At 46.2% G+C, this 144179-nt stretch overlaps 1 protein-coding gene across 1 annotated transcript; it reads right to left on the reverse strand.

Moving 5' to 3' along the window:
- Positions 1-75690: 75690 nt before the first annotated feature.
- ARL6IP1 (ARL6 interacting reticulophagy regulator 1) lies at positions 75691-116837 on the reverse strand. Its single transcript, XM_085632097.1, has 6 exons — positions 116613-116837; positions 115678-115811; positions 98082-98201; positions 85807-85924; positions 80515-80599; positions 75691-76224 (listed from the first exon to the last, which is right to left on the reverse strand). The coding sequence occupies exons 1-6, from the start codon at positions 116646-116648 to the stop codon at positions 76106-76108; spliced, it is 612 nt and encodes a 203-aa protein (XP_085488223.1). The 5' UTR covers positions 116649-116837; the 3' UTR covers positions 75691-76105.
- Between the last annotated feature and the right edge of the window lie 27342 nt (positions 116838-144179).

A 144179-nucleotide genomic window follows, 5' to 3' on the forward strand; every position in this document is an offset into this window, starting at 1 on the left:
TCGCAAAAAACACGCCCCCCGATCCGAAAAGGACGGGGCCTGTTTGGAATGACTGACCTCTTCTCCAGTGGCTGGCCAGTATTTACGAGGCCAGCCAATGGAGAACAGGGGAGAAGAGGGGCGGGTTAAAGCCCCTCTTCTCCAAGTCATAAAATCTCCGACTTCCGGTTCTGCCTTTCGGCAGACCGGTAGTCCTCGACCTAATTTAGAAATCTATGTATGAGATAAGGAATTGATTTTTTGAAAACTCAGAGAACTTTTGATATGTAAAACAGTCCCTCATGCACTGCAAATGAAGCACTCTAAAGGAGGTGGACTGAGGGTTTAATCCATGCCAGACCTGTGTATTTCTCTTCACGTACAAGGAATGCCTTTGAAGAGGGTGGCTAGAGTCTTTACACACTGATCAGAGCGGGCGAAAGGCAGCGTCCTTTTCGGATTCGGGGGCGTGTTTTGCTGTTGTCTCCTCCTTGAGACTTCTCGCAAAAAACACGCCCCCCGATCCGAAAAGGACGGGGCCTGTTTGGAATGACTGACCTCTTCTCCAGTGGCTGGCCAGTATTTACGAGGCCAGCCAATGGAGAACAGGGGAGAAGAGGGGCGGGTTAAAGCCCCTCTTCTCCAAGTCATAAAATCTCCGACTTCCGGTTCTGCCTTTCGGCAGACCGGTAGTCCTCGACCTAAAAAGTAAAAGCAAACACTCATAGGGAATGCAAGATTAAGTAAAGCATGTCCATTTCTTATATCCTTAATAAACGTAAGCAGTATGGTTTAACCCCTTGAGTGGCCCGCCCTTTCCACGCCCTGTGCCGGGCGTTTCATTAGCGGGCGGGGCTCATGACGAGATAGTCTCGTCATGGGCACAGCGCAACCGCGGCCCATGACGAGACCATCTCGTCATGGGCACTCAAGGGGTTAAAAAGACCACATCCATAAACAGAGCCATGGTACACATTTTGTATTCCAATCCATCCATCAACCAGGTATTGCAGTACCTCCAGGAATGGTGCACTTCCCCACCTGGGGACAACAATGCTGTTCAAAGAAAGACTATAAAACAAAAGTAGCGCTTCCCTGGCAAACTCTGTAAAGTGAGGCTGATGTGTTTGGATGTGAATAAAACCAATCTGGCCACTTTGCAACCACTCTGTCTTGCTTTATTTAGTTATGTATTTATTTTTCATATTTAAAACCTTTTATTTCTCTCCATCCCGCTGCACTTTGGAATAGAAAATGTCAGAAAAAGGGCATTTCCCGCAAGAGTGTTTTTCTTTTTTCGATCCATTTCACAGGGAAGCAACTAAATGAAAGAAGGAAAGAGGTTGTGAACCGTTTCTTCAAGTTACGGTTTTCAGTAAGTGAGGAGCAGGACAGAAAGAGAGGGAATAATAGGAAGAGAGGGGGGGGGACAGCTGCCAGCACAAAAAAAAGAGGACATTGCCCGAGTCCTATTCCTTCTCTGCCCGTCCCGTACGTCCACGAAAGCAAGCCGAGCCTTATCTGAATGCCTTTGTCCGCCCCCAAAATAGTGCCGCCTGGGGCGGACCACCCCCACCGCCCTCCCCTAGCTACTCCACTGACTATGGATGACTCAAAGATTGAGAATGTCACAGATTTGCCTGTTGTAAGTACCCGTTGTAAGTATATTAACTTTAGACCAGTCACCATCATTCTTTATGTATAAGCAAGAAGAATTTGGTGAACAAAATGTCCTTTATCCTAATTTGGGGAGGACATAAGAGGGGCTCATGGTAGGTTTTCTGAAGTGAATGTGGTGGGGAAGATAGTGATGCAAGAGATTTGTAAAGAGGATTGTGGAGTGAGTACATCTCTGCACTGAGGAATTTATCCTGCACATGTGATTTCATGGGCTTTCTAATGAGAAGGAGGCTGTGAATGCAGTTTTAAATTGCCATTTCAACGTGGCAAAATAAACCTTTTGCCAGGACTAAACATTCCTTTTCAGGTCTTGGCTGTAGACAGCGCATGCGGTGTCTCGAAGAGACATGCTGTATCTACTTAGTGGGCTTCAGCCCGCCCATAGGCTTCCCATTTGCTGTCTCCTTTGTAGCTCTCCTATTCTTTCTCCCGATTTGTCCATGGCATGCATTTGTCATGCCTCTTCCTATGTTTTTTATCCCACCCCAAGAGCACAGACCAAGAGCTCTATCCCTCCGCTATTCCTCATTTCATTTCCATTTTAAGAACTTCTTTTTTCTTCTTTTATGAGCCCTCCTCAGGAGCGCTGGTGTTTTCATTCACTCAGAGCGCCGTTTATTTTCTTATCCCGTCCTGCTTTTCATTCTCTATGTAAATGTAGAAAGAGTAAGCAGAGTGAGTGAAACTCAAGTGTCTCTGTACCTTGCTCATCACCCGGTCGATGCTGTGCAGTTGCCACATGGCATTGATTGACTGTTGCAGGGCGTTGGCGCACAAATTTATGAGCCTGAGCATCAAGTCAGTACCCAAGACCTGCATGCCCACTGGCCAATGGAAAACCAAGACGCACAAGTTACTTACTTGTGTAACGCTATATCTGTAAGAGACATTAGTTAGTGATAGATTCCTTACCGTAGAATATCCCCAGGTGTCAGACTGGATCCGGAAAGTTTTTCGTCAGCAGTACCCCTGCGCATCGGTAGGCGTTGTCGTACGGCTCCACGTACGTCGCTGGCATCGTAGTCGCCGAGATGACGTCGCTGGAGCTACTTAGACGCGCACACGCGCGCTGACGTCAGTTCTGTACACGACTTTCCGCGCCAGGAACGCAGAGCCATGCAAGATACTGACCACTGGTGCATTGAAACTAGGGCCTTGAAAGGGATGACCTTAACCCTAGAAATCAGTTCGTAGAACGGGGAGGATGGGTGGGGCGGTAAGGAATCTATCACTAACTAATGTCTCTTACAGATATATTATTACACAAGTAAGTAACGTGTGCATCTGAAAGAGACACGTTAGTGATAGATTCCTTACCTTAGAATAGATACCCCAGCAATACCAACCCCGGTGGTGGGTTTGCGAACCAAGATCACACCAGAAAGTCACAAGGAACAGAACGGCCAAAGAAGCCGTCTCTCCGGACTTGACTGTCAACGCAATAATGCTTAGTAAAGGTGTGCAAAGAGTCCCATGTGGCTGCCTGACCGATGTCTTGTAGGGGGACACCAAGTCCCAATGCAGTAGTAGCTGCTGTCGCCCTGGTAGAATGGGCGGGCAACCCTACCGGAGGTTCCTTTTTAGCCAGAGAATAACAGGCTTTGATACACAAGACGACCCAGCGGGAGATGGTCCTCTTGTGTACAGCCCGGCCTTTCTTGGCGCCTACATCGCCAACAAAGAGCTGGTCATCCACCCGGAACTGTTGTGTGCGATTCAAATAAAATGAAAGCGCACGTTTTGGTTCCAGACGGCAGAGACTCTCTTCCTCTCTGGAAGGGTGCGGAGGCGGAAAGAAAGTGGGCAAGGTGATAGTTTGCCCAATGTGGAAGGCAGTGACAACCTTTGGCAAGAAGGAAGGACGAGTACGAAGCACAACCTTGTCCGGATGAACAGACAGAAAAGGAGGCTTACAGGAAAGAGCCTGGAGCTCACTCACGCGCCTAGCGGAGGTGATGGCAACCAGGAAAGCAGTCTTCAAAGTTAATAAACGAAGAGGACAGTTGTGAAGCGGCTCAAAAGGAGCGCACATCAAAAAGGTAAGTACCAGATTTAAGTCCCACTGCGGCATCACAAATGGAATAGAAGGGAAAAGGTGAGTAATGCCTTTGAGAAATCTATTAACAACAGGGGACTTGAAAAGAGAGGGCTGATCAGGAAGCCTGAGAAAGGCCGAGATTGCAGAACGGTAGCCCTTGATAGTGCCCAAAGCAGAGCCCTGCCGGACCAAAGAAAGAAGGAACAAAAGGACCTCTGAAAGAGGGATAGAAAAGGGGTCCACAGTCTTTGCTGTGTACCATGCCACAAATTTGATCCACCTGTAGGCGTATACCGAATTAGTGGAGGGACAACTGGCTGCCAGAATGACATCAACAACTTTAGGAGGTAAGTCAAACGGAATCAACTGTCGCCGCTCAGTCTCCACGCACGTAAGTGGAGGCTGGACAGGTTCGGGTAGAGGACCGTCTCCTGCTGCTGCGACAGAAGATCCTCCCGAAGAGGCAGTTGGATCGGGGGATCCATGCTCATACTGAGTAGCTCGGGATACCATACTCTTCGAACCCAGTCCGGGGCCACAAGAATGACTTGGGCCCAGTTGCGCCTGATCTTCTTCAGCACTCTGGGTAGAAGTGGTATAGGCGGAAAAGCGTACAACAGACCAAAACTCCACTCGCGACGAAAAGCATCACCGAGCGAGTGCCGCCTTGGAAATTCCAACGCGCAGAAGTGATGACATTGCGCGTTCTCTTCGGTGGTGAATAGATCTAACCAAGGCTCTCCCCACTGTTCAAAGAGACCTTGCGTCACTTCCGAGTGAAGATGCCATTCATGATCCATCATGCACCTGCGGCTGAGTTCGTCCGCCCTGGCGTTCAAAGAACCTGCCAGGGGTTGTACCGTCAAGGAAATGCCTTGACGTTCCAGCCATGTCACAGAACCTCTTGACACAGGGTCCACGACCCCACTCCGCCCTGTTTGTTGTCGCCGATGGACCCGTTTGTTGCAGTACCACATGGCGGTGGTGTTGTCTGTGAACACCTGCACCACCTTCCCCTTGACAGAGGGAAGGAATGCCTTCAGTGCAAGAAGGATCGCCCGAAGCTCCAGAAGGTCGATATGGAGCCGGGACTCCACCGGAGACCAGAGGCCTCTGATCTCCGCCTCTCCCATGTGGACCCCCCATACCAGGGGGGGCGCATCCATCACCACTGTGTGCTCCGGTTGGGGAAGGGAGAGGGATCTGCCGCTGACCCAATGCTGATTCGTGAGCCACCAGTGCCCTCCGAGATCTGGACATAGTCGGAAAGGTTCCCCTGATGCTGTGCCCACTGGAACTTCAGGTCCCACTGCAGAGCCCGCATATGCCATCTGGCATGGTTGGTGAGCAGAATGCAGGAGGCCATGAGGCCCAGCAGCCTCAAGGTCGTCCTGACCGAAACCCGGGACAAGGGCTGAAAGATCGGAATCATAGCCCGAATGACCCAGACTCATTGTTCGGGAGGATAGACCCGAAACTGCGCCGTGTACAGAACCGCTCTGATGAAGAGGAGCTTCTGAGAGGGAATCAGGTGCGACTTGGGCATGTTGATGGAGAACCCCAGTAAATGCAGGATGTCGGCCGTAGCCTGGAGGTGGCAGACGACTGTTTGGGGCGAGCCCGCCTTCAACAACCAGTCGTCGAGATAGGGGAAGACTGATACCCCTGAAATGCGCAGATGAGCTGCGACCATCGCCATCACTTTGGTGAACACCGGAGGGGCACTTGTAAGGCCAAAGGGGAGCACGGTAAACTGAAAATGCTCCTGCCCTACCATGAATCGCAGGTAACGCCGGTGGGCCGGCAGGAGCGGGATATGAAAATATGCGTCCTGCAGATCTAACGCTACCAACCAGTCTTGCGGGTCGGGGGCAGACAAGACCTGAGCAAGTGGGAGCATCTTGAACTTCTCCTTCCAGAGGAAGCGATTGACATTCCGAAGGTCCAAGATAGGACGCAGGCCTTTGTCCTTCTTTGGAACCAAGAAGTAGTGGAAGTAACAACCATAACCTACTTCTGGCATCGGAATGCGCTCTATGGCCCCCTTGGCCACGAGGGCCGTAACTTCCTGCTGGAGAAGTGCTAAGTGATCCCCCGACACGCGGTGGTACTGAGGCGGCATGGCTGGAGGGGTGGTCTTGAAGGGGAGGGAGTAGCCCCTTCGGACAAGCTGCAGAACCCACCTGTCCGATGTGATGGTGCGCCTATGGGGGAGGTGATGGCAAATCCTGCCACCCACTGGTGTCTGGTGGGCCTGAAACACCGGACTAAGAAGGTTTGGAGGCAGGGGCAGCAGGGGGGGTGGTGGACTGACCTGCACGCTGGCCCCGTGACCCGCCTCTACGGGTCCCACGTCCGCAGCTGCGCTGAGACTGTTGCTACGCAGGCCTGTGGCTTTGAAACGAACGTGCTTGGGTGCCCCTTCATTGGCCACGAAAGGAGCGAAAAGCAGAAGCAGTGCGTGTAACCAAAAGGCCTAAGGACTTGCCGTAGCCCGTGAGTCCTTAAAACGTTCCAACGCACAATCTGCTTTATCGCCGAACAGGCGAGTACCATCAAAGGGCATGTCCATCAAAGTTTTCTGGACATCCCCAGAAAAGCCAGTCGTCCTCAGCCAAGCGTGACGGCGTAGCGCCACTGTCGTTGAAATCGCCCCGCCAGCGAGTCAGCAGTGTCAAGACCACAACGGATAGTGAACTTGGCTGCGTCTCTCCCCTCAGCAATAGCTTGGGAGAGTATCATCCAAGCCTCCATTGGACACTGAGGCAGCACTTGCACAACCGTATCCCACACAGAATGGGAATAACGGCCCAAGAGACATGCAGTGTTCACAGACCGCAGGCCTGAACTGGTGTAAGAATTTTTTTTCTTCCCAAACATCTCCAGTTTCTTGGATTCTCTGTCCGGAGGTGCGGAAGGGAACACACTCGGGGATGCAGAGGCTTGGACAGTCAAGCTCTCGGGGGTGGGGTGTTGGGAGAGGGAGAGGAAAACGAGGTCACCCGGGACCGGGCGATGGCATCGGGCCACGTTCTTGTCCACAGGAGCCCCTGTGTTGGGCCTGGACCAGGTTCCCAAAAGAACGTCTGAGAGTGCATCATTAAAGGGCAGCAGTGACTCCGTAGAAGCAGAAGCTGGCCGAAGCACCTCTGTCTGACGGCCACAGTAGGGAGCTCGAGGTGGAGAGCCTCAGCTGCCCTACGCAACACCATAGAATATGAACCACCCTCCTCCGTAGCCACGGTAGAAGGAGACAGTACGCCAGGTTCCGGAGCATAATCCTGGTCACCTGCATCCCCCGAATCCTCATCCCAGTTCGGGTCTAACTCGCATTGAGATGCAAGAGGGTCCTCAGACCCCTCCCAGTCATCCCCGTCCTTCACAGCCTGCTGAACAGGTGGAACATATGGACATCGGTGGATATAGGGATAGATGTTCCGAAACGGCGTCGGGTAGGAAACCGGGGACCGCGTCAGCCAGGGCTGCGGCTGGCACCGGCGTTGTCGATGTCGATGCCGGTGGAGGTCGTACAGGGCCAACCCGCATGGACGGGGATCCAGGCCTGGATCCATGGGGGTCCCTTGATGTCGGGGCCGGCGACGACGAAGAACGAGGACCCCCAGCTGGGCCCGCCGGGCCAGAAGGTCCGAAGACACACGCCATGGCTGACAGGAACTCTTGCAGCTGGGCCGGAGTGGCCGATGGACCCGGAAAGGGCGGGTCGGCCATCGGCAACTGCGTAGAATCCGCTGGAGACGCAGGGGCAGCGCAACTTGCCCCCTTAGCCATGTTGCGTGACTGGCTAGGGGAAGGCGAAGAGCGACACCCCTTGTTCGCCTTCTTGTGCTTCGCCTTAGTTGACTCTGAGTGCGAAGACTTCGAATGATGGTGATGGCTCCGCGGCCAGTTCCCCGACCTCCTATGGGACCGGGACCTTGAACAGCCGATTCCCGGGCCTCCGGCCACTTTCAGGACCGCTCCCGCAAAGTTTTCGGAGCCATGGCCCGGCAGTGGGGGCATGGCCCGGAGTTGTGGTGGCGCCCCAGGCAGTAGAGACACTTATGGTGTGGGTCCGTCACCGACATGGTGCGGGGACAGACCGCGCAGGACTTAAAACCGGGCATCCCTATGCACCTGTAGAGTGATATATACTTGAAAACAGAGATAAATAGTCCCAAAAACTCAGTCGAAAAATGACTGGGGGTACCGCTCTCTCCGGATCAGCGCTTGCTGGCGTAGAAAATAAAAGAACTGACGTCAGCGCGCGTGGGCACGTCTAAATAGCTCCGGCGACATCATCTAGGCGACTACGATGCCAGCGACGTACGTGGAGCCATTCAACGACACCTGCCAACGCACAGAGGTACTGCTGACGAAAAACTTTATGGATCCAGTCTGACGCCTGGGGATATTCTAAGGTAAGGAATCTATCACTAACGTGTCTCTTTCAGAATAGCCCGTATAGAAATGTAGGAGCCCGAAGTGTGGTACACGTGAGCGATATACCTTGTATGCTAGACCATTTCAGCATCAATTACTCCCCTGCTTTGTTGCAAGTCAAACCCCTAAATGGATTTCTGCTTAACTGTGCCAGTGCCTCAGACTAATGATAGCCCTATTAATTGGACAGCAAAACATAGGAAGTGGCCCATTGTCACTCCAAGTATTGTTTGGGACTTGAAAAGAATAATTTGCATGTTTGTGTGATGAGTCTTGGTTTGTGGGATTTTGTAAATGTTTTTGATAGGAACTCAAACACCTGACCTTAAACTTACTAATTTGTCCAGCTCTGCATTCAATGGTACTGAGAAATTATGGCCGGCGTCTCTTAGCTCATTTGATACATTGTAGTATTCTGTCAGGCAACCTATCCTCATTCCAGTGGCAAGGAATGGTGAGGGTTGACACCCACAATACCAATACCATCGCAGTAGTTAACTAATCTGCAGAAGTACTTCACCTCTGCCACATGACATCAGCAGGAGTGTTCATGATGCAGTTAGCGTGAATGAGAAAAAGTTATCCTTGTAGGATCCGCATGCATCTTCACTGAAAACCAAGGGGCATATTATCAAGCACGGCGGTAAAATTATCGCCGCTTTAGCGGCAGAAAACTGCCGCTAAGGCGGCGATAATGGGCTTGATAATATGCCGCAGAGAATTCCCATAGAAGCCCATGTTGACACCCGAACATGGGCTTCTATGGGAATTCTCAAGGGCATATTATCAAGCCCATTAACGCCTCTTTAGCGGCTGTTTTCTGCCGCTAAAGCGGCGATAATTTTAACGCCGTTTCTTGATAATATGCCCCCAAGTTCTGTTCATATTTTTTTTATTATATTTACAAAATTGAACGTTAAGGGTGTGAAGATGCAAACAAAATCCATCCACTAAAAGATGAAGACTAAGCGGGTCATATATTGTTTGGCAGAGCAAATTGATCTATCATAAATTTGTGGAGCTCCCATTCCGGGAAATTGGCTATTCCCCTCTCCATTTAGGGCCTCATTTTCTATGCCTGGGTGTAGCACCTGGCAAATCCACATTTCAGAGTTACCAATATGAGGCTCGCTAGTAACTGTAGATGGAATAGTTAATGGGTACTAGAAGTTTGGCCCTAGTCTGTCAGCAGCCTATCATAGGTGGTAGTCTGTCCACCACAGAGTCCATGCCATAAATACGTCGGGAGACTGTTCCCTATTTTAAGTGGGTTTACTATTGCATGCCAGGCAGGGAAACTAATATTGGTTGCCGCTTACATGGAAAACACTCCTTTTGTGTGAGGGCCGCTGTTTTTTTGATTTTTAGAAACACCCCTGATTTGGGGGACTGTGTAGTGTTCTTACCTTTCAGACTGTTTATAAAAACAAAACAAAAAGAAGTGTATTAAGTGGGCTGTAACATGGCGGCCCACTCATCATTCAGTTTTGCCATAAGTGCATCGACTTCACCAGTGGATGCACTTTTGTCAAAGAGCTTCCAGTCGACACAACAAGTAACTCTAAATTGGGTGGGCTGTCGTCCACTTGGAGGGGAGTAAAGGCGCACACCCTATGTTGTGCACTAGGGACAGACCAGGCTACTAGACCAAGTGATGGTTACAGAATACCCTGGGCCTTGTTATATCACTTGCCTTCTTCTGCAACATATTTATCCATCACATTACAGGTATTGGCAAGATGCCGTTGTGCAAGCCACGTCAGCTTCCATGTTACTCAAGCGTTTAAACCCTGTAATTAGCCTTAGTAAACCTAGTCAAGGAACACGTTAACTTATTTGACTGATTGATTGGTTCAGCAGGACTTACACCGCACACTCACAAGCAAAGGTTTTATGGCTCTGTGACTTGATCTAAAGAAGAAACCAACCTCAGAGTATATCGAAACAGAAAATGTTTAAGAGTCCTCATGGTAGATGTTTATAAGGAAAGGGCTGAGCTAGTAGTGTGCACAGATGCCAATACAAGGGCATGTACAACTTGGGAATCATCTTTAGGACTGGCAACTTTGATCCCAGTTTACACTTGCGCAGATAGGGCTTCATTTATGGTACTGAACATAGTCCAGTGCAGTTGTACGTTCGATGTATAAGACAGAAGGCATTAAGCATAATGTGTCGTGGCAAGGGATGGCAGTGCAGCTTTTCTAAAACCTTCGGCCAAATCTGACTACATGATTTTGGATATATTGGAGCTTCTCCAGGCAGTATGCTGGGAGGCCCATGTAAAACGTATTGCTTTAATATTGTCATTAAAATATATATGCATTGAATAGCAATCAGGAAGATTTTCTTCAGGAGACACAACTGATGTGAAGCAGGAAGATACAACTTCATTGATCTGACTAGTCATTGAGAGATCTTTACCCAGACGAAAGCCTGGGTTCTCTAGTTTGTTGGCTTGGGTATGAGGAGGACTGAAAGACAATGTCAAAAATATGCAATGACTATCAAGCTTCTCACCGTGTAAAGAATTTTTATCAAGCTATATAATGAATTACACATCATTTGTAGAGCAAAACAGCTAAGCATCATTGGCAGCTGAACTTACATATTAAACAGTTTGGTGAACACTACAGAGCCTACAAAAGATGGGACAACATCAAGACTTAAAAATGGATGAGGGGATAACCCGTGACCAATGTCTCAGGATGTTAATCTACTTTTAAAATGGCCGTGGCTTACCGATTGTCACTAGATCTCAGTCAGAATGGTTTGGTTGAGCATGTCAAATGCAGCGGACAGGTGAAAAGGACCTGAACTGTCCATTACCAGAGTCTAGACTCAAGCACTTGGCACCCAGGGGAGCAGCCATCACCAACTTCAAACAATTAGCAGTCCTGACACTAGCCTAATCTGTTCACACAGCCAGTTGAATATTACTTTTTTAGCCAGTTTGGGACAGACATCGGCCTCAAGATAAAAGGGTCCCAGAGAAACAAATGGTGCTTTTTTTCAAACAAGTGATTATCTTGTAGAAGTGGACCTCAGCTAGGCCTACCAGTGCAAGGGGTTCGCCCTTCTCTGTACAGAGTCCTCAGACCAATAGGAAGAAGTTGGCACAGAAACTGGAATAGAAAATACAAAGTTTAATAAACCTCATGAGGTGGAACTACATTCACACAGCACCCTTCGGTATTGAATGAAGTAGAACACCAAACAGAAGGAGCATGGTCCTTTTATACCCACACAGGGGCTTGAAAGAGGGCGGTACAAGTACAGCAGAAGATTTTATGTACATATAAGGTCATATAGAAATGCACAGTCGACAAGTAGGAGGAGTTAACAGTTTGCCAATGCTAGTAAACACATCCTGACAGTTACATACTACTAACAGCTGCAAGGACAGTTGAAAACTCACTGGGCATGTGCAAAGGTGGAAGATGCTAAATATAGTTAGTTTCTAGGCAGATTACAAGACCAGTCAACACTGAGGGAAGACAAAGCACATGGTGAGCACATGGCAAACAAACTGGCTGTCAGAAATACAAAATGGATTCCGCAAAATTGACAAGATAGCCTCTAAATACAAGATGGATTCCGCTAATGCTAAGCCAATTGCTGCCAATTTACAACAGACGACCCTTTTAGCATTAGCTGAAGACATCTGTTCCTCTGGGGTAATCTAAATATGCATCCCGTACATCTATTAGCATTATTTCGGCCATCTCTTTATTCAACATTTGTTGGGCTTCTGTTTCTGCAACATTCCTTTTGGCAGGTATACAGGCAGAGATGCAAATGGCGCAAAGTATTGGACCACATTGGATACATACACAGCATGTAAAAAGTATCGTAATCATTACACACAGGATAGTCAGTAGCTTCCAGCCCCAAGCAGAAACAAGCGTCCAAAACCATCCAGCAAAAGTCCAAGTACCAGTCTCTGGATGAATTTCTGCAGCAATCTTATGCAGTTTTGATATTGCGTCGTATACTGAAGGTGAGTTATCCGGTATGAATACGCAACAGCTGCTACCGATGATGCGACATGCACCACCTCGATCAGCCAGAACCACATCTAGCACCATTCGGTTCTGGAGAGCTACAATCCTTGCAATTTGCAGCTCCTCCGTAATGTTCCCAAGTGCCATAGCTGTCTGATTGGTAACAGCTTCCACAACTCTAGTTAATCGTCTTACTTTCCTACTGTTTAATGCAGCACCCACAAAGAAGAACAAACCTAAATTAAAATCGACATATTGTTGCAGAGTGGTATCAGTTTGGTCTACTTCGTCAGTACTTATTGTCCTCTTGTATCTATTTCTAGAGATATCGTTAAATAATTTAAGGTCCCGGTGATATGATGCAGGTGCCAGAAACACAGGGGGCAATAGAAAGGACACATAGCACACACCTGACCACCCAGCAGGTAGTTGATAATATCCGTGGCTACCACAGACAAAATAGGTATTATGTGAGGCTATAAAACTGCTATTATTTATACCTTCAATAGTCAGAATTACAGTACATTCGCTTTTCCCCACTGGAATTCTCCCAATACTGCTTACACATAGATCTGCTTTAGCTCTAGTAACAGAAATCACAAATTGTTCATTACTGGTAAAAGTTCTCATATTTGTGAAGGCATATGGTGTTGAAATATTGTCCGGTTGATACTCTTCCCATTCCCATTTGGTCCCTTTGGCTTGAGGATAACCATCTTTATCTTGGTAGCATACTTTATTAAGGCGAAAAAGAAGCCCGCCTACTGTGCGTCTTCCAGATGCAAACAAAAGCGCATACCAAGCTTGACAAGAACCATTATGAGAAAAGGGAAGAGGAATAAAAGGTGTTCCTCCTTTCTTTTGATGTGCAGGTATCATCCCACACACCCAACAGTTGGTAATATTTGTGGCATTATGAGTATGATGCAACATCTGGATAAAGGTATTATTTAAATAAGATTGTCAATGCTTCTGCTCATGGTAGGGAAGCGTAAAGTAGTGGTGTTCAACTGATACTGGAGTAGTGCCGATCAAAAGCTCTCGAGCAGGAGCCACTTTCTCAACAAACCAGGTTATTACTGCTACAGCCACCATAGCAACAACAAACCCTATAGCACAAATGATCTTTCTCTTAGCAACAGTTGATTTCATTATGGACATGATCAGCTTGTCGTTGAAAACAATCGTTGGAGCTCTTATCCCTGGGCAGCCGTTGGTTTCTTCACCGAGGGTCAAGACGGGTGTTGCTACACTATACAAGACTGATCCTTCCCCCTTGCCACATCGGCATTCCGTTTCACTAACCCAGGGCGGTTGCTCAACCAGTTTATTTCGACGATGCGGGCTCTTTCCATTGTCTCAGTTGGTATCGGGATCCTCCAGGAATCCTGTGGTCCGGGAAGACTCCCTCAAGTTCGTCAGGTGATATGGCTTGGCCTTTCTCTGTATCCAGGATGTCCCGATGGTCGATTAAGGCAGCAGGATCCACCAAGGTAGACGGCACTCTCTTGCAATGGGTGGAGAGCACCCAGTTCCTCCTGTTCGTCACTCGGACCGCAGTTCTCGTTGAAAGGAGCACCTGCTCTGGGCCGCGCCACCTCGGTTCCAAGCTGCTCGACCTCTGGAATGATCGGATCATCACCTGGTCTCCAGGTCGAAGTCCATGGCCTTCACCTGCAGATCTATCAGGAAGAGCTTCTCGAACCTGTTGATGAATAGAAACCAAACTGTCAGTCAATTGTGATAGGTAGTCACTCATCAACACACATGGTACATCATGTATGGGGCGTGGTTTAGGAATTCCCCAAATGTTCATAGGCCTTCCAAACACCACCTCATATGGTGTAAGACCAGATCGCGAATGTGGCACTGATCTAATGGACAACAGTGCCAAAGGTAATGTGTCTGGCCAATTCAAGGATGTGGAAGCCAGTATTTTCGCCAGTTTCAATTTAAGTGTGGGGTTATACCTTTCCACTAGCCCTGCTGATTGTGGATGGAAAGCAGCGTGGAACTTGTGCTTAATTCCCAATCCCTTCAGGACATAGTCGACAACTTGGCCAACAAAATGGGGTCCGTTATCACTCCATAAAAGCTTACAGACACCAAATCTAGGGAAGAATTCCTTCAAAAGTACCTTTGATGTAGTGAGAGCTGTATTGTCCTTCGTAGGGTATGCCTCTATCCATTTAGTGAAGGCACATACCACTACCAAAACATACTTTAAGTTATTACAGTGCTCAAGCTGGATGTAATCCATTTGCAAAACTTCAAAAGGTGCGGTTGGCGTAGCAAACCCTCCTGTAGGAGTTTGTGTCCCTTTACCAGGATTATGCTGAAGACAAATCAGACAAGACTGCACCATCTTTTTAGCTGTGCCGGAAATTTCTGGATGCTCCTAAACTTGTGTGAGCAATTTTGTGATCGAGGAGGCTCTAACATGTGCCGGCCCATGTGCCATATGAATCATAGGTTGTAAATAGGCTGTAGGCAGTCTCCACTTGCTCTTCTCTTTATTCCTCCAACAGCCCTCATCGTCCAATGTTCCCTCCTTAGACCATTCCTCAATTTAATCTGCAGAAGCAGATCTCTGCATATCTAGCACTTCCTGTCTGGTATCATGCCAACGTTCAGCCTGTGACTTCACTACATACATAGACGTGGTGCTTCGCTGCATGGCAGTTTCACGGGCTGTTTGGTCTGCAAAAGCATTGCCTTGTCCTATCTTATCAATTATTTTCTTATGTGCGCTACATTTAACAATTGCTATTCTCTTCGGGTATGTTAAAGCAGTCAAGAGATTATGTACTAATTCTCCATGCATTATTTGCATCCCGTGGGATGTAAGAAAGCCCCTCTCCTTCCAGAGTAGCCCAAAATCATGAACCACTCCGAAAGCATAGCGGCTATCTGTATAAATGTTCACAGATAAGTCAGTACTAAGTTCACATGCTCGTGTTAAAGCTATTAGCTCAGCTGCCTGAGCTGACTTCTGTGGAATACGAGCTGTCTCAACTACCGTCTGAAGTGTTGTAATTGCATATGCAGCTGACGTTGTACCATCTGGTAACTTCAAACAGGACCCATCAACCCATAGTTCCCCATCAACACTTGAAAGGGGCGTGTCTTGCAAATCGACACGACCCTTTGTCTGTTCCTCAGTAAGGAATATACAATCATGAGACTCCTGTGACTGAGACTGAGTCACCGGGTATGGCAACAAAGTGGCTGGGTTTAGTATCGCACATCTCTTTAGTGTAATGTGAGGGGCCAACAATGTCAATTCGTATCCTGTCAGACGAGCACTAGTTAAATGCTGCGTCTTCGTCTGATTTAAAAGGGCATCAACCGCATGGGATACTGGCACCAACAGCTTATGTGACAAAACTATCCCTTCACTCTGACGTATTGACACAGCTGTTGCTGCAACTGAACGGAAGCATCCAGGTAACGCACGAGCAACAGGATCAAGTACCGCTGAAAAATATGCACAGGGACGCTGTTTGTCACCGTGTGTCTGCACTAAAACTGACAATGCGCATCCATCTTTCTCATGTACATAGAGTGTAAAAGGCTTTGTATAATCTGGAGTACCTAACACTGGTGCTGAACAAAGAGCTTGTCGTAACTGTCGGAAAGCAGTCTCACATTCATCTGTCCATGGGAGGGGGATTGGAGTATCTTTAGTCAAAAGTGCTAGCAAGGGTTTAACAATGTGTGAAAACCCTAATATCCATTGCCTACAAAAAGAAGTAAGACCAATGAATGCATGGACATCTTTCTGAGTAAGGGGCACTGGTGTGTCTAAAATAGCTTGAATGCGATCTGGTGTGAGTGCACGGCCCTCCTTAGACAGAAGGTGACCTAAGTAGGTTACCTTCGGTCTACAATATTGCAATTTCTTTTGTGACACTTTGTGATGATGGGAAGCAAGAAAAGATAGCAAGGACAAAGTACATTTTTCACACTGTTCAGGGGTATCGGCTGCCAACAAGATGTCATCGACATATTGTATGAGAGCCACACCTTCAGGCAAAACAAAAGAATCAAGTTGTCTTTTTAATGCTTGACTGTAAATACTAGGACTCTCAGTATAGCCTTGAGGAACTCTACAAAATCTATACGATCGATTATTCAAAGTGAAACCGAACAAAAATCGGCTATCAGGATGAATAGGGATCGAAAAGAAAGCATTCTTCAAGTCTATCACAGAGAATGTAGTTGCTGTCGGAGGAACCAAAGTAAGAAGTGTCGTTATGTCAGAAACCACGGGGTATTGTGGCACTACAATCTTGTTAACTTCTCGCAAATCAATAATGAATCGGTAAATCCTAGTGTCAGTATCCTTTTTCAGAATAGGAAGAATCGGACTGTTACAAACATTGTAAGGAACTACCTCAACAACCCCCACTTCAATGAGATCACCTTCCTGTGAAATTTTGTATTGAGGCAAACGTGGAAGCACAGCGCCCTCCTTGACACTAATATGTACTGGTGGAATAACCATTTGCCCTACATCAGTGTCTGAAGTAGCCCACAAATTACTAGGGAGTGAAACTAATGCAATATCCTCTTTAACAAGACAAGCTCTCTCCTTCACAGGATGGTTGTCATTCAAGATAACACGTACACCTTCTGGAGAACATCGTATCGTAGCCCTGAAATACTTGAGCATATCAAGACCCACAATATTGTCTGGTGTATTCGGGGAAAGCAAAAATGGACACGGAGCAGTACATTTATCTACATGGAATGCAAGTGGTTGTGACAATGGGCTATGGGAAGGGGTTCCATCGAAACCTATCGATGTAATGGTTAAGCCAGACAGGGGAGCCCTTGGAACCAATTGTTTAGACAAGGCGCTACGAGTAGCTCCTGTATCAACCAGAAACTGATCAGTGGAACCCAACACATTTGCTGTAACATAGGGACCCCTCTGATCTACTGGAACTTCAACTGATTCCTTACCCCATCCTAGGCAATCCTATGCATGAGCAGAATCTTGAGAATCAGACGGCACATAGTCGGACATTTGATATTGGTTCCTTCTATCAAAAGTGTTAAACCCATTCTGCCCAGGTATATTAGCATCAAACCTAGCACGATCACCTGTGCTTCCTCTAGGCCCTGAATATCCTGAACAATTTCTCATTTATCCCCGACCACGTGGACAATGCTGAGCACACAGTGCTGGACAATCGGAAGCCCAATGCCCAAATTACTTACAGTACGCGCACTGGTCAGCAGACATATTCAAACGAGTATAAGAAGGGAGAGACGAACCATAAGATCCACGTCCACCTCTATCACTACCTCTAAAAGGCGGACCATAAGCCTGAGCCAACATAACATTCGTTTTTAATTCTTTAGTCTTCTTATACTCATTACCCTTTGCTTCTAATTCCTGGTGTTCATAATACTGAAGCATAGTCAAGAGAGAAACCGGAGAAGAGGTAGTCCATGAACTCTCACTGGCTTTTAAGCGACTAGCTATTCCTGGCAACAGGTTTGCGACATATTTATCGACAAACAGATGTCTGCCCGTGTCATCTGTCAATGACTGGCCACTAAAATCGTGGAATGCTTCTTCAAAGCGTGTAAAGAAATCAGAGACCGATTCATCTGCCTTTTGCTTACAAGACGCTAAAACAGTCCAATTTATCTTTTTAGGGGGAATAATCGTTTTTAACTTAACTAATATAGCTGCGGGAAGATCTAAAATTAACTGAGATGGCTTCTGTGCGGGTTCCCTTTCTACATCCATTTGTTCTAACTCTTTCCATAACGCCCCAAAAGCTGCACGATCATCAATTTTACGAACAGTTCTCCACATATCAGGCGGTAATATCAATCCGAAAAATAAATCAACATCAGGCAAAGTCATAGTACAAGAGCTAATAGCACCCTCAACTTCTTCATAAAAAGCGGCTGGATTTTCCCGCGGATCAGGCAATGCAGTTTTAAGTGCCATGACATTTGTCCTATTCCAAGGAGTGTAAACCCAATTATAAATAAAATAACCCTTTGCATCGATAGAGGCCTTATCATCACTTGTACCCTGTCCTTTAGGAGGAACATACAAAGGCGCGGCCTCCCGCATAGGTTTCGCATGAACTATCATAGTCTTATCTGTTCCGGAGATAGAAGCTTGTGCCATGCCGGTCTGAGATGTCTGTGCAGCTACGTCTGCAGCCTTTTCCTCCTCTCGCAAACGGACTGCATCAACACGCAGTTTAACCAAACGCCTGATTGTATCATTCACCTGGGGGAAAACAAAAAGACCATCACGCATTTGCTTACAATTAACTGCTACATCGTCGGGCTCTAACTCCTCAGAATATTTCCTAAACAGCTCAAGGACCTCTGCGGCAAACACCTCAGTAAAATACAGCTGCTCCCTTTCCTGCCACCCTTTCATACTATCTAGAAGTTCAGAGGCGGGGGAAATGCTACAAACTGCTTTACGAGCAGCAGATCTAAGCTGGGTCGAACGCGCAGCGGTCAACATAGAACAAGTTTCTCGTGTCTTGTGTTCCTCCGAACTAGAGTCCTCATCTGACTCATGAGGGGCAGAAGGAACAGTATACGGAGGTGGAGGACGATCTAATAATAAGGAATCATCTTGTGGTTTATTAAGTATAGGATAAAGGGGCCGCCGAACAGCGTATTGGCCAGTTACCTGTAAATTGCGCTCCCTATCTTCCCTATCTTCTCTCTCTTTTAACTCTTTTTTTACTTTGTTCTTTAGCTCTAATGCTTTCACATAAATGTTCTTTCGCTGTTCTTTTTCAATCAAGGCTTGCTCACACTTCATTCGTTCACGCACTTCTTTCTCCCACATTCGTGCACAATCAAACATATCTTGCCTAGTCTTTCGCTTGCACAGACATTGTTCCACATACTCAATCTTTCGTAAATCAAATGACCCATGCATAGGCCAACGCAACTCAGGATCCTTACGAGTGTATTTATTCCATAATGTGCTGTACATTATAGAAGAAAGACCATGCTTAATATACATATCCCTATTAGGCGTCCCCTCGGGGGGGCCGGTTGTGCTTCATCGAGTCTCAAATTGGTACCACTACAAAAGCAACACATCCTACGAAGTGTGCTAAAAACAGGCATGCCAAAAATAGTGCAGAATATGCAGTATTATAATCAAAGTAGCACTTAAGGTACCTTTAGTACGATGTGCCGTTCAAATTAATTCAGATAGAGAAAATTCTCCTCATTACCTGCCTATATAAATTGCAATTTATATATGAATCACATAGAAATCTAAGTTGGCCAACACAAATTCCAAAATACAAAAGCCGCAGTAAGTGTTACTAAACTACCTTACCAATCCCAGGCATAAAAACCAACAGCAAGCGCCGCAGAATGACACTTACCAATCACTTGGTGTCCAGGTTCCAACTGCCAAGTTCTAAAATCGACCAAATGGTCACTGCACGGCGAATCAACAGAAGAGATCTCAGTCGAGGACCGGCACCACCTGGATGGTCAGATCAGAAAGAATGGAAAAATGCCGTGGTTGCCAAGACTCGGGTCTCATCGGGCAGCGATCGCGTCCAGAGCAAGATTCCAATCCTTCGTCGCGACCAATCCTTTGGGCATCCGAGTCGCCGATGAGCCCCACTGGTTGGGCGCCAATTTGTAGAAGTGAACCTCAGCTAGGCCTAACAGTGCAAGGGGTTCGCCCTTCTCTGCACAGAGTCCTCAGACCAATAGGAAGAAGTTGGCACAGAAACTGGAACGGAAAATACAAAGTTTAATAAACCTCATGAGGTGGAACTACATTCACACAGCACCCTTTGGTATTTAATGAAGTAGCACACCAAACAAAAGGAGCATGGTCCTTTTATACCCACACAGGGGCTTGAAAGAGGGCGGTACAAGTACAGCAGAAGATTTTATGTACATATAAGGTCCTATAGAAATGCACAGTCGACAAGTAGGAGGAGTTAACAGTTTGCCAATGCTAGTAAACACATCCTGACAGTTACATACTACTAACAGCTGCAAGGACAGTTGAAAACTCACTGGGCATGTGCAAAGGTGGAAGATGCTAAATATAGTTCGTTTCTAGGCAGATTACAAGAGCAGTCAACACTGAGGGAGTACAAAGCACATGGTGAGCACATGGCAATCAAAATGGCTGTCAAATACAAAATGGATTCCGCAAAATGGACAAGATAGCCTCTAAATACAAGATGGATTCCGCTAATGCTAAGCCAATTGCTGCCAATTTACAACAATCTGTTTCTGAAGATAAGAAAGGGTTCAGAGAATTCATAAAGATATGAAATCTAGAGGGAACATGCCTCAAAAACTGAAAAGGGCAGGGATTATATGTAGAACGGGTTTTCGAAAGAAAGCACACGAGCCACCTTTGAATTCGTGACGATGAGAAGTACTAATGGCATTTGGGAGCGCAACAGGTACGGAACTAAGAGCTGGCCCAGTTAAATAAACAAGAATCCTTTCATAGATTTACCTGTTGCAATTCGAGCAACGTTGTCAAGAAGCAATTGCAAATGCTTGATTTTTAAACTTTGGACTTTGCCCCGTTCCAATTTGTGCATGATTGAGAACAGCTCTCTTTTATATTTGAAAGGAGGCCTACCCTAGAGGCAGCTTTTTCCTGGGCTATGGTACTCACAAAGATGTAATTTGTAGGACTTCGTGCGATTTTTCCTTGTAGGAGACCCTTCACCATACTTCAAATTCAAAGGTAAGCAGATTTGATTTTCTGAACGAGCCAGGGAGAGAACCACTTGTTTTGTAAACCACTAGGTCACTGGAGTGGGCTGTCATGTCAAGTTGGGTTTTTATTTTTATTTTTTTAATTTTTTTTTTGAAAAACTTTATTGTGCAGAAAGCAACAGTACAAACGTGGGCCTACAACCACCAGGGCCGGCCGCTAGCACATACATGCTGATTACGTGACGTCACAAAGCAGCGACCGATCCCCAGAGGCGCAGCAGGATTACAAAGTTATGCTCGGCAACGCAGAAGTTAGGCAGAATACTGATATTTTAAATTTTGAAAAAAGGAAAACGAATAAAAAAGAAAAACAAAACTCAAGGCGAGAAACAGTCTAGACAGTGTCAAGTGCCGACGGGGGGACCCCACCCCACCAGGTAAAGAATCAGGAGGTCAATAAAGATGACCGGGGGGGGGGGAGGCAGCGGAGAGGCCAGAACAATCAGCGTAAAAAGTACAGTACTCAGGGAACCCCAGGATCAGGGGGACAGGGAAATATCTGAAGTATCTTCAAAAGGGGGCGTACAAATGTTACCTCGGTAGGCGTTCCACTGACCCCAAATTCTACCCCACGCCTGCCCCGCACCAGATATACCGTCTTCTCCCTGAACATACACCAGTCCATGTTCTCCTTCCACACTGACACGGTGGGAGGCCGTCGGGAACCCCAAAGCTGCGCGATATCCCTCTTTGCAATCATGTTCCCAAGTGCCGCCCACCGGGCCTGGGCAACGTTATAATCATTCGGCTCCCATACATTCAGCAAACATCGACGAGCCTCAGGCAACAGAGCAACCCCAGTGACACACTCCATTACTGCATGCACACGGCGCCAATAAGCCGCAACCTCGCGACACTCCCAAAGGATATGAAGGAAGGTGGCATTCATACCACAGCCGCGCTTACATAGCCCATCCGAAGAAAAACCCATCGCAACCAAACGAGGACCCGTCACATACACACGGTGAAGAATTTTAAGCTGGACAAGAGGGAGACGGGCAGGAATGGCGACCTCTTTCGGGGAAGACAATGCAGACTGCTAGTCCTCGTCGTCCAACTCCAACCCGTCTCCGGTCCAGGCCACCCGAAGATGTACAAGGAGGTCCGCCCGACTGTTGATTAACTTCTTATAAATCAAAGAAATCGTATTATCGGGCAGATGACCATCAAGCATACGGTCCTCGAGTGGTGAAGCTACGGGGATCGTGGTACCGGCCTTGAAAACCGACAGCAAAGCGTGGCGAACCTGTGCGTACCTGAAGAACTCCCTCTCACTCAGCTCATACTCACTCCGAAGCGCCGCAAAGGATTTGACAGACCCTTTCACCCAGAGATCACCCACTCTGCTAATGCCAATCATATCCCAGTTCTCAAAACCTTTCGTCGTCCAGAGGCATCCCAATCCGTCCGACGCAAACAGGGGGGTCGCTCGTGTCAGGCGATCATTCCCAAGTTGGGTTTTTAAACAATCTTTTATTGGAGACAATAAAAAGAGGGGATTGTATTACAAGTGCCATCGGCTATAATGTGTGTGTAATGAAGCAGATGGTACATTTGCCACCTTCATGATGGAGTATCATGTTCCCCATGCTTTAAATAAGGACCTAAATTAATTGATGATGGAAGTTGACACAATTATTTAAGATACTCTTTTGAAAGAGAGGAGTGCAACTTGATTGGCTACTTTGAGAGATTTGGTTCAGGCCAGGAGACCTGTACAACAAGATAAAAATAAGAGACAGGGAGTGAGAACAGCAATATATCTTGGCTCCAGCCAGTGATATCTCTGACACTAAATTTTCAGTGTTAAAATGTTTTGTCTGAGTCTGCCCACAACATCAGGGCCTTGCAGTCTCATACAATATCATCAGAGACTCGCCTAGCTTGGAGTGAGAGGCTGGCAGCTTGGCACTTATTGGTGCCCAGTTGCACTTGAGCACAAAAGTGGTACTGCTTTCCCTTTCAGGTCTTCTGATTTGCTTTGTAATTGTCTGGTGCACTGATGAAATTGAGCCAGTTGTCTAAACCCTGGCACAAAGTTAAAAACTTGATTCTATTACAGGACCGGAGGCTTCGTATTATGCTTCTCTTTCTATTTATTGCTACCCACAGCAGCCAATGAAAACTTTTGTTACATGAAAAAACAACACTTTTCTCATGATGCATATGTCACATCACTTCCTGCAGGGCCCCATAAGAGCCAGCCATACCGGAACTAGTCCTCTTTCTTTGCTGCTCACGCAGACAGTTAAGTGGAGAGCTACGATTTGAATTAATTTTAATGCTCATGTGTTTTTACTAGCGATGGCTATTGTAAGCTTATGCTGTGATAATGCTTATGTTCCGGCGCGCGCGCCCTGACTTGTGTGCAGCCTTTGGTTTGCTGGGGATTTGAATCGCGCTGTGGCGCCTTGTGAACACCGCGGTAGAGCGCGGTTCGATCGACGGCATATTTTGCCGATTAGCGGGCCGAGGCACGAAAAGCGCATGGTTTCAAATTTAGGCGATTTACACGCGACGCTCGGCCGCGCCGCATGCCCCGTTAGCGCGTTGCGCTTACCGTTCAGCACCTGGTACCGCCCCGCCTCCGGTGGGTTCAGCATTGATGTTTCATGGGCGCTGGGCTTCCCTTGTACGCCGCTGACGCCAGGAGCCGGTTAGTTTTAGTTTCGTTTGTGTTTCCACGTGCGTAGCCCAATCTAGTAGGATTTAGTAGGATTTGGGCTACGCACATCGAAACGACCCGATTAGTTTCGTTTTAAGCATTTGAGCTGTAGTTTTTACTGAAAGAGCACTGCTGACGCCTGGCTGGCTGTAAGAACGACCTGGGCCTGGAGGGAGCACACCTCCTTATATTTAATATTTGCTCTTGGCTCCACTACGCCCTGTGGGCTGAAATAATTATTCTACAGCTGTTGGCTGAGGAGCTAGGTACCGGTGCTGCTGTGCTGTGGGTTGGCTCCCCCCTTGGATTCCTCTTTGCTCTTGCCTTATGAGCAAGTACCGCTACAAGTGTGGTTCCACTATGGATACGTGGGTGCATTATGAGGAGGATGATACCTTGTACGAGGAGGAGGTAGGAGGACCTGCCATTGAGGACAATATTGTTGAGGCCCTGGATGCTTCTGTCCAGGAGTCGGTCAGCAAGGCCCTAGAAAAAGCAGTTCCTGGAACTGTACAGCAAGCTCTGGCGACGGCTTTAAAGCCCATCACTAAACAGCTGGAGAGGTTTGCTAAGAAGCATGGCTTCCCTAAACAAAAAGAGGGGACGTCAGGGGATTCCCGGGGTCAGCCTTGGCCACACTCACAGTCCTACGAGGCGCTGCCGCGCCCAACTCGAGAGCGTGAGAAGGTTCAAGACACTGATACAGAGTCTACGTCCACTTCCTCGGACACACCGGACGACTCCCCTCCTAAAAAGAAGTCCAGGAAGACCAAGCATGCGGAACCCCCAGAGGTTCCTACACCCTTTACTTTTAACCCCGCAGATATCGTGCACCCCCGATCATCGGACTGGTTACCGGCTCCGGAGGTGGCTGCGTACCTGCACGAGAATTTACGCAAGGGGTTTGACAAGGAGGTGCGCAGTAGGCTAAAGTCAGAATGCCCAAGACCGGACCTCTCGGACAAAGTGGCGGAGACGCCGGACATTGACCCCAGCATGCTAACGTTTCTAAAAAAGTTCGCCAAGGATCCCAAGAAAGGGATTGATCGCGCTTGGCGGGGTTGCCAAGACAAGCTCCTGGATGTGGTCGGGCCCCTGGCAAAAATTTTGGAAATGGCCCTGGAGGCGCAGGAATCAGGGAGTGCGATCGATCCACACGTGCTAGCAGGCTGGACCCAACGAGCTATCTGCTTGTTAGGGAATGCCAACTGCGCGATATCGACAGAACGCAGGAAATCGATATTAATGCGGATGGACGCCAACCTTACTGAGCTGGCCGCGTCGGAACCTGGGCCGTTGGCGGACGGGAACCTCTTTGGGGACCGGTTTGTTAAGGATGTTGCGAAGTATGTGGGCACGTTTACTACCCTGGACAAGGCTCAAGCAGGGATCAAGCGCGTGTTTCACGCCGGTGTTTTCAATAGGGCCGGACGAGGGCGGGGACGCTCGTTTGGCCGTCAGCACACTCAAGGTCCCCAGCGAGGAGATTTCGGACGCGGCAGGGGTGACTGGGACTCCACCCGTGGTGGTACCTTCTACCCCACCAGACAGCGCTTCAACAAACGGCGCTTTAACAAAGGCTCCTACCGTGGAGGATTCCAAGCCGCTGATTCCTCAGGTGAGCGCTTCAGATTTACTTCCTCTTCCCTTGGGGGGGCGTACTCGGTATTTCTTTCACAATTGGGCTCAGATATCACAAGACGCTTGGGTACTACAGACTGTTCAAGGGTTCCAACTAGAGTTTTTTCAGACGCCCCGTCAGGTACAGCGCCCCAGACAGCTTTCTTTTTCCCAACGCGAGTGCGATTTCATAGATTCAGAAATAGACGCATTGCTGCAGAAACGCGCGATAGCTCCTTGCAGAGAGGGCCCTCGCGGTTTCTGCAGCAATATTTTTCTGGTACAGAAGAAAGGAGGCGGTTACAGGTTAGTACTCAATTTGAAGGATTTCAACCACTTTCTTACCTACAAACACTTCAAGATGGAGGGCATCCATCTATTGGCGGATCTACTGAAACAAGGGGACTGGTTGGTCCGTCTGGACCTGAAGGACGCTTATCTGTCCGTTCCCATATATCGTCCCCACCGCAGATTTTTTCAGTTTCAATGGCGGAACCGGTGGTACGAGTATTTGGTCCTTCCTTTTGGACTTTCCTCAGCACCGTAGTGCTTCACCAAGGTGCTGAAGCCGGTCGTGGCCTACCTCAGAGAACAAGGGGTTCGCATGATTGTCTATTTGGACGACATGCTCATTATGGCGCAGTCTCCAGAGCTAGTGGCTCGGCACCTGCGCATGACCATTCATACTTTGCAGAACCTGGGGTTCGTGATCAACGAACCGAAGTCGGTCCTCTCTCCCACGCAGACGATAGACTTTCTGGGGTTCGTCATAAATTCTCAGACGGCCCAATTCTGTCTCCCGAGCTCCAAGCTACGGGACATCAAGAAGGAGCTACGCTCGTTTCTATCCAAGCAGATGGTCTCGCTCAGGGGGATTGCCCGCATAGTGGGCCTCCTTGCGTCATCCATTCAAGCGATATTCCCAGGCCCCCTGCCCTACAGGGCCCTTCAACGCCTAAAGATCCAGCACTTACAGAAGGGCCTTTCTTACACAGACGTAGTCCCCCTCACCCAGGAGGTGAGGGAGGAGATGCAGTGGTGGTTGGCCCACGTCGAGGCGTGGAACGGCAGAGCAATCTTCGGCTCGTTGCCAGAGGTGGTCATAGAGTCCGACGCCAGCCGTTGGGGTTGGGGAGCGCGCTGCGGAAATATGTCCACAGGGGGACGGTGGTCCCTGGAGGAGTTAAATCTTCACATAAATTGTCTGGAGCTCCTCGCGGGATCCTTTGCGATCCGGACGTTGGCCCCCCGGCAGATCTCATGCTGCATCCTTCTTCGGATGGACAACGTGTCGGCAGTCCGATACATCAACAAATTGGGGGGCACGAGGTCCTCGATGCTGGTGGAGGTAGCGAAGGCCTTTTGGCATTACTGCCTAAACAACCAGATATCGGTGGTAGCGGAGTACATTCCGGGTCAGTCCAACGTGGTGGCGGATTGGAACTCTCGCCACCTCAAGGACTACAGCGACTGGCAACTTTGCCCGCGGGTGGTTCACTGGTTACAGGAGATTTGGGGACGCTGCGAGATCGACCTATTTGCTTCCAGGCTGAACCGTCAAATGACGCAGTTTTTCAGCTGGAGGCCGGACCCTCTGGCGCTGGCGACAGATGCCTTGGCTCAGGAGTGGTCTCAACAGTTGAACTACGCGTTTCCACCGTTCTCCCTCATTCCCCGAGTGTTCACTCAAGTGATGCGTCAGAAAGCGGAGGTGATACTGGTGACTCCCCTGTGGAAGTAATAGAATTGAAAATTCTTGGCGCGAATGCTAGCTAATTTTTGATTCTGGCGGATGCCTTTTAGTTCGTCACTTTTCATCAGATCAAAGTCTTAGAACATGATTTTTTTTTTTTTTTGTAAAATTATTTTTATTGCAGGAATCAGTAAATCGTTACATAATCGGCCAACATTACATCTCAAGCCGGAGCATTGAAACACAGCCCTCCGTCCCCCTCCGGAAGTTGCTAACACAGCCATTCAGCCCACAACCCTGGGGTCGGGCGGCGAAATTCCTTGGGGGCTCAGGAGGATGTCGGGGTTGGCCCGGAGGATCCAGTGTCCTTCATCTGCTTTTCTAAACAAGCCTATAACTCCAAAAAGAACCCCCCACCCTCAAAACACCCCAATCCCAGAAAACCCCTCCCCCCCCCCCCGCCATCAGCGCGCGGCATCAACCGCAACCGGATCTTCTAGAGGACCCATGGGGAAAGCAATAAAGCTGAGAAGTGCAAAAAAGTCTTAGAACATGATGCCGTTCTTTTCAATGATTGGGTTGAAAATGCTTTGACTCTTGAAGCCTTCAGCTCCTTGGTTCTCCGATGCTCTCAAACTACATAAATCTAGTTGTAAGAAGCTAAAAAGGCGTTGGAGAACCAATTATGATGAGGATGCTAAAGAGAGTTATCAGTCTGCTCTCAAGAAAAGCCATGGATCAATTTGTATGGCTCGAAAAGCATTTATTACCCTGTCTTTTTCTGAGGCAAATAACTCTCCTAAAGCACTGTTTAAGGTGGTTAGTACTCTTCACTCCCTTTTTGCGACTAAAAATACTCTTACTCCCTCTATGAAGCTTTGTGAAGACCTTTCAGATTTTTTTCATAGATTCATGCTATTTGTGATCTTTTTCTTAAGCTTTCCTATATTTCTCTGAGTCTTCCTTCCCCTCCCTCATCTGTTCCCTGTTTTTCCAGTTTTGCTCCAATCTCCCTTGACGAATCGTCCAAGGACCTTGTCAAATGTAAGTCAGGATCTCCACTCAACCCCTGTCCCCCGACTATTCCCAAAATGGCAGTTTCAGTGGTTAATCCCATTGTGAGCGACCTACATAATGAGTCCCTTGCTCGGGAGGTGGTTCCTTCTGGGTGAATGTTCTGCCCCTACATAAGAAGCCCTCTGCTGATCCTAAGGTTTGAGTAATTTTGGCCCATCTCGCTTCTCCCTACTATGCCAAAGCTGGTGGAAAAAATGTTAATCGGCAGCTTACACTTTTTTTTCGAAGAAAACCCCCTACTCCATGACTCACAATAAGGTTTTCGTTATGGTTATAGCACTGAGACCACTCTTCACTGAAACTCACCGGTTATGGTAATGCTTTTTGAGCTTTCTGTGGCGTTTGATACGGTCTCTCATGTTAATTTGCTTGAGAGGCTGGAAAGGATGGGTATTACTGATCACGCCCCGTTATAATTCAAATCTATCATCAGTAACCATACTCAGGAAGTTTTTCTCCATCCTTTTACCTCCGAGGAGCTCTGCAATCCAAAGGTTTTGCTGCAGAGTTCGTCTCTTAGCCCTACCCTTTTTAATGTATATATGTCACCTCTGGCCAATATTGTTGAGTCTTTGGGAGTTAGAGTCGTTTCTTATGAAGATGAAACTCAACATCTCCTGGCTTTTCATGAAAATGTTCCCGCCTCATTGAGCTCTTTTAAGTCCTGTCTTAGATCTGTCATGGACTGGATGAATGCCAGTTTTTTAAAAGTTGAACTCGGACAAAACTGAGATTCTTTTTTTAGTACTAGATCGATCCATGATCCTAACCTCTTGTGGCCATTAGATATGGGAACTTTCCCCTGCCCTTTCCCGGTGGTAAGGAACTTTGTAGTCAAATTTGATTCTGAGCACACTTTTGAGCCTCAAATTAAAGCATTGTCCAGTTCTTGTTTCCTGGTCCTTAGACCCTTGAGACGTATGCTACACCTTATTTCCATAGAATATCATTCAAAAAAACTTTATTTCGGCCACAAAAGCCATAAAAGCAAGAATACAATACAACAATTTATATGTCAAAAGCAGATCACATTTTAACCACCAAAACAGAATAAAATAATCAGATTAAAAATATTCACATTATTAAAAGTTGGTGGAAAATTTCCTACGCTGAAACCATACAGCATTAAGAAAACGTGAAACTGCGAACACAATAGGGGGATGGGTGTCATATTTTAAAACTCGCAGGGCATTAACGCAGTCTCTAAAACCAAGGTTCCTGCAAATTGATTTTACCCAACGTTTCCTATGGGTAAGGTACGCTGGACAAACAAAGAACAATTGTGCATGCTTTGATCACCTCCAAACTGGACTACTTCAACAGTTTGTACCTCAGGATTCCTACTTTTTTATCCAGCATCTTCATATTGTTCAAAATACTGCTGCCCGTTTGATCCTTACAATTCCTCCCTGAGGTTCGATATCAAGTAATTTGAGACAGCTTCATTGGCTACCGATCAATTTAGGGATCCGTTTCAAGGCCCTCACTTTTGCCTTTTGTTGGAAATCAGGATCTGTTTGCAGTGTCCCCCCACTTTTTGCCCCATTTGAGACACCTGGATGATGGTTTTCTGACTCAGAGGTCCCTGGATCTGCTCTAGGCAGGTCCAGAGCCAGTTCTATGTTGAATACACCCAGTGAAAACACATTAGGGTACACCTATGATTTGCATTACCTACCCTATAAGTCCCTAGCAAATTACAGTGCAGGGGGATTAAAACTACCTTTAAGTCCCTAATACATAATAGAGGATTGGCAGTTTAGAGGCCAGCAGCCTTTGTTGCACTTGCATGTGTGCATTGCTGAGAGCCTGAGGTCATTTTAAAAGCAGCCCTGTGTTGCAGCACTGCTTTTATTTTATAACGTATATTATTGGGGTTTTTTGAACAACATAAGATACGCATCACATTTCAATTGCATATTAGGTATCATACTCACAATATACCCTCGCTACAGTAACTTGAGCATAGTCGATCTGTTATTGAGCCAATGCAGTTACATTGATAAAACAATCCCCCTAAATTTTTAAGAAACCCGCACTCCCATCCCCCCTCCCCCAGTTGCAGATCCCTACTAACCTCAGCATCTTGAATATAGTGGAGTTTCGCTGTGAGCCCTACCTTCTTCTAGCTGTGTTCTCATGCCTCCCACCCTTTTGCACCAGCCCAGGATTGAGATCAGGTATTTCTGGATCAGTTATGCGGACCCTCCTCCCCACCCCTGATCTGTTGTTCTGGGCTCCTCTGCGGGGATACCCCTCTGGGGATAACTCCCCCGACGCTAGCTCCGGCTCTCTCAAATTATCTACCAATGCCTCCCAAGCTCTGGCTCTCTAATGAGCCGATTCCACTGGGCTCTATATTATCTCCCCAATGGTGGCAAACTATAGTCCAATAGTTCCATAATTTTGGACATGCCCAGAGCATATGGAGGTGTTCCGCTCCCACCTCTCCACATCTCGGGCACTTCGTATCATCTCGCCGGAAGAATTTGTCAATTCGTCCCAGAGAGAGGTATGCCCTATGCAATATGACAAAGTTAATTAGCCAGAATCTGGCATTTCCCGAAGTCCTAGGGATACCTATCACTATATTCTCCCACGGTTTGCCTTCTAGCGGGATATTCAAATCCTCTGCCCATCAATCCCATAACGCGGTCAGCGGTTGTAAGGTGTCCCTGCTCAGAGCCCCATAGAGGCATGTAACTCCTTTAATCCTACCCCCGCTGTGCCCACATAGCCGCAGGTTGCGTGGTGTGAAGGCTCAATAGTTCCCGTTCCCCAGGGCACATAACTCACTGCCACGATCCCCGCATGTAATAAGAAATGCCCGTGGGGCAAATCATATCCCTCTCTGAAGTCATTAAAAGGTATGAGCTCCCTGCCTCTATACACGTCTCCTAGTCATTTTGCCCCTGCTAACTCCCAGTCACTGAGGCCCTCCCATGGAGCACCACAGGGTAGCACCCTAAATATTGTTACAGGTAGGTCAGGCGAGTAGGTCAGGGTTTCCCCTGAGTTGATCACATCGCAGAGGGTGCCATCTTGGGTCCTAGCAGGGAAGCTCCTTCTGCCCTGGATTCCTGGATGTTCGATGCTTCGCGACGTCTTCCATTTGTCTTCTTGGGCCTTACAACTCAGGGGACCGAGGGGGGTGGGTGGGGGGTCAGTAAGCGGGTCCCCAGCAGGAGTTTCGATCTGCAGGATAACAATAAATGGGGATCGACCAGCAGGAGCCACCCGAGGAAGGCTTCTACTCCATCGGCTGCTGGCCATGCCCGAAGCACTGTTTTTAAATGTAAATTGTACCCAAACTCACTTTAGTGGTAAGGGCACTTAAAACATTATAAACTTCAATATTTTGGCATTTGAGGTATCCCTAGGTTCTTCCCTAGGTGTCCCAGGGGTGGGGGTCATGTCATTATAAGGAGGGCCCTTTAGAGAAACTGCACATTTCACTTTCCCCATTTGTAGTAAAGTGCCTCCCAAAATCAACATTGTGCTAGGAGCCCTGTGGAGAGAGGATCTACACTAGTTTTGCATATTCAGGACCCTAAAGTCTCCCCAATGTGTCCCAGGTGTGGGGGTCCTGTAACTTTAAGTAGGAGCCTTATAAAAGATGTTTTATATGCCCCGATGATGGAAAATTTGCACATTGCAGTTTCCCCATTGTAAATGCCTAGTCCAATAGTATAACATGGCAATGGGTTATGAATGCATAAATATTGCTAGGAATTTAAATGTAAAAAAAATACTTTTCAAGGACTCAGGAGAATGGTATTGATCAATCCAACAATATGCCATTGTTGAATTTATCCTAAAGAATACAGAAAATAAGTTTTAAGACTTTGTAAGCCAAAATTCAGCTTTCATGCCCTTTCCCTTATTAATCAGAGTTAACAGATAAGCCAGGCTGCTTTGATGAAGTGATAAGTAGCTCATCCAGGGAGTGGCTATCTGGTAGAGAGCTCTGCTACACAGAAATGCCCAAGCAGGGGTCATAAAGCAGGAAACTTCAAAGAAGACATGCAGGGAAGGCCAATTCCATCTACCCACCGGCCCCTTTGACCAAGCCAGATGGTAGGCTTAAGGCAGGACTTTGCAGATGGTAGGGGGGAGAGCTATGAAAATGTGCCATACTGGATGTTGGTTTAACTAGTTTTTCCTCCTCTGCTGAGATTGCAGTGATACTGAATTTTACAAGAATTGTGCTTTCTGAGAGATTTGGAGGAAGTGGTCATGCTCTGGGGTGTTGCCCTGCACCTCATTGGACAGGATTGCTCTCCTGCTTGACCCCAGAGAATACTAAATAAATGTTAGAAGAGCAAATCCTCTCAGATCTGCTGCTTGCAACTAAAAGGACTGCCAAGCTGGAAACTTGATTCGCACAATCAGGCCCTGCATTCTGACTAGCTGTGCCTGCTGCAAAAGTAATAACGAGTGTACTCCCTGCAAGCTACAGGTTAACAGAGGTCACCTGCATCAAATCCACTAAGAGTCCACTGCCTGGAGAGCATCCAGTGGATTTTTAAGGGTTTTGGCCAGGTGCACTGTGAGACTTGTCCCAAACTTTACATGACCATCATGGAGCTTCCAGACCCTTGGATTGTGTTTTGGACCTCAAGTTTGGAGCAACTTTTGGAAGAAAAAAAACTCCATAAGGTGACTATGTGCTAGAAAGGGTTTATTCTTTATCTCCGGTTCCCTACAATGGATTTTTGTAATTTTGCTGTCATTTTAAAGATAAAAATATTTTCTATAAATTGTTGTGGTTTTTTATTGTGTTGGGTCTTAATTATTTACTGAATTGGTGTTTTTAAATGCTTTACATACTGGTCTCCTAATTTAAGCCTGCCTGCTTGCAGCTAAGCTACCCAGGGTGGAGCATAGGAATATTATATTGCAACCTATACTGACATCTAGACTGTGTTAGTGGCCTTATTGCCAGTGGTAGATGCATATTTACCACTACTAATAACTCACTTTCCAAAACCTTTAGAATTTTTAAATCTAAATAAACCTCTTTATCTGAGGCACCAGTTTAAATTATCCTTTCAGGTCTGCGCATTGTGTTCTAACAACCTCAAATTGTTTCAAACTCTCTGCATTTACAAGTCTAGAAGAGGAACCCGTTCCTTTGCCAACTTGATGGCCAGACTTTGGAATGCTCTGCCTCTGGCCTTGAGAAGTTGTCCTTCTGAAATGGCTTTCAGAAAAGGACTCAAAACGCTTAACTCGGTTTGTCGTATTTTTATAGTGTGACGATTCTTTCCGCTAGCACCGGGACACCTTGTTAGGTAGCTATGCGCTCTAGACATTTATTGTAAAATGATAATTCTGGCTTTAACTTCACAATTTATTTTTTGAAACCAGAAAAGAGATTGAACAATTGTGTTCAGAGTAAACATCATCACTGGCACCACACAGCTATTCTCACTTAAGTCAATAAGTATATGTAAATAGATGCTACTGGAGTAGGCTCCTCGAAAATCTATTCTGGGGATTTGCAGGAAATCTGCCTTTTCTACATAGTCGTCCTAGATATTTCACCTTTGCGGGACCCTATTTGTGCTGCTAGATTAAGAAATCTGTGCACGTTACCCCGCTAATAAGTAGTAAAGTGCCCGTACTCCCCCTTCAAACATGGTTGGATTGGCATATTTAACTTGCCTATAAGTCCCAAGGATATGGTACAAAGTGGGCCTTGAAGATAAATGCCATTAACCGACTGCAGCACCTATTGTGCCATCCACTATAGCAGTAGTGCAAACATGGCATCAGGCCAAACCCTGCAGCCAGACAGTAGCAGTTTAAAAATTGCAACCAAACCTATAAAAAGAAGCATTTTTGACAGTCAAAACCACCCTTTTAAATATTAATAAGATAATAAGACACCCCAATGTAGGCCTTGTAGCCCGCAAGCCAGGGTGAATGGTATTTAAAGGTATGACATTTAGAAATATAATGGTAACATATCGTTACAGTGACAAGCACCCAAAAGGTATTTTCACTGTACACTGGCTGGCCCATTGAGACCACTATAAGCGATGTTGTACGAATTATAAGGGTTCTGGCTTATATGTAAAATCCCTCTCTGCTGTTAATGTCATGTGATGCCTCAGTCCACGGGGGGTGATATGCTAGGGGGTGAGGGGGGGGGGCACATTGGGTCACTGGCAGCCCCAAATCCATTTGCCCTTTAGCTTAATTTGTCAGCAGCTGTTGGATTTGCAGTTTTTGCATATGGTGCATTGACCCGCTGTTGGTGCAGCTCTCCAACTGCTCCCCCCACCCGATCAACATTTGGAAAGTACTTTTTATTTTCAAGCCCAATCAGTTTGTATTTTATGGCAATGGAAGCCATAGGCATAATCCATCTGTGAACGGGAAAATCCATAATTTTTTTAGGCGGTTTGGGAGTGACGCTAGTGTGAGTAACAAAGCCTTCTGCGACACAAATAACCATTCACTGACAAATGTACCACTTTGATAGAGGTACTAATGATTAGATCAGAAGTGTATTCGCCTCCTTTAATATTCCCAGAAAATCCTCTTTCTGATCCCTCGGTAGTGAGTGTGTAAAGTGCTTCAAGAAATTCCCAAAAGCTCAGATTATGTTTCCTAGAACACACCAGGCAGGTTTTCCTTTCCTATCCAAGCATGTATTTCCAATGTCAGGAGTAACAGAAGTTATTTTAAAAGATTTTTTTTTTTAATTACTTTTTTCGCATTCCATGGTGTGAGAAGGGAATCAAGTACCGAGTTCTCTTACAATGAAGTGTAATTGGTTTTGTAGTCTGATGTAAACCTGAAATGAAGTTTACTAAGGGCTGTGATGGAGCCTTGGGTTTTAGTATCAAGGTTTCTTCTTGAGAAACAGCTATACTAAAAACTGTTGCTTGCCATTTCTTAACGTCGCTGTATCCCCTATCCAAGAGACCCTGGCATGGACCCAGAGACTAAATCCTGACCGGCCTCTTGGCCTTGACAGTTGAGCATCTTTGGTCAACAAGTTAGCCAGAATGAGCCATCAAGAGAAAGCCTGAGGAACTACTGATACCAGCTTTTGATGTGCATGAACATAAAAAGGTTCTTTGTAGTCCACTCAACACAGAGGAGAGTGCAAGAGCTTGTGAATTATTGTAATAGAAGGCGGAAATGCAGATGAGGCAGAATTTAAAGAGCTTTGGGACAGGGTTGTTGGTGTGGGTTTAGAGAGCACTTATATAAGCTTGTAGGACTTGGCAGCAAAAGGTTTTTGTGTGTTGAGGGACCATGTGCAATATTTACAGATTCGGGGTAAAGTCAACTGCCTCTGAGATCGTACTTATTTTCACCAGAGGAAAAATAACATGGTTAACTGACATGCAAGGACTGAAGGTTGATGGAAATGTGCTACAACAAGCATAGGAATCAGACACAAGTGGTGGCAAGGACACCAGATTAAAATGCTTCAAAATCATTACCTGACCCCCCCCCCCCCCCCCCCCAGTGGAATCAAGAAAATTATAATAAAAAAGTTAAGGAGTACAAGAGATTTTTTAATACAATCTCAACTTCAAAGCACATTGACCCACAGAATGAAGCTCAAAGGCCATGGCTAGTACATTACAAAGAATGGACTCCGAACCGGAGAATTTAATCTGTAGAAGTTCGCAAAGTGATTTAGAATCCAAATATACTAAATTTGGAATTGTATGGCTCTGAAATCGTTAGAGGAGAAACATTAGTTGCCTTTTAATAATAGAAATAAATATCTGGAAAAGACAGCTGAGCCTCCCGAGTGGGAGTTAATCGTAGTGCCCGGAGGTTCGAGTTAGGGCTAATATAGCAATTAAGTACCCCCCAAAAAAATCCTCAGTTATTGGGCCAGTTTATCAATTTGGCGGACAGATCGTCAAACCAGTTAATCAAATGTTAATTACAGGTTTTAAACATTTTAAAAAGTGCAGCACCATTGATCGTAATTCTCCATAACATCATGGAAGGACTGGATAGATCAATAACAGATATATGGAGCAGCTCAGTGCATCACTCACGGGGGTTGGGGGTTGGGGGGGGGGGGCGGGGGAGATGAATAAATAGAAACCGTGATTTAGAAGCTGTGGGTAGAAGAAACTAACCGCTCCAGTTTCTGGATACAGATTATAAAGGGGCTCTACCGTCCTACGTGCGTGGTATTAAAGGCTCCAATAGTAAAAGGTGAAGACTGGAAGACAGTGCCAGCCTTTATACTTTGGAAGGCAAGAAACCAGGATGGTGTAGCTACATTGACCGTCTCATTTGCTTTTTTTGCATCACCTTTTCTATAGAAAGGAAAAGTGTTATGTCCAGTTTTACAGATCTGTTGGGTGCAGGATCTAACTAAAGCAAGTATAGCAATAGGAGATTGTCATGATGTATGGAAATTTGTATCCATTGTCAAAAATGTCAATACTGTCGTAAAGCACTCTGTAATGGGAACTTTTACTCATATGGCTTGGGGTATTTGATTATGCCATTACTTCTTGTTTTCTATTGGTTGATGTTTAACTGCTCTATTCCCTCTCCTAGTTTATAAGATATGCACCACCTATTATTGTCCCCAGTCTTGCCATTTTAGGACACTCGCATATAACTCCAATTTTAGGAATAATTCGATCTATTATGAAATAAACGTATATTTTTATTGAAATGCAGTTTTGTGTGAGTTTTTGTAACAAGAGACATGAATTTTAATATACCTCATTGTACATTAAGAGGGTTGGACTTTGGGTAAAACCAGATGTTTTTACTTTAATGAATTGCGATGGAAGCAATGCAATTTAAGTAGTGGATGCATAGATTTAACCTTTTTGGCATGTTGTGCTGTAATGTTTGTATTGCCTGGTCAGCAAAATATCAAACAAATAAACTGCTCCAGCAGGTGTTAAATGGTGGAGACAAAAGGTAGCCCTGCCTGCCCAGCAGCCATTTAGCGGAATCCATATTTCAGGACCATGCCTCCTCAGATTGCTGGACTACCCCAGCTGCCTTCAACACAGCCGACCATCTCACACACAAACTGGAGACTCATACAGTAATCACCAGCAACATCCTTCATTGGTTCACCCCTGTCTATCCAACCCATACCAGTTTGTTCACTCTCGCACCACCTGAGCCCAAAATATCATTGTCACCTGCCTGTCCTTCAGGCTTTCATACTGTCGTCACTTGGTGCTCTCCTCTTAAATCACAACATCAAGGTTTGATGATATGCTGATTATACACAACTTTACATGAGTCTCCTCTGCTTCATAACCCAATGACTCAAACGCTGCCTGCACATCATTCAGACCAGGATGTCCAGCACTTACCTGAACCCATCTAAGACAATGCAAATTATTTATCAAGAAAAACAAAGTATATACCTGGCTAAATGACATGAACCTGGACAGTTTCAAACCCAAACTGTCACCACATAGCAAGTTACTTGGATTAAGCCTGGACACCAAGCTACCACAAAGTACACACTGGTCACCACACATACACACAAAAAAATGTGCCTATAGCCAGCGCTCACAACAACTGAAACAAACAAGTTACTTACCTTCGGTAACGCTTTTTCTGGTGGATACAGTATCTGCCTGTGGATTCCTCACCTTGTGAATATCCCCTGCGCCAGCATTCCACAGAACCCCTTTCCCCAGCTCTCTACGCCGACGTGGACGCCATAATGCATCGGCTCCGCTCGCGACTCCTCATGATGTCACCGGAGCCATAAGAGAGCTACGTCGGCATGATGACGTCAGTTCCACCCATTTTTTCCGTGCCTCTGAGGCGCACAGGTGGACCAATGACAGATTCAAGTATACAATATACAGCCAAATATACATAGTACATACCATAAAGCATAACATCTCAAGCAAGACATCTTTTTAGGTATACAAAGGTGGACAACGGGGAGGCGGGTGGGTCAGTGAGGAATCCACAGGCAGATACTGTATCCATCAGAAAAAACGTTACCGAAGGTAAGTAACTTTTTCTTCTGATGGATACATCTGCCAGTGGATTCCTCACCTTGTGAATAGATTCCCACAGCAGTCCCACTCCCGGAGGAGAGTGTCCACCTTCCTATACCAAATAATCCTGCAAAACAGAGCACTCGAAATGGCCCTCCGTCCTCATCTCAGAGTCCAAGCAATAATACTTTGCGAAAGTATGGAGGGAGGACCAAGTCGCAGCTTTACAAATGTCTGCCACAGGAACACCCCTGGCCAAGGCAGATGTAGACGATTTAGCTCTAGTTGAATGAGCCCTAATACCCTCAGGAGGAACCTTACCAGCCAGGGTATTGCAGATCTTGATGGCAAGGATGATCCATCTCAATAAAGTGCGCTTGTGCACAGCTCTTCCTTTAGAATGACCAACATAACCCACGAAGAGCTGATCGTCCAGACGAAAGTCTTTCGTTCTATCCAAGTAAAAGCTCACAGCTCTCTTTGGATCCAGGCGATGAAGTCTTTCCTCCTTTTTGGAGGGATGAGGAGGTGGATAAAAAACAGGGAGAGTAATAGACTGCCCCAAATGAAACGGAGTAACTACTTTAGGCAAGATAAGCAGCCCTGGTCCTGACAACCATCCTTTCAGCATGTAATGTTAAAAAAGGAGGTTTTGAACTAAGAGCTTGAAGCTCACTCACCCTCCTTGCTGAGGTAATGGCTACAAGAAAGACCATCTTAAAGGACAACAGCCTCAAAGGACAACTATGAAGAGGCTCAAACGGAGACCCCATCAGAAAAGTTAAGACAAGGTTAAGGTCCAGAGTGTGATTACAAAAGGAGTAGGTGGAAACCTGTTTGTAAGGCCTTTGATAAAGCTTAGTACAATAGGAGATTTAAATAATGACGGTTGAACAGGAAGACATAGATAAGCCGATAAGGCCGATGGATAGCCCTTGACCGTGGCCACAGCACAGCCCTGCTGAGCCAAGGAAAGCGCAAACTGAAGCACATCAGAAAGGTGGGCTTTTAAAGGGTCAATGGATCTCTCTCCACACCACTTAACAAACTTAGACCACCTATATGAGTAAACGGACTTGGTGGAGTGTCGCCTGGCCGGTAAAATACCATCCACCACATCAGGCGGGAGAGAGAAAGAACTCAGGTTGCCCCGTTCAATCTCCAGGCATGAAGGTGTAAGCTCTGGAGGTGTGGGTGTAGAACCTGCCCCTCCGACTGCGAGAGGAGGTCTGCCCTCAGAGGGAGACGGAGCGGAGGGCACGAGGAGAGGTGGAGAAGATCTGTATACCACACCCTTCTTGGCCAATCCGGGGCGACCAATATAACTTGGGCCCGGTCTTGGCGAATCCTCCTCAGAACCCAAGGAATCAAGGGTATGGGAGGAAACGCGTAAAGGAGTTGTGAGCCCCAACTCAACTGAAACGCGTCCCCCAACGCTCCCTGCACCGGATACTGGAGACTGCAAAATGACGGGCAGTGCGCGTTCTCGCGGGTGGCGAAATGGTCCACCCGAGGAGTCCCCCACGTCCTAAAGACATGACGAACCACCTCTGGATGGAGCCTCCACTCGTGGTCGGCGGAGAACTGCCGACTGAGACTGTCCGCACGTACGTTCAGAACCCCGGCCAGATGACTTGCCATTAGACAAATCTGATGGTCCTGAGCCCAGGACCATAGACGCAGAGCCTCTCTGCAAAGACAACGCGACCCCACTCCTCCCTGCTTGTTGACATACCACATCGCGGTAGTGTTGTCCATCAGGACTTGAACAGACTGACCGCGAAGGGAAGGGAGGAAGGCCTTGAGTGCCAAACGAATCACCCGCAATTCCAGAAGGTTGATGTGAAGCAACCTTTCCTCTGGAGACCAAAGACCCTTGATCTCCGGATCCCCCAGATGAGCACCCCACCCTAGGAAGGAGGCATTCGTTATCACTGTGGCCACCGATGGAGGCAGATGGAAGGGCTTCCCTTGAGACAGATTACCCTCCACGCTCCACCAAGATAGATCCGCTGCAGCTTCTCTGGAGATCCTGATCGACTCGCTGAGATCCCCGTTGTGCTGATACCACTACCTGCGGAGGCACCACTGGAGTGCCCTCATGTGCCAGCGCGCATGGTTGACCAACAGAATGCAGGAAGCGAACAGACCGACCAGACAAAGGACCTTCAGAACTGGAACAACCGCTCCATTGTGGAATAAAGGCATCAACTCCTGAATGTCGAGAATTCTTTGAGAAGGAGGAAATGCTCGACACACAGTAGTGTCCAGTACCGCCCCTATGAACAGGTTGCGTTGAGAGGGCACCAGGTGAGATTTGGGCACATTGATCGAAAAACCCAAGTCGAATAACAGCTGAGATGTTACCTGCAGATGATGTTGCACCATCTCTGGGGACTCTGCCTTCAGAAGCCAGTCGTCCAGGTAGGGGAAAACCGGAATCCCCGACCTGAGATGAGCAGCTACCACTGCCATCACCTTCGTGAAGACTCGAGGTGCGGTAGTAAGACCAAACGGGAGGACCGCAAACTGGTAATGTTGCGACCCAACCGTAAAACGGAGATACTTCCTGTGCGACTTCAGGATTGGGACATGGAAGTACGCGTCCTGCAAGTCGAACAACACCATCCAGTCTCCTTGCTGCAACGCTTGAAGAACCTGCGCAAGGGTCAGCATCTTGAATTTCTCCTGTTTCAGGTAAAAGTTCGAGACTCTGAGGTCCAGGATCGGACGCAATCTGCCGTCCTTCTTGGGAATCAGGAAATACTGGGAGTAGCATCCCTGACCCCTTTCCTGCTCTGGAACCACCTCTATCGCACCCTTTTGAAGCAAAGCTAGAACCTCCTTCTGCAAAAGAAGCAGATGGTCTTCCGAGCAGTAACCCTGGCAAGGAGTGTAAGGGGGAGGAAACTACCGAAAGGGAAGGGCGTACCCTATCTCCACGAGGTTTAAAACCCAAAAGGTCGGTTGTAACAGATTTCCAACCTCGCAGAAAGTGGGACACCCAACCCCCCACAGGTCTCACATGATCTAGGATGGGGGATCTAGGGCTGCTTCCCTGAAGCTTCATTGGGAGCAGAGGAGGCAGAAGATGAAGATGGGTTGCAGCCAGAACCTCTTTGCCCTCTTTGTCTTCCTCTATATGACCTATAGAGGGGATGCTGCTGCTGCTGTTGCTGCTGCGGAGGCTGCCGGAAGGAGCGAAATGAAGATCTGCCAAAGCCTCTGAATTTCTTAAGCCCAAATCCTTTAGCAGGAGTCTGCAAACCTAGATTTCACCGTCACCCTGCTCTCTTTAAATCTTTGCAAGGCGGAATCAGCCTTTTCGCCAATAAGCTTTTGTCCGTCAAAAGGCAAATCAACCAAGGTGGCCTGAACATCCGTAGAAAAGCCAGAAGAACGAAGCCACGCTTGCCTCCTAGTGGCTATCGAAAATCCCATTATCCTTGCCACAGAATCAGCCGTGTCAAGCCCCGACTGAATCACCTGCCTTGCAGCAGCCTGAGTGTCAGCGACCACCTCCATAAAAGACGCCTTATCCCCTTCTGGCAACTTAGGGGCTAATGATTTCATAGAGTCCATCAGAGCATGAACGTAGCGCCCTAGTAAGCAGGTGGCATTGGTGGATTTAAGCACCATGCTCCCTGAAGAAAAGGTCTTCTTAGCTGCCTGATCAGCCTTTTTAGACTCCCTGTCCGCAGGAGTCTGAGGGAAGGCTCCTGAAGCATGCTTCGAGCATGAAGCCTGCACCACCAGGCTTTCTGAAGAAGGGTGGAAAGACAGAAAACTTGGATCCCCAGGAGCCACCCTATATCTCCTTGCCACCTGTCTGGAGACTGCCGGCGAAGAGAGTGGCTTACGCCAGACATCCATAACTGGCTCCAAAATAGCCTCATTAAAAGGCAACAAGGGTTCACTAGTCGAAGCTGGCGAGTGTAGTACCTCAGTCAGAAGGTTTGGTTTATACTCAGCAGAGGGCAACTGCAAGTCCAGCAACTCTGCAGCCTTCTTTATTACTAAATAATAAGGAGCCAGTTCCTGCGGTGGAGAGGATCTAGTAAAAGAATGCTCCCACTCCGGAGTTGTATCAAGACCACTAGCCTCTTGAATCCCTTCAAAGTCGTCGGAAGATGTATCCACCTCACCTTCTTCCACCTCCTCCCTATAACGCTCCTCTTCCATGACTCTCTGAGCCACTCTCCTTGAGCGGATACGAGGAACCAGCGCCGCCGTACACGGAGTCGGTGGAACCGAACGTGGTGTCGGAGGTGCCGGAGTCGTAGTTGCCTGACGCGGAGCCAAGGGAGTCGGCAACGGCGTCGAGGAGGGCTCCGAAGAAGGCCGATCCAATCGAAGTCGAGACGGATCCCCAGACGGCGCCAGAAACTGCCACGAAGGAGCCATCGGCAAAAAGGGCATAAATGGGGCCAGGGCATAAATGGGGCCTGAGCATAATGCTGCAGCACTCCCAAGGTGTATGCCATAGGACCCACAGGACCAGAAGGTGCGCCGGATGGGAAGGCAGCCCGTTGAAAAATCCCATACATAGCATTTAGAAAATGCGTCGAATCCACACCCGGAGTCGGGAAGGATAAGTTACTTACCTGTAATCCTAGTTCTCTTCCAGGGGTATCCTCATCACAGTCATAAGCACTGAATATTCCCGCCCATGTGCGGGGACCCCAGAAATAATAAAATTATATATGAAAAACATATATATACAGCTCTGTATATGTATAAACATATATTATTTTTTCCAAGCAAATGCATCCCCCATAGAAGGCTAGACAACGTAGACACAAATATCCAATAATCCACCATAGGTATAATAATAATACACCTAATTTTTTTTTTTATTTATTTTTTTTTTTTTAATGAGGTACAAAAAACACATGATAAAGAAAAGAGAACACTGTGCAAAACACAGATCCACAAAACATTGTTAGGCTGCATTGCAATACAATACCATAGAGACTGAAAAGCCCTGTACAGGTAGAAACTGGCACCGTGCCTTTAAGGCAGCCCTGACTCCAATATCCCATCATGCCTCAGGGGTGACAGTTGGGTCAGTTGTTCTTTGCGGGACCGTAGTCCTAAACACAAAGATATACTTCTTCCATGTTTAATAATACACTCTTCTCATTTGCCTGGGGAGGCGGGTGGGTTGCTTATGACTTTGATGAGGATACCCCTGGAAGAGAACTAGGATTACAGGTAAGTAACTTATCCTTCTCTTCCAGGGGATCCTCATCAATAGTCATAAGCACTGAATAGAATAGCATGCCCACCTTCCACCTGCAGGCAAATGAGAACTGCACTATACATGGAGTAAAACCATTGAAAAAATCAGTTATTGAACAGATTCCTCAAGGAGGCTTGTCCTACTTGAGTGTCTGCTCTGGTGTCCGAGTCCAGACAATAATGCCTCATAAATGTATGGACAGATCTCCAAGTGGCTGCTTTGCAGATCTCGGAGAGTGGGACATTATTGAGAAAAGCAGCAGTAGCCGCTTTGCCTCTTATGGAATGCGCTTTAGGTAGAGCGACCAATGGCTTCTGAGCCAGTTGGTAAGCCAATTTAATACCGGACACAATCCACCTAGCAATGGAACGTTTGGATGCAGCAAGACCTGTGCGGACAGCACCATAGTTTACAAACAATTGGTCAGATTTCCTGACAGCCTTAGTCCTATCTAGGTAGAATTTTAGAACCCGCTTAACATCTAAAGAGTGCAACGCCCTCTCAGCTGGCGAGGAGGGGTTGGGAAAAAAGGTTGGCAAAGAGATAGTCTGATTGACATGAAAATCTGACACCACCTTTCGTAAAAAAGATAGATGAGTTCTCATCACTACCCTATTAAGGTGAAAAATCGTGTAGGGTTCTTTAGAACAGCGGACCTGTATTTCACTCACCCTACGTGCTGAAGTGATAGCTATTAAAAAAGCTGTTTTCCACGTAAGGTGCTGTAAAGTAGCTTTATGTATGGGTTCGAAAGGCGAACTCATAAGCTTCGAAAGAACCAAGTTCAGCTCGCGAGGGAGGCCTTACTGGGGGATAAACCTTTTTGAGCCCCTGCAAAAAATCCTTCACCACCTGCAGCTTAAAGAAGGACTGCTGCGATGGAGAGCGCCTATATGCTGTAATGGCCGCTAGGTGAACTTTGATGGAGGAAAATTTCAACCCCACCCTGGCTAAGTGAAGAAGATAAGGCAAAATCACTTCTTCTTGACATTTTGTAGGGTTATAGGGATGCTGAATACACCATACATAAAACCTCTTCCACTTACAGAAATAAGAGTGTCTTGTAGAAGGCCTCCTAGCTTCCATCAGTATGGTCATACACTCCTGGGGAAGGTTTAAATGGCCATACTGGAGGACTTCAGGAGCCATGCTGTTAAGCTCAGCGAGGGAAGACTGGGATGGTAAATCTTCCCCTGCATCTTGGTTAACAAGTCCGGTCTGCATGGCAGACGCTTGTGAGGTCGGATCGACATGTGGAGGAGATCCGTGTACCACCACTGCCTCGGCCAGTCCGGTGATATGAGGATCATCTTGGTAGACGAATGTTGCAGTTTGGTCACTACCTTGGGGATTAGTGGGAGAGGCGGGAAAGCGTACACAAATGTCATTGACCAAATCGATCAAAAGGGCATTCCCTATGGATCCTGGCCGATGGTATCTTGAGGCGAAGCCTCGGCATTTCGCGTTGTGTTCGTCCGCGAAGAGATCTATTTGCGGACGTCCCCACTCTCCAAAGATGTCTTCTAGCACCTCGTCGTTGAGCACCCAGTCCTCTGGATCTTGAAAAGGACGACTGAGTAAGTCCGCTTTGACGTTGAGCTCTCCTGGCAGGTGTACCGCCTTTATCGAAATGTTCCTTGCTAGGATCCAGTGCCACAGGGACTGAGCCTCCAGCGAGAGCGTCCTGGATCGAGTACCCCCGTTTGTTCAGGTAGTACATTGTGTTGGTATTGTCCGTTTATACTAGAATGGGACTCGTCCTGATTGCGGGTAGGAACGCTTTGAGGGCTAAGTGGACTGCCCTGAGCTCCAGCATGTTGACGTGGTACAACTGTTCGCTGCTGGACCACAGCCCCTGGGTCTGCAGGGATCCCAAATGCGCACCCCAACCCTGCAGGGATGTGTCAGTGATCAACGTCTGAGATGGGGGTTCTTGATGAAAAGGAATTCCCACCTGTAGGTTGAGTGGCTTCAACCACCACTTGATCGACTGCCTGGCCGCTGAGGAAAGACAGACTGTTTCCTCCCACAGTGAATTCCTTTGGTCCCATTTGTCCTCCAGATCTTGTTGGAGGACGCATCCTCAATCTGGCATTGGACACCAGGAATATGCAAGATGCCATGGCCCCTAGCAGAGACGATATCTGTCGTGCTGTAGACAGATTGTTGGTTATAATCTGCTTACCTTTGTGGATAAGGGATAACCGTCTCTCCTCCGAAGGAAACACTTTTCCTACTGCGGAGTCTATAGTTGCACCCGGGTAGTGGATTCTTTGTGTTGGTGTGAAGGTGGATTTCTTGAAGTTCACTATGAGTCCGAATCTGTGACACAAATTCAGGCAGCGTGCCAGCTGTGAGTGTACATTCTGAGGCGATCGACCTTTTATCAACCAATCGTCTAGATAGGGATAGACGAAGACTCCTGCGCGCCTCAGTGCAGCCGCTACTACTGCCATGAATTTTGTAAATTTCAGGCCAAATGGTAGAACCTTGAACCGATACTGGGAGGTCCCCACCACGAACCTTAGAAATTTCCGATGACTCTGTAAGATGGGAACATGAAAGTACGCGTCTTGCAGATCCAGCAAGCACATCCAATCGCCTCGGAGAAGAGGATATATTTGGTGAAGCGCAAGAATGCGAAACTTTTCTCTTTTGATACGCTTGTTCAGTGTTCGTAAGTCCAAGATGGGTCTGAACTCTGCTTTTGTATTTCTTTTTTGAATTACAAAATATCTGGAGTAGACTCCTCTCTCTCTCTGCGCCCTGGGAACTCTTTCTATTGCTGATTTGAGCAGAAGGTTTGCCACTTCTTCTCTTAGCCTCTTGAGATGTTGAGTTGATTGTACAGGGTGAATCAAGGGAGGGGTACTCCGGAAACTAAGCGAGTATCCATGTCGCAGTATATTTAGAACCCACTTGTCCTTTGTGATGGATTGCCACTCTCGAAGATGGTGTGCAATACTTCCTCCCACCGGAGCGGTGGACGGCATTGGAGGAAGCGGTCTCTCATTGCTTTCCTTGAGCCTTGTTTCCAGTGTTGGACTGGCGGTTGATTCCACGTCCCCTAGATGATCTGCGGGACTGAAATTGTTGCTTCTTCTGCCCTTGTTGATCTTGATTTTTCTGCCATTGAGGGGCTTGAACCCTCTGTTGGTAGCTACAGAGGGTTCCCCTACGACGACGGAACTCTTTTCGTTTTTCTAGCCCCACGGCTTTCATGGTCTCGAGTTCCGACTTCATGCGAGCCATTTCGTCATCCGCATGAGAACCGAAAAGCGAACTACCAGAGAAAGGCAGATTCAGAATTCTCGCCTGAGCTTCAGGTTTCAGAGCCGTCAGCCTTAGCCAAGAGGATCTTCTGGCGGAAATCCCACGAGCATACGAGTGGGCTGCCAACGTTGCTCCATCCGCTGCTGCGCTTATCACTTAGTTTGAAACTAGACTGCCCTCGTGCAAGATCTCCTCAAAGTCCTTTCTGTCTTCTGAAGGTACTTTCTCTATAAATCTCTGAAGGGAGTCCCACAGTGATCTGTCGTAGCGCCCCAGAAGCGCTGAGCCACTGGCCACTTTCAGACTAGAGGCCTGTGGAAATGTGGATTTTCCTGATCAGTTACGTCCCCTATCTTGGACCCCAACGGTTCTATATGCATGTTACAAGTACATGTATGTTCCCTCCAGTTCCAGTTTCCAAGACGCAAACATATGTGCGTCCACCGTCAACATGTTCTCTGTCAGATCCGCCATCAATGGGCTGGATATTCGATTCCTAAGTATGAAAGGCCACCGACTTTATATGGCTAAATTACTCCATTTTTACAGTTCAGGCAAGTAGGCCCGACTCTGTCCTCAAAACCTTTCCCTGCTCTCTGTCTCTGACAGCTTCAGCTTGAGCTCGCATCTGTATCCATGAACTTTGTCCTACTCCCTGTACAGCTAACGGTGCCTGCCTCGGCCAGTTTCGCCCGCCTGCCAAAAAGCTGTATTTCACCTTCGAATTATCTACTTTGCTCTTCAGCCGATGCATTCCTGTCTAGTGATTTAGGTAAACATTTCCTTTAGCTCACAAGCAAAGGACTCGGCCTTTCCGTCCTCCTGCAAGTAATTCATAGCCCTGTTGCCATGGAAAGTTTTCTGCCCCTCGCATCTCATATAGACACTTAGACGCTTGTACACGCACACACAGTCAGTATAGAATAGATTCTGTCCGAGAGTCTTTCCTTGTGGATAACATAGTTCTCTAAACATAGGATGTTAGATATGATTTGGGATTAGGTTGACTTGACCCCCCAGACTTCTCGTCTCCACATGTAGAGCTAAATGTCAAGTCCCCTTCACCCCCTAGTTGCACGTCAATCACACGTCATGCTGCTGCGCGCGCATCTATGTTAAGTATTATCTTATAGATCCACCTATGTATGATAATCAGAGCCAATTATGTTTCTTTTTGCTCCTTATTACGCCTAGTTTCGATTACGTATTACTATGTCATTCCTCTTATCAATTGTTACGCCTTTTGCATTCGTTTCATTGTAATGTATGACCTATAAAAGTTACTTCTTGTCAATAAAGTATTGTACTTCACTTCCTGAACCCTCGTGGTGACGGAACCTGAAGGCCGCCACTCGAGTCGGCCATTTTGGAATAAAGCCCATTCAGAAAATCTCTTATACCACGGATTCTGCCTCTCATTATTCTGAGCTATTTTACTTTATTTTAGATTACGTATGAAATTCAGTCGAGGTGAAAGAATATTTACCACATAATGGCGCCCGAACAGGGACACTTTCTCATCTCACGCGCCGGCGGTGCGTTGCAGGCCCGGTCTCCTGCCACAGCTGGACGGACCATAAACGCGTACCAGCAGGATTTCCTGTAGCTCCCTCCGGTCAAGCGGGGGCGACTGAGGCTGCGATCAACCCAGACGAGGCGGTGAGAAGTGCGAAGTATCCTGACCAGAGCCTAGCTGAGAGAGCAAGATCCGAGGTATACAGAGGCCCACCAGGTTTTCGAAATCCCGATGTCCAGAGGGTCCGCTGTCCGCAGTCATCGAGTCCCGTCCATTCTCTGAGGCCTTCCGTTTCAAGGAGCTACTCGGTGAGTACCGTCGCCGGGGAGGCGTGTTGACGCGCACATAGGTTGTGCCGGTCAAGACGGATTTGGGTACACAAATCCGGTCTGCACTGTTTAGCAGTGTATATGTACTGTTTAGCAGTATATCAAGTATTCCGAAGTATTCAGTTATTGTCAAAAATTCAGCTTGGTGATTAGTTATGCAGACTGTCATCATTGTCGGTCATTTTTAAAATGTTTAATGTTTAAATGTTTAAAGTGTTCAAATGTCTTGCATATTGTGGTATGAATGATTGTTCATTGTTCACTGTTCATTATTGTATTTTTCGTATTAAGTGAGTTCAAGAGTAAGTATCAGATCAGTTGTCAAGATGCCGCTCTTCTCGAAGTTAAGACAGATTACTACCAGAAAAGGGGTGCTTGAAGAAGCAGTTCCTATTCCTCCTAGGGACACTCCAGGGCATTTTATGTATCACAAGCATGGCTTAGATGCCATATTATTTCTTGATTTATGGGTAGATTATACCAAGGGATTGCCGGAAAGTCAAAGGTGGCCCGCAGCGGGAACCTGGGATGCAGAGTGCATCATGAAAGTGGAAGAAGAGTTATGGAAAAGAAAAGTCAGACAGTCACAGAAAGACGCTGTTGAGTTATGGCGTAAAGAATCTCATAGACGTACGGAAAAAGCACGTAGACAAGAAGAGAGGAGTAAAGAAAGTTCAAAGGAAGTTCAAGAAAATCTATTAATTGAGGAAGGTATCCGAGTGAAATCAGAACAAGTAGATAGACAAAGAAATGCTCTTATGAATGGTATGTATCCCCTCCTAGCCGAAGGACTACCTAAGGCTGTTCCAGAGATGCCAAAAGACTTGCCACCCCCATTATTTCCAATTAAGGTACATCCAAAAAGGCATCCCAGAACCGCAGAAGATGTTTTTCTTTCCTCATATCTAGATGACGCAGCTCCCGAGTATGCTAACTCCGCACCACATAGACCGTCTGGTGGAGGGGTTCCACGTCAGGATCAGGTATCTGTCCCCGTGCAACAGCAAGTCCCGACACAAGCTCCGGCAAGCACATCTGTTTCCGCATCTGTCCCCGCAATCGATTCTACAGTGGTATCGACACCTATAGTTGCTGTGTCACGTTCGACGAATCCATTCACACCCGACGCCCCTGAAGGGGCCACGGGAGGTGCTAGCAATACTTTTACGCCACCTAGAATAAATAAACTTGTTTTTCAAGAGTCAGCGCATTCACGTACACCCAAATTCGTAAGTGAACGTACGCTTAAGGAACTCCTTATAGATTGTAGATATGACCCGGTGGTCGGTAAAGAGGACGAAATGGTCCTGGCATCATTACGTATCAGACGAGCCGCAGAGTATTTAGCGAGGTTACCAGGAATGACTACGCATCTAGATAAAATATATCATTTTGTCCAAACAGGGCGAGACCCAGAATGTATTAACAGAGCTATGGAATTCCAGAAAGTAGAGATACAGGGGGAACTGTTACGTTTCCTCATAAACTGTGTGATCAGAAATCAAGACCGTCCGGGGGTAGACCCGAATGCAATGCTTATTCTTACAAGATGGAGCCAGAATATATCAGAAGGGAGACACGATAAGAAAAACTGTATAATAGCCATGTGCCGAAAAATCCGTAGAGAAATAGAGCGTATTCATGAAGAAAGATTGGAAACAGACGAGTTCGAGCAAGATGAAGTGTCCGAATCAGGGAATTCTGCAAGACAGTCAGAGACCATAGCCTACGTAGGCAGAGGAAGATCCTGTGATAATACTAGATGCTTTTCTGATCCCATACACTCTGTATGTCCAAATAATAGCAGAACGTATCCGACGCCTGTAATAAATCTGAAGTCTCCTGAACATTTGTTTCAAGCCGCAGATAAAATACTACGAGAACGAAGGGGTTACCACCTCCTCGATTCCATGGATGAGCAAGAATTAGCCAGATCAGCCGTTCACTGGATTGACAGTCCTGAAAAATACGGTGATGAGACCGTAGCACACACGTTTTTTAACCTCAGTGCAGATGAACAACGTTTAGCTGGAATCTATATGATTCAGCAACTCCTTATATTATATAAGAGCCAACATGCTGACCCTGGTCCTTTACCTGATATATTAACGGAACTACTCACGAACAGATGGAGAGGTTCTAGTAACAAGTTAATTAAAGAAATATTAGTGTCACGTAAACAGTATGTCCTTTTTGTAAGTCCGGATTCTTTCTCGCTGCCCCGCAGAGAAAGAACGCCGTATTATATGGATAGACAAAATCCCTTACGAGAAGTGCACCCAATAAAAGGCGAAGACAATCAGTTTCACCGTGTATTTGTATACACACCCATATCAAAAATTGAATTGTTAGAAATGAAGAAAGTAGTACCAAGTCATGACAAAGACCCAGCGGGTTTCCACCGAGAAATTAAGGACATGTTACTGATGGGAGAGTATACCTATCCTGATATTATGACGATATTAAAGGTGCTCTTACCTGCTGGTATTTATGAAAAACTGAAAGAAAAAGAGTGGGAAGTGGGAGACCAAAAGATAGATTGGACAGCATTAGACACGGAAGAAAAGGCCCAAACTGCAGGTTCAGGGCTCGGGGATAAAGTCAAAGCATTACCAGGTTTACTAGTACAAGTACTGCCACGTTTATTAACTACGAAAAAGGAAGATTGGGGTGCAATCACGGCCTGTAAACAAAAGCATGATGAAGACACAAGTGATTATTATGCCCGATTTGAAAAATGTTTTGGAATAAATAGTGGTATAAAAACAAGTAGTGAGTCGTATCCACATTTATTTGTGACAAAATTAGTAGAAAATGCATTACCTCCAGTAAAGAATAGAATACTGAAATTCGAGAGTACCTGGCAAAGTAACACTCCGTCACAAATGTTACAAATGTTACAGTATCATCACAATAGAATTAGAGATGAACAAGAACACGAACAAAGACGTATGAAAGATACAAAAATGAAAATGCTAGTGTCTCAGACAGTACCGGCTGAAGGACATAAAAAGGGTATGACACAGTCCGATTCAGCAGGACCGGTAAAAGGGACATGCAATTATTGCAAAAAGCCAGGTCATTACGTACACGATTGTCCAGTTTTAAAACATAATATCGCCATAGGTAAAACACAAGAAAGATCACGGCCACTCAGACAAGACCAGAATGAACAAGGAGCTATGCCGCATCCCCAGGCCATGCCAGCCGCACAACAGCCAATACAGTTTGTGCCAGCTGCACCACCGTTGCCTGCTACTGCCACACAAACCACAACACGACAAGTGTATCAGACTGCACAGTATGAATATCCTGAGTATCAGCGTTACGCATGAACCAGCCTAGAGAGGGAAGTTGACTTACCCCTTATCGAGATTCCTGTAGATCAAGATGGACCTTATGTACATAGTGAATTATTAGGTCAAGATAGAAAATTCTTACTCGATACAGGGGCAAGTCGAACAACTATAAAACGTAGTGAAGTTCCAGGGGCACCCCTCTCAGGCTCTCAAAATGTTTCCCTTGGTTTTTCAGGAAAACCTATTGTTAATGAAGTATCACAGCCTCTTCCTCTTACGATAGGACCTTTGACACGAACTACAGATTTATTGCTTACTAAATCATGCCCAGAAAATCTGTTAGGAATTAAAACTCTGAAAGCCCTAGGAGCCATAATATGTTGTTCTCCGGAAGGAGTAAGGTTGTTTTTACGTGATTTTAAAGGTCACTATGTGTCTAGAGACATGGATCCCCGACTACAGACTTTACCAGCACATCTATGGGCACAAGGCCCTACTGATGTTGGTTGCATGAACATTACACCATACCGAGTTACACTCAAGGCAGGAGTGGTATTACCACGAATGCGACAATACAAGTTACCGCAAGATGCTGTAGTGGCTTTGCTGAAAATCATTGATGAGCTAATTGCCCAAGGAGTAGTTGTAGAAACAGACTCCAATGTATGTAATTCACCGATAATTCCGATTCTTAAACGAACTGATCCTACTGCTCCGCCAGTATACCGATTGGTTATTGATTTGCGTGAACTAAACAAGTGCATTGTGCCACAATTTCCTGTGGTCCCCGATATATCATCATTATTGACAGCAATTGATTCCGAAGCAACATTCTTTACTGTAATTGATCTCAAGAATGCCTTTTTCAGTGTCCCAATAGATCCGGAAAGCCAATATTTGTTCGGATTCAGTTTAAATGGGCGCAGTTTTAAATTCTCACGCGCTCCCCAAGGATTCACAGAAAGCCCCAGCATCTACAGTCAAGCACTGAAACGAGAACTTGACAGTATCCACATGCCAGTCAATACTGCATTGCTTCAATATGTCGATGATCTGCTGATCACCGCGAGAAGCGAACCTGAATGTGAAAAGGCTTCTCTGACAGTTTTACATTTTCTAGCCGACAAGGGGCACAAGGTGTCTCCTTCTAAGCTGCAATTCTGTGTCCCGCGAGTTATTTATCTTGGTCACTCGCTGTCCAAGGAGGGAAGGCAGCTTACACCAGATCGCATCCAGTTAATTGCTAACATGACAATACCCCAGACACAAAAGGAGGTGCGGGCTTTTATAGGCCTCACTTCATATTGTAGGCAGTGGATCCCTCAGTACGCATTTCTAGCAAAACCACTCATTCAGTTAACCACACAGGAGGCAGCCACATCGACTGTTCTCCCTTGGACTCAGGAACATACACAAGCTTTTGAAAGCTTAAAGAAAGCTTTATGTCAAGCACCTGTTTTAGCAACACCATGTTATAGCAAACATTTTACACTCTTTGTTACAGAACGCGAAGGTACTGCCTTGTCAGTACTCACTCAGGAACAAGCAGGATCACGCAAGCCATGTGCTTATTTTTCCAGTACATTAGATCCCGTAGCTCAGGCTTTGCCCGCGTGCCTGAAATCAGTGGCGGCAACAGCTTTAGCAATCAGACAAAGCGATGCCATAGTGTTAGGACATCCATTGACAGTACAAGTACCACATGCAGTAGAAGTTCTTGTGAACCGAACACAAACACAACACTTGACCATAGCAAGACTTACCGGTTATGAACTGACATTGTTTCAACCACACATAGAGATCCGACGGTGTAATACATTGAATCCTGCTACACTGTTACCTGTAATTGGAACAGACCCACTAGCTCATGATTGTGTTGAAATTATTGAAATAAAGACGAAACCTAGACAAGACTTGACAGACGTTCCATTGTTAGATCCAGATCTGACGTTGTATGTAGACGGATCATGCATGAGAACAAGTACAGGAGATTTAGTGGCTGCGTATGCAGTCACAACAGACACTGAAGTTATTGAGACAAACTGTATAGATACTTTGTCAGCCCAAGCAGCAGAACTTATTGCTCTAACACAAGCCTGTATTCAAGCCACAAATAAGAAAGTTAATGTATACACTGACTCACGTTATGCATTCGGAGTTGTACACGACTTCGGCGTGCTGTGGCGAGAGAGAGGTTATTTAACCTCCCATGGTGCCCACATTCAGCACGGACCCCTCATTCATGCCTTGTTAGACGCAATACATCTACCCACTGCTATATCGATTATGAAATGTAAAGCACACACGAAGGTTACTGATATCATTTCTCAAGGCAATGATTTAGCTGACAGAACAGCTAAACAGACTGCTCAGAATCGCACATTAGACATGACAAAGCCAATAGTTCAGACACCAACACAGTGCATGACAATTAAGGATCCCGCACTTGACGTAATTGACATACAGACACATGCTACTGCAGAAGAATTAAAGAAATGGACTGAACTAGGAGGGATCCAGACAGATCAGGGATGGATGACGAAGGAGAAATCTGTATGGTTTCTTCCTGACTCTATGGTCCAAGCCATTATAGCCACAATTCACAGCCCAGCGCATTTAGGAGAGAAAGCTATGCTAGATAGCATTCAACACATTTGGTTCAATAAACATTTACGAGCAGCAGCTAAACAGAAAGTCCGTACCTGTATGATATGTTGTCAGTTCATCCCAGGAAAAAGTGTTCCCGTAGAACAGGGTGGATTCCAGACTCCTGATCATCCTTTTGAAGTGCTCCAAATGGATTATATCCAGATGGAACGATGTCGAGGATTCAAATATGTTCTGGTAGTTGTCTGCGCTCTCTCCCGATGGACTGAGGCGTACCCAGTATCAGATTACACGGCCCCGACTACTGCCAAACAGTTAGTTCGAGAATTCTTCCCACGGTACGGTTTACCACGTGTTGTATATTCAGATAACGGCCAGCCTTTCTCATCCGAATTAATGAAACATGTCTCACTTTTGTTGGGATATCAGTGGAAATTCCACTGTGTCCGACACCCCGAGGCAGCAGGTCTCGTGGAACGACATAATCAAATTTTGAAAATCAGATTGTCTAAAATATGTAAGGAGAAAGGTGTTGACTGGATAGTAGCCTTACCAGTTGCACTATTTTACATAAGAATGGTAGCACACTCTCGAACAGGGCTATCCCCGTATGAGGTGATCTTCGGAAGACCACCAAATATGTGGGGGACGCCTATACCACGTAAAATAACTGATGTTAATTGTAATATGCTGACAGATTACTTGGCTTCCTTGATGTCTGCACTACAATCTTGTCGTTCACAGGTAGCTGCAGCTTTTCCTGACAACACTGAGGTGAAACCCCATGACGTTGCTCCGGGTGATCTGGTGTTTGTGAGAAATTTTGATCGGAAGACCCAGTTGGAGCCCAGGTGGAAGGCACCGAAGCTAGTCCTGCTGACCACAAGAACAGCCGTGAAAGTTGAGGGCCGCAAGGGCTGGATACATTCCAGCCACATTAAGAAATTTCATGGACTATCCTCGGATATAGACACTGTGCCCTGCACTCCCTCACAGACTGATTCAAAACTTCCCTTTGTTGAACAGAATGACTCTCAGTGTTATAAATTAAAGCTTAGGCCCAAACAGTCGAGCAATTTGATTGTTTAAGTCCTCTCCAAGGTGAAGCGGTTGAATTGTCTCTGACATGTATCCCTTGGACCTGAGTAGAGAAAATACCCGAGAAATGTTGAAACGACAGGCGTATTGTAAATCACTGCGTAGCTACTGTATGAGGACATTATTAATTCTGTTTTTATTGAGTCTTTTAATAATTATTACGAGTGTGATTTTGCACATATATCATCCTATTTCTAGACATGTTTATAATGTTGCTACTGAACATTCTTTTAGTGACCTACCGCCACATGAATTATCTTATAGACTTGCGCTGCGCAATAACACTTTCATTAGTATGTTACATCATTCCCATCAGACTAGTAATGCCACCAATTGTTGGGTGTGTGGCCGACTCCCTCCCTATCAAAATAACAAAGGAGTTCTGCCTTTCTTTCCACATCCGTTCACACACAATGGCTCCTGTGGAGCATGGTTTAGTTTACTAAATTCCATAGACCCAGACACAGCAGTTTATCAACAACATTGGATATGGGGAAATCTGAATCTAGTTTTATTCAAAGTCTGTCACCCTAATAAGGAGGGTCACCCCAGTAGAACAGGGACTGATCTAGAAAATGAATTGTATAAATTAGGTAATTTTACACCTAATCTTATGATTCTGAATGTCAAATCCGAAGTTGAACTAATTCTGCCCACTATGTCAGTATTTCCAGTTAAGGGTGAATTATGTGTGAGAAAAGTTGGTTCCATACATATGGGCCATAGCCAATGCGTTACTACAGTAGAATATAGTGATCAAGGTAAATCTTCATTTAGAGCTTCTCGCCATTCTTACTTTATATGTGGTCAGACGGCATATATGCGCCTGCCTCTAGATTGGGATGGTACCTGTTACATAGCATTCCTTTTGCCACCTGTTTTCCTAGCTCCCCCTGATTATTATCGAAATGTTCATTTAGTACACAATAGAGAGCGAAGAGATCTCCCAGTTGTCGATTATACTGAGACGGCATGGGACAAGTATGTAGATTTCAATAAAGGTATCTTTCCCTATATAGGTACAATATCCAATAGTAAGCTGATACGCAGACTAACCAAGACTCTTGAAGCTGTAGTAAACGAGACTATAGCCGCCCTAGGCAATCTGACAGAGGAACAATCAGTGATGAGAATTGTTGTTCTCCAGAATCGTCTTGTCCTTGACGTCATCCTGGCCGATAGGGGCGGAGCTTGCAGGGTCATCGGATCCAGCTGCTGCATATTCATACCAGAAAATTCGCCATCTGTATATAAAGCTATAACACGCCTTCATAAGATTGTGAGCCAGATACACGAGAATCCAGGCACTTGGACATGGTCCGGGTGGTTTTGGAGTGTGATATCAGCCTGGGGATGGAGAGTTCTATCATTCCTAGGTATTGGCCTTCTTATGCTCTTCAGTTGTTGTTTATGCCTGCAATGTGGACCAGCGATTTGTGGTCTGTGTGCCACATCATGCATTCCATATCAAGGTTCTCGTTCAAAATGCCGGAAGAAGAAGGAAGAAGAAATGATGCTCCATGAGCAAATCGATGGAATGATGAAGATTGATATCTCTTGAAGGGCAAGTAGGGGACAAGGAGGGAATGTGGAAATGTGGATTTTCCTGATCAGTTACGTCCCCTATCTTGGACCCCAACGGTTCTATATGCATGTTACAAGTACATGTATGTTCCCTCCAGTTCCAGTTTCCAAGACGCAAACATATGTGCGTCCACCGTCAACATGTTCTCTGTCAGATCCGCCATCAATGGGCTGGATATTCGATTCCTAAGTATGAAAGGCCACCGACTTTATATGGCTAAATTACTCCATTTTTACAGTTCAGGCAAGTAGGCCCGACTCTGTCCTCAAAACCTTTCCCTGCTCTCTGTCTCTGACAGCTTCAGCTTGAGCTCGCATCTGTATCCATGAACTTTGTCCTACTTCCTGTACAGCTAACGGTGCCTGCCTCGGCCAGTTTCGCCCGCCTGCCAAAAAGCTGTATTTCACCTTCGAATTATCTACTTTGCTCTTCAGCCGATGCATTCCTGTCTAGTGATTTAGGTAAACATTTCCTTTAGCTCACAAGCAAAGGACTCGGCCTTTCCGTCCTCCTGCAAGTAATTCATAGCCCTGTTGCCATGGAAAGTTTTCTGCCCCTCGCATCTCATATAGACACTTAGACGCTTGTACACGCACACACAGTCAGTATAGAATAGATTCTGTCCGAGAGTCTTTCCTTGTGGATAACATAGTTCTCTAAACATAGGATGTTAGATATGATTTGGGATTAGGTTGACTTGACCCCCCAGACTTCTCGTCTCCACATGTAGAGCTAAATGTCAAGTCCCCTTCACCCCCTAGTTGCACGTCAATCACACGTCATGCTGCTGCGCGCGCATCTATGTTAAGTATTATCTTATAGATCCACCTATGTATGATAATCAGAGCCAATTGTTTCTTTTTGCTCCTTATTACGCCTAGTTTCGATTACGTATTACTATGTCATTCCTCTTATCAATTGTTACGCCTTTTGCATTCGTTTCATTGTAATGTATGACCTATAAAAGTTACTTCTTGTCAATAAAGTATTGTACTTCACTTCCTGAACCCTCGTGGTGACGGAACCTGAAGGCCGCCACTCGAGTCGGCCATTTTGGAATAAAGCCCATTCAGAAAATCTCTTATACCACGGATTCTGCCTCTCATTATTCTGAGCTATTTTACTTTATTTTAGATTACGTATGAAATTCAGTCGAGGTGAAAGAATATTTACCACAGGCCGCCGAGCCACATACTCTTCTCCCCCAAGAGTCTTGTGATTTACTTTCTTTACCCGGCGGCACTGTGGATGACACAGCCACTGAATGAGTTTTTCTGGCAGCAGCAGTGATCACAGAATCCGGTGAAGAGTCCGTCTTGAGAAATAGAGGATCCTCAGGGGCCGGACGATATTTAAGAATCCGCGCCGGCGCAGATTTAATAGTCGCTGGCGTGAGGAAGATGTCCATAACCGGTTTAAGCAACCCAGGGACTAAAGGCAACAGTGGACAAAACACCGCTCGCTCATGAAGGGTCTCAAAAATGACAGAGGAGGTGGTTTCTTGAACAGGCATGGGAATGTTCAATTTTGTCGCTCCTCTGCACAACACATCTTGGAAAGTGCTGATGTCATCCACTGGTGATACTCTAGATGGTGGTGTATCTGAGAGCGTGGGTGAATAATCCCTTCTGGACGAACGGCTTGACGGAGAGGATGAGTGGGGACCTACGCCGCCTTCTCCCCGATCTGATTGACTCTTCTACGAGAGGTGGACCTAGATCGCCTTCTGGGCGAACGTGAGCGCCGTTGGAATTCTCTTCCTCGAGACTGGGATCTTGCTGGTCAATCTTGTCAAGGAAGCATTAACTGCCTGAATCATCGAAGTGTCCTGAGGTATTTCCCTAGTGGGGCTCTGAGTCAAAGCATTGTCTTCCTCTTGAGAAGTATACTCCACTGGAGGAGCTGGAGATAGACCCAACACCTCTGGATCTTGATCTCGAGCCTTCAGATGCTGAAGGTGAAATTGAAATAGGACGAGATGACTCGTGCTCAGATGTGGTATATATGTGGAGATTTGCGTCTCGATACTGGCTTGAAAGTCAAACGAATGTGTGACATTTCCTGGTATCCCACTGCGGAGGACCGTCTCGACGGTGATAGGCATTTCACTGGAGACCTGGACTTCGACGCCGAGCGGATAACCAGCGATGTGTCCTGCCTCGACGTCGAGAGCCTTGTCGTCGATGGAGGACTTGCCCTGGAAGGACGCCTAGAACCCACTATCGACGTCACTATCTTCTCCGAAGGTTTGGAGACCCTCGACGACGGAGGCGCCAGCCTCGACGTCGAGTGTTCCGACAATGATCCTTGTCTCGACGTCGTCCGTACTTTCGACGACGATCGCCTCTCTCTTGACGGCGAATCAGGTCTCGACGACAACGATCTTTGCCTCGACGTCACTGTAGATTTCGACGTTGAACGCCTACGCCCTTCATGCAACGTTGATTTCTCTCTTGGTGTTGATTTCGACATTGAGCGATGTCTATCTCTTGACGTCGAACGATGTCTTCTTGACGTCGATCGGTGATGACTCTCCTTCGACGCCGATGGTTTTCTTGACGTCGAAGTTGCCGACGACGAACGAATGCGCTTCGCCGCCGGATCGAATGTCGACGTGGACTTTCTTTTGGAAGCGTGACTCTCCCTGGACTCCTCACCTCTCAGCGACGATCCCACCGCTGGAGTCTTCGACGCCGAGCCCGACACCGATGGAGAACAAACAGGGACCAGCTGCTGCGACATCGACAGCTCCAAAAGGCCATAAAGCCTAATTCTCTCTCTCTCCCCTTCAAAGTTCTCTTTGAAAGGTCCTTGCAGTGACGACAGGATGCAGGAGAGTAAAAATCTGGTAGACAGACGATACACACATCGTGTGTGTCTGAAGAGGCCTTCTTTTTGCCACAGGATGGAAAAGGCATGAATAAAGAAGGCAATTTTCTGACAGGAAAAAATGTTAAATCTAGTCAGAAAACACAGGAAATACGCTTCACCAACAGAATTTAATAAGAGGAAGCCAAAAAAAAATTACTTAAAAGTAACAATTCTTGACTGGAAAGTCAAAAATGAAGAGAGCTGAATTCCAGGGTCCTGACTGAAGGAGCCGGAAAGAACAACTGACCCAACGGTCACCCCTGAGGCATGATGGGATATTGGAGTCAGGGCTGCCTTAAAGGCACAGTGCCAGTTTCTACCTGTACAGGGCTTTTCAGTCTCTATGGTATTGTATTGCAATGCAGCCTGCAGGCTAACAATGTTTTGTGGATCTGTGTTTTGCACAGTGTTCTCTTTATCATGAGTTTTTTACCTCATTAAACAAAAAAACAAAAAAGAGAAGGAGTAGTTTCTTACCTGTAACTCCAGTTCTGTAGTAGGGGTATCTCTGTTATAGTCATAATCTATGAATAATCCCCGCCCATGTGCGGGGCCCCGGAGCAATCAAAAATATCTCTTAAGCTGTCCCGCATTTGCAAACCTGCAAAGACACTTAAGAGACAGACAAAATAATACAGCCTAATCACAACAAGGCTGCACTGGCCAGCACTTCCTCTGAAGTGAACACAAAAGCCAAAATAAAGTTGAAATGTCATTTTTATTCACATTTGACATGTTCCTTTATTATCACACACTCCCTTCACCAAAATCCCTTTAAACAATAGAGAGGAAGGGGTGGAGAAGTGTGGCTCAATGATTAGAGCGGCAGACCCTGATGCAGAGGTCTAGCCCGGGACCAGGGTTCAATTCCCCGCCTTGGCGGGTCTTGGGCTCAAAAATTCCACGGACCTGATAATTCTCGCCTCGGTGCCATTCCAATCATGGAGTCCCACTCTGCAACTCTGGGCAATAGCTTGCTTAATCTCCACAACGGCCCCCACAACGCTAAGGATGCCTGGCCTCCACCTTGGGGGTGCCCAGGAGTGGACGCCTCACAGGGAAAGCCAGGATGGGTTCCACAGCGGTATTCGTACAAGCGCCTTGAGACCCTTGCGGGTGAGTAGTGCGCTATACAAGTATCAAATTTACATTTACATTTGACAGACAAGCCCTATAGGCTGTCATTATGTGTCTGCTAAAGGGATACCGTGCCTTTAAGAAACTCTCCAGAGACCCCCGGTATCCCAGGATGCACAGCCAACACAAGTTACTTTCAGTTCTTTTTGAAGGTGTATAACAACAGGCCTGATACCGTCAGGTTACTCCACCGGGGAGGAGGGAGGGTCGCTTATGACTATAACAGATATACCCCTACTACAGAACTGGAGTTACAGGTAAGAAACTACTCCTTCTGTAGTAGGGGATCTCTGTGTATAGTCATAATCTATGAATAGAATGGCAAGCCCATCCCAACCAACAAGAAGCGGTGGAGTAAGACCAACCACCAACAAATCACTGTGCAAACAAATTCCTCAGCGAAGCCTGTCCAACCTGCGCATCTGCCCTAGCATCAGAATCCAGGCAGTAATGCTTTGTAAACGTATGGACTGACTTCCAGGTGGCAGCCTTACAAATGTCAGCAATGGGAACATTCCTAAGCAAAGCGGTAGTAGCCGCCTTGCCTCTAGTTGAATGTGCCGTAGGCTTACCCCCTAATGTTTTATTAGCTTTTTGGTAACAAAGCTGAATACAGGAAACAATCCATCTGGAAATGGACTGCTTTGAGGTAGCTAAACCAGTTCTCACCGAACCATAATTAACAAACAGTTGATCCGACCTGCGGATATCTTTTGTCTTATCCAGGTAGAATTTCAACACCCTACGCACATCAAGTGAATGCAGAGACCTCTCCGCCGGAGAGGAAGGATGCTGAAAAAACGTAGGCAAAGTTATCATCTGATTCACATGGAAATCTGATATTACCTTAGGCAAAAATTTAGGATGGGTACGCATCACTACTTTAGAAGCATGGAAAACAGTATACGGCTCTTGGCAACACAGAGCCTGAATCTCACTCACCCTCCTGGCCGATGTAATGGCCACAAGGAAGGCAGCCTTCCAAGACAAATGCTGCAACGAAGCCTTATGGATAGGTTCAAAAGGCTCCCTCATCAATCTAGATAACACCACATTCAATTCCCAAGGTGGAGAAGGTCTTCTAACAGGGGGAAACACCTTACGCAAACCCTCCAAAAAATCCTTAATCACAGGGATTTGAAAAAATGAGGTTTGAGAAGGGCCCTTCCTATACGCAGTCAGAGCTGCGAGATGAACCTTAATAGATTGAAAATTAAGCCCAGACTGAGCCAACTGCAGCAGATAAGGCAAAATAACGTCTTCTTTACAGGATGTAGGGTCAAAGTCCTTCGCCTTGCACCATAAGCAGAATCTCTTCCACTTATAGGCGTAGGAAGTCCTCGTAGACGGTCTCTTAGCCTCTTTCAAGATCTCCATACAGTCCTGAGGCAGGTTCAAGCGTCCATACTGCACTAGCTCAGGAGCCATGCTGCCAAACTCAAGGACGAGAGATTGGGGTGAACCATCTGCCCTCCGAACTTCGTGAGAAGGTCCGGCTGGCACGGCAGGCGTCGGTGTGGCAGAACAGACCGGTGAAGAAGGTCGGTGAACCACCATTGCCTCGGCCACTCCGGAGCAATCAGGATCATTCTGGCTCTGGATTGCGACAGCTTGATCAGCGCCGCCGGAATCAGGGGAATGGGTGGAAAGGCGTAGAGAAAGCTGTTGGACCAGCTGATCCATAGGGCATTCCCCAGCGTCCCTGGTTGGTAGTACCTGGACGCGAAGTCGCGGCATTTGCTGTTTTCTGCCGTAGTGAACAGATCTATATCCGGAGTGCCCCATTCTGCGAAGACGTCTCTTAGCACGTCGTCGTTTAGCACCCACTCGTGGTTCTCTTGAACGAGCCTGCTGAGCGCGTCTGCTTGGGCATTCTGCACTCCCGGCAGGTGGGTCGCCGTGATGGTCAGATTCCTGGCCACCAGCCAGTTCCAGATCGCCTGTGCCTCCCGAGACAGGGTGCGTGAACGGGAGCCCCCCTGCTTGTTGAGGTAATACATGGTCGTAGTATTGTCCGTCTGAACCAGCAGGGAGGACGTCCTGAAGGAGGGATGGAACGCCTTCAAGGCCAAGTGTACTGCTCTGAGTTCCAAAAAGTTGATATGGTAAGTCGTCTCCATCTGCGACCATATCCCCTGAATCTGAAGAGGGCCCGAATGCGCTCCCCAGCCCTGGAGAGACGCATCGGTCACTATGGTCTGGACCGGAATGTCCTTGTGAAAAGGAGTCCCCTTGCAGACATTCTCTGGGGAACACCACCACTTCAGAGACTGCCGAGCGTGCTGAGACAACTGGATCTTGTCCTCCCAACGCCCCCGCCTCTGGTCCCATTGATCCTCCAGACATTCCTGCAGGGGCCTCATATGCAGACGTGCATTGGGGGTGAGGATGATGCAAGAAGCCATCGACCCCAGTAAGGAAGACACCGTCCTCACCGTAGGGGAGCGGGCTGAGATGAGATGCAGAGCCTTCCCACGGATTGATAAGCGTCTCTCCTCCGAAGGACACACGCTTGCGGTCAAGGTATTGACTGAAGCCCCCAAGTACTGGAGACACTGCACAGGGATCGGCACTGACTTCGTCATGTTGATGTGCAGCCCCAGACGGTGAAGCAAAGCCGCCGTCCTGTTGAAATGGCACTGGGCTTCCTGATAAGTGGACGCTTAGATCAACCAGTCGTCCACGTATGGGTACACAAACACCTTGGTCTTCCGCAGGTGTGCCGCGACCACTGCCATGCACTTGGAGAACATCCGCGGTGCAGACTTCAGGCCAAACGGGAGTACTGAATACTGGTAATGGTTGTTGCCTACCAGAAACCTCAGGAACTTGCGATGCTTTGGTGCGATCGGCACATGAAAGTAAGCGTCCTGCAGATCTATGGCGCACAGCCAGTCTCCTCGATGCAACTGAGGGTAAATCTGATGCAGGGACAACATACGGAACTTTTCTCGGCGGATCCACCTGTTTGCTTGACGCAGATCCAGAATAGGCCTGAACTCGTTCTTGTCTTTTTTTCTTACGAGAAAGAACCGTGAGTAGAGACCTTTTCCTTTTTGCTTCAAAGGAACAGCTTATATCGCCTTCTTTTTTAACAGAACGTCTGCCTCCCGCTGGAGCTCCCGCACCATGTTGGAGGAGCGCACTGGTGGAATCTGTGGAGGCGAACTGGTGAAACGAAGACAGTAGCCATTGCAAACAATATTCAGCACCCACTTGTCCTGCGTTATTGTCCTCCACTCTGCCAGGTAGTGTTGAATACTTCCCCCCCACCGGAGCGGGTAACGGATGAGGGGGAAGTAACTTTTCAGGGCTTCGACCCGGCCGGGCCTTTGTTCCCCGCCGAGGACTGATGCTGGCCTCTGCCCCTCTGGCGCTTCTGAAAGGGCTGCCTCTGGTACTGCTGCTGTTGCTGGGGCTGTTGCTGGGGGCCCGACTGACGCCCTTGGCCCCTCTGCTTGGTGTAGCGCCTGCCCGAGGAACGGAAGGACCTCCTCTGCTCCTTAGGCCGCTCCAGCCCCACCGCCTTCAGAGTTTCCGCCTCAGCCTTCATGCGGGCCATCTCGTCATCCGCATGTGACCCGAATAGCGTCGTGCCAGAGAATGGTAGATTGGCGATCTTCTGCTGCGCTTCCGGCTTGAGCGGAGTCAGCCGCAGCCAGGAATGCCTCCTCATGTGTATGCCATGGCAGTACCCATGGGCCGCCAGCAGCGACACGTCCCCCGCCGCACTGATGATCTGATTAGAGACCATCATGCCCTCGTTCAGCACCTCTTGAAAATCCTCCCTCTTGTCTCTGGGCAGGGAGGCCGCGAACTGTTGCAGGGAGTCCCAAAGAGACCTGTCATAGCGCCCCAACAGAGCGGAGGCGCTAGCGGCCTTCATCGTAGTGGCCGACGTGGAGCACATCCTCCTCCCCAAGGAGTCCATTTTGCGACTCTCCTTATCCGGGGGAGCCGTGGATGAAGGAGTCGTAGAGTGTTGCTTACGAGCCGCCGCCACGATAACAGAATCCGGTGGAGGATCCACTCTGAGGAACGCCGGATCCGAGTCAGGAGCCCTGTACTTTTTCAACAGTCTCGAGGGCGCCGGCTTCACCACGGCCGGCGTTAAGAACACCTCCATAGCAGGTTCCTCCAACCCTGGGACCAGCGGGAGGAGGGGGCGCGACAGATGTACTTTATGCAAAGTCTCAAAAATCACAGAAGTAGTGGGAATAGGGGTAGTCACTGATATCCCCAACTTCGCAGCCCCTCTCAGCAACACCTCCTGGAACGTGGCAATGTCATCCACTGGAGAGACGCGGGTAGGAGGCGTCTCCGACAGCGAGGGCGAAAACTTGCCAGCCCCAGAAGAGTACGTGCCCCTCGACCCTCTGGAACGAGACCGATACCTCCGTCGACCATGTCCAGAGCGAGTGGAGGATCTGCGCCTACTCCGTGATCGTCTGCGAGAGCGAGATCTCTGCCGGTGAGGAACCCTCGGGGAAGGAGGCGGTGGCTGCGGTGGCGAAGCAGGCAGCTGAGGCACGGGCAGAGGCAGCGGAGGAGGTGGAGGAGGAGGAGGAAGAGCAGGCACCGGTGGAGGCGCCGGTGGAAGGTCGGGCACCGGAGGCAAAGGCGGCCGCTGGGTACGCAGCGGGGTCAGATGATCCGAAGCCCCATCACTTCTAGCCGGAGAGCATCCATCATTGTCCGGGCTCGCGGCCACTCTCCTCTTCTTGGCGGGCCTGTCCCGCGTGGAAGCCACCGAAGGAGAACGTCCGCGCCTCCCCGATCCCCGACTGGAGATCGTGATCACAGAGGACGTATTCCCCGATGTCTGGGACGTCGAACTGTACGTCGACCTCGTCCGGCGTCTCTTCGCCCTCGACGACGAGCGCCGTCCCGCAGTCGATCGCCGTCTCGACGTCGACCCACGTCTCCTCGACGTCGACCCATGCCTCCTAGGCGTCGAACCCCGCCTCGATCTCCGTCGCCGAGGTGTCTGCCTCGACGTCGACTGCCGCCTCGACGTCGACTTCTGGTGTCTCGACGTCGACCGCCGGTGTCTCGGCGTCGCCCGCTGGGATCTCGACGTCGACCGCTGGTGTCTCGACGTTGACCGCTGGTGTCTCGACGTCGACCGCTGGTGTCTCGACGTCGACCTGTGTCTCGGCGTCGACCGCCTCCGCCTCGACGGCGGGATCTCGGCGTCGACTCCGTCAGCGTCGAGCCGTGGGTAGACGGCGACGGCGGCGAGTGAAGTCCATGGGGCTCGGTACGACGTCGATGTGTTGTGGACGTCGACCGTGACACCTGCGACGGCGACCCGGTCCCGGGTCTCGCCGGCCCCTCCCTCGACGTCGAACGCCGAGGCTGCCGCGATCCAGAGCCCTGGATCGACGGCGAACATACCGGTGCCTTCTCGCTCGCCGTCGACGTCGTCGCCTTCGAACGCGACCTACCAGCCGGTAGGTGCCGTCTCTGCTCCTTGCTCTGCCCAGAGGTCCCTCCAGGGGCTGAAGCATGGGCGGAGGAGGGGGAATGGGACCCTCCATGCCCTGAAGTCCCACCGGTCCTCTGCAACTCCTGTCCCTGAAGGCGAGTCTTCTCCCTGTCCCTCAGGGTCCTTTTCGAAAAGGTGCTGCAGATGTCACAGGCAGCCGGGACATGTGAGGGCGACAAGCAGAGGATACACACATCATGTGGGTCCGTCTTAGCCTTCTTCCTCCCACACTCAGGGCATTTATCGAATAAAGCCATGCTGAGAGTGGGCCAAAACTGCTCCAGATTGCAGGCAGTAGTAGACAAAGGCTTTAGACGTCAAATGAAACCACTATTAATCCAAAAAATCCGATTTTAATCAATTAAACCACCCAAAAGGGTAGAGCTCAAGCTCCAGGGTCCTGCTAGCAGGAGCCGGAAAAAAGAACTGAAAGTAACTTGTGTTGGCTGTGCATCCTGGGATACCGGGGGTCTCTGGAGAGTTTCTTAAAGGCACGGTATCCCTTTAGCAGACACATAATGACAGCCTATAGGGCTTGTCTGTCCACCCCTTCCTCTCTATTGTTTAAAGGGATTTTGGTGAAGGGAGTGTGTGATAATAAAGGAACATGTCAAATGTGAATAAAAATGACATTTCAACTTTATTTTGGCTTTTGTGTTCACTTCAGAGGAAGTGCTGGCCAGTGCAGCCTTGTTGTGATTAGGCTGTATTATTTTGTCTGTCTCTTAAGTGTCTTTGCAGGTTTGCAAATGCGGGACAGCTGAAGAGATATTTTTGATTGCTCCGGGGTCCCCGCACATGGGCGGGGATTATTCATAGATTATGACTATACACAGAGATCCCCTACTACAGAAATTTAGGTGCATTATTATTATACCTATGGTGGATTACTGGATATTTGTGTCTACATTGTCTAGCCTTCTATGGGGGCTGCATTTGCTTGGAAAAAATATATGTTTATACATATACAGAGCTGTATATATATGTTTTTCATATATAACTTTATTATTTCCGGGGTCCCCGCACATGGGCGGGAATATTCAGTGCTTATGACTATTGATGAGGATCCCCTGGAAGAGAACTGTGGATAAGGGATTGATCCCGAATCCGGATGAGGAGTACCTGGAACCGGAGCCGAAAAGTCCTCGACAGGAGCCACAGGATCAGCCGAATCTGGAGAAGGCTCCTTTTCCTGCGCAACCTCAGAAGCAGAAGACTCCACTGGCGCCAGTGACTGCGCCAAAGACTGCACCGAAGACCGCGCCGGAGTCCGCTTCGGCGAAGGTGATCTCTCTGGAGACTTCCTAGGAGATGGAGGAGACACATCCTTACTTCGACGTCGAGGCGAAGTCGATCTCGAAGCCTTGCTCTTTTTGAAGACCGGCGGCGAGAGCTATGCTTCCTTTTCTTGGGGTGTTTCTTCGACTTCGAAGAATGCGAAGTTGACGACTCCGGCCTCGATCTATCCTTCTGCCTACCTCTCCTCTTCTTTACCTTGGCCATGAAGAGCTTCGCCTTTTTCCTCCTTCAAGGCCTTGGGGTTCATCCTTCTGCAGCTGGAACAGTCCTCCACGTCGTGGTCAGAAGAAAGGCACCACAAACAATCTTCATGGGGGTCTGTATTCGACATATGGCCCCCACATTCCCTACAAGGTTTGAAACCTGACTTCTGTAGTAGGGGATCTCTGTGTATAGTCATAATCTAGTGAATAGTCCCGCCCATGTGCGTGGACCCCAGAGCAATAAAAAAATAATCTCTAAAAGGTGACAAATCATGCAGACCTGCATACACCTTTAAGAGAGAATTTAATTTAAAGACAGATAATGCAGCCTATACCCACAGGCTACACTGTCCAGTACTTCAACTAGAATTCCACCAACATCCACAAACAGCACTGCCTGTCTAGCTTTTCTCCACATAGGAAAAAACCCTGCCTCTACCAGTAAAAGCCTCTGGAATGATAGAGAGGAAGAAGTGGACAGACAAGCCCCATAGGCTGCCATTATGTGGCTTAGAACAGGATACTGTGCCTTTAAACTTTCCAGAACTTTCCCCAGTATCCCAGAATGCCCAGCAGGTCCCATTTACTTTCAGTTCTTTTTTTCCGGCTCCTGCTAGCAGGACCCTGGAGCATTGAGCTCTCCCCTTTTCAAGGGTTTATTGGAGTTTGTCAATTTTTGTCACTTTTTCAAGTGCTTAGAAGCTGGTACTGTCAACATGCCTGGCTTGTTCGACAAGTGCCCGGAATGTGGGAGAAAGAAGGCTAAAACTGATCCACACGAGGTGTGTATAGGTTGCCTTCCCCAGTCCCACGTGCCTGAAGACTGTGATATCTGCCACTCGTTCTCAACCAGGACCCTGAGGGACAGAATGAAAATCAGGCTTCAAGTTCTGGAGGAGAGAAGGCTGAAGGCACCAGGTGTGTCTGGAGGGGCTGATTTGGCCCATACTGAGGCCTCTGGGGGGCTCCCCAGGGGCAGGAAGACCAGTAAGCGCTCCCACTCCCCGTCGACGTAGTCGACGGCGAGGAGGATGACCACCATCTGTTCGCCGTCTCCCCAGGGCTCTGGGGAGAAGCGGCGTCGACGTCGACGGACCTGAATAGGCCGCCGTCGACTACATCGGCATCTTCAGCGACGGCGCCGTCCAGCAGTCGGCGTCGAGATCGGACCCGGCGTCGGCGCTCGCCGTCGAGGGAAGATCGCCGTCGCTGAAGAGGAGACGGTCGACGTCGCCGAAGAGGAGATCGACGTCGAGACGCTCGAGGTCAAGAAGATCGCCGTCGAGGCACAGGTTGCCGTCGAGGCGCAGGTCGCCGTCGAGGCGCAGGTCGCCGTCAAGGAAGAGAGAGTCATCGGGATACTCTGTGGTGTACACGCCTCCTCGGATGCCTACATCACCGCCTCCTCTCCCACCACCGCCGACTCCGCCTCCACCACCACCACCGCCGCCACCACCACCACCTCCACAGACACTGCCTCCGCCGCCCCCACCTCGGTCGTTGCCACGCACTCCAGTGGGGCTGCCGGCGGTTCCCCCACGGTCGGTTTCCCTTCCGAGGTACCCGACTCCGCCGCAGGGGACTGCGAAGCCACGACGCCCGCGGGGACCGGCTAGACCGGCGGGCAGACCGAAGCTGAAGAGGTCACGCTCCAGCTCTCTCAGGAGGAGAAGAGCACGGAGCCATGGACGGTCATCATCGGACTCAGGACGACGCCGTAGGAGGCACAGGTCCAGGTCGCACACGCGATCCTCGACCAGAGACTTTTCCCCGACGCTGTCGGACTCGCCAGGGACTAGGGTGTCTCCGGTGGACGATTTGGTCTCGTTCCAAGAGGTGCTGTTGAGAGGGGCAGCAAAGTTGGGTATCACGGTGACTGTTCCAACACCCACGACGTCCGTGATATTCGAGACACTTCATAAGAAACATCTGTCTCGCCCTCTACTGCCTCTTGTACCAGGACTGGTGGAACCCGCGTTGGAGCTGTTCCTCACTCCCGCGGTGACGAAGGCCGCCCACTCCAGGCTCATGAAAAAGTATAGGGCCCCGGAGTCGGACCCTACCTTTTTGAGGGTAGACCCGAAGCCGGATTCGGTCATCGTGACGGCGGCGAGGAAACAACATGCGACCGCCCCTTCATCGACGGTCCTGCCTGACAAAGAAAGCCGCTGGCTGGATTCTGCGGGCAGGAAGGTGTGTGGGACCGCCGCCACCACCATGAAGGCGGCGAGTGCAGGGGCTTTGTTGGGCCGTTACGACCGGGCCCTGTGGGAGTCCCTGCAGCAGTATGCGGACCTGCTGCCCCGGGACAAGAAGGAGGACTTCTTGGAAACAGTGCGCGAAGGCATGCTGGTTTCTAATCAGGTGATCGGCGCAGCGGCGGATGTATCCTTGTTGGCCGCCCACGCCTGTCATGGCGTCCACCAGAGGCGGCATTCGTGGCTGCGCCTGACGTCCCTCAAGCCAGAGGCGCAGCAAAGAGTGGCCAACCTGCCCTTCTCGGGGGAAACCCTGTTCGGGAAACATGCGGATGATGAGATGGCCCGCATGAAGGCGGAGGCGGAAACCCTGACGGCCGTCGGGTTGGAGAAGGCCGAGAAGAAGAAGCGCCCGTTCCAGCGGCGGTTCGGGTCTTCGGGCAGAGGGCGTGGGCAGGCTTCGGGACAGCAGTAGCAACAACAGCAGCAGTTCCGCAAGCCCTTCCAGAAGCGCCAGAGGGGTAGAGGAGGCCAGCAGGCTACTACCACTACCAAGGGCCCGGCCGGGTCTCGGCCCTGAGCGGCTACTTCCCCCTCAACCGTTACCCACTCCAGTGGGGGGAAGCATTCAATTTTTTCCGGCAGAGTGGAGAAAAATTACTCAGGACAAGTGGGTGCTGAATATTGTTTGCAATGGATACAGTCTTCGGTTTATCAGCCCGCCTCCAGCGATTCCGCCGGTCAGCTCTCGATTCCAGCTGAGAGCTCCAGGCGGAGGCAGACATCTTGTTGAGAAAAAAGGCGGTAGAAGAGGTACCTCTGTCTCAAAGGGGAAGAGGTCTGTACTCTCGGTTCTTCCTCGTTCGCAAGAAGGACAAGAACGAGTTCAGGCCCATTCTGGATTTGCGACAGGCAAACAAATGGATTTGCAGAGAGAAGTTTCGCATGCTATCGTTGCACCAGATTTACCCTCAGCTGCAACGGGGAGACTGGCTCTGTGCCATAGATCTACAGGATGCGTACTTCCATGTGCCCATAGCACGGAAGCACAGGAAGTTCCTGCGATTCCACGTCGGCGCCAATCACTATCAATACACAGTACTGCCATTCGGGCTAAAGTCTGCGCCCCAGACCTTCTCGAAGTGCATGGCGGTGGTGGCGGCACACATGCGGAGGAACAAGGTGTTTGTCTACCCATATCTGGACGATTGGCTGATCAAGGCTTCATCCTTCTCGGAAGCGCAAGATCACTTCCGATGGACGTGCGCTCTCTTGCACAAGCTGGGGTTACACGTCAACATGTCCAAATCGGTCACGACTCTGGTCCAGTGCATACAGTACCTGGGGGCCTCCATCGATACGCGGTCAGCAAGCGTGTCTCCTTCGGAGGAGAGACGGTTATCACTCCTTCGGAAGGCTCAGGACGGCTCCATCGGCGACAGTGAGGAAGGTGTCTTCTCTGCTGGGATCGATGGCCTCCTGTATCTTCCTCACGCCTCACGCACTGCTACACATGAGACCACTGCAGGAGTGCTTGGAGGATCAGTGGGATCAGAGGACAGGCTCTTGGGACGACAAGATACGACTGTCTCTACATGCTCTTCAGTCTCTGAAGTGGTGGTGTTCGGCGGAAAACCTCCTCAAGGGGGTTCCCTTCCACAAGGACATTCCCACGACGAGTGTAGTGACGGATGCTTCTCTCCAGGGCTGGGGAGCGCATTCTGGGGACTTGCAGATTCAAGGGAAGTGGTCTCCTTTGGAATCGACGTACCACATCAATTTCCTGGAACTCAGATCTGTCTTCCTGGCATTGAAGGCCTTCCTTCCGTCCTTCCAGACCAACTCGCTGCTGATACAGACGGACAATACAACCACAATGTATTACCTCAACAAGCAGGGGGGGGGGGGGGGGGGGGGGGGGTCGAGATCGCGCACTCTGTCGCAGGAGGCGCAGGCGATCTGGCGCTGGCTGCTGGCCCGAGGACTAACGATTACGGCCACACATCTGCCAGGGGTGCAGAATGCTCAGGCGGACGCCTTGAGCAGGCTGATTCAGGAAAACCACGAATGGGTCATAAACGACGAAGTACTAGGTGAAGTCTTCGCAAGGTGGGGGACTCCAGACGTAGATCTGCTCGCCACCGCCGAAAACAGCAAATGCCGAGACTTCGCATCCAGGTACTACCAGCGGGGGACGCTGGGGAATGCGCTATGGATCGATTGGTCGAACAGCTTTCTGTACGCTTTTCCACCCATTCCCCTGATTCCGGCGGTGCTCATCAAGCTGTCCCAGTCCAGGGCGCGGATGATCCTGATCGCCCCGGAGTGGCCCAGGCAGTGGTGGTTCACGGACCTTCTTCACCGGTCTCTCCTTCCTCACATGCGGTTGCCGTGCAGGCAGGACCTTCTCACGAAGTTCGGGGGGCGGATGGTGCACCCCAACCTCTCGTCTTTGAGTTTGGCGGCATGGCTCCTGAAATAGTGCAATATGGCCATCTGAATCTACCAGATGATTGTATGGACATACTGAAGGAGTCTAAGCGACCTTCCACTAGGACATCCTATGCTTACAAGTGGAAGAGGTTCTGTATCTGGTGTAAGTCCAAGAACTTTGATCTGACAACATGCAAGGAAGATGTCATCCTTCCATACCTTTTACATCTGGCGCAGTCTGGCCTTAATTTCCATTCCATTAAGGTTCATCTGGCTGCTTTGACTGCTTACAGGAAATGCCCTTCACAGACTTCCTTCTTTCAGATCCCTGTGGTCAAGGATTTTTTGGAAGGCTTGAAGAAAGTGTTTCCTCCCGTCAGACTTCCCTCGCCTTCCTGGGACTTGAATGTGGTGCTGTCCAGACTGATGGAGCCTTTTGAACCCATTCACAAGGCTTCATTGCAGCACCTATCCTGGAAGGCGGCGTTCCTAGTGGCCATAACATCGGCCCGCAGGGTGCGTGAACTTCAGGCATTATGTTGTCAAGAACCTTATACTGTATTTCATGCTGCTAAGGTTGTGATGCGTACTCACCCTAAATTTCTTCCTAAGGTTATCTCTGATTTTCATGTCAACCAGACCATAACTTTACCTACGTTCTTTCAGAATCCCTCTTCGCCAGCGGAAAGGTCTCTCCATTCCCTGGATGTTCGGAGGGTGTTGAAATTTTATCTGGATAAGACCAAGGATATTCGCAGGTCTGACCAATTGTTTGTTAATTATGGATCAGTCAGGACTGGTCTTGCGACCTCTAAGCAGTCCATTTCTAGGTGGATTGTGTCCTGCATACAATTGTGTTATCAAAAGGCTAATAAGACCTTAGGGGGTAAACCTAAGGCTCATTCCACCAGGGGCAAGGCTGCCACGACGGCTTTGCTGCGTAATGTTCCTATTGCGGAAATCTGCAAGGCGGCCACTTGGAAGTCGGTCCATACCTTTGCTGCGCATTACTGTCTGGACTCGGATGCCAGGGCAGATGCTCAGGTTGGTCAGGCTTCGCTGCGAAATTTGTTCACACAGTAGTGGGTTTGTCTTGTTTGTTCTCCACCGCTGCTGTTGTGTGGGGATGGGCTTGCCATTCTATTCACTAGATTATGACTATACACAGAGATCCCCTACTACAGAAGGAGTAGTTTCTTTTCTGTAACTCCAGTTCTGTAGTAGGGGTATCTCTGTTATAGTCATAAGCGCCCGCCCTCCTCCCCGGTGGAGAGATATTTATTCATATGAAGAATGCTACAGGTCTGGCGTGCTACGCCTTCAAAAATAACTGAAAGTAAATGGGACCTGCTGGGGATTCTGGGATACTGGGGAAAGTTCTGGAAAGTTTAAAGGCACAGTATCCTGTTCTAAGCCACATAATGGCAGCCTATGGGGCTTGTCTGTCCACTCCTTCCTCTCTATCATTCCAGAGGCTTTTACTGGTAGAGGCAGGGTTTTTTCCTATGTGGAGAAAAACTAAACAGGCAGTGCTGTTTGTGGATGTTGGTGGAATTCTAGTTGAAGTACTGGACAGTGTAGCCTGTGGGTATAGGCTGCATTATCTGTCTTTAAATTAAATTCTCTCTTAAAGGTGTATGCAGGTCTGCATGATTTGTCACCTTTTAGAGATTATTTTTTATTGCTCCGGGGTCCACGCACATGGGCGGGACTATTCACTAGATTATGACTATAACAGAGATACCCCTACTACAGAACTGGAGTTACAGAAAAGAAACTACTCCTTCCTAGTCAAAGACATGGTGAATTCACCAACAGTAACCCACTACAAGACTACAAAGTAGCAGGAGAGTGCTGGAAAACCGTTGCGCATCAACGGCGCGGAAAAAAGGGAACTGACATCACGCAGACGTGGCTCTCTTATGGCTCCGGTGACGTCATGCGGAGTCGCAAGCAGAGCCGATGCATTATGGCATCCACGTCGGCGTAGAGAGCTGGGGAAAGGGGTTCCGTGGAATGCTGGCGCAGGGGATATTCACAAGGTGAAGAATCCATTGGCAGATGTAGCCATCAGAAAGTTTATTACAGAAAGGAACTTTAGAACTGCTGTTGAAGTCACTGTACTCACAGCTGGATCACTGTAACATGCTGTGCCAACAGCCTTCCAGAGTTCACAAAGGCAAACCGTAGCAGCATATTACACACCACCAGTATAATTTACAAAGCCAGCACAACCAGCATACCTGCTTATTGGATACCACCTCTTTTGGTTCTTGGCACACTCACAATACCATCCGACTGCAGAGCAGATTCGTCAAGAGAAAAAGAAGGAAAAAAAAAAAAAAAAAAAAAATGGCAGCAGGTCTTTACCATCAACACACCCAGGATATGGTAAAACATCCCTGTATCCATCAGGACCACTCCAATTTAGGAATGAGTTGAAGAATCACTTCTTTAAAGAACACTAAATCACAATGCACTTACCATCCAAAAGCCAGCTCCCTCTCTTTTCACTCAATGACTTTGCTTGTCCTTACCCTCTACAGCCTACCACTGCCTTTTGGCTAGTTTCACACTATAGAACCACCATTTACACAAGTGAAGTACATTTAATACATCTGACCAGTAGCAGCAATCCCCAAAAATATGCTGACAGAAGCAGGTTATCGAGTTGCTGTGTGTTGGTTTCTCCATGTATGAAATGTCAAGATTTTGGGGGGTTGGGAAGAGAGAAGAGACTGGTTGGACAGCTGGCGATGAAGCGAGGGTGGGGACAGAAATGGGCACACAAGCAGGGGTGGAAGACGTGCAAATCACCGAGGGAGAAGGGGGGGGGGGGGGGAGAAGGAAAGAGGATGGTGGCCGAAATCAGCAATACTTTGCAAGTCAGTTACCATTGGTACTGGCTTGAACGAAGACTCAAATTTATTGAGTAGTTTAGGCAGTGCAAGAGCACCAGTGGACAACAAGTCCATAAAAAGCAGGAAAGCTTGCTGTGGGGCGTTTTTGGGGTGAGAATAAATAATCAGCGTGGGTCTGGGAACGAGAACATGAACATTTTTTAATTTGTCAAGTCTTCTCATAACCCCCCTTTTCACCCTACCTGCCATCTCAATAGCCCATGTCAAGGACCACAGGCATTACTTTTTAAATTAAGAAAGAGACATTACTTTAAAAGACACTCATTTACTTGACAAGCCAAAATTCAAGACAGATTTAAAGAAAGTGAAACATAATTTAAGTGAGGTTGGGTGGTGCTAAGAAAAAGACTCAAAGGTAGACAGGCATATTTACAAAGTAAGAGGCAGCTTTTGCCTCACAAGTTTTGCAATAAAGGACCACACACATAAAAACAAGTTCACATGCAACACATTTCAGTAACTACATCAGTGGTTTCGAAAACAGTAGGTTTAAAAACCAGCTGATTAGTACATTATGCATTACTTTCATTTCCACACAAGGTCAGTGCAATTCAAACATTTACATTAACAAACAACAAAACATATATAATTAAAAAGACATCAGTGAAGAATGATGCAGATTGCTGTTCCCTTGGAAATCAATTTTTTCCTTTCAAAGATGGCTTCATTCGTTTTTCTTCTCTTTTTGCTTCATAAGTTTGTTGATCTCTCTTTTAGCCATGCCAATATACTTTGTGATAAGTCCGTGTTGGTTCAGCCCAGGAAGCAGCAGTAAGAAGGTCACTAAAAAAAAAAAAAAAAAAAAAAAAAAACGACATTTAAAACATTTTTTTACATAGAGCCCATCAGGCAGTGTGGATAGTGGAGTAAGAGGGTTCTAACCCGATCTATTGGATTTTCAATATAGCCACATAAACATTCCATCCAGCAAGTTTGTAATAATGGTAACAGCCAAACAAGTGGTCATTATTAGTTTAATTATGCAAAAGTGTGTGAATAATATCAACATCTCATCTAGGTAAAACATAACATATCGGTTGGGAGCTGGTGATTCAGGTTCGAGTCCCGGCGCAACATCCTGTGAACCTGGGCAAATGACTTAATCTCCTAGTGCCCATGGACACTGCCTGAATCCCCGCACGGATGATAAGCCACGCTATATAAATCTACAAACTAAACTCGATACATTTTCTTTGTAAAACTTTAAGTGATCTTAACATCTCTTGCCCAGTTGTAAGTGATGAAGCTTAATGCATCTATTTGATCTGACATGGGAGATAAGTTTCATATGTTCGCACCTACTTCACCACAAATCACTGCTATAATTAAAAAGCTAACTGGGGAGAGGTTGGGGGACTCACCCTCTTTCGTCAAATTAACAAAATAATATTAATGTGGAAAAGCACCAGCAGGAGACAGGAAAAAAAAAAATGGCTTTAAAGCAAAGTCTTTGGGTTGTACCTAACCTCTTAAAAAAGCACTCACAATACATTATGACGTCCCATTACATGGGCGTGTTCCTACTATGCAGTCTGCGTTCAGTACCTAGTCTGTGCGTACGGTCCACTTCCTCCAGAGACCCAAGCCACATTAGGTGGACATGCCCCAACTACAGAGTCTGCACTCCGTGCACAGACTGCGCGTAGTGCTCACTCCCACCAGACACGCATTTCACCCAACTATAACCTTTGTTTCCAACCTCCCCACCCCCCCCAGTGAATTAATAGGGTTATTTTTTTCTAAACATTAACTAAAAAATTAAATACCCCTACTATGTCCTTTTAACCTTTGTTTTTTTCAGTACAAGTATGTACTTATTAACAGGCAACTTTTTAAGGTGCGTATTCATCCAACACCAAAGACAAACATCCTAGAGTACAAATATTGAGTGAACTTAACATGCACTATACTAACAGTTGTCGAAAGAGAGATCTCACTTGGATTCCGACACATCTGGTCTTCATTTGTAACCTCCCATGAGGACTGGCCCATGCACTTCAGTTGTTTACACGGCATGTCTTTTTTGGTCTGTAAGCACCATTTTCTTTAATGAGTTTCACCTACTGCAGGCACAACATGCTTTCCTGCAACATTCAGTGTGCCATGCGTGCTTTCAATTTCCAAGCAGCCCAGGGAAATGACGGCCGCTTATTTGAATAGGTCTTGCATTTACAAAGTTTGAGCTATTGGCATTGTATAGGACAATGCCTTTTATTTAAGTGTTAATTAGCGAAACAAATTAATGGCATTGTCATTTACAATGCCAACACCTTAAACTCTCGCAAATGTGAGACCTATTGCATTGCAAATGCTTGTTCTACTTTGTAGATAGCCAGAACTGCTCCTTGAAACCAATGCCTTTGTGAAAGTGTGAACTGCCCCGGCTCCACAGTAGATGTACAAAAAGCATCCATGCCTTCTTCATCCTACAACTTGGGGTACTGTTCCTTGAACTATCTCAGCACTTATTTTATGTATTCACTAAGGAGAAACTTTAACATTTGAGTCAAACTTATAAAGCATATCACATTCTTAGATCTAGCTGGTCCCCTAAACTCATTGTTTAGTAATTTCAGAGCCCAGTTGATGCCAATGGCATATTCCCCTCCCCACCCCCTAACAAGCATTTGCAATGCAATAGGTCTCGCATTAGGAAAGTTTGAGCTTTTTGTATTGTAAATGGACTAATTTTTTATTTATGTGTTGGTATTGAAAATATTGACATTACTAGCTTTCTCATGTACAATGTCAATAGTTTTAACTGTTGCAAATGTGACATCTATAGCATTTGTAATGCAATATGTGTTGTATTTACGTGACTTAGATGTATTGATATTACAAATAACAATGGCTTTTAATTTTTGCAAATAATTAATACTTAAATAAAAGTTAATGTAAATTATAATGGCAATCGTTTAAACTTTTGTTAATAACTCTTGTGAAGATTCTGTTTAGTGTATTTAATTGCGCCTAAAATCCAAGAACAGAAGTTCAATATTATTATTTTTTTGTGCCATTTGTAATAAAGCCTAAATATTGAGAGAACATATTAGAGCCAGTTGTTGTTGAATGGTTGTACAGATTGATACTGTGGTGGCGGTGAGTGATGTTGTGGTGGTGTCGAGTGATGCTGTGGCGTTAATTGATGCTGTGGTAGCGCATAGTGATGTAGTGGTGCCAAGTGATGCGATGGATAGAGTGCAATAGTCCGATAGATAGATAAGATAGAGAGTGAGGGCGATAGATAAGAGTGTAATTATGTAGAATAGAATTATGTGTCACTGAGTGGTTTTGTGTGGAGTGTATGTTGATTTTAGTGGCGTGTAATTATGTGGCATTGAGTGTATCTTGCATTGTTTGCATTGTAATTAATTGGCACCGAGTGTTATTTGGAGTGCATGTGGCATTGAGTGTAATTATGTGGTGTGTAATTATGTGGCGCTGAGTGGTATTTGAAGTGTATGTGGCATTGAGCGCTGTGTAATTATGGGGTGTGTAACTATGTGGCTGGTTTTTGGAGTGTGTTGTATTGAGTGCATTGTAGTTATGTGGCATGTAATTATGTGGCTCTGAGTGGCATTCGGAGTGTATGTTGCCTTGCATTTCTATGGTTCCTTAAACCCTTAGAGACAATTCTTTTATTTTAACTAAAAGGATGGTAGTTAAATGGTGTTTACGGCAGGATGGTCGTTAAATGGTGGCTACGGAGAAGCTGTGTGCTGAAAGGCAAAGAGAACACGGGCATGAAAGTGAAAGCGAGGATGAAAATGGAATGAGTGTGGCAGGATGGTCGTTAAATGGTGGTTACGGGGAAGCTGAGTGCTGAAAGGCAAAGAGAACACGGGCCAAAGCTGGAAGAAAACACGAGATGCGAGAGGCATGTGTGTGTGGCAAACACTGGTGGGGCTCAGAGCATTCTGTTGCTGCCTTGATGCCTGTGTGTGTGAGCAGTGGGGCTGTGTGTGTGAAGTGCCTAAAGTTGCAAGAAAGCATATGGTTATTTAAATCCTTAGACACAGAATTAATGGAGCTAATGTTATCGACCTTAGAAGGATGAAAAGGGAATGAGCGCGGCATATGTTAACTTTGTAAGCGCAGAAAGCGTGCAGGGCAAACTTATTATTTTGGTTGTTTGAGACTCAGATCTGGGCAAAGCTGCAAGAAAACTCGGAGGGGGGTGGGCGGGCTGTGTGCTGAAAGGCAGAGAACACGGTCATGAAAGTGAAATCGATGGATGGCAATGCGTCCGTGAGACTAGCCCTGTGGTGGGGGAGGGACAGTTGTGAGAGGCGCCATGAGGAAACAATCTCTCGGCATGCTGTGGCGGGGGAGCGGACCCTTTGAAGTCTGATACCGAGGCTGTGGCTACACGTGCACGCGCCAGTGGGCTGAAGCGCTTCCCCAAACGGATTGCATGGCGGCACGATGCACGTGATTGTGCGCGTGCTCACCATGCAATCCACTTTTGGGAGCACTTTGAAATGCCCCTCTTACTAGAGTCTTGCATAGCGATTGCGTAAACGCAATAGCTAGGCGGGACCTAAAAAGGGAGGTTAGAAAGAAAGAAAAATCCAGACCACAAGCAATTTAAGAGGTATGGCTTAAGTTTGATACTTTCAAGGAGACTCATTCTGGGTGGCACGTTATTTCCAGGAGTAGCAGTTACATGTTTAAATGTGGTCACTGAACACCAGTTTGAGCAGTTACCTTGTAGTTACAGGATTCTGCAGACCTTAGGAACGTACATCACCATTACTCTAACATAAACCAGTTAAAACTAATTACCTAGTGCAAGCCTTCTATAACAGTGGCCTAATGCACACCGCTCGCCCAAACACACATACAAAGCCAAATCTGAAGGAGATGGTGGCGCAAGTAATCTTGAAATGACAGAAGTGGGGTCTTACTGAAAACTATGTACATTTTTCCATTAATCAAGATTTTAAGCGAACAGTTAGATGGCAAGATCATGAACAATGTGAGTACTAACAAAAAAAGTCACAGAAATAGTATTTATAAATTACCATCCCTTGTACAAAACACTAAAAATGGCAGACACTGACAAAAACTTACCAATAATGTATGTAAGGAGGAGGTTGTGGACTTGCTGTCCTAACCATGCAACTACAGCCAGCGTACTGATCATAGTAATGAAGTACTAGAAAAAGAAACAAATAAACAGCATGAGATTAGGGAATGTTTAAACTTACAATGAAGCAGTAAATAAAATTACTTACCTCACTCAAACAATTATTGTATTCTGACCCCTTCTACTAAGAGGACTTTCTCCTCTTGAAATGTGCACAGGAACATGCCTTCTCTTTTCAATATTACTAATATCCTTGAGCACAGCAAAGACATGGGTCTGCCCTGAAGCAGACATCGGCTACAATATTTAAAGAAAGCTCAAAGAACAGTGAAGTCTACAGGGCAAAGTTTTTGCTATTGGGGCAGCTGCAGCCTCGACTGCAGGAATACCATGGGGACGACCTAAAATAACTCTAAGAGACAAATAACTACCCAAGAACCTTGAAGAGTGTTCTGCTTCTTTTGAAAAGCAAGCAGCTCATATCTTTCAACTTAAACTATTCAATATACATTTTTCCGGTCACTAACTCCACCTCTACAGAAGCACTAGATTTCTATAAAATGTGAAATGATTTGTGGTACACAAAATATTTAAATTAGTAGAAAGTCTCATAAAAATGCTCAAAGACGTGAGTCACTGTGTGAGGAAGGTAGCATTGTTTCTATAAACCCCAAATGTAGAGCAAAAAAACAAAAAACAAACACACACTGCGACAGTTGGCACGTAGTAAATATAAGGGAACACTCAAAGAATGTTTTTCTACAAAGCCCAGTGGTGTGAACTGGCCACTACCTCTTGCACTAATACTTGGTAGAACAACTAGTTTACATGAATAATTCACTAAGATTTTCATTGACGAGATGGCCACATCACTCACTCAGAATAGGACAAAGCTCTAAATTTCAGTACCTACAAGATAAGCGGGAGGGAAGATTATCCACCTTCACCAAGTTCTTGACAAAAGTTGGGCAGGGACAACAATTGGATTGTTTCATAAATACACCCTTTTTTAAATGGCTGGGATACAGTGCTCCACATTTCACTGGATTAGGACATCTTCCCAACAGAGATATTAAGCTGTCTCATCAGGAAACGTGTGTTCTCCAAAGAGATAGATACATCAAGTGGAAAGACAACAGAAGTCAAACAGTTCAACAGTCTTGTTGAATGCCTATTCTTTGCGATTCTTAGAATGCAAGGGCATAAGATTTTTTTTAATGCCAAACCCCCTTTATGCATTCTGTTTTGGTCCACACTATCTAAATGGTGTTAGAACAGAAATAAAGGCGGGCGTGAAAGGAGTAATAGGCGGACGCATTCTCTAGTGAACGGCTTTCGGCGCAGTTATTGGCCAATGCATGTGTACGTTATGTTAAAAGTGATTTGTAGAGCGCTCGTTCACCGGTTGGTTTCTTGGCGCTGTACTGTATACGTATGAATGTCCATCTTAATTGCAGTATTGGACAAACCCAATTAAGTGTTTTTTTTTGTTTTTTTAAATAGACAATTGTACAGTCAATGACTGGCAAGTTTGCATGCATAGTTGTATAGATGAGCTAGCAGATTAATTTAAGAAGGAGTGAACAGTTGCTAGAGGACGACTAGTGTGGAATTTCAGTTCATCAAAACACAAAAACCCTGCATTCTATCCACAATAGGGACCCAGAGGCAATGGGGCCTCAAGAGTGAGCTGGCTTCCAGCCACAACTACGCTATCAATACTGAGCCACCCAAGATTTAATTGATTTTGTATACCAATCAATGCTCCACCTCAAAGCAGCCCATTTCTGGACATGCACAAAAATGCCACGGGGTGTCCTCATACGCCACCAGGTGCCATGCTTCATCATAGGACTCGCTATGTTGATCGAAAACCCAGTTTGGTGATGGGCGGGTCTACACCTGAAAGTAAGGGAGGCCCTTCTAACTAAGAATGGACCCGTGAAATTATACAATTAAAAAAACTAATGCAATATGCCAAACTGACCTTTATATTTAATCTAATAGGCACAGCAGCACACCAGAATGAAGTCATACAATGCGTAATCCTGATTCATATAGCGATCTTCCATTTGATAAGATTATGTCCATTTAACTGTGTCAAATACCACAGAAAATTACAAATAACGATCCAATTCCATGTTGAGATGTCAATGATAGGTTTTATTCCAAAATTACGTAAAAGCCGACGCGCTGCCCGCGGAGCTTTTTCAAGGCTGTAAAGATTACATAAAAACAAATCAATAACATTTGCCTAATTTTTACTTGAATATATCATTAAAAAAAAATTCCCTATAACTTGATTTACTTATTGATAAAAATATTATCACCTTAGAACACCCGTGTCAACAACCATCACCATGCAAAGACAGAGCTAACAAGGTATACAAAGAAAGAGGGGTTAAACTGGAGGATGGGGAAATAGATTATAATCAAATCGGCATGGCCTCGATACGTTCGGAACCGGACTATAATTTTCAACAAGGAATCCCGTAAGGAGACGCTATAGTGGGAAACTGTTTTCTTTAGTGGCAATCATGATTTAATAATTCAATAACTAACATGGGGAAACGTTATACGGGTGTTTCCGTTAGATACACAATAATGGCCACCAAATTTTCAGGAATTCAATGGTGAGCTAACGTGAGTCCTATCTCCATGACTACTGCCCCACCAGCGTCTTCATAAACATTATGGCGGGATGAGAAGACGCAAACGCTGAAGAGTATAGGAAGAAAAGCTGTCGGAATACAGGACAGCGGGTGAGTGTTACCTGATATTTTTAACACCTCTGTACTGGTTCTTTCTGACTGATCTTTAGTAGGAGTGATTTTGTGGTGAAATACAAGAAATCAAAAAATGTGCTATACGATCTTTCTACAGACACGCTATCATAGGACTATGTTTCTCGCTTCAATACGTTATTTAATAAATTGTGGTAGTTTTTCCTCGACTGTTGGACACAATGCCGTCTTGGTCTGTAGGGGGGGCCCATCAAATGAGTTTAAAGCTTCTTATGAATTACGGAATTTACGTATGCCTTATGGTGTTCTCATCGGCATGGTGAGGGTGGTCTGATTTCCCTCTTTTTTTAAAGGAATGTCTGATTGATAACCATGTTTTACACTCCAAATATTTATAGATTAGTGCTTTGTTTTTATTCTAGACAGTGAGGACGTATTATGGTCCCTGACATAATATACAATTTGGAACTTTAAAACCCAGACTGATGGTGTTTGGATTCATTATTACGCATTTGATAGCCTATATTGGGTAAGATTCGTTTCTTTTATAATTTATAATACACATTGACTTATGGGTTCTTTTGTTGGTTGCCATTGGGGAACTTTGGTTGATATATATATATGGATTAGGTTGCAGAATTCGTGAGACAGGATTACAATGGAGAGTTTTTTTCTTCGTAAGGGATGATACATACATGAAAGAGAAATTGACTATGGAGGTTAGATTAGATTATCTCGCCCTATACAATTATTGTTGGAAGCACATTCTATTTAATTCTTTTTTAGGGTCAGTGCACTATATCTAATAAACAATTATATATATATAAAAAAAAAAAATCTTTTGGTGATTGGGTGATCATTTTTTGTCACAATTTTCAGTGTATTCAGAGGAGGCATCCTCAAGTTTAACCCCTCTTTCTTTGTGTACCTTGTTAGCTCGGTCTTTCCATGGTGATGAGTGTTGACACGGGTGTTCTAAAGTGATAATATTTTGATCAATAAGTACATAAAGTTAGAAGGAATTTTTTTTATGATATATTCAAATAATAATTAGGCAAACGTTATTGATTGTTTTATGTAATCTTTACAGCCTAAAAACCCTGCGGGCGAAACGCGCGTCGGCTGTTACATGATTTTGGAATAAAAACTATCATTGACATCGACATGGAATTGGATCATTATTTGTAATTTTCTGTGGTATTTGACACAGTTAAATTAACATAATCTTATCAAATGGAAGATCGCTATATGAATCAGGATTACGCATTGTATGACTTAATTCTGGTGTGCTGCTGTGCCTATTAGATTGTAACTACAATGTAGTCCAAAATATTGAATCAAAGAAATTTTAATACTTTTGATGGATAAGTATTCAGCACTGCATTAGCACCCAATACTACTGTTCAGATTGTTGTAATCGAAATTCGATACACTTACATTTGATGATGTGCAGATCAATATAGCATATCCATCCTTTTGCTTTATGTAATCATGACCTTTATATTTTAACAGAATACCACTTGGTATTAAAAAAAACAGTGGGGGACGGGGAAGAGGTACCCTATCGTCACTCACACGGTCAACATGTTTCTGCCAGGTGGCTCATGCGAGTACGTGGCAGTCTTCAGGATGGAAACACAGGCTCCCTGCATGGCAAGCGCCCATGTGCGTGCCACTCACCTGGGTAGGGCTGACCTTTGTCGACTTGGATATTTGAGTCCCTAGGTACCCCAATATGAGGTCATCTGGGCTCCATGGAGGAAGGGCTCAGAAACCCTTGTAGTCACACATTCATCAAGGGGCATTCCTCTGTAAACCTGCTGGCGCCTGTTCATTCCTGCCATCGAGTATCACAAAATAGCAGAAAACGCATCAAACAGACTCTGCCTTGGTCCAATGATTTACAAACCGTGGACCATGAAGCTCTAAATAAGAGCATTCTTGGCCCACCATGCCTCGCATTGAAGGATATGCACATAGTGCACCCGAAGAACACATTCACTCATAGCAAGGGGAGCTAACCGGTGAAGTTAGCCGACACATTGCCCCCTGCGGGAGCAAATTACAAAGTTTAAAAGACCAACATGTGAAGGCCGCTAACCTGAAAGGCCCCATATGTATCCAAAAATATTTTTGGAAGAAAAAAAAAAAAAAAAAAAAAAAAAAAAGGGAGAGTCTGACCATGTCATGTATCATAAAGCAAATGTTTCATATGCAAGACAAATCGCAATTAGAATTGGAACTATGCCAAAGTTGTCATATGCCTGTTTTCTACAGCCTGCTGACAGAATGAAGGATGGCACATTGTTTTAGGAGATAAAAATTTAAAAAAAATTGAATAAACTTCTATTTGTTGTCCTTGCTCACTAATGTTGGCAAGCGCAGAAAACAAACCAAAGTTCAATTGGCTAGACCAGAAATCTTTTCAGTTTATATTTTGCATGACATATGCTTAATTTGTACAAAGCAGTGAATTTCAAAAATGACATTTGCGCAAGGGACACATTAAAATCAGGAAAACGCAATGTATACCATTTTAGGCTTTTCCTCTTTGAAAGAGAAAAGACGTTTCCACCAGCCAACAATTCTTCGACGAGTTTTAACAAGATTACAACATATCTCATGGAATCTTTGCTGCTGTTCAGTTGTCCTAATTGAGAAGAAGAAAAAAAAAAATTGATACCAGTTTTAAACTGCATAAACAAGCAATGCTAAGAGTTGAGATTTTGTTAACGGAAGGTGGGGCCTTCCTGCCAACGTCGGGTTTACTTAATTTAGTCGTTTCCCCCCCTTTTTTTTTTTACATAGCTTTCCTGAATGATGGTTAAATTGAGTCTGGCTCCTTAATCGGGCGTCTGGATTTCTAGGTCGCTTAGACAGTGGCTGTGGGACACAGTCTAGGTCACATATATATATGCGCATGCCAGACGTCTCTTGCTCACATCCATTCTGCGGCAATTGGCCTTGTGTAACCTCTGGCTGGCTATTTAAAGAGGCGTTGTGTAGGTTTACCTGGGGGCTCTTAGTTGCTTTACCACCAACCTTACCTTCTGTTAGCGTCTCTTCAACTGCTATGCTTGCGGAACTCAGTAAGTGAAGAGGAGACTCTGGTGTGTTGAGGGAGGTGGTTTCATGTCTTGGGTGCAATGTAGGAGAAGAAAAGTTACTTACCTGTAACTACATGTTGCAAAGTCATCCGGTGCCCTGGGCACCCCCCAACTTTTTGCTGACTGATGCTGGTGGTAACTGATTTTGACTGACCCTGGGCTCTGCCTAACCAGGCCCAGTGCTGAGCTGCAAGGAACACATTAGAATACACAGTTAAAACATCCAACATACACTAGGGTACACTATGGTATGGTGGGGTACCCCAGTAATTGGCATGACCTACCCCATAGGCCCCTAGTATATAATAGGACAGGGGATTGAAACTACCTAGAAGTCCCCAGTACCCTGGGTTATGGCAGTTTAGAGGCCATCAGCTTTTTCTGCACTAGCATGTGTGCAGTGCTGAAGCCTGAGGTCAGTTTAAAAGCAGCACTGGGTGTCAGGACTGCTTTTAAACAGTAAATTGTGCCCAAACTAGACTTTGGTGGTAGGGGCACTTACAAATGGAAAACCTACAATGGTCTCCCCTAGGTATCCCAGGGGTGGGGGTCAGTTATCTATAAGGTACACCCTTATAAAATGAGTTTTTATATGCCTTGGTAAAGTGAAATTTCACATTTCACTCCCCACATTGTGTTTAAGTGCTGCTCAAATTCGACTTTGATGCTAGGAGCACTGGGTAAGGAGGATCTGCAATATTTCTGCAGATTCAGAACCCCTAAAGTCGCCCCTAGTTGCACAGGGGGGGGGGGGGGGTCCTGCAGAAATTAGGGAAATACTTATAAAATATGTTTTTATAAGCCCTGGTGCTAGAAAACTGGCCCAAGTCATTTTCCCAATTGCAAACCCCATAGGTTAACATGGTAGGAAGCTATTGATTAATAAATATTGATAGGAGAGGACTAGCCGGACCATTCAAAGACTTCCCAGAATGGTAGTAGTAAATCCAACAATATTATATTGTTGATTTTCTCCTAAAGTGTACATACAAGAAGTTATAAGACTTTGTTTATAAGTCCAAATTCAGTCTTCCAGTGGTCTGCCCTGATTGGTCAGAGTTAAGTGGACTATCCAGGCTTCTTTGAAGAGGTGATAAGGAACCCCTAGGATAAACCACTCTGCAGGGAGGGCAGTGTGCTGGTCTATAGGAATGCTAGGCCAGGGGGTGGAGTCGTAAACCATGCTCTTCAAAGGCAGAGGGGAGGCCTGGGTTTCAGTTTCACTCTTACACTCTTGACCCAGAGTCAGGGCTAGGCTTAAGGAAGGTATGTGCAGATGGTAGGGGGGTGAGGCCATGGAAATAAGCCATCCCAGGGGGTGTGTTTAGCCAGCTCTTACCTCCTTGCTGGAAAATCAGCCATTATGGATTTGGAAGAATTGATGCACTCTGGGACAAAATAATGCCACACTCTACAGGATGTCGTCGTAACTATGAGGAGCTACCCTGCTCTCATTGGTCAGCAGTGACCTGTGCTTGACCCAGACAATTTTGAATAAGTATCTGAGAGGGGCCGAGCCCTCCAGATCTGCTGCTTGAAACTTACTGAAGAAGTGCCCTGCTGTGAAGTTTGTTGTGCAAAGATTTCTAAGGCCTGACCTCTGAAGACTGCACCAACTGAAACTGCAGCCCTGTGGATTACCTTGCTGCAAAAAGACTAAAGAGTGGACTCCCTGCAAGCTACAGGTTAACAGAGCTCACCTGGACATCCCCACAAAGAATCCCCAGCCTCGAGTACCAGTGGATTTGTAAGGGTTTTGTTCAAGTGGATTGCAGAATTGAAGTTTTACACTTTTAAGGACCCTCTTGGAGATTCCAGAACCTTGGATTGTGTGTTGGATACTTTGGGACCCGCAAGCAGAACTTCAGGAAGGAGTTCTAACTGGACCCGCCTGCTGGGGAAGGCAACACATTTGGTGAGATTCTCCAGAACAATTTTAAAGGTGTCCCTGTCAGAGAAAACGAAATGACTAAAAGGGGCACCGTTGGTTTCTAAGCACTAGAAAGTGACTAATCTTTAAAAATCCATCTCTCTGGTTCCCCACAGAGTTGGTGTCATTTAAGACAAAAATATTACCTATTTTTATAAATTGGTGTTGGATTTTTGTTTTGTGTTGTGGCTTAATTATTTACTGAAATTGTGTTTTTAAATGCTTTACATACCTGTCTTTCAAGTTAAGCCGGACTGCTCCCAGCCACGTTACCAAGGGTTGAGCATAGGAATAATTTTCTAAGACCTATGCTGGGTCCTACCATGTGTTAGTGGCCTTATTGCCAGTGGCAGATCTACATTTGCCCCTACCAATAACCCACTTTCCAACACTACAGTTATCCAGTATTGGTATCTTTCATAGATTCACATGCCTGAATCATTCCCCATCGCCGAGGCGGGAGTCCCACAAGTAAATACCAGTAGTAGGCTAAAAGAAAAAGGCCTAAGGGTTAAATCTTAGAAGCCCATCTACATAATTATAGTAAAAAGAACAAAGTTAGCTCCAACCAATCAGCTACCAGCACCCTCTAGAACACTCAGCAGAGGCAGTTCTCCTCAGATTTTCTTAGCACAAGTGGGAAGTAAGTTTCCCAAATCATAAAGAACTGACGCCGGGGAGGAGGGTGGTTGCATGTGAATCTATGAAAGATACCAATACTGGATAACTGTAGTTACAGGTAAGAAACTTTTTTTCTAATCCAGTATTGGGGTATCTTTCAAAGATTCACATGCCTGAATCAGAGTAGCAAGCAGTAAGCCAAATGTATTGTCGTTTGCGGATGGTGGGAATCAAGTGTTCATAAACTCCCAAACTGCATCCACAATGGTTGAGAAATTTTTTAAATAGCCACGCCTTAAAGAAATCAAAATTTATATTAAAAAAGACATTACCGAAATAAAACATGAATTGAATATGCTACTTACCAGTATGCATCTGTTCTTGGCATGTAGGGCTGCTGACATTCATATCTGTGCATAGATCGCCGCCTAGTGTTGGGTCCGGATGTTTGCACGTTGTTGTCCTGGAAGAGTCTTCGAAGTATCCTGGGATAGGTGACTCCTCCCCTGGACTACAGTGCGCATGGGCATCCTCTCCATCCTCAGATTGTTTTTCGCCATTGTGGCAGTGATGGAGTAGATACAGAAAGTGATGACCATGCTTACAGTAATTCTGAGAGCTACAGCTGCTACAGGCACCGGGGAGGAGGGAGGGCGATATGAATGTCAGCAGCCCTACATGCCAAGAACAGATGCATACTGGTAAGTAGCATATTCAGTTCGAGGCATGTGGGCTGCTGAATTCATATCTGTGCATAGAATAAATAGCAGTGCCCTCTATTAGCGGCGGCTACCAGTGCCAGCGGTCTGAAAAAGAGTTTTGAGAACAGCCTGTCCTACAGCTGCCTGCTGTTTTGATTGCACATCTACACAATAGTGTTTGGTACATGTATGTGTAGTGGACCAGGTGGCTGCTCTACATATATCATGCAAAGGAATGTTTCCCAGGAAAGCCATGGAGACCCCTAACTTACGTGTTGAGTGGGCTCGTGGGGGAATCGTTAATGTGCGTTTAGCCTTTTGATAGCAAATTTGAATACATTTAACGATCCATCTGGCTATACCTGCTTTGGAGATAGCGTTACCTTTGTGGTGTGGGGCAAAGGCAACGAAAAGTTGTTTTGTTTTCCTAAAGACTTTAGTCCTGTCGATATAGTACATGAGGGCTCTCTTTACATCTAGTGTATGGAGTGCTCTTTCTGCGACAGTTTGTGGGTTTTGAAAGAAAACAGGCAGTTCAATAGTTTGATTCATGTGGAACTGCGATATGACCTTGGGCATGAATTTGGGGTTGGTACGTAGTACGACCCTGTTGGCGTGAACCTGTATGAATGACTCTTGAACGGTTAGTGCCTGGAGTTCACTAACTCTTCTTAAAGAAGTGATTGCTACTAGGAAAGCTACTTTCCAGGTGAGGAATTGAATCTCGCATGAGTGTAGAGGTTCGAAGGGTGGACCCATCAGGCGTGTGAGGACCAAGTTGAGGTTCCACATTGGAGCTGGTGGGTGGCTTGGAGGAATTACTCGTTTGAGTCCTTCCAAGAATGCTTTGATGGCCGGCACTCTGAATAAAGAGAGGTGCTGCCTGTTCTGGAGATAGGCTGATATTGCGGTCAAATGGACACGTATTGAGGTGTATGCCAGATTGCATCGATATAGGTGTAAGAGGTAACAAATTATGTTTTGGATGGATGCGTCTAGCGGGTTAATGTCATTATTATTGCAATAAATGACGAATCTTTTCCATTTGGCTGCATAGCAAGCTCTGGTAGTGGGTCTCCTGGCCTCCTTAATGATGTCCATACAGTCAGGTGGCAGGTTTAGGTAGCCAAACTCTAGGACTTCAGGAGCCAGATTGCCAGGTTCAGCTGTTGCGGATCTGGGTGCTGAATCTCTCCATGGTTCTGCGTCAAATGCGCGGGTTTGATCCGCAGCCTTTGATGCGGCACCACGGAAAGTTCGAGAAAAGTGGTGTACCATGGCTGGCGTGCCCACGTTGGAGCAACCAGGACGAGTGTCAGTGAGTGTTGTCTGAGTTTGCGTGCCACCAGCGGTATCAATGGTGCTGGGGGAAAAGCGTACGCAAATCTGCCGGACCAGTTCATCCATATCGCATTGCCCTGCGACTGCGGATGTGGGAACCTGGCGGCAAAGCTTTGGCATTTTGCGTTTGCTTGTGGCGAATAGGTCTATCTCTGGATGACCCCACTGCTGGAAGTACGGTTGGAGTACTGATGGGTGTAACTCCCACTCGTGCATCTGGTGGCTGTGTCTGCTGAGCAGATCCGCCATCTGGTTGTCCTTGCCGGGGAGGTGTTCCGCCATGAGGAACATGTTCCTTTGAATGGCCCACTTCCACATGCTCTGAGCCAGATGAGACAACTGTGGAGAGTGTGTTCCTCCCTGCTTCTGTATGTAGTACATGGCGGTCATGTTGTCCGTCCGGATCAACACGACTTTGTTGCACAAGTGTACTTTGAATGCTTTCATAGCCAGGAAGATTGCCATCAGTTCTAGAAGGTTGATGTGCATCTTCTTTTGTTGTATTGTCCATAGTCCCTGCACTGTGTAGTTGAGTACATGAGCTCCCCATCCCTGGAGAGACGCGTCCGCTGTCAGTATTATTTGTGGAACCGGCTCTTGGAACGGTCGGCCCTTGCAAAGGTTTTGTGGATTCCACCAATGCAGAGAGTTGTATGCCCGACCGCTCACCAACACTAGGTCTTTTAGTTGCCCTTGAGCCTGATTCCATTGACGTGCTAAGCACTCCTGAAGCGGGCGCATATGTAGTCTCGCGTGTGGGACTATGAAAATGCAGGAGGCCATCATGCCTATCAACTGCATGAACACTCGCGCGGGAAGGAGTGTTGGGGTTTGAACTTGGAAATCAGCATTTGTATGCGGTTGATTCTCACTAAATTCGGCTGAGCTGTGGCCGCCAGAGTGTCTATGGTCGCACCTAGGTACTGTTGTACGTGTGCGGGTTGGAGATGTGATTTTGGGTAATTTAGTGAGAACCCCAGACTGTGAAGAAGGTGAATGGTGCGGGACATGTGGCTGGCACATTGCTGGGCTGACTTTGCCTGAACAAGCCAGTCGTCCAGGTAGGGGTAGACATGAATGTGTTGCCTCCGTAAATGTGCAGCCACAGTAGCTAGGCACTTTGTGAAAACCCTGGGCGCCGTTGTCACGCCGAAGGGAAGAACCTTGAATTGGTAGTGCTGCCCTTGAATAGTGAACCTGAGATATTTCCTGTGTGATGGGTGAATGGGTATGTGGAAATACGCATCTTTGAGGTCTAGTGTGGCTAGGAAGTCTCCCTGTTTGAGCAGTGGGAGGACTTGTTGCAGGGTGAGCATGTGGAAATGTTCCGAGAGAATGTAGCGGTTGAGGGGTCTCAGGTCTAGTATAGGTCTGAGTGACCCGTCCTTTTTCGGTATTAAAAAGTACAGGGAGTACACCCCCATACCTTGCTCATGGACGGGTACGACCTCTATTGCGCCTTTTTGCAGCATACTTAGCACTTCCTGCTGTAATAGCGTTAAGTGCTCTGTGGACATAGGACGGTATTTTGGCGGTATTGTGGGTGGAGTCGAGGTTAATTCTAGGCAGTAACCGTGTTTGACAATATCTTTGACCCACCTGTCCGTGGTGATGGAGTTCCACGTGGACAGGAACCTTTGTAGCCTTCCCCCGACAGGTGTTATGTGGTCGGGAGGAAGGGAGAGGGCGTCACCGTTTGTTTTTGGGGGAGGACTTGGTGTTGCCGTATCCGCGTCCTCTGCCCTTTGTGCTTGAGCCACGATATCCACCCCGGGTGTTTTTGTCGTAGGAACTTTGTGTGTTTCCCTTGTTGTAGGTTTGCTGTGACCCCTGTCCTCTACCTGCTCCTCTATTTCCGGGGCGATGAAAGGAGCCACTCCGAAAGGTCTGCGTTTGGAGAGCCCCCATGGACTTTGCAGGGTCTGTGTCCTTTTTTATTTTTTCTAGGGTGGTGTCAACCTCTGGTCCGAATAAGTAGTCTGGGTTGACCGGCTGGTTGAGGATGTTATTTTGCACCTCAGGTTTGAATCCGGAGATTCGTAACCAGGCGTGTCGTCGTAACATGACGCTAGTGTTTATGGCTCTGGCAGCTGTATCTGCGGCATCCAGTGCACACTTAATGGATGCGTTCGTGAGGAGTTGTCCCTCCCGGATGAGGATCTCTGCTCCCTCTTTGTATTGGTCAGGGAGATGTTGGAGTAAGGTTTCTAATGTGTCATAATGTGCGCGATCGTAGCGAGCTAGGAGCGCCCGAGTATTGGCAATACGCCATATGTTAGCTGCTTGGGCTGCAACCCGTTTGCCGGAGGTCTCTAGCACCTTGGACTCTTTGTCCGGGGGAGGAGCATCCCCAGTCGTCTGCGAGTGCGCCCGTTTGCGAGCATTCGCGACTACTATGGAATCCAGAGGCAACTGGCCTCTAATGTAGGTAGGGTCCCCAGGCGCCGACCTATATTTTTTGTCGATCCTGGGGTTTATTACTCTTGCCCTGGTGGGTTCTTTGAAAATGTCCTTTGCTGGTTTGAGGACACCTTTCAACATGGGTAGAGTTTTGATATTCCTTTCTGAGGATGCGAAAGTATCCATGAGAAAATCGTCCTAGATGGTGTCAGAGTGGAGTTGCACACCATGATTGGCCGCAGCACGTTCAATGAGGGCGTTGAATGCGGCAGTGTCCTCTGTGGGAGACGTTTTTGCGCCATATAGCTGCGTGTCCTGTGTATCCATAGGTGCGCCCGGGTCTACAGGGTCATCCCAAGCCTGGTCAGGGTCCTGTTGGCCTTCAGGGTCCATCTCTCCGGGGTAGGGGACGTGGTCACCCATGTAGTCCTCCAAAACGTCGGTTTCGGAGTGTGTCGGAGAGAAGGACTGTGGATCTTGGTAAGAGGTATGGAGAGGTTCGTAAAGAACTGGTTCCGAATCCACTGGCAGCTTTTTCTTTAGTGGGATCCGGTAGGAGTCCAAAGCTGGTTCGGAAGTTATTCTCCTCTTGTGGAGCATCATTCTGCCGGTTTCCGCATCGATGATGTGTGATGGTGACGTCTCCGTAGGAGAGTGTTCTGCAGGTGTGATCCTGGTGTGGGTGACACGTGTTCTGATTTCGAACAGTTTTGGCGCCGTGGATGGTGGCAGGCCAAAAGTGATGTTGGCCGGTGCCAGAGAAGCTTTTTGAGCCTTTTTCGGCTCGGAGCCTGACGTGTCCTGGAGGGCTGCCTTGTCTTTGATGCGTTGCAAGGACGCTGAAACTTGCCGCACCTGGAACGCCGACGGTTCCTTGGCGCCGACCGGTTCTGTAGAGGCAGGCGTGGACTTCTTCGGTGCCACGGGGTCATCGAGTCGAGGGGAGGTAATAGCTGTCGACGGCGTCGATGATTGTGCCTTTGGTGCTGCTTTCGAAGTGGTGTGAGACGCAGCAGCCATTTTGACCTTTGTGGCCGGAGCCGATTGTTTCGGTGCCGGGAGCCGAGGCGGTTTGGCGGTACCGATGGTCTTTTTCCGTGTGTCGGCGCCGACGTCGGCTGCTGCGAGCTCGGCACCGAAGTCCCGCTTGGTGCGGTCGGTGCCGACGGGTTTGGCTGGCGTCGAAGGTGGTGGGCTTCGATCCGACCAGTGTCACTTTCAGTTTCGGTTTCTGCTGAACCGATATGGCTTTCGGTTTCGACGAAGGGAAACCAGTCGTTTTGGGTAGTAATGGCTGCCGCTGAATGTCCGAGGCCGGGCCAGAGGGCGGGGCCGAAGAAATGCGGGATAGGTCTTGGGTAAGGCCCGAAGGAGATCCCTCGACCGGAGCCATAGATTGACGCACTAGGATATCCTCCGTCTGCACGGGTAGGCCTTGCTCGTCACCGGAGCTACTCTTCGGCCCCTAAGGCCTCATTGTAGTCTCCTACCTCGGTGTCGGCTTCGTCTGTGAAAGAGTCATTCTTCGACGTCTTCCGATCCGGAGTCGTGTTCGGAAGCGGGGCTGGAGGGTAGGTTCTCCACGTCTTCCACATCTTCGTCCTCGGCGGTGAAGATGTTGGTCGGGGCCGGTGCTGCTTGCTGCGCTTCAAGTCTCGCTGCTCGTCGATTCCGGAGAGTCTTCTTGGATCGGAATCGGGCACAGGCCATACATGTGGACTCGTCGTGATCCGGTGAAAGGCATTTGTTGCACACCGGGTGGACGTCGACATGGGGATATTTCGCATTACATACAGGGCACCGCTTGAATGGTGTCCTCGATTCCATCGTCGATGGTCGGGTATGATGCGAAAAAGTTGTTCTTGAAGTTAGTAAACTAACAAATAACTATCGATACCGATCGGGAACAGTACCGACGCGAACTAAAGGCCTTTTGGCCTGTAAAAAGTTTTTCCTAACTTGAGTCAAGATAAGCACATCCGAACCCAATGGCGGAAAAAAACAATCTGAGGATGGAGAGGATGCCCATGCGCACTGTAGTCCAGGGGAGGAGTCACCTATACCAGGATACTTCGAAGACTCTTCCAGGACAACAACGTGCAAACATCCGGACCCAACACTAGGCGGCGATCTATGCACAGATATGAATTCAGCAGCCCACATGCCTCGAACACATAAATATTAACAGATATATCTATATAGCCAGTTCTTTAAATATATAAACATGTGTTACATGAAACATGATAGCATATAAAAGAGAAGTAGTACCCGAATCTGACCTTAATGAAAGATGGCGCCTGTCCCAACAGCTGCATCATCTTTTTGTGCAGATTGAAGACAGTAATGCTTCGTGAACGTGCGGACACTTTTCCCCATGTCGTTGCACGGCAGTCACTCCAGCAAACAATGCTGTAGAAGCTGCCACAGTCCTTGTAGAATGGGCTTTGGCTTTCCTCTGTAAAGGTTTGTTGGCCTGGTCATGGCAGAAATGAATCGTAAAAGTCAGCCATCTGGCCATTGTTGCCTTTGTCACTGCAGTCCGAAGTGTCGCTTGACCATAGGCCACAAACAGTTGGTTGGAATGTCTGATGTCTTTAGTTTTCTGTAGGTAGAATTTTAAACAGCACTTAACATCCAGAGAGTGTAATGCTCTTTCAGCTGGAGTGGATGGATCCAGAAAGAAAGTTCTTAATCTTACCGGTTCATTCAAATGAAATGGAGACAGTACTTTAGGGATGAATCTAGGATTTGTTCGAAGGGGCACGTAGTCCTGAGTGAAATATAAAAAAGGGTTCTGGGATAGTTTAAGCTTGGATTTCACTAACCCTTCTTGCAGAAGTAAGAGCCAGGAGAATGGCAACCTTCCAAGTGAGGAATTTGAGATCAGCTTTGTGGATCGGCTCAAATGGTCATTTCATAAATTGTTTGACAAATGAAGATGAACAGAGAGAGAAGGAAGTTTGGCGCATTTTCTGAATCTGGAAAGAGCATCAAGATGGTCCTTGACCGATGAAAAGGTAAGCCCAGACTTGGCTAGAGAAAGCAAATCAGGAAGAATTTGTTTTGCAGGAGCTTGAACTGGGTGAATATTATTCGCCTCGCATCTACAGCAAAATCGCTTCCATTTTAAGCGATAAGTTTGGATTCTGCTCTGGGCACGAGATTTGGCCAAAATCTCACGACAGTCCTGAGAGATGTTAAGGTCCTTGAACTCTAATAAATCAGGAGCCATGCGTGCAAAGGCAGGTACTGTGGGTCCGGATGAACCACTTGGCATCTGTCCCTCGACAACATTGTGGGCATCGGAATAAGGCGAATAAGTTTGTCTTGAGACAATAGCCGAAGTTCCTGGAACCAATACTGCCTTGGCCAGTGGGGTGCAATCTGAATCAGATGGCAATCCTCCAGCTTTATCTTGCGGAGCACCTTCGGGATCAGATCAATTGTATGGGGGGGGGGGCGTATGCACAAATCCCTGACCATCGCATGGACAGGGCATTCCCCCTTGAGCCCTGTTGAGGGAACCTGCTGGCATAGTATCAGCATTTCTTGTTCTCCCTCGTTGCGAATAGATCACGTGCTGGTCTGCCCAAAGCTTGGAAAACTCTGCTTGCCTGCTTCTCCTCCCGTTCCCACTCGTGACAGTACGATTGAGATCTGCTCAGCGTGTCTGCCAGAGTATTGTGAAGACCCCTGACGTGTTCGGCTCTCAAGGTTATTTTGTGGAATGTGACCCACTCCCACAATATCAGAGCTTCCTGCGAGAGCCTAGCTGACTTTGTTCCTCCTTGTTTGTTGATGTAATACATGCTGGTCGTATTGTCGGTACAGGCCAGCACTGAGGAACCCGCGATCCTTGGGAGGAACGCTTGCAGAGAAAGAAAGATGGTGAGGAGCTCCAGTCTGTTGATATGCGGTTTGTGTACTTGAGACCATTTTCCTTGAATCTGCAAATCTTGCAGATGACCTCCCCATCCCTCCATGGAGGCATCGGTTGTTAAAACAAAGTCTGGAATTGTTGGTAGGAATGTGAGACCGTGGGCCAAATTCGCTGTCTGAGACCATCAATGCAGAGAATCTATCATGCGTGACGTGACCCTGATGGAATCGTCGAACGAACCCACGGCTTGTTGCCATTGAAGATGTAACTCCTCCTGAAGAGGTATCATTTTGAGCCGTGCCATGGGTACGAGATTTATCGCAGAAGAGCACATCCCTAGAAGTGAAGCAAACATCCGGACAGAAACGGACCTTCTTGAAATAAAAGTTGCTAATTTTTGGAGACGTATTGGACTATGAAAGATACCCCAATATTGGATAATGAGCGACATCCAGTTTTTCTTTTGCCGGCGCGGGTACGAGGGAGTGTGTCTGGTGGGTTGGTGAAAGTAGGAATTCTGGTCCTGAGTGGTGTAGGGCTTTGTATGTATGCGTGAGAAGTTTGAATTGGAAGTGCTTGCGAGCAGGGAGCCAGTGAAGCCTTCTGAGGTGCAGTGTGATGTGGGTGATGCATAGGAGGTAGAGTAGGAGTCTTACCGCTGCGTTCTCGATGGTCTGGTGTTTAACAAGTATGGACTTGCACATCAGAAACAGAATGGAAGCTAAATGTGACAGTAATACACCGAAAACGTAAAAAAAAAAAAAAACTACATCCTTTTGATATTCACAGCACACCTTACGGCAATTACGTTTTACTTTGATACTCACCACTGATTGGAGCCAAAAATTTTAGGAGCAAGAGTTGGGACCAGGTAATCTGCCAAACACAGCAATGTTGCAAAAGATGAAACTCCTGACAGAACTGATGGGTCCAAGTAGTAAATCATCCTGCAAATTTATTAATTAAAAAAAAAAGTATAGTTACAGAAATATTTGGTCTGGTGATAAAGTGCACACAGTACTACATGTCATGAGTAAAGCAACTGGAAATGTAGGACAAGATTCCAAAGAGCCTAGAGATATGCCCCCCTTCTCCCACACATAACCAAGAGCACCTGGAATGCAGGCTGCTGATAAACAGGTCTGAAAATCATTAGGGGTTTGGTAAGCATATGCCATCTAGTAACCTCACCAACAACCTCAGACTGCCATATCTTCAGGCTACGGCCTCAGTATCAAGTAACGCTTGGGGGCCAAATAAGAAGGTAACAGGTTACTAGGGTGAATGTTGGTCTCCATGAAGGAGGCCTCCGGCTTTGCACCAAACACTATGCCACTGATTAGTGGTTGCTAGAGTTGTGACAGGAGCTTAGTGTTTTGTGAACCAATAGTTGTGAGTGTCAACACTGTCTCACTGGAGTGGGGCTTATGGGCTTCATTTGTGTATTCTTCTGCTTCTATGCACTAATCCAGATCTTGCTGCTAATACGCCATGTGTATGTGTCCTGTCTGGTACAAGCATTGTGAATATGAGAGAGTCATAGTAATGAATTTCATCTTGGAAAACCCTGGCTTGTTTCTGTAGACAGAATGGAGGTGTTTTCCCAGAAAGTCGAAGCGTATTGCTGGCATTCTTGAAGCTACAGGGAGAAGACAGTCAGAAGGGGGAACAGATGAGAAAAGGCGCCATTAGAAATTTGAACATGCATTTTGTATAGAGGAGCTGCTGATTAGTCTTCCTGTAGCACTGCCATTTAGAAGATTGTAGCCGTGACCGGCGACACTGCAGTCGGTTGTTCAAGGCGAAAGGGTTCTTTAGGGGAGGCCAGCCCTTCGTCTTTCCCCAGATCACTTGTGTGCCTGTTGATAGCCAGGTGAAAAAAGGTCAACATTTTGCGCCTCTGATGTGAGTGCTCAGGGTTGTGAGGCGCATTACTCTATAGGAAGGCTGTTTCTAGAGAGCAGCTTTCGAAAAACATATGAAAGAATCACCCCAAACCAGTACTGAAAGTAAAGGCAGTGGATCCACATCCAGTCTGCCTCAACTACACAGAAGTGGGAGCCACTAACCCCCTTATTGCAGTTCCAAGTTCTTTGACAAATAAAGGGAGTGCTCTAAAGAGTATTCAAGGGCTTCTGTGCAACAAGAGCTAGTGTCTGCTTGAGAGTCAGCTTTCCAGTGGTGATGAGATAACATGATGTCTTGCCTTTCTCGAACAAGCTGTTCTTCTGTCTCAGTGTTTGAGAGAGGGAATGAGCCTGCCAACCCTGCAGGAGTTATGGATGTCCATGGCAGGCCAAAAGAAGCAAGACCTAACTGCCAAAAGAAAGAAAACTAAAGAGTACGAGTATTGACCTAATATAATGACGGAGGCGCAAGCCTTGCACTCGGTTGTTAGTTTACCTTAAGTTGATTACCGCCTTGCAGATTGAGCCTCCTCTTCCAATAATTTGTAGTTCGCACCATAACTTCGATCTTACACAGCTGCTACCAAAAAATGCACTGTGGTCATACGCATTTCTCATACGGGACACTTGATTCAGAGCCCTTCCTAGACCAAAGCACAGTACACTTTATACAAACATCCGTGTGCTAGATTTCTGCTTCCCATGTTAAGGGTGGCGAATGTTAGACATTACTTGCCTGCCTTGGCCTATCGATAACAGCTTGGCTCATGTGAAATTTGCTATGGAGTGCTAAACTACACGAGTAGCGCTTTAGCAGTCAGGAAAAGATATGGTACTGCAATAATTGCCCATTTATGATAGGTGATCCATTATGTTTTAAACGTCTTTACCAGTACATTTTAAGGAAGAAACACTGTGATAATGTACATATTTTTTAAATGTACAGTGTTACGGATTTTAACGTGCAAATGTTTTAATCCTATGTAATGTACATCTTGATGTGAATGTTTTATGGCAACTTTAAGCCAAATAAAATTGTTGGTTGACTGCGGAGAGCAATCTCAGCGCCGTAGGAGTGGTGTCCCAAAATAGCAGTTCCAATCGTGAATCGGTAGCTGATCTCGCCGCAAGATGATAGACCGACAATCCTCCTATTCCAGAATTGTGCCAGCAGCTGCCATCGTGCCACTGACCCCACCCACAATGGGAGCCCACCTGCTATGCATAACGGTGAGCGCTAAACTAGATCTAATAATTACCATGGGCCCCACCAACACCCAGTACATGTGTGTGCTGCAGGACTTCAGTAGGCTCCTGCTGTCAAAACATGCTGTAGCCTACCCGAACGGTTGCTTATGCAAAACATATGGCTCCTCCTAAATGCAGGTGATAAGCTGACGCGTGTTGCCAGTTTCCCTACCAGCCGCAGAGAGAATACAGATTCCTCGAGATGACTGTCGAAGGAACTGTACCCAACTGAGCATGCGCATTATTGAGCTGGGGTAATCTGCAAAGGAGCCTAGATGCTGCAGCTACCAACCATGACTGGACTTGCCTAGACTCACAAGAGGAAGACACAGGGAAAGGGATGTAACGGGCATTTTGTGTGTCAATATTCTGGGTGGTTTTGTTCGAGTAGATATGTGATAGTACATGTCTAGGTAAAGCATTAGGTTGGACAACCAGTTATTTCGCTGCGGTGTGGTTGTTGAGTCTAAGCTTGTGATCCGAGACGTTTGTGGCCGCTCACCATCACTACAACTGAGTTAAGTAGTATAGTATTGTACTTGGCCAGAGAGCAATTGCAGGCTAGACCGTAGTACCAGAGGCATAAGACCCCAGTATACACAGCAGAGGCCCTTGCTTGCCCCTTCCCCAAGAAAGAAGTCTGACAATGGGGGAAGGGGGTGAAATTCATCCCACACTTCAATCCTATGCTTAGCCAGAGGTCAGTAAAGCAAAAGCTGACTGGGAAAGCTAAGGTGCATGCATTTCAAGCAGAGGTTTAAGTGTGGAATGCAGTTTGCAAGCCCCATTTCTTTGTTATTTAAAAATGATGGATGTATGACGATACAACGAGGGCCATTTCAACGTGGTCTGTTAGATCGGTTGTATGTCGTTACAACGCATTCCGTTGCAATGCATGCCTTTACCACGCATGCGCTACAACGGAATGCCATTTCCACACACAACCTTTTCCACGAATATTCCTTTACCACGCATACTTGCATCGTAATGGAATACTCTTGGTAAAGGTTATACCTCTCCCCTGTACCCTTACGTGACCATCCAATCATTATAATTACCCCTGCCTGTTACCCATAATCTATATATATTTTTAGTACTTCTACGTCATAAAGAGGAAGCGTTATTCCGTTCCCTCTAAAACGATGCCGATTGTCACCACTCTCCTTCGTTTTTACATGTTTTTTTGGGGGGGTGGGGGCACCTCCAAGCCCCCTTTTTTTCCGCATGCATTTTTTTTTTTTAACACGTCTTCGCCGACATCAAAAACGGACTGAACCTGAGGGAGATGAACTGGTTCCAGTGAAGCTTGCGTGGTAAAGACGGCCGTGGAAGGCATACGCGTGGTAAAGACGTTTACGTGGTAAGTGTACCGCTGTAAACGTAAAGCGTAGAAAAGCCTTCGTGGTTAAGGATGTTTCCCGTTAGATCGCGGTTTTCACTACGCAAGTCGTTACATTGACTTGCGCTGGATTTCTGAATAGTGTAAATTACTATTCCAACTCCAGTCTACATACAGCAGGGAAGGTGTCGGAAACAGTAATTTACACTATCCCTTAGTCTACAGCGCCAACCAGTGCAAGTCGAGGTATCGACTTGCATATTGCATAGTGAAAACCACAATTTAATTGTACCACGTTGAAATGGCGGTAAACGATGTCTCCCATTTCCTATGGCACAAGTAGTATTCGCAATCAATGTTTAAGCTTTATGCACATGCTTGAGAATCCCGATCCGAAGCCATCACCATAAATAGAACCCTTTTCTTACCATTGCATAAAAATAAATTTTGGTATATAAAAAGTGAGTGGTTTTCTGTAAGCTCTAAGAAATTGCATGTAAACAAAGTGCAAGTCGTAAAAAAAATATATAGATCACAAACATTACCTGAATCAAGGTCTAGAATTTGAATGAGGCCAAATTGTTCTTCATATGGGAAGCAAATGCATAACTTATTAAAAGAACGTCATACAAGGAAACTTCAAGGAAGCACCCTTCCCACATAACGCCACAGCACAGACAACCAAGACTATTGTTTTAGACTTGCTTTACCTCACAGACAATTAATACTTTGCAACAATTCCACATGGCTGTATAATTGTAATCTTTCCATACAAACTCAGTGCGTCGTCACTAAAGAAACGAGTAATGCTAGAAAACAGTAGAAATTGCTGGATTTGTGTTTTGGCAGCTATCCTTCAATCGAGACCAGGTTCCAGCCCTCTGCACACATCACCTAGCTTCTTTCACAGTGCCGTGCCATCACTGGCACAAAGGGATTAACGCCTGCACACATTCAGTGTCCTTTGTTGTCAAGGTTGCCAGATTGGGCTATTTCCCGCACAATTGGACGACTTTTTTCCCAGTTGTGCGGGAAAAACCCATGCCTGGCGGGGGGCTACTTTTTGGGCTGGAATGGAGTGTTTGTGCGCAATTTACTGGCCTGGGGCGAGCGCCCACCACGGAGTCCGTGGCGTGATGCCAGTCACTGTACAGTGGCAAATCAGAGCGCATCGCGCTTCCTTGGGGGCCTGCCTCTGCCTAAACTGCGCGCGCACATGATTGATGAAAAATCCTTCCCGAGTTGCGACCCCCAGCAATTATCCCGCCCACCCCCTAGAGCAGCAGCCAGCCAGCAACCAGGCCAGGCAAGTCAATCATCTTGACTTGCAGTTGCCATTGCCAATGCTTGCTTTCTAATGCTATGCTAACTTATTGACTTAAGTAAGTACTTTTTGCATTGTTGTAGGCAAGGCAGCCGCGCCGGTGCTGCTGCGGAGCACTAGGTGCAGCGGGGGGCAGGGCTGCCTGCAGAGACAGAGTGCTGCTGGTGCGCACACACTCAGTCAAATCATGTCACACCAGTCACCACCTAACTTAGTTACTTCAGTTACTGTTGAGTAAGGCAAATTAGCCAATGTGGGGGTCTCCCAGGGCCGTCAATGTTGTAGCGCGCGAAAACGCTACCAATGACGGCCCTGGATATTATTTTTAGGTCAGCCCCCGTGGTTCCCATATAAAGCGGGGGCTGACGTGAGCACGGTCTTTTCGGCGCGGCGGCGGTGATGACTAGTCTAACTCTCTGACTGAGACAGTCATGGTCGGAGTACTGGAGTAGTCCCACTCCCACGTCGACGAATATTCGATCGTGAGCGTCAGCGTGTCGATTAAATTGGCAGGCGGCCGACCAGGCACCACCAGGCCACCACAGTCAGCAGGCCCAGCCCCAGCCACGCCAGCCCCCAGCCCAGCCACTGCCACAGTGCCAGGCTTTCCAATGCAAAGTGGCCACTGCCAGCCACCCACCGCTCCACAGCAGCACACAGCCCGGCGGCGGCAGAGGCACGCGCACGTCGTTGACTCTGAGTGAGTCAGTGAGTCTGTGATCAGCGCTGCTGCTGCCTTCCTTTGCCTGCCCTGCTGCTGTGCGATTGTGAATCAATCGATTTAGAACTGAAGCCTCAGTCACTCAGAAGAACATCTACTGTCTCAGAAAACGACTCACGCCGGCTGCCACACCGTCCGTCCTCTAGTCTGCTCTGCTGTACAGGAGTGCCCTGGCCTGGCCCTGGGCAGTGGCTGCTGCTGAGCTCACCTCAGCTGACGTGGTGAGGAGTGGTGACTGGCGACGGTCCGGTGACGGCGGTACCTGTTGTCCTGGACGGTGGACCTCGACGCAACCTCCTCAGGAGAGTGAGTGACTCAATGAGTGAGTCTCAAGTGTGCGCAGTGGTCCTTTTTCAAAATAGGGTGCATAATCTTTAAACCCCCCGCGAGAACGTGTATAGAAACCTTGATTGAGGCACTAAGTACTGAGAGGTTCTCTTTTTTTGTGCACTTTTCTATAGCGCGAACTCAACCCCAAGGTATCACAGCCTTTATACGAGTACCGGTTGCATTAAAGACGGACACATTACTTTTTTGGCAGGCACGAGGAGATCAAGTGATTTGCCTAAATCAAGGGATGTTGGAGCCTCCAGCCAGACTCGAACCCCGTTCACCGATTCAAAGTCCGCTGCTCTAGCATTACCCTGTTGAGTGCGGTATTTACCGGCGCTCTGTAACCTCCGCTAGGAGCTCTGTCATTCGGAATGGGGGAAAACTAGTACTCTGTGGTACTTTCCATGTAAAAATCCTGGCAGGTTGTACGTGGCTAAGAAGTGTGGTATTATTGTAACAGTTTTGATCTTCATTTGGGCACACACGTTTCCCACAAACTCAGAAGGGCCTTAGCGCGTTTTAGATTTCTTGACAGATAACATGCAGGTTTTACAGTGTCTGGAAAACCAGTGACATCTTTCACTCTGTTAATTTAAAAGATTCATCGGTGCTTACTAGGTCTTGTAAAGAGCACACTCACCCGTAGGCCTCTTGGGGCTGAATAACAGAGGTTTATTGTTGCCCAACACAATGGTACTCCTTTTACAGTGACCGTTCTGCATGCTGGCGCAGGAGACCTAGCTTCACTGGCTAGGGTGGAAGGTCACAAGACCCACTACTTTATGGAGCACCCACTTGAGATAAGCCCACATTCTCCAAACCACCCACCAATTGCAATGTGGACAACATCCGCTGGATGAATCACAACCGCAGGCCACAGTCTGCACAAGCAACAAGAGGCCGTGTAACTAGCGAATGCTGTGCTTTAAAAGTAACCACAAACATCTGGTCTCCTCCACTTGCTTGAAAGTTCTGCGCTATATCCATGCCCGCCAACTTAGATCCCCATATTTAAATGTACGGGTGGTTTCCTATAAGCAAAAGAGACTGAGGTTTTCTGTGCACTTTTCCTCACTTGGAACACATTTCATTTAAGGCAGTTTTAAATAGCAGAAACGAAAGGGGCAACACGGAGAAGCATGGTACTACATCTGTTATGCTGAATTGGTTGCAAAGTGCATTTTGTAATATTTTATGAGGCTAAGACATCTTCAGAGGTGCCCAGTAATCAGTGAATAATAATTGGTGAGAAGTCTGGAGGTTAAAGTATTTGTTAGATGTCTGCTTTGTGCAGTCCTAGATCTGAATCAAAGTAGTGTAGAAGTTGAATGTGTCTACGGCAAAACACTACACATAATGTAATTTGCAGAGGACAGATTTTTTTTTTTTTTTTAAATGCAGCTACTTTAGTGGGCTAGTGCTTTGAACACAGATCCTTTTGTTCCTTGCAGTTCATAATTAGTAAGCCTTTCACTATTGCACATTGAGCCATGTGTGACTACTACATCTTTTTACCTTCAGTCATGCAACACATCTTGTACGCTGATTTACACACTTGCATGATATATGATTTATTGTCAATGTGTCTAAGCACTCTGATACCATGAAGTGCGCTATACAAGAAATAAAATACTGCTATTTAAATTGCGTGTAAATACTGGGACAGACCAACACATCTGACACTCTAGCATAGGAGTGGAAAAAGTCAAGCATGCCTCTCCAGTACCTGTGAGGAGATGAGCTGTGTTCCCCTTCCTTGTGTGCTAAGCAGAGGCGCAACTAGAGCCAAATTTCAGGAGGGGCTGAATCTCTAAGCAATAGGCAGCGTGGAGCTGCAGGGGCTCTTAGAAGGGGTGAAACAACAGCGAGGCCTCATCAACATGCAAATGGTCTTTTAAAGACCTGTGAAATTGATGGAGCTTGGGTTTCACCTATAAAATGTATGCATTATTATATGACAAAAAGCTGCAGACATGAGTTTTATAATGGCACTCAGATTGTGGAAAAGCAAGTTGAAAACATAGGGCTTCAGTTTGGAGGTGCTTTTATGTGAAAACATGCTTAATTAGTTGAACAGCCATGCTTATATGTGATTAATCCATATGTAATCTCACTATAGAATGCACATTAATTTAGAAAATGTATTTGTACTTTTAAAATGGCATCATGTATTTTTGCAAGAGTAGAAATGTGCTGAATTGTGTTTCACAGTGTAGAAAACCGCGTGATTTTAGTTTGCTTTAGTGGACTAAACTGAAACATTATTTTGGAATGCGCTCCTCTTTCCCTAGCAACTTTCAATGAAAGGGCCCAGATAAAAAATCCTGCCTTCCTCCGACCTTCAAAATGTTGCATATTTTTGTAGCTTGTTTAAACGTGGAGAGAAGAACACTTTTTTTTTTCATAAATCACATGACTGAAATTTGAACAGGAACAAGCCTGATTAATGACGTATCCAGTCAGCCCATGGGGAGATGATATGTCTTGAAGTTCTGATTGGACCAGCTATGAGGACTGAACACGTGAACTTTTACTTGAAATATGGCTTACAAGTGGGAGGAGTGCCTTTTTTGCCTTGCTTTTTGCCGCTCTTCTTTTTTCTGAGAGCCAGGCCCAGTTTCTGTGCTGGACACAGAGACAGGGAGGGGCTGCATTCTGTGGGGGCTATGGTGCAGTTTGAGACAGACACAGACTAGCACAATGAAGCAGAGGGAAAGAGCTGAAAGGATCAGAACAGATTTAAGGTGCTAAACTGCATTTATTTCTCTTTATGGGATATTTTTGCCATTATTAATTATTGATTAACCTTGTAAGACTTACTCTTCTGTTAGAAACTCTGAGTTTTGACTGACAATTTGCGCCACATTTCCCTTCCTATATGTGATACGTTCTGTATTAATGCTATTTTTCAATTCTGTAACCTGATTGATATTTGACTAATGAATAAAGAGTCAGAGAACCTTAGCTTTTGACTTAAATAAAATCCTTTAAAATAACTCACCACTCTCATTATTGCCTCTAATATTGTTTGCATTTAATTTTTAGATATATGTAAAGTCTCCTGTTTGGTGAAACACGGTCATCAAAAGAGCCATCATTTTTCACCCTTTACAGCGGTAAACCAGAGGTGATGTGGTTTTGAATAGGGAAATTACCAGGTAATTACCGCTGGATCAGTTTTTGGTAGCAGAGTTAAGGTTAGTGCCATCACCAAAAGGAGCATAGTTAGTTTAATGCCCAGTGCTAGAAAATAATTGCCCAAGTTAGATAAAGTCCTGATTCCTGTGCTCAGAACCTGAAGACTGGCAAAGCAGTACTGGAAAGGTGATACAAGAAGGAGATTGCTGGAGTGGTGCGAGTATTAATAGGGTTGTGAAATGTTAATGTGCCTGCAGGTATGTTTTTGTGGTGTTGAAAAATAGTAAGGGTTTTGACTGTGGATGAAAGTTTGCTCATTTTGACTTGATGTTTATTTTGTTTTATTGATCAAATTGATTATTGATTTATGTACTAACATTCTATGTTAAGTCGCGTCGAGTTTTATGTTGTTTTTGAAGACTTCTGGGATGTAGGAAGTCGGATGTTTGTAATGATTCCGTAGTAGGGCAGAGGTAAGCGCTGCTCTCAGGAAAGACGGAATTGTTGTTGCCCTGTAGGTACACAGGGAAAACGTGTAACGATTGAAGTTGCACGACGCATTGTCTGGGTTCGATTCGGTGACATCGGCGGGTGTTGCCATTAGAGACATTTTCTGTGTGAGAGAAGTGTGTATGATAGCAAAGGTTACCTGTGAAACTCTGGACCAGGGATCCAACTGGCATTCCGATAACGCTTATCACTGGAAAGGTAATAGGTACTCTCTGAGCTTGTTAGAAGGACAAAGGAGAGGTAAGCGCTGCTTTGTTAACGTATGTCATAATTCTGTAGTAGGACAGACTGTTCGCTGTTCTCGGGAAAGACAGGATTCTGTGTGAATGTACTACTTTTTCTTGTGTGAAAGTGCGTGAATGAAAAGGCATTCGGGTTAATTGTGAAACTCTAGTTTTATTTCTCAGGAGCACTGGGTCTCCAACTATGTGTCTTAACTCTGGAGAAACAGTTAGCCAATGCTTGTTAGAAGGGCAAGGTAGAGGTATGTGCTACTTTATCAACGGAAGTAACGATTCTGTAGTAGGGCAGAGGTAAGCGCTGCTCTCAGGAAAGACGGAATTTTTGTGAAAAAGGTCATTAACTATACTTTGGTTAGCGAAACAGATAATGGTGGTGTTTTTACAAACATATTTTGAGTTAAAGAGAACGTAAGAAAAAGGTTGCCTTAAGGTTTTGTTAAGGGAGGGCTTGTAGCAGGAGGAAAACTGACGTCCCAAAGGGCCATGCAGGCACTGAACGAGACAGTGGGTGTGTAGTGAGCCCTGTCAGTAGCAGGAGTTAAACAGACTGAAACTGTCAATTGTGGCAGGATTGGAGAAAATAAATTGCATTGAAATATTGCAGAAATGGAATTGTTTAAAAGGTTTAAAGAAGCCGTTTGGAGGTAAAGAGAAAAATTCATTTTTTGTTGGTGATGGTCCTGAAGGAACACCTGTGCATTTTATGTCTACCAATTTGGGACAAAATTAATGTATGTGGGTTCACCAATGGTGCAAGATTACTGAAAAAGAGGGTCCTTTGAGGTTTCCAAAAGATGGTACTTTTGAATTGCAAGTTATTGACAAATTAAGGGAAGTGTTATGTGAAAGAAAGACACCATCTAGAGCTGCACAATTTGAGGCCTTAAACATGTGGGAAAAAGCAGCAAGAGACAAAGCAAGTGAGGATAAAAAGGTAAAGCACCAGATGCAGAAGGGAATTAATGATGATAAAAAGCTTCAAATAAATAATGATTCAGGGGGTGAAATAATTGATGCATTGCTAACTGAGTGTCTGTCATTTATGTGGTTCCCATTAAAAATACTGAAAATAGTGTACCAGTAAGTACTACAGTGGCTACTGCTTCTGTTGAAAAGAGAGAAATACAGAATGAGAGAAATGTGCAGACATTTCAGATTGACCCACTACCTGTTGATTCAGCACTGACAGGGATACCTCCAGGTGTTACAGCTTTAAATGTGACTGATTCAGTGAAAAATCTACAAGCTGCAGATGTAGACAGTGCCTAGACAAATTATGACTGTTCAAATTAATATGGGCCCTACTCAAAAGGTTCAAAGAGTTGTAGAAGGAGTAAATATGTTGGGGTTTATTCCAGAAACTCAGAATGCACAGATTATTGAACAGAAACTACCCCACAGTCCAAGCATTGAAAGATGGTGTTTACAGCACCCACAGCCCAGGATAAAATGAATATATTTGAAGATGGGATTTTTCAAACCTACTTTGAGGAAGCAGCAGTAATTAAAAAGATAGAAAGCATGGGGGAACAAATTAACCAAGACCCTGAAAAAGAGAAACAGCTTAGTGTTTTAAATTCAACATTTGAGCATGAGGAAATTAACAGTCCTTGCTATTTACATCATGAAAATATGAACCAGTGTGAGGAAAAAGAATTCATTTCCCTGAGTAAGGAAACAAATACATGTGCAGTAACTACACATGGTAGACTGACCGATTTGGCTCAAAAATATGAAATTGTTTCAGGAAGTTTTCCATTTCAGAAAAGTTTCAGGGTACATGTGGATGATGAGGCAAATGAGACAATGTGTTCTTCAGAAATGCATTTTCACATTGCAGAAACAAAAAATATATTTAATGCAATGGATTTGAGAAATTAGGAGACAAGTGCACAAGAAAACATAAGAAAAAGAAACCACCAGACCTAGCAAGGAAATTGGATAAGAAAAAGAAACCACCAGATTTAGTTGAGGAAAATAATAAGCAGAATGAGGGAGAAGCTTTTGCTTGCTCATTGAGAGAAATGGTGGGAGAAGTGCATGTTCATGTGCCACAGAACAAAAGTGAACTTGCAGAATTTCTGAATACATTCCCGAAATTGAGACACAAACTTATGCTGTGGTACCCACAAGTTGATGAATTTATCGAAATTTTAAAGTTGTGTATTAATTTGGAAATGATTTGACACTGCCATGCAAACTGAATTATGGTTTAAATCTAAAGTTGCGATGCAAAGGCCAGGTGAGGAGACAGTGAAAAATGTTTGCATGAATGCACCATCATTTTCTCTTGTTGAGAAAAATGAAGCAGTGATTACTTTTCTGAAGGGCAGCGTGCCAGCAAAATATGTTAATTGGGTACAGATTAAAAGAACAAAACAGGAGCTAAAATTGGTTCATGAGTTTTGTGAAAGTGTGTGTTTAATGTTTCAGCAACACAGTGGTAGACAATGTCCTGATGCCACTAGCATAATATTCTTTGTGACTCAGTTGGTTATTGGTGTAATATTTTCTGATCAGATCAGTGTGCACATACAGCAAAAGCTGATAGAATGGCACCTGAAGGATGAAGGTTACTATTGTGCTGGACAGGGAATGAAGTCAAAAGAGTGAAGAAAAACCTATGATGGTACAGAGAAGGTTTGCACAGAAACGTTTTCAGAATAAGCTGTTTGCAGAGAATAAAATTGTGGTACAGGGTGATGTTTCACAAGCAGTGGTAAAAAGTGCTCAAGGAAGATTTGGTGTTCCACAGGATGGAAATAAAGGTGTTTTGGTTTGTGCAAATTCAGGTATGGATGTTGTACTGCTGGAAAAAAGTGTCCTTTTGCCATCTTTGTCACAGATTTGAGCACTGGAAGAAGAAATGTAAACATGATGCAGCAGTAGGAAATGTGAAAAAACAGAGAAATGCAGGTGCAAGAGGTGCCAGCTAAGCAAATGCAAATGTCAGTTCAGAAACAGGTACCAATGGCAGGAATTTTTCAAGCCCAAATGGTCCCACTAAATATGGAAAATGCTAAAATTAATTTAAATAAGTTGTCCAGAGCAAATGTGAATTATTTCCAGAAACAAGGCCTGACATAAAAACAATTGTTTTGCAAATTAAACAGCACAGATACTATACACCAGATTATGTTAATTTTCAGATTCCTGATGAGGATGTACATTTTAAAATGGCCCAACAAGAGACAGCTGTAGCATTGTTTTCAGAAAAGACAGCTGAAAAATTACCTTCCGATTTGAAAGCAATAATAAACACAGAAATAAGAGAGTTCACAGAGAAAGATCGTCAGATTAATAAAATGTGGAGAGCATGTCTCATTCAAATTAGAATTAGATGACATGTATTCAAGAACAGCATCAGTTGCAGGAATGTTACCAATAAAAGGATTTTTGATGGAATTGATTGGAAGTTTATGTAACTTTCTGATCACAGGTTCGCAGAAACTAAATGAACAGATTAGAGCAGGAGATTAATAACATCATTTTTCTATGTTGTCTTGTGGTACCGAATCCAGCCAATATATTTTTTCACATTCCATGTGCTGAAGAATGGCTTACTGTTATTGATGTTTGCCAAGTTCATGTCACAGTGCCATTGCATGAAGCTAGTGAGGAGTACTGTCAGAAAGAAAATGAATGTCTGGGACACATAATTGGAAAGGGAGGTAGAAAGGTGTCACCACAGAGAGTGGAAATAATTTACCAGATGAATCCACCTCAAATTCAGAAAGAAGTCAGGAAGTTTTTGGGAATGGTTAGCTGCTGTAGTGAGTGGTTACTAAACCTTTCCCTAGTGGCTAAGCCTTTACGGAGGCTGACACACAAGGATGTGTCTGATCCGCTTCCATTGGACAACAATTGCACAAAAACATTCCTAGAGTTGAAAGTGAAAAGGTGCCGCGCCCCGGCACTAGGAATGCAAGTTTAATTAAAAGAAAATACACCAATGTGCAGTGAGCGGGAGGGCTGCGCTCTCTCAGTGCCTGTTCAAAAACATGAATTTGTTCAAAGGTCTGTGACGTATTTCCCAATGTCCCTTGACCCCAACGTCACAGAAATGGCCAGCCGCCTTAATTTAGTAGCTGTGGTAGATGTCAGTCATAAAAAGAGTGAGTTTATAATAATGGCATTTCCAATTATTGTAATGGTTGCTTCCTTTGTGGAGTTGTTTTGGGAAAAAATACTGTGACCAAGAAATGTCTAAATTCAAATGTATTTAGCTTACTGCCAGCAAATGAAATTGTTTGTGATCAAACTGAACCTAAATGTTTAAATGTCATGAATTTCTGCCTGAAACCAAAGTTAGACTTTAATGATGAACGTCTGATTCAGCCCAACCATTTTGTAGATAGATCATATTTGAAAGGTAACAATGACACATTAAGAGCAGCACATGCTGTGCTTCCTATACATTATGTTGTCAAAGTTTCATGGCTGTCAGCAGTTACCTCAGCCCAAAATTCGAGATGGATTGCCCTTACCATAACATGCAATATAATTTCTCAATCGAGAGTCACTGTTGTCCTGGGAAAGAGAAATACTAATTCAATTGCACAATATTGTATCCTGTTAGTCTCAAATGTGTTATTGCAAAAGCTGATGCCCAGGTATAGATTGCCAGTTTCTCTGAAATCAGATCACAATGAGGTCTCAAAGATGATGAGTGCAAACCCACAGACAGGACAAGAACTGGATTGTAGCCATCTGCCTGAAGTTTTAAGCATAATAAAGCAACACAAAGGCAGCACAGTGTTACACTTTGCAAAAGACTGTTTCAGCATCACCAAAGTTGCTTGAGTATTTACATGCAAATGCACTTGTGAAAACGACTAATGAAAAGACTAGCCATTGCCGTGAAGGTCTGACTGATGTGGAGCGTGCAGTTTCACACCAGATTGCAGCTGCTACACAAGATCTACATAATGAATGGTGTCAAAACTTTGATCCGAGAGATGCGGTGAAATGGAAAGGCCTGTTCCAAATGTCCTGGCAAAGACTGTTGTGAAATGTGGTGGCCTTCCAAATTGGGTGCATGCCTCTCACACACGTATGGTTCTGTGTCCCCCTGATAAAACAGCTCCTCTTCAAGAAAAAATGCCAGCAGTGGTCAAAAGTCCACAGAAGAGGGTCAGTCAAGCTGTAAGGGAACACACAGTTTGAAGCAGCACTAGAAAAAACTGGAGGTGGCACAGGAAAAGCAAAAAGTGGAAACTGACTCAGATGAAAGCAGTATCCAAAGGGTAAAAGAGTCAGATGCAGCCTCTGAAGAAGAAATTAGTGCTGTGGGCCTACGAGTGGAGGTAGGAAAAAGCTGGCTGAAAGGGAAACCACAAAGTTTGCAGTGGTCCCTTGAAAAATCATTTGCACCCTTAGCTGAAACATCTGAATCTGATCAATGTGAAAATAAAAGTGAATGGCTTAGATTGGAAAAGTGCACGGAATTGATGGTGCTCCGTCAACATTTTTCAGCACCCGAGTGGTCAAAATGCATGGAAAAAGTAAAGGATGCCACACTGTTTGAGCCACCCTGAAGGCAAGCAGGTGACACGGAGCCAAAATTTGCTGAAACAAATACATGAGAACTGTCAAACTGTTCCAAGAAGCTACTTACAGAAATCTGCACAACAACATTTGAGCTTGGCCATATATGATCTGCTTACAGACCAAATTTGTGTGGCCTTAGAAATAAAGGTAACATTGTTATATGCTCAGCTTTTGTAATAACCAGTAATAAAGAACATACTAATTCAGTAGGGTTTTCTTTTAGACACCTGTGTACTAAAGATGAGTAGTAATATTTTAGGTAGAGAAAAACATATTTGACTCAATTAATGATGTGTTTTTTGGGGGTTTTTTTAAACAAATGTAACATGTGAAATTAAATTAGTGTGATAAATTTCGAAATCATTTAAGGTACAATGATTTGATATTTATCAAAAGGGTGAATTGATGGAGCTTAGGTTTCACCTATAAAATGTATGCATTATGATATGAAAAAAAGCTGCAGACATGAGTTTTACAATGGCACACAGATTGTGGAAAAGCAAGTTGAAAAAATAGGGCTTCAGTTTGGAGGTGCTTTTATGTGAAAACACGCTTAATTAGTTGAACAGCCATGCTTATATGTGATTAATCCATATGTAATCTCACTATAGAATGCACATTAATTTAGAAAATGTATTTGTACTTTTAAAATGGCATAATGTATTTTTGCAAGAGTAGAAATGTGCTGAATTGTGTTTCACAGTGTAGAAAACCATGTGATTTTAGTTTGCTTTAGTGGACTAAACTGAAACATTATTTTGGAATGTGCTCCTCTTTCCCTAGCAACTTTAAATGAAAGGGCCCTGATAAAAAATCCTGCCTACCGCTTCCTCCGACCTTCAAAATGTTGCATATTTTTGTAGCTTGTTTAAACGTGAAGAGAAGAACACTTTTTTTTCATAAATCACATGACTGAAATTTGAACAGGAACAAGTCTGATTAATGACGTATCCAGTCAGCCCATGGGGAGATGATATGTCTTGAAGTTCTGATTGGACCAGCTATGAGGACTGAGCACGCGAACTTTTACTTGAAATATGGCTTACAAGTGGGAGGAGTGCCTTTTTAGCCTTGCTTTTTGCCTCGCTCTTCTTTTTTCATTTTTCTGAGAGCCAGGCCCAGTTTCTGTGCTGGACACAGACAGGGAGCAGCTGCATTCTGTGGGGGCTATGGTGCAGTTTGAGACAGACAAGCCCTTTGAGTCCAATAGGTGTTGCCCGCCTGGTGCCAAGTATTGAAATGTTGTACTAAAGGAATGTGGTTTGGGCAACAAATGGTGTAGGATTCATTTTGTGTCCTGTATTGGTTCAATAAAAAGTGTATAACAATCCACCAGATGGGGCTATTGATTACAGTAGGTTAATGATGTAGCAAATGTTAACTTTGCATGTTTGCAGTGACATTTTATTGTGATTAACAGTACTTGTAGTGTGAAATGCAAAGAAGAAAGCTGGTCTGCTCGTCACAAGCTTTTCTTTGTTTTCTACTATTGTATTCTGAGCAGTGCCTGTTTCACATGACAAAGTCACAGGGAGAACTGGTCTTAAAAATGAGTAGCATTAAGGCAGGTGCACAGGTAACACCCTCCCACCGTCTGTATATTGAATAGAATGTATATTGGTCGTTAAAATTGTTTCGGATGTCAATTTGCGCTATTTGGACACTTGCTAATTTGGGCTTATATTGGAGCAGCTTTGGGCTTGGGACGGGTCTAAAAATCTGGCGAAACTGTTTGTTGTTGGGAGTTACAGTGGGCTTCTATTTCAATTGTGGACAGGTGTGTGTGATGCCTCCCTACACGGGCAATCCTATTCCTTGTATGTCCAACTGGTGTACTGGCTAGGGGGTCAGCCGGCACACATTTTTTTGGGACCTGTGCTTATTTTTCCTCATCAGATATTCTCAGTGAAAAGGAGAAGGAGAAAATGGGCAAACCGTCATAGATGGAGAATGAGGGGTAGCAGTGTCTGGTAGTGGATAGAGAGACCGAATGGACTTCAGATTTGCATTGATCTTCATAAATATTCCAATGGTGTGTCCCACTCCTCTATTAAGGGTGCAACAGGTAAACACAAAGAGGGCATGCATATTTTAAACAACCACACACTTACAAGAAAATGAAAGAAAGTGCGCCAATCAGAGCAGCTGGAAACCAACGTTTTTCCCATCGAAGCACTCTATCGGAAACCAGGATCACTTCTCCCCATGCTTGAAGCTGCTCCTCGAGGCTGGCTGTTTCTGCGGCCTCAATAACAAGAGAAAAACGTTGTTTATTTTTAAACATCTGCATTTGTAACACGTTGCGGAGACTTCAAACCCGCTTCCATTTTTGGGCAGTTTCATATAAAGCGAACTCGAACCGTAGGTATTACACAATGACACATTCATTTTTGGTAGGCACGGGGAGATCAAGTGATATGCCCAGAATCACAGAAAACTGAGCGGCCGCCGAGACTCACACCTGGTTCCCCATTTCCAAAGTAGGCAGCTCTGCCCGTTACACCCCCCCCCCCCCCAATCTGTAAAACTTCCGATAGCGTCAAACATTTGCCCCAGTGAGCCCAGACCCTGAAAACCTCGTCTCACCTACTCCCCAACCCCACTTTCTCCATAGAACACTCCTTAACCCAATGCCCCGTTGTGCAGGTTCCCCTTTTAGCACAGAAAGCCTTATATTACAACCGCAGTCAGTCCCCTTATACCGTTCCCCGTACCGATTCTCAAAAGGCCACAAAAGCCCCGATTCCTTAACGGACTTCACCGAGTCAGTCACCTCGGAGACTACATCGTACCAATCTCCTCACACGTATACTTATAGATGATCAGAATCTGTATATAGCACTCAATCCCCCCTTTATTCTAAGAGCCCCGGCCATGAGTCCTTAGTCTCCTATCACGAAGCCCCGTCTCCGCTTTCATGGCACGGTAAGCACCTAAAGTACGGTACCAGCCCAGAAAACAGCTTACTCACCCTTACAGTTGCTGAGCCCTTAAAGCAATCTACGAATAGGATCAGTGAACGAATGCCCTCCCATTTCTTACTTACCAGCAGGTTGCTGCTACGGTTATCTCCCTCCGCCATGATCTCGGTTCCACAGACGGTCAGCGACTGTACCCCGGCAGCTGTGGTGTTCAGAGAATATAAAATAGCGCAATAAAATATCCCGACAGCTTTTACGCGTTTCCTGAATATCACCGGAAACACATCGACACAGGGCTCCTGATTGGTGTAATCAACCGAAAACTCTACCCTCGTCAGCCAACGGCGAGGCGCATGCGTATCCGGAACCCCCAGGAGAAGTTTACATTTAAATGTTGGATGGCTTGAATACGCTGGATTTACTGTTGCCATAATTTGCTGTAAACGAAGCTCCAACACATGTCAAAGAGCACATCTAGTGCGTAAAAAAATCAAATAAGACCACACCCACAAAACCACATCAAACCTAAATAATAATCTGGATCACTGAAGTCGATTCGAGTTTTCCGTTATTGGTATATTGGAAGAACATGTACTTTAGTCAGCGGTATAACGGACTTCGTTACAACGAGGATTTACTTTCTAGATTAATGTTCGACGTGCTGGTGTGTTACTGAAGCGAAACGGTCTCGAATACAACAGCCATTTCTGTCAGGGTAGGGTGTGGCCATGGTTACTTAGGAGAAATGCACTAAGCACAACAATGTTCAACTGCTACGTTTCACAGGAAATTATGAAAGCCACGCTTCCATTTTCCATTCCATTCCAACAGACTTTATTTCGGTCGACATAGACCATTAAAAGTACACGCATAAAACAGTTTACAAAGATAAAAACACGTTTTGTTAAGTTTTCTAAGACCCCCTTACAATTTTTTGGCAGCACCTTTAGCCTTTTGGCTGTCTAACCGGGCTTCTTCCTGAAATTGTTTGATTGAAGCCAATATAGCGGCCAAAGAGGGTTCTTCAGACTGATCTTGTAGAGCACAGGCCGTCTTAACAGGGTCACAACTGGGGGAAAAAAGAGAGGTGAGACCCTGAATAGACGCATTTAAGCTGATCTTTCTTTTCTAGTCTCTTCCCCCTACTTTTAGCCGCGCTGGTCTTCGGTTTTTGGACCGTGCTTTTCCCTTTAGAAGCGTTACCAAAATTAGATTCGGAGAGTTCGCCGTCACTTGATGAGGAAGAGCTTTCCTCGACCGGGGAATTCGATCCATCAAAGACTGAGAAAAAGTGCTCCCACACAGGATCTGGAGACACTGGGTTTAGTGGCCATTGTGTGCTAATACCTTCGGCATCAATAGCATCAGTAGCAGAAGGGCACCAGATATTGTGATCCCGAAGAACATTTACAGCTGGGGTTAAACTGGGACCAACACCAGTCAGCAGGTCGGTCTTCTTAGAAGGAGCTGAAGATTCAATGTTAATATTAGAGCCATCTTTATCGGCTATTAGAGACCCGTGTTCCTGAGCTGTCACACCAGTCTCAAAACCAAGTATACTAGTTAGAGAAAGAGCAGGCTGTAGGTCTGGCTGCACAACAATGAGCTGAACCGGGCTGGCCAAAGTTGTATTTATTACGCCACTTTCTCTTTCGTCGTCAGACCCAATAGCAGGTCTCACCCCGCTGCCAAGACCAGAGTTAGCCATCGTTCCAGCTACCGAAAACAGTTTTGCTACTGAGTGTTGAGAACAACCCCCATTCTTGATGTCCCCCGCCAGGATATTTGTTTATTTTTTTTTAAAGGCCCCCAATCTCTCGCTTATTTTGAGGAATTGGTTTAATATCAGGAGGGGGCGCTGCGTTAGAGGGGCCGGAGGCGGAATTAGGTGGAATTTAACTTTTTGTGCCCCGGACCCCACGGGACGTCATGCTCCACTCACCCGTAAAGGAGAAAGCCAGCAGCCCAGTTAAGTCCCGAAGATTCCTTGAGGAGCAACGCCGAGCCACCACAGAGAGCAGCCAAGCAGCAAAGAGTTTGAGCAGGTAGACGGGTTTGCTCCAGCAACCAGGGGAAAAAACAATATTGTCCGAGCTCTGATTTTCGAAGGGGGGGCTCCGCGCTTTGTAAAACCTGCTTCCCGCGCCGTCTCCCGGAGCCGTCAGGTTTCTCAGCATTCTCGGAGCACTTCGCGAAAGGCAAGAATATCCACAGCTGCACCTGTAGCAGCAATCCGGCACAGACTGATCACAGCACAGCAGCGTCTCCGAGTCAGGTCGCATTGCCGATGGCTGAGTGAACTCGTGGCACAGGTGGTGGTGAGGCAGGGAATCACACAGGCACCATCTTGCTCTGACATCTGTGAAAGATTGTCTATGGTGGAAGGTCGTACCGAAAGCCTTAAAACGGATGTCTCTTTGCTAAAAAGCCAGTGTTCTTCCCAGGGTGATCGCATGACGGATGTCATGTGGAAGCTGGAAGAGCAGGAGAATAGGCAGTGCCGAAATAACCTCCGCCTTCTTGGGATTCCCGAAGGATTGGAGGGGGAAGATCCTCGGCGCTATATTATAAAACTCCTGAGGGGGCCTTCCCCGAGCAGACTGAGTGGAACTGGGAACATGAAGTCCAACGAGCCCACCGGTGTCCCTTTACACTAAAGAAGCAATTTGCCAAGACTAACGAAACCACAAAGCCACGAGCCTTCCTGGTGTTCTTTGGAAACTTTTTATTAAGACAGCTGATCTTCGACCAAGCTCGACAAAATTCTCAGAAGTGCTTTGAGTGGGTATCTTTCTGCGCCAAACCAGACTTTTGTCACATCACGAGGAGCGAAGATCGCACCTTTGTCAATTAATCACCCCATTTCAACAACTTGGAGCGCAAGTCTTTCTTATGAATCCTGCTAAGTTGAAGGTCATTATGAACGGCTCTCCACACATTTTCACCTAAAAAATTAAAGCTCAAGAGTTTGTCACTGGACTTAAGGCCAGAAAGGAGCCAAATTAACGCTAGTATGGTCCACTGTCTCATATCTTGCTTGATGATATTATGGTGACTCATGTCGGTGGCTTAAGTGGGAAGGGTGGTAAGCAAAAGGGGAAAAAATAAATAATTGCTAGATAGATATTTGTCACTTTTGAATTATACTATTTTAATGCGATAACTCTTAGGAAAACATCAGGTCTATCCCCAGTAAAGGGGTAGCTAACCGAGAGACTCAGGATAGGGGCTGAGCTAAAACCTAGGGTCAGGGCTACAAGCTCGTGACAAAGTTAATGACTACTTAGGCAAATTAAATATAGTAATTATGAAAATGAATCCCATCAGCTACCTAGATGGTAACCATAATCATTTGGGATTGGGTGTCCTTTGCTATAAACCCCATAGCAATCAGGGCAATAGCAAAACCAATTGCGAAAGGGGGACCCCAAATGCACAATAAAGAACCGGTTTATGCGGGGTAAGAAACAATCAACTTGAGAGGAGAACCGGAACCGGTTAAGAAGGTATATATTCTTGGGCCTAGAAAAGGTCCCTATTATAGAACAAAACAAAAGTGGAAAAAGGAAAACAGAGGAATGTACATAAAACACCCAATTAGGATATCTATTTTGTTTATTTTTTCTTTATATTTTTTTTAAATTCAGTAATTCATTTTAGTTAGTACAAAAAACATTCTTTATCTAATATAAACATGTATATGGATAAAACATACATTTAAAGAACATCAGTGTATATATATTCAATTGTAAAAAAACATAAAAAACCAAAGTTCAAGGCCCCATAAACAAACACTCAGATTCATACATTTACTCATTCAATCAGAATCACATTCATCAATACACATCACACTTAACCTAGATTATCCTTCGGTATTTAGATGGATATGGTCGTTGGTGTTTCTTCCAACGAAAGCCAGATGGTATTCAAAGAAGGAGGTCGCCAAATCAAGCGCCAACGCGCGTTTCGGTATTGGACCCACAAAGGGATCCCACCTTCATCAGGGCGGACCAAGGATAATGGGGGGCAAGAACAAAACCTAGGTATTTAAAGAAATAAACACAAATAAACCCCATGTAACAACATCAAGTTCCAACAACAATGAAAATTGTTAAACAACATTTTCTTCCAAAGAGGGCATTCGTGTGATTTAATACACAAACATTTTCCAGTTACTAATAGTTACAGATAAATCACAAAATTGTTTAGCATGGCCCAATGGGTCCAGAGGAGGCTCAAACAGACATTCACCAAAAGGATAACAAAGTCAAGTAAGAAAATATAGTAAGGACCCAGCACCAAGATCTGAACGAAAGAGATTACAAGCATAAAAAGAAACCTCCAACAGATTTGTTGAACAGATTTGGAAAAATAATAACAAGAAGAAAGGCGTCTATACCAAACTTCCAGGTTAAAGGGTGTGAGAATGAAGATATCCACCCGTAAGTGATATGGGCATCAACTCTGACTGATACATACTGGGCACAAAGTACTTGTTAAAACGTAGGTGCCAATCAATCGCACCAATACTCAGGACGCCGTCAGAAGTCGGGGAGAAGCATCCAGTCTTCTCTAAACCAAAAAAGTTACATAGGTCACTCAGAACCGTGTAATGAAGGGTAGATTTAAATTGAAATTGAGGCAAAACAGCTCAAACTGCATAAACGATTCACTACATATGCACGGACAAAGGTTGACAACATACTTGGATCAGGAAGTGCGGCGAGTAGAAACAGATAGCCAAAACTATACAACGGGTAATGTCAGGCCACAGTGCGGTGGGAAGCAGAGATATACATTTGAAGATGGATGACCGGAAATGAAGTAGTAGGCCTCCTCTGGACCCATTGGGCCATGCTAAACAATTTTGTGATTTATCTGTACCTATTACTAACTGGAAAATGTTTGTGTATTAAATCACACGAATGCCCTCTTTGGAAGAAAATTTCGTTTAACAATTTTCATTGTTGTTGGAACTTGATGTTGTTACATGGGGTTTATTTGTGTTTATTTCTTTAAATACCTAGGTTTTGTTCTTGCCCCCCATTATCCTTGGTCCGCCCTGATGAAGGTGGGATCCCTTTGTGGGTCCAATACCGAAACGCGCGTTGGCGCTTGATTTGGCGACCTCCTTCTATGAATACCATCTGGCTTTCGTTGGAAGAAACACCAACGACCATATCCATCTAAATACCGAAGGATAATCTAGTTTAAGTGTGATGTGTATTGATGAATGTGATTCTGATTGAATGAGTAAATGTATGAATCTGAGTGTTTGTTTATGGGGCCTTGAACTTTGGTGTTTTATGTTTTTTTACGATTGAATATATATACACTGATGTTCTTCAAATGTATGTTTTATCCATATACATGTATATATTAGATAAAGAATGTTTTTTGTACTAACTAAAATGAATTACTGAATTAAAAAAAATATAAAGAAAAAATAAATAAAATAGATATCCTAATTGGGTGTTTGATGTACATTCCTCTGTTTTCCTTTTTCCAGTTTTGTTTTGCTCTATAATAGGGACCTTTTCTAGGCCCAAGAATATATACCTTCTTAACCGGTTCCGGTTCTCCTCTCAAGTTAATCAGGGCAATAGCACCAATGGACAACCACAGTACAAGATATACTATCAACCAAAGCTTTGAATTATGTGGTTTAGTTCATGCTGATGGTGAAAAGCAGTGCAATGAGAAAGTGAAAAGCATTAAAATCATCTACTAGAACAATTCTTGTGCTTTATTGTTACTGTTCTAGTGACGAAAATAAAATAACAGTTCGGGAGCTGTTTCGAAAAAATAACTGCTCAAGTCCAGTTAGAAAAAAGAGGGTCTACATGTTTCAGCCTATCGATCATACGGTGATCAGGCTTTCATCAGGACCCTTGAACTTAGCTACTGCTCTATTATTAATGTGCAATCCCCAGAGTGAAAACACAGTGAATATGGAAATTATACAACCTACTTTGGTTGCGTATTTCTTTCCAGGACACTCTAAATAGATTCTTCAAGAGTGTCGATCCATTTCCTACAAGTGAAAAGAAACATGAAATGCCAATCATAGTCTAACATTAAGGCTTTATCAATAATGACTAGTATGCTCAATCATTTCAAGATTCCTAGTACAATCAAATGTGCTTACAGTGTTGACTGCGTAGGTCAAAAAAACAGAAAGAACCGCTTATCCGTTCATGTACGGGAGCTCTCCTCACCTCACCTGGCATCCGCTCAGAGAAATGAGGCCCCGCTCTATATAAAAGTAAACGGGTGTGTCACGTGTTGGAAAAGTCAACCGATGTATCGACAATGACCAACAAATAAAAATCAAACAAACGAAACATACGCACATCTCTCATACCTGGTGGTAAAGAAAAAGAAAAAGAAAGAGAACCCAGAAAGACATCTGTATCTCTCTCATTTTAATAGCCAGGCAATCTAACTGCCACCTATCTAAGGGGATATCCAAAATTAGCGCTCAACTAAGTTGATGCTTCTAAGGAAAACTTCTTAGGAGTTCTGACAAATCCAAGATTTCTCTCATGTTTATATCATTGAAGTAACAACCCATATACATTCCATATACATTCAAACCCCAAATGTGAATGCTGCCCGTGATCCGAGCCGTTCTAATTTGAAAACAAGTTTAGTCGAATAGCTTATGTAAAGAGCACTCTTTATAACAATTTATCGCTATCCCTACACTGGTTGATTGACGATTGCTTCGTGCAGCATTTTAAAGAAAGTTTAGTAACTAGACCCAAACCAAAAACCACCAACTCAGAAACCACCTATGACGAGGCTGACTTTTGTTCACACGTTCAGTACTTTGACGAACCGTGTACAAAAAACTATACGCAAACATTGGCGTATTTTGAAAATAGGATCAGAATCCCTGCCTTCCCCACTCTTTTCATTCAAAAGAGGGAGTAATATACGTGACAGTCTGGTACATACGAGACCCAAGAATGTAATAACAACAAGAACAAATACACTGTGGAATCTACCCGCAGTACAAGGTCATTTTCCTTGTGGTTCGTTTTCAGTGTGTGCCCAAACACAGCAGACCAAACAAGTAGACATAGGCCCCACCAGACCGTGGATCCTACACAAACATACGAATTGTAATTCAGAAAGGGTCATCTATTTGATTACATGTCCTTGCCATCTTAAGTATGTAGGAATGACCACGCGTAAAATTAAACTTCGGATCAATGAGCATAAAAGCACTATTCACTGCAAGAAACAGTCTACAAGACTAACTGATCATTTTCTTGTTTACAAACACAAGGTCGAAGACCTGAAATGGCTAGTGCTGGAACAACCCTACATTCCTTCTCATATAAGTGACATCACTCGCTTTCTCTTTCAGAGGGAACAAAAATGGATTTACAAACTTAAGAGTGATATACAGGGATTGAACGACGAAATACCGTGGACTGCACTGTAGATCTACATATGTTCTACAATGATTTGCAGGTTACAAGCAAGTATTAGTTGCCTTCTTGTGTTTTGGAACGATCTGTTGCCTGGTTCTATCAGTTCAACCCCCCTTTTTTCTGCAACACTAGTGTGTCCATCGATTCCTCATAAATATGGGCTAGACATACAAGGTCTCCAATTGAGCATAAGAACGTGAGGTTTATGACCATATGATAAGGTATATAGAATTAGTAAAACAGTCAATGGTACCATATTATTTAGAAAGTTTACTACTAATGACTATTAAATGATGTGTATTATCCTTGGTTTAACTAATTTGACCAATGCGGGTTTTTTTGTCCCGGATTTTTGTCCCCTTTTTGAAAAAAAAACTTTGGTAAAAAATCTTAAGAGGCTGGAGTGAGAACTCCTCTGGTAAAATTCCTATCCATACCTGAACAATTATTTCTATCACTTCATAAATATTTTGATATATCATCAAGACATGTGGACGATTCTATAGAAGGACAAGAGTCCTTCCTCTCTCTCTTCTTCTTCTTTTATTGAAACATTGCGATTTCCGTAGTGTGTCTTAAGCCAGCATCAAGATATTTAGTTATTACTTTATCCATGGCGATTCGGCTTAGAACCACAGAAAAAGCCGCTGCTAGAATTACATTGCTGTTTCTAAAATGTTTTTTGGAACATTGCGATATCCGTAGTGTGCCATAAGCCAGCATCAGGATATGTAGTTATTACTTTCTCCATGGCGATTCGGCTTAAAACCACTCAAAAAGCCGACTTTACAGTTTTAATTACATTGGCTTTTCTAAAATATTTCTAAACGCATTCAAATATTTTTAAACGCATTCTATACACTGTTTAGCACCCTACCAAGATGCTAGGTGGTCTCTGTAGGCCATTGATGTATACTTGGGCAATATACCCAATTGCGGTCCTATTAACTACAACTCCCAGGATGCTTGAGTGGGTGCGGTCTTGACGTGTGTTTCGTCGATGCACGCTTTACTCGCTTGAGTTGGCGGGTATACTTAAACCGGCGACCTATTCAGGTCGGTGCCTCCCCTTCCTGCTTTGTGAACAACCGAGGTACCGACGGACAGGTTAGTCTCTTTACATCACGTCGCGAACTTGCAATATAGTCAGTGATGTCTTGGTGTATTCGCGAATGAACAGACATTTGGGTCTAGTTACTAAACTTTCTTTAAAATGCTGCACGAAGCAATCGTCAATCAACCAGTGTAGGGATAGCGATAAATTGTTATAAAGAGTGCTCTTTACATAAGCTATTCGACTAAACTTGTTTTCAAATGAGAACGGCTCGGATCACGGGCAGCATTCACATTTGGGGTTTGAATGTCGGGCGACTGAGTTTAAAATAGTTGGTTTTGCTTTTCTGATGAGCCAAATGTTTAATTCTTTTGAGCGGACCTTTGCTAAAAGTATATCTAGAATGTTTCACAGTCTGACATGGGATATTCGCTTGTTCATACGGGGCAGGTTTCAGTGTGTTTTATTCTCATTGTTTAAATGGTTTGAAAGCACATCAGAGACTTTAAATGTATGTTGCATACACTCTCCCACAGTGTTTTATTGCTGGGTTTTTTCTCTTGTAAAACTTTGATGAGTACAACAAATCTTAAAATCGTTTCTTTGAACATTTGCGGTTTGAATGACATTCGCAAAAGGCAGAAAGTAGCTCAGAGTTTACGGTTGATGGGGGCCAACATTGTCTGCCTTCAAGAGACACACATAGAAGGCTCTCAGCTACATCTTTTAAAAAACTCTGGGATATAATGTTATTGGGGGAACTTCACAAGGGACACGAACGAGGGGCGTTGCCATCTTAGCACGTTATAATAGCTTACTTCAGCCTATCCGAGTTAAAACTGATCCCCAAGGAAGATGGATGCTTGCAGAATGTCGTCTAACTCCTGCCTATTCTTTCACACTTTGCTTTATATACGGGAGTGTCCTGGATGATCCGAGCGTGATTGACTGGGTTTCTGCGGAATTAGCACATTGGCCCCTCCCCGTCATTATATTCGGGGACCTTAATATCAATCTACCCTGCAACTGGGGGTCGAACTCACAATTACAGTTGACTACCCGTAAACCCAAGGTGCTACAAGCTATTAACAAGCATTGGCATAGCCAATAGGTCTCGCCTTTAAGGCCTTATAAATGTTTAGGCAGAGCTATTGACTTTGCCAACGTGTTTAAGCTGTGCTGTAGAGAAGTGTGGCTGCTGTGCAGCATGCTGAAAAGTTGTAATAAAAAAGTGTCATAAGCATTTTTGTTACCTTATATATAACCAAGAAGGCATTATGTCCAACGACCATATAAAAAAATGTATGTACAATAAAACATTTCCTCATTTTTCTTTTGTTCTTGCAATGCTGGCAACTTGTTTTTGCCTTTTCCAATGGTGGTTTGTTAATGTTTTTTTTTGAGGGGGCATAAACAATTGGAGGTTGAAGGTTGTGAACTAGTACCTGTATTATAACACTAGCAGCGGCCAGACGCTAGGGGGGAATCAACAGATGGCAGAATTTCAGAGAGCAGGCTGAGGTGGTGTTGAGTGATGTTGAGGTGGTAGTGGTGGTGGTGACTGGTGCTGAGACGATGCTGAGGTGATGCTGAATGATACTTAGGTCTTGCTGAGTGATGATGATGTGGTGGTGTACTATTGCAAAGGCAATGCTGAGTGATATTGATGTGGTGTTGAGTGATGTTGTGGTGGTGCTGAGTGGTGCTGTGGTGGCCCTGAGTGATGCTGTGGTGGCACTGAGTGATGCTGTGGTGGCACTGAGTGATACTGTGGTGGCACTGAGTGATACTGTGGTGGTGCTGAGTGATGCTGTGGTGGTGTGGAGTGATGCTGTGGTGGTGTTGAGTGATGCTGTGATGGCCGTGCGTGATGCTTTGGTGGTGCTTAGTGATGCTGTGGTGTTGCTGAGTGATGCTGTTGTGGCGCTGAGTGTTGCTGTGGTGGCCCTGAGTGATGCTGTGGTGGCCCTGAGTGATGCTGTGGTGGCCCTGAGTGATGCTGTGGTGGCGCTGAGTGATGCTGTGGTGGCACAGAGTGATGCTGTGGTGACGCAGAGTGATGCTGTGGTGGCGCAGAGTGATGCTGTTGTGGTGCTGAGTGATATTATTGTGGTGCTGAGTGATATTGTTGTTGCACCGAGTGATGCTGTGGTGGTCCTGAGTGATGCTGTGGTGGTCCTGAGAAATGCTGTGGTGGTCCTGAGTGATGCTGTGGTGGTGCTGAGTGATGCTGTGGTGGTGCTGAGTGATGCTGTGGTGGCCCTGAGTGATGCTGTGGTGGCCCTGAGTGATGCTGTGGTGGCCCTGAGTGATGCTGTGTTGGCCCTGAGTGATGCTGTGGTGGCCCTGAGTGATGCTGTGGTGGCACTGAGTAATGCTGTGGTGGCGCTGAGTGTTGCTGTGGTGGCGCTGTGTTGCTGTGGTGGCCCTGAGTGATGCTGTGGTGGCACTGAGTGATGCTGTGGTGGCGCTGAGGGATGCTGTGGTGGTGCTGAGTGATGCTGTGGTAGTGCTGAGTGATGCTGTGGTGGTGCTGAGTGATGCTGTGGTAGCCCGGAGTGATGCTGTGGTGGTGATGAGTGATGCTGTGGTGGTTCTGAATGATACTGTGGTGGCGCTGAGTGATATTGTTGTGGCCCTGAGTGATGCTGTGGTGGTGCTGAGTGATGCTGTGGTGGTGCTGAGTGATGCTGTGGTGGTGCTGAGTGATGCTGTGGTGATGTTGAGTGATGCTGTGTTGGCCCTGAGTGATGCAGTGGTGTTGCTGAGTGATGCTGTGGTGTCGCTGAGTGATGCTGTGGTGGTGCTGAGTGATGCTGTGGTGGTGTTGAGTGATGCTGTGGTGGTGCTGAGTGATGCTGTGGTGTCGCAGAGTGATGCTGTGGTGGTGCTGAGTGTTGCTGTGGTGGCGTTGAGTGTTGCTGTGGTGGCGTTGAGTGTTGCTGTGGTGGCGTTGAGTGTTGCTGTGGTGGCGTTGTGTGTTGCTGTGGTGGCTTTGAGTGTTGCTGTGGTGGCGTTGAATGTTGCTGTGGTGGCGTTGAGTGATGCTGTGGTGGTGCTGAGTGATGCTGTGGTGATGCTGAGTGATGCTGTGGTGATGCTGAGTGATATTGTTGTGGAACTGAGTGATGCTGTCGTGGTCCTGAGTGATGATGTGGTGGTGCAGAGTGATGAAGGGGAGTGAAAAAGAGAGAGAAATAAGGTGATAGAGAGAGTAAATGAAGGGGAGAGAAAGGGAGAGAGAAACGGGGGAGAGAGAGAGAGTGAGAATGAAGGGGGGAAAGAGAGAGAAGATGCAATAAAAAATTACTACATTAATACATTGCTAAATGCCTTTGCTTATGTTGCCTAGCCCTGTATCAGCTGCTTGTTTCTGAAAAAAAACAGTGCACAAGGGAATAACAAAAGCTATCGTTTTCAAAAACATCCATGTAACATAGATTGTGTCACAATAGATAGCTAATAATAATATTGTAAAGCACACACAAAATAAAAGCCGTGCAGGAGTGAATAATGCTGATTTAGGATGTGGGCACGCTGTAAAGCACACGCAAAATAAAAGCCGTGAAGGAGTGATTAGCTAATGCTGCTGTGCGATGTGCGCACGCAGTATGGGTGCCCTCGAACGATGCACTTAATTAGGAAGCCAGATGGCGTCTCTGCGCGTAACTGTGCGCGTGACCGCGCGCTCTAGGCCACACAAAAAGCATGTGGTCAGATTTTTCAATGCCCACTTACTAAAAGTCTCATCAGAGCATGCGCTGGCTCAGGCGAGACCTAAAAATCTTTTACATATACATGGGCTTGTGGATGCCTGGTCTCACTTAAATCCAACCCAGCCAGGCTACACATTTTTTTCTGCACCCCATCAATCTTTTGCATGCCTGGATTTCTTTCTGGTCTCTTCCGCTCTAATCCACAATAGTGAAATTGATATGCTTCCCCGCATTTTATCAGCTCATAACCCCTTAAGCTTTAATATTCAGAGTTTGATTAGCCACAAGGAAATCTCATCCTGGAGCTTTGAGAGAGCACTCCTGTTAGACGAGGGTTATCAGAATCACATGAAACAGTGGATTCAGACCTTCCTTGATAATAAACTTGGCTCAGCTCCTGTGATGGTAGTATGAGAAACGTTAAAAGCTTGTGTTGGGGTGAAACTTTACAATTTTCACTGAGGAAAAATAGACAGGAGAAAGCTCAGCTAGTGGAGCTACAGGCAAAATTAGCAAAAGCGGAGGAAAACCTTATTGCTGCAGTCCAGTCCAAGGGGGAGGTAGATGCAGCTCAACTGGCAGTGGCAGCCGCTAGGGCTGAAATCTGCTCAATTTTGGCAGAGAAAGCCGCTTCCAAGTGGGCTGTCGCTCGTGAAAAAGCATGCGAGTGCAGCGAAAAGATTGGCCACCAGTTGGCAATGAGAACCAGGCAACAGACCACCAGTAACGAAATTCAAAAGATTAGGACCTCCTCTGGGGTTATAACCAGCAATCCGGAAGATATTTGCACAGTCGTCTGCGAATTCTTCCAGTGCTTATACACTGAGGAAGATGCTGCATCCCAAGTGGATGGGCAATCTGCCCTTAATAATTATTTGGACCCAATCGTGCTGTCACTCCTCAGTAGAGAGGAGCGGGAACAACTTGAGGATCCCCCCTCATGGGATGAAATTGCCAAGGCTCTGACTAATTTACCCGATGGGAAAGCGGCCGGGCCCGACTGCATTCCAGTTGAATTTTATAAAGTTTTTCTTTGCCAAATCAAAGATATTTTTAATGCTGTAGTGACGCAAATTTTCAATGGTGCTATTCCTCCTCATTCGTGGTCCATCGCTAAGATTATTGTCTTCCTTAAATAAGACAAATCGCCAATAAAAATGGGTTTGTACTGCCCAATCACCCTCATTAACGGTGATTCAAAGATTTACGACAAAATATTTGCCTCACGACTCTCGGCTAAAATTGAATGTCTTGTCTCCAGGTGGCAGCACAGGTTTATACCCGCCAAGGGCACCACTGAGCATATTCGGAGGGTCATTACTCTGCTTGACGCTGCACAGGTTTCAGGGGACCCGATGGCTGTTTTACTCCTTGATGCTGATAAAGCATTCGATCGGGTCTCCTGGAATTTTCTTAGGGGCGTCATGCAGAGAATGAACTTTGGGCCTAAAGCCATCCAGGCCATTAAGGCGTTATACCTTACTCCTGTGGCCAGGATGTCTATTAACGGGTCATTGACGGAGCAAATTAAAATCTCGCGGGGGGACCCGACAAAGATGTCCCTGCTCCCTACTACTCTCTGCTAGGTACATTGACCCGTTCATTAAAAATCTTGAAGGGAATCAGGCCATACAGGCAGTTAGCAGATTTGGCCTAGTAACTAAAATCATGGCCTATGCCGACGATTTAGCTCTGGTTACACCGGATCCTGAGAAAGCCATCCCTGTATTCGAGGTAGAGGCTCACTTATTCGGTGCCGTTTCAGGATACAAACTAAATAAAGGAAAAACCCAAATTATAATGAATAAAAATGTCACCTGGAATGAGAAAAGAGTTGTGGCCAAAGCTAAATACCTAGGTGTTAACATCTCAGCTGATACTGACCTGATTGTTGGCCAAAATATGGATCCTCTTGTTACAGAGACAAAGAAAGCCCTGAGCCGTCTTAATAATTTACACCTTTCCATCGTTGGTCGTTGCAATGTGCTTAAAATGATTTTTTTCCACAGAATTTTGTACTTTTTTAGAGCCATTCCTCTTGAGTTTAATAAGGCAACACTTTTAAGATTTGATAGGTTATTTTCTCAGTTCGTTTGGGCATTCTCCCAACCTAGGAGGGCGTATACATTTTTGTCTTTACCCCGGAAAGAGGGGGGTGGGCTTTACCCAACCTAAAAATATATTGCTGGGCTACTGTTCTGCAATCATGTCCTATACTGATGCAAGAGTTACCACCAATTCCCGCTTCAGGTTTTCCCTCACCCTTCAAACTTTTGCTAGGCCGCGACGCTTGGGCTTGCTTGTGGCGTCAGCTGGAATTCAGATATTAAAGAAGGGTCAAATTTATGACCCTTTTAGGAGTGTATAAGGTTTTCTCTGCCGTACATAGGAATCTAGGAATCGGTAGACTGAAGTTTTACACTCCTATTAAGATTAATCCCAATCTACCGGATATCTTTGGACCCTCGTACTTTCAAAATTGGGCCGATAAGGGGGTAAACAAATTAGGCGACCTTTGTTCATCCGAAGGGGTTTTGTCCTTTAAGGAACTCCAATCCCTTTTTAGCTTGAACAATAGGGACTCCTTTAAATATCTTGCTATTAAGTCCTTCTTCTTACGTAAGACGGGGGACTTGCAGGCTTCGTTAAATGTGAACTAATTGGGAAACTTTGCACAACTACCCCACCACGCAATGGCGTAATTTATGAATTCCTTAATAGCTTAGTGCCTGACGATCTGACCAAGGTTTCCACTAAGTGGCAGCAACAATTGAATATATCCAACAATGTTTTCAGCCTTGCACTCAAATCTGCCCAAAATGATTTGCTATCCACCAATCTTCAGGCACAGTTCTACATAACTTGTTTTTTCTTATATCCCACACCTTCCAGGATAGCGAAATGGGGGACTGGGAAAGGTACACACTGTCCGCGCTGTGCTGAATTCAGCGCTGACTCAATCCACATGTTTGCCACCTGTGTAAAGCTGGGGCCATTACTAAATAAGATTCAAGCTTTCCTTCGTCAAGTGTTATTCCAAAACGTACTTTTAACCCCCACCACCATCTTGCTTGGAATTCAGGATTTGATAGATAGAACGGGGGGGGCCCTAATATTTGTAGCCATGACAACTTATAGGTTATGCATTGCGACTGCCTGGTTAGACCCTAACCCCCCTTTGTTTTCGTACTGGCTGGCCCGGTTCTACTCAATCTTTTCACATAAAAAGATAATTTACTCATAAAACAGTAACCAAAGAAAAAAAAAGGGCGAGTCATTTGGGAGCCTATTTGGGAGCCTCTTTCTCGCTGGCTTAACCTGTCAAATCCTGTAGTAAGCGGGGAAATCGCTTAAGCCTTGCATCTTACTCAAATTAAGAGATTTTCTTCATTTAATATGATATTATATATTCTGCTGCTGTGGTGTTGTATTTAATGATGTACTGTTGCACTGGTCACTTTATTCCATGCTTAGATCAACAGAATATTTATTACTGCCCTACTGTTTGCTGTTGCACTTTAGATTTCTTATGGATATCCCAGACTGTGATTCTCTTGTTCTAACATGAAGTATTATTATTGGATTAAAAATAAATTGGCACTCATTGGAGCTTCTCAGTCTCGGGGGCCGGGGGGGGTGGGTTGGGGTTGGTACACTTTGTATAATTGTCTCCTTTGTCATTTTCACCTGCCCAATGATCACGAACGACTGTTCTACTTTGGATAGCCGTGTTTATTTAGTTTAAGTACAGAAAGGGTATGGGTTAGACGTCTTGGTCCGTCGCGACTTCCTCTGTTGCTGTAGAGGCCGGGTCGTCTCTTTATTCCTTTCCTCTTCTTTCCTAGCGGTCGTCGTCCCCTCGGTATAGAAGAGAGAGGCTGTTAGTAGGGGGTCCCCTTTTTTAACAGATGGATTCCTATTCGCCAGCGCTCCTTCTCCCCGCTTCTGTCTTTCACACTCTCCTGGTTGCTGCACCCACCCTGGTGGTTTTCCAGCCTCGCAAGCACTGAGGAGCCTCTTGCTTCAGGTGCTTCCCCGGGTCCTGGTACCCTATTTGCGCCTGCCTGGAGGCTGGTGCCTTGCACTGTCTGGTCTTTCCCTCCCCAGTGGCTACCAAAGGAAAGAGTCCCAAACCCCGAAAAAAGAAAAGCAAGCAAAGTGACTAACTCGATTGGGAACCGGGAAGAGAAAGGCCTCCCTACTCTCTCCCCTGTCCTTCGCTTCTCCGCTACTCTCGACAGCGCCGTGAAGAGCACCTGCATGTGCAGCCACCCGCCCAGCCGGCGCCCCCGAACACTTGCCTGAGGCCGTGATCTGCTGACAGGGTTACGGTCGCCTCGCCCAGCACATCTTCCACAGGGGACGCCTCTGCCTCGTGGTGTTTGGTGTTTCCGCCAACCTGCGGTCCTCCCGTGCTTCCGTCTTCTCCTCCTGCGATCTCCAGGTCCTCCTCTGTAGTCGTCCTACTGTTGTCCTCGCATCGGGCTCCTCCGTCTCTCGGTACTCCGTTCCCGGTCTCCTCTATCCTCTCGGCGTCTTTCGGGTCTTTTATTCCCGGCATGCCTGTGCTTTCTGGTTTCCCTGGAGACGGTGCAGGTCCTCGCTCCCTGGTGCCCCCGGGGTATCCTCTGCCGTCCCCCTGGGGCTCCCTGCCACAAAGCCTCTGATCCAGGCATGACCGATCGGGCCATGGGAGAGCAGCCAACCGGGAGAGGTAGTCTACGTTCACCTGTTGGGAACCAGGGTGGTGGGACACCTGAAAAGAGAAAGGTTGTGTGCCAAGAACCATCGAAGAACACGGGCGTTGAAATCCTTGTGGTGTGCTAACCAAACCAGAGGGGCATGATCTGTTAGGAGGAGAAAGGGACGACCCAACAGGAAATACTGAAGGGCTTGAACAGCTCACTTGATTGCTAAGCACTCTTTTTCGATCGTGGAGTAGCTGGCCTCCCGTGGTAGCAGTTTGCGGCAGAGGTAGCCAACGGGGTGTAGATCCCCCGAGTCGAGTTCTTGGGAGCGGACAGCACCCAGGCCCCTGTCTCATGCGTCCGTTTGTAGGGTAAAGTCTTTCCCGAAATCAGGACTGATCAGGATCGGGTGGCGACATAAGAGCCCTTTCAGGTGGTTGAAGCTGCGAAGCTGTGCAGGGGTCCATTCTTTGATGGTATTCGGGCATGTCTTTTTCAGCATGTCAGTAAGAGAAGCGGCCTCCTCCGAAAAGCGGGGTATGAATCACCGGTAATAGCCCACCAATCCCAGGAAAGCTCGGATGCCCTTCTTTGTGGAGGGGGCTGCTAAGGTCTTAATGGCTTCTACCTTGTCCACCTGGGGTCGTATCTGGCCGTTCTGTATGTGGTACCCCAGGTAGCGGATGGTGTTGGTGGCCAACATACATTTCTCGGGGTTCGCTGTTAGTCCTGCTTTTCTAAGGCTGGTCAACACCGCCGTGAGGTGGGTAATGTGCTGATCCCAGGTCTGGCTGTGTACCACAATATCATCAAGGTAAGCAGAGGCATAGGAACTGTGTGGTCGTAGTACCACATCCATGAGCCGTTGAAAGGTGACAGGGGCTCCGTGGAGACCAAAGGGTAGGACCTTAATTTGGTACAAGCCTGAAGGGGTGGCAAAAGCTGTTTTTTCTCATACCGCAGGTGCCAACGCTATTTGCCAATAACCCTTCGTCAGGTCCAGGGTTGTCATGTATCGGGCTGTGCCCTGACTTTCGATCATCTCATCGACTCAGGACATTGGATAAGAGTCGAAACGGGAGACGGCGTTCAGGTGCCTGTAATCCACACAGAACCTCATCGTGCCATTTGGCTTTGGCACTAGTACAATCGGGGGGCACCAAGGGCTATGGGAGGGTTCAATTATATCACTTTGTAACATGTCCTTTACCTCGTTCTGAACCACCCGTCTTCCGGCTTCTGGTATTCTATAAGGTCTCTGTCTGATTGGAACGGCCCTGTCTGTTACTATATTGTGTTGTACAAGGGGGGTTCTCCCTGGTTTCTGTGAAAAGACATCTCGTAAGTCATTCACGACACACAGGAGCGTCTCCTCTTGTTCCTGAGATAACTGAGAGCCCCGGGGAATCCTGTTGTGTTCTGTGCCTGTGCTGCTCAGTGGGAATGGGATATCCAGGGGTGTGCTGTCAGATACCAGCAGCTTTGATGGAGGGTCTGCAACCCTCTTTTCTGTATCCACCCACCTCTTGAGCGGGTTGACATGGTAGATCTGCCCTGTCCTCACGTGTGAGGGACTGCTACTCTGTATGTGACCGGGGTGACCTGGGGGAGTACTACGTAAGGGCCCTGCCACTGTGCCAACAGCTTGTTGTCTGAGGAGGGAAGAAGGAGCAGTACCTTGTCCCCAACCAGAAACCACCTAAGGGCTGTCTGACGGTCGTACCCCCTTTTTTTGTTTTTGCTGGGCCGAGTCCAAGTTCTGTCGGACATCCTCCCATAGGGTGGACATACGGTTCTTGAGGTGTGCTGCATAAATCAAGAAGGGCCTTCCCTTCTTCCTCTTCACCCTCCCACCTTTCGGCTGCCACGTTTACTAGGGTTCGTGGCTTTCTTCCGAACACCACCTCGAAGGGGCTGTACCCGGTGGAGGACTGGGCATGTGTTCTGATTGCAAAGAGGGTCAACGGTAGCTGGCTGTCCTAGTCCCTCCCTGTGTCGCTGACTGTTTATTTCAGTACCTCTCCACCAGCCCGTCCATCTGGGGGTGGTACACAGAGGTGCGTATTTGGCGTACCCCCAAGTGGCACACTTGGGCCATCAATCTGGACATGAAGGGCGTTCCCTGGTCGGTGAGCAGCTCGCGTGGGAATCCGACCCGACTGAAGAACCCTATCATGGCCTGCGCTACGCTACTGGTGGTCATGCTTGACAAGGGGATCACTTCTGGGTAGCGTATGGCGTAGTCGACCAACACCAGTATATAGCGGTATCCCCTTGTGGAGGTAACCAGCGGACCTACGAGATCCATCCCTACTCGGGAGAAGAGGGTCTCGATAATCGGTAAAGGGCATAGAGGTGCTCTAGGGACGCGAGGAGGATTACAGAGCTGACATCGGGGACATGCTGCACTGTATCTCCTGATATCCATGAAAACCCCTGCCCAATAAAAGCGTCGTAGGAGGTATTCTTCCGTTTTTTCCCTCCCATAATGAGCCCCACCCACCTGGTTATGTGCTAAGCAGAGGACCTGGTCCCAATAGGGTAGGGGAACAAGAAGCTGTTTAATGGTCTCTGTAGGCTTTATCACCCTCCTGTACAACAGAGCCCTGGAAACAATGAAACAAGGGCCTACCTATTGGTCTTCTTCTGGTCTCACCTGCGCCCAGGCGTGTCCCAGGGTGGGGTCTTCCTTCTGGGCTGCCCTGAAACTACGCAGTGGTCCTGAGCCCCCATCCGTACCTGTGGAGGTAGAAGGAGTATCAGCTGACCCATTCAATACCATCTTCTTTCTTTGTTCTCTCTTTTCCTTACGGGTTTTTCTCTTCCTATACCTACCACTGTCTATCTCGGTTGTGTCTAACGGGGCCTCCCTCAGCCAGCTCTGTCTGTCCTTTGCCTCGATAGCCCTAGACAGGAGGGCAGAGAAACCGACATAATCAGTTTCGATGATCATTTCTTCGACCAGACGGGGGATCCCTCCTACCCTGATTGGCCTCTCCTGTCCCTTGTCCCCTAGTGTTATTATGGCCACGGGGTAGGTCTTTTGGTCGCCGTGCACACACATTATGGTCACCTTCCAGGAGATATGACCCAGACCATCAGTTTAAGCATTGAAGATAGTGTGAATCAACGCACCGAAATGTAGTGGGAGGTCAGTATTAAGAAGCGCTTGTACCTCTGTACAGGTGTTAGCCACATGAAGGACAAATGTCTCACGGGCAGATGTGAGTGAAACTTCTTTTTGGGATAACAATGCTCTTATTCTGCTCAACTTGTTGAAGTCTGCCTTCAAGGTCGGAATGGAAGGCCAAATCGAGTTCTCGAGCCTCATGTGTGGGGGTGGGAAATGTTTACAGCAAACCACATGCTGTCAAACCGTTACAATGTAAGGGATGCCGGCAAGCATGCCGCAGCATTCTTCATTATTTAAAAGCAAATAACTACCGTTTGCATGCAGAGTGAAGGTGGGTGTAATAGCCGGCACGTGTATACCTTTTAAAACACATGCAAGATTTGGGCCGTAAGGTTACAGGCGCCTTGCAACTGGATGTTCTTACAAACAAGAGAATTACCTATCGTGGTATCACATGATTCCCCAGTTAGGTATACCTCTTTTTCATCCCGTAGGCATCTGTATGTGAATGATAATGACCAAACTTCATGTAGAAAAGCACTGCCTAAGGGTTCGAAGAGGCCTAGTGGATAGTGTTTCATGCATGAGGTAAATTTAAACAAGGATTTTGGGAGAGTAATCACCTCATGGATGAGCCAGACAGCTGAGTCTGTTTCTGCCACAGAGAATGGTAACGGATCTAACTTTTCAATATGCAAAAGAGAATATGTAGCATCTTTCATGGACATAAACTGCTGTTTTGTTGTCAAGTTAAAGAGCAAAAATAACGATGAGGTGTTCAAGTAATCCCATGGAACTTTCCCCATCTTAAGAGTATGTAGAGTCCACGCAAATTGCATAACTGAACGCAATTGATTTTGACCATGATACAAAACAGAAACATCCTCTTGCACAATGTCAACAACAGATGAAACAATATTGTCCAATGTGTAAATGCGAGAAGAAAGGGTGTTAATACTGTTATCAACAACAGCAAGCACTTTTTCAAGATTAGCCTGATCAATTGCCCTTAAACGTGAAGCTGCTTCAATTTGGGATAGCTTCCAGATTTCATTGTAAGTTGCATAAATAAATCTTTTTGATCTTGGACCAGCAGGTCCTTTTATAAAATCTGTCAAATCAATGTCACCTGATAATAACGACAAATGTTGTTTCACTGAAGCTAGAGTCGTGTGTTGCAACCAATTTTGACATAACTTTCCAACGGAATATGTAGTAACTGAATGGGAGTTAGCAAAACGAGGATCAGGCCTATCTTGTGTGTAACTAGGAGCCTTGTCATGGAAACGAAGTTGGCAAGTTGCCAAACCAACCAACCTAGGGGGTCCAAACTAGAAAAACTAAAGGTGTCATTGTTAAAAAGTAATTGTAATTCAGCCATGGAATAATTAGTACAATTGCTCCAGTTCTGATATGCAGCTAGTGCAGGAATAGCAGGGACATTAATTTGCTTAGAAGTTGCCAATCCAAAACAAGTAGTTTGATAAATCGATTCATTTAAAAATAGAATCTGTGATGGGATGAGGCATGCGCGATGTAACGCTTCTGTGCCTTACACTTGCCAGGATTTGGAACCCCAAACTGATTTAAGATCAATTGTGGATTTCAAACAGATCACAGCCACCCACTGACAATTCATCAATAAAGGAGGTAGAATATAATAATTTAGTGTGGGTGAGCATTATTTTAGAATTCGAAGAAGCATTTAATTTAAAATAGAACAATCCGGGGTTTGATTTATCAAAGTCGGTAAAACATGTGAATTGTTTCAAAAACGTTTTAGAGCTGCCAAAGGAGCCGGGCAATGTTCCCATTGTGTATAGTTAAAAACGTTTCTAAACGTGTTAGCTTTATGCAGATAATGATGACCATAGTGCTGATAGCAAAACAAATCTGCATAATTTGTTGTATTCAAATACAAATCTTCAGCATCAAAGGCAGCATAGTATTTCAAATCTGAAAACATGGATTGTACGGCTTGTACGTACCAATCATCAGACCGTATGTTATGCTTCACTACATCACCCATTGAAACACGAAGCACATTAATTATCTCTGTAGGGCCATGGATTTGAAAATCTACAGCATCCCAAACTATGCCGTCTATAACTGGCCAGGCAGTGATGTTGACAAAAGTCTGGTCTCTTTTCATTATATGAGAAGAAGAGTGCGGAGGCAAAGTTCCATCTACCAGTTTAACAGCAAAGCGTTCAGGAAGGTAGTGACCATTGATTAGAAGGAAAAAAAATGTCACAAAGACAATGGACATGAACAAAAAAATTGTGATGAGCACCAACCAGATGTATGTCCAAGGTGGAACCAAATCAGTTCGTTTAAACCATGCGACAAAAATAGAAAATTTGGAAGGGGCCTTTGATGATGTGGAATGTGAGTCAAAGGAAAAACGTGATTCATTAATGGCTTCAGGTTGCAAACCAGGTAATGACACGGTAGTGGGATAAGCATATTCAGTTTCTTCATTATGAGTGGAAGCAGGCAGGAGCAGCACAGGATTGTTAACAGAGTCCAGTTCAATGACGGTGTCATCCTGCGTGGTGTTAGTAGCGGGTAAGCCTGGATCTCTCGATACAGTTGTTGTAGAGACCGCTGGCATGATGCTATTCAGGATCGGTCAGATGTAGCTTGACATTGTCCACTGAGATGTATCTGTTGTCTTTTCGACCAGGAAGCGGTGGTAAAATGACTGTACGAGTACCCTTCACTCCAAGCACTGGAACAGGTGCACGATAAGAGGGGCCAAACTCTTTCTTGTTCTCCACCTTCTCTCGGACCAGGTCTCTGATTTTGGGTAGCCAACCGACTACCGGAATCTGCCGCGCAGCATCAGTGGGTGGAGGTAAATGTTTCTTTGCAAGACTGTCACGGGTCTCTTGTAGTTTCTGTAATATAGCAGACTGATTATCTACGTCAAAGGATGCGGCGGATGCCGCCATGTTTAGACCATCAAGGTCTGGCACAAACATTTTCATGCCGAAGAGCATTTCGTATGGGGTCCGCCCACACAGAGATCTTCTAGGAAGATTATTTAGTGCATGCTGTACGCTATACAAATGGGCGAACCAGTTCCTGCCGTTCCCATGACCCTAGCTCTCGAGGATTGCTTTAAGTCACGGTTCATTCGCTCCACAACCGAATTGCCCTCAGGCCTATATGGAGACGAAAATTTGACCTGCACCTCCAAAGACCTCATGGTATCCTTGTATGCCTTGGAGGCGAACGCTAGACCCTGGCCTGAATGGAAGGTGCCACATGCAAAAATTCCCACAAAGAGACACAAATCCCTGATGACAGTTCGGCTTTGTGGCCAAACCCATAGAAAGCATGTGCACGAATCAACTGCAACTAAGATAAACTTATAGGCAGTATCTGAAGAAAAAGTACCACAGTGATCTAAATAAACACGACCAAAAGGTTTATTAGAAATGCATAGATGTGTTTGTGGTGGGCACGTTGCCGTAGACGGCTTAATCTGCTGACTAATGTCACATGAAAGTACTTAATTATGGGTTTGTTTATATAAGCTGCGCCACCAGTAACGCTGCTGCAAGATAGAAACAGTCGCAGACACCCCAGCATGCGCCGAAGCCATACCTTCGTGTGCGGCTGTTATCAGTGAAGGTCTGCGTTGGGAATCAACCTGTCACTAAAATCGTTGTTAATTCCCACGTATGGAACATTATCGGGACTTAAATAAGAGTATCTGGAAGGGAAACCCTGAGGGGAATAATCACCCCTCTCTGTAGCAGCTATTGCTGCCAAAGTGTCATTATCAATCTTATTCATGGATCTTGTAACTGCTGCAACTGAACTCGTGGCTACTGCTGATTTGGCAGCTTCATCTGCCAAACTGTTGCCAACTGCGTGTACTCCTATACGCTGATGACCAAGAGTATAAATTACCTGTGTGAGAGGCAGACAGTCTTTAAGATCTGCGACTCAAACCCAAAGCATTTTATGTTTAATTGCGCTGCCTTCAGAATCCCGAGACCAAAAGAATAAGTTGTCATTGAAAGACTGAACACAGTAGTATGAATCGCTTACAATTAAAATAGTCACATTTGGATCTGCAAACTCCAGAGCTAGTACCAAAGTGCTCCGCTCTGCTAATTGGGCTGTACAGTCTCCTAGTGCCTTTGTATGGACAAAATTGGACTTGAACTCCCCGTTCACTATGGTACCTGCCATTATAGCACAGGCCGCCGAGTAAGAATGCTTCGACCTGGTTGCCGGCTGCGCCGAACCGTCAGTGTAAATGATACATTGGTACTGCTGAAGGGGGCGCATTGACAGAGGAGGAGGATGAACAAATTCATACTGCAAGAACTCCTGTGTACACAATGACGAGTCAAAAATAAACGTGACATCTGGAGAGGTCAAAGATGAGGCCCATTGTATCCAACGGGGATGCAAAGCCTAAGAGTTTGGTACACTTGCCTTTGTCACCGCTTTCAAAGCTGGACTTGGTGTTACAACCAAAATCCATTTCCCTTGTGCCAGTGCACGTTCCTTTAGGATCGCCATCCGGACAGCTGTCAAAACTTTTTCAATAAAGGAAAACCGCATTTCTGCTCAAGTGTACAAATGTGATTTGTAAGCAATAGGTACTGTGTTACCGTCATTAAACGTCAAGTAAGTGAAACCCTCATGGCCTGGGACAATTCGTATCACCAGGTTTGTATGGTTATCACGAGTCAATAAGAATTTCGATTCAATAAGAACAGACTGCAAAGATTGCAGTATAGTAGAATGTTCCGGAAGCCAGCAGGCTTTTGAAAAAGTAGGTTGTATCAAAGCATACAAAGGCTTGATATGCTGGGCATAATCTGGAATGTAAGTTCGACCAAAATTAAAAAAACCCAGCAAAGACTGTAATTTTTCCAGTGTAGTCAGAGGGCGCAAACCTGCGCATTTTTCCAAGAAGTGAGGCACCAAACCTTTTCGTTCATTGTTGAGCTCGTAGCCCAAAAACAACACTGTGTACTCTGCAATGCGTGATTTTGCAAAGTTAAATTTGTAACCGTGGTCAGCAAACAAAACTATGATGCGATCCACGCGACAAAGATGCAGCCATAACTCGCCGTCTGTCAGATAGATCTCATCAACGTACGAGTATGCATCTTCATCTATGCTGTCGAACACAGAGACAATACGGACGGCAAAAACACCAGGGCTCCTTTTGTAGCCCATTGGCAAATACGTACATTTTTTTTGTTTTCCGCCTGCTGTGAAGGCGCTTCATTGTCTGCTTTCGGTTGATAGACTGTGTGTGAAAAAGCCATTGGCAATGTCTAGACTGTCGACTAACACAGAACTATGGGTATTCTGTACCTCACAAGTCCGACAATGTGAGTTCATATGTCGGTAATCCAACACTAAGCGGTACGACCCAACGGGTTTTGCTACTGTAAATAGAGGATTATTCATCTGTGACACACATTGCTCAATTACTCCTTGATAGGGGGGAGGAGCCAAGATGGCGACCGGAGCAGACGCTTGAGCGCCCGGCTCCGCCGGCCCTTGGCCTCGGACTATCATCCTGATTTCTATCCTCGACGATTTTCGAGGTGTAACGTGCGCGACGACGAGCTGACCACGCCGCCGCTTTCCCGGAGTCTGAGCCCGCCCGGATGCCGGAGTTCTTGGTGCCTTTGTTCTCCGCGCTGGACCCCTGCTCTATTGTGGCCTTGGCCGGCCCCCTGGAAGCCCCGCAGTCACTGGACCCCCGGTGCAAATCTGAGCCCCGAGGCCCCGATCCCGCCTCACACCACGGATTGTCGCCAGATGAGCCGGGGGAGAGACGCCCGGACATCTCCTTCACCTTTCACCCTACGGGCTGGAGCTATAGGGTAAGCCCCGGTGTGGCGGGTCTCCTGCTTCGCTCTGTGGCCCGCGCTGTGGAAGGCTGCGGACCCCCTTCTTCTATTGCCTAGTCGGCTGCACAGAGAGTCCGAGGGAGGGGAAGCGACTGTTGGCTTTCACCTGTTGCGGCCAGACCTGCGTGGAATTGCCTTCTTGTTACGGACGCCCCCCCTGGCCACTGTACCGTTCAGCGGTAAAACATGGCGTTGATTGCTTGCTCGAGGCTGGGGGGCGATGCTCCGGTCTCGCCCGCTGCCTGCTTCGCCCTCCCTCTACCAGACTCCAGCTCCACAGTGCCGTCCCGGATTGCTGCCGATGTGGGGGCGCAGCTTCCGCTGCCGTGCGGCTCCGTTCTGGCTGCCCTGCGGGACCTTCGTCTGCAATTGTGTGTGGGATTGCAAATGCTGAGTGAGCGGTTCGACGCCATACTGTCGGCTGCGGGTCGTGAGCGCCCAGTTTGTTCTCAACAAGACGTGGGTCTGCCAGTGCTACTGTCCTCTTGTGGGGACGCAACGACTGTGTATAACCGTGCTACACTGGGGTCTGCATCTGGCCTTCCCGGCACCCAGGATCAATCGATCTCCTGCTCAATTGTGGACACTTTGTTTCCCCGTTCATTGCTGCCTGCTTTGTTGTTGCCTGCCTCACCGCGTCCGCAAGAGTATTCAGCTGAGCGACACCTGACGTCCTCGAGGAACCGTTCACGGTGGCCTACGGCTTCTTTTATGTGGAACTCCTGTACTTTACAGGCCAGGTCTGGATTTTATATGGTGCACAAGGGGACCTCAATAGATGATCGGCGGCCATTTTGTGACTCTACTTCTCCATCCTCTCCCAAGCGGCCATATTGTCTTTGTCTGCACGGGCTGCGGGGCCTTCATGTGGGGGCTAGTCTAATCTTACGCCCGCGATCGGGCCAGGGCTAGATTGATTTCTTATATCATGGTGTCACGGATGGGCTGGACTGGGACTGGAATTGTCTGCATATGTTGTGCGCACTCGTCGCGATTTGTCTGCCTTCATTTATATTGTTGCGACACGTATCTTCACACGACCGCCTTTGGGTGTAGTGGGTTCACAGTGTGTGGAGACGTAGTTGGCCGGTGGTTTCGGGCGCTCTGAGGTTACGTGGGCTCCTCCCCGCTTTCTTCTTTGTTTTCTTATTTTCCTTACTCTATTCCTACTTTCTCTCTTGTCTATATTTCGGGTTCATTGGGCGACAGGCACTATGCCGGGGGGGGGGTAGGCCGTAGCCTCCGCATTGGTGTAGGGTGGGGGGGTAATCTACCTTTTCTTTTTAGTTCTATGGGCCTCTTTCTTCTATGTCTCTGCGCTATACTTGTTTCCGATTCGGGGTCCGGGTGTGGGGTGGATTTAGTGGGGGCGGATTTGGAGGGGTGCGTATTTACGCGTGTGACTATCCTGTTATATAACTGCATCGCCTCACTGTTTGAGATTTTCAATGGCCGTTTTACTGATGCTGCTGCCCTCCCGTGTGATGAAGCCATCTTGCGGACTCGAATTTCCTTGGTTCTATCCTCTACTGACTTTTTTCTCGATAAAATTATTTTGAAAACCTTAAAATTAACCTTTACTTCTCCTTCCCCGGGTGTCAAGGATCTCTCCAGTGTATAACTCCTGAATCGTTGCTAATCTTGACCATTGACGCACAGGGGTTGTAATGTGTGTCTTAGTGCTTAACCGTTTTGTGGCCGGCCTGATGGTTGTAGGCCCGTATTTGTCCTTTTTATATGCACTAATAAAGGTTTTAAAAAAAAA

This window comes from Triturus cristatus, chromosome 10, assembly GCF_964204655.1.
Source record: "Triturus cristatus chromosome 10, aTriCri1.1, whole genome shotgun sequence".
Classification (NCBI taxonomy): domain Eukaryota; kingdom Metazoa; phylum Chordata; class Amphibia; order Caudata; family Salamandridae; genus Triturus; species Triturus cristatus.

Bases quoted from the DNA above. Each gene is read 5' to 3' on its own strand.
- ARL6IP1 (XM_085632097.1), bottom strand. From the start codon at position 116,648: ATGGCGGAGGGAGATAACCGTAGCAGCAACCTGCTG. The intron at 115,812-116,612 runs GTAAGTAAGAAA...CTTGTTATTGAG, and splicing joins ACCGTAGCAGCAACCTGCTG to GCCGCAGAAACAGCCAGCCT. The intron at 76,225-80,514 runs GTAAGTTTTTGT...TTTTTTTTTTAG, and splicing joins CCTCCTTACATACATTATTG to TGACCTTCTTACTGCTGCTT.